This window comes from Peromyscus eremicus, chromosome 15 (assembly GCF_949786415.1).
Source record: "Peromyscus eremicus chromosome 15, PerEre_H2_v1, whole genome shotgun sequence".
NCBI lineage: Eukaryota > Metazoa > Chordata > Mammalia > Rodentia > Cricetidae > Peromyscus > Peromyscus eremicus.
Window position 1 is genome coordinate 17,428,157 of NC_081431.1, and position 144,179 is coordinate 17,572,335.

Genomic DNA, 144,179 nt, shown 5'->3' on the forward strand with positions numbered 1-144,179 from the left:
AACAGTCCCACACTCATTGCTCCTTGATGCTATTGAGAGTTAAATTATTCTACTGACTGTTTAGTCCTGCTATTGGATGGGAATTAATCACATATCTAGAAATATTTGAGGGCTAGATAGATGACACAGTGGTGAAGAGCGCATTTTGCTCTTGCAGAGGACCTGAGTTCAGGTCCCAGCACACATATCAGGTGACTCACAACAGCCTGTAATTACAGTTCCAGGGGATCCAGTGCCTTCTGCTGGCCTCCAAGAACAATTGCATTCATGTGCATTTACCCCACACAAACAGATGTGCAGATGCATAATTTAAAAAAACATGGGCCAGAGAGATGGCTTTGAGGTTAATATAGCTGATACTGCTCTTGTAGAGGACCAGGGTTTGGTTCCCCGTACCCAGTCCAGTGGCTCACAACCACTTGTAACTCCAGCTTCATCAGGGCTTCTGATGCCTCTGTCTTCCATAGGCACCTGCACATACATGTACACACAGAGATACATATATATACATATAATTTAAAATCTTTTTTTGTTTTGTTTTGTTTTGTTTTCAAGACACGATCTTACCATGTAGCTCTGGCTGTCCTGGAAATTGCTCTGTAGACCAAGCTAGCCTCGAATTTACAGAGATCTGCCTGCCTTTTGCCTTAATCCCTGAGTGCTGGGATTAAAGGCATGGGCCATTACACCCAGCTAAAAATAAATCTTCAAAAATAATAAAATAGGCCGGGTGGTGGTGGTGCACGCCTTTAATCCCAGCACTCAGGAGGCAGAGCCAGGCGGATCTCTGTGAGTTCGAGGCCAGCCTGGACTACCAAGTGAGTCCCAGGAAAGGCGCAAAGCTACACAGAGAAACCCTGTCTCGAAAAAAAATAAAATAAAATAGAACAAAATATTCACAATATTTGGTGTGGCTTGTTTCCTTTATGATTCTAGGTATTTTTCCCCAGGGCTGGGACTAAACTAGAGTTAGTTTCCTGTGGCCTACCACTGAGCTGCTTATAGACCCCTGCATTTATTTTTTAAAAGCATATCAGGGCATTGTTCTGGCCTGGAGAGATGGCTCAGCCCTTCAAAGACTAAGCTCACAACCAAAAGTATCAAAGCATTGTTCTTAGCGGAGGTCCAGAGCTGGTATGGTGACGCACAGTTGTAGTTCCAGCTGTTCAGGAGGCTGGAGCAGGAGGGTGACTTGAGCCCAGGAGCCTGGCACTATGAGGCCATCCTGTCTGAAGACAAATAGATCCATAGATATCACCAGACTGCCAAGGAATGCTAGGCAAGGCATCAAGATACCATCAATTCGTTCCAAAGCTGCGTTTCTTTGCAGGAAGTTTTTGCAACACACTGTTAATATGACTCACACATCAAAGCATTGTCAAAACACTGGAAACTCAATGGGGCGCAGTTGCTGGGAGACTAAAGCCCCATGAAATGATTACTTCTTCTAAAACAAGGAAAGGAAGCAGGGAATGCCCATAGAAGGTTAAGATGGCTTACTTGCTCTCATCAATACCTTAAAAACATTTAGGGCTAGAGACATGGCTCAGCAGCTAAGAGCACAAGCTGTTCTTGCACAGGGCCAGAGTTCAGTTCCCAGTGATTCACAGCCTCCTGGGACTCCAGCTCCAGGGAATCTGGCACCCTCTTTTAGATTCCATGGGTACCTGAAATCACCTGCACCACCACCACCCACCCACCCACCCACCCACCCATCCACCACCACCACCAACCACCCTCCCACTCCCTCCCCCACAACCACCACCAACTACCCACCACCACCACCACCCACCCACCCACCCACCCATCCACCACCACCACCACCACCACCAACAGCAACCAACCACCACCACACCACCACCACTACCAAAACCACCACCAACAACAACCACCCACCACCACCACGACCACCACCACCACCACCACCCACCACCACCACCATCATATACATGTAATTAGAAATGTAAAGTTCTTGCAATGCTGAGGACCAAACCTAGGGCCTTGTGCATTCCAGGTAAGCCTGTCACCTAGCTATGTCCCCCGCCCTCTCCCCACAGAAACTAGAGGGAGGAGGGGAGCAATGCCTTCTGGAGTGATCACACTCACTTCCTGATCCTCAAATGCTCGCTTGCTAAGTACTTTCTGCATGCTGACCCTCTGCTGGGTATTAATGTCACACATATCATAGTCAGGGTCACTACTGCTGCGATGAAAAGCCATAGCCAAACAACTTGGGGAGGAAAGGGTTTACTTGGCTTTATCCCCATATCATTGTTCATCATCCAGGGAAGTCAGGGCAGGGTCCTGGAGGCAGGAGCTGATGCAGAGGCCATGGAGGGGTGCTGCTTACCGGCTTGCTCCTCATGGTTTGCTCAGCCTGCTTTCTTGTAGAACCCAGGACCACCAGCCCAGGGATGGCACCACCCACCATGGACTGGGCCCTCCCAGCAAGCACTAATTAAGAAAATGCCCCACAGCTTGCCTGCAGCCAGATCTCATGGAGGCATTTTCTCAATTAAGGCTCCCTCCTCTTTGACGACTCTAGCTTGTGTCAAGTTGACATAAAACACTAGCCAGCACATGCAGGGTTCCTCACAAATTCACTGGCATCTCACTTTCCACGCAGCACCTACCAAGTTCCTTCATACTTCCCATTTAATCTCTGTGCCTTTGAAGCTGATATTACAATAATCCCAGTTTTGTGGCTGAAGAGACTAAAGGCTCAGAAAGGGAGGAATCTTGTCCTTGGCTATGGTTCACAGCAGTTTGTGACTCACAGTGCACAAAGGCTTGGAAATGCTCCCTGTGAGGCCATTTCTGTGGGCTTGTGTGGTGCTCTGGAGCAGGGAGGACTCCTTCCACCTGCTTCTGGGACAACTCCTCTAACCTGCCCCCCCCCACCAGAGGCCTACCCTGATGAAGTGGTCAGGAGATGAGGATAGCCCGTGGCCTTCGGACCCTCACTCCAGCTTCCCTGAGTGGCCCAGAATCAGAAGTGATAGTGGCAGTCACCATCTGGGGATCTGGAGACACTGATGAGGTCTCATGCTTTTCTGAAAATGGCCTACATCATAACCTCTGCAGAAAGAAAACCTTGGAATGTCCCGTGAAGTTTCTGTCCTAGATCAGTGCCCACTGACACCTCAGGGTGTCACACGCATTTCTAGCCCCTTGACAAAAGCAAACATCTCATATGAATGCTGTAGTTTGGATTTTGAATGTCCTCCAAAGACCTGTGCATTAAAACCTTGGTCCCTAGGGTGACCCCACCGGGAGATGAAGGAACCTTTAGGACGTGGGGTTAGTGGAAAGTCTTAGGTCACTTGGGGGCAGGGTGTCTTTGAAGGGAATTATGGGCCTGGTGTCTTGTTCTTTTCCTTTCTGGCCACGAGGCCAAATAACTCTTCTTTATGCTCCCACCACAGGCCCAAAGCAGCAGGACCAGTTGATTGTAGATATTATAATAATCCCAATTTTATTAAAATATTTATTTGGGATCTCCAAAGCTATGAGCTGAAATAGACCTTTCCTCTTTGTAAGCTGATTTGTCTTGGGTGTTTTGTTACAGTATAAGAAGCTGACTTAACTCATCTCCTCCTTTTGCTTCCCAGTTAACCTTCTGAGTGGGATTTTCGTTTTCCTAAATCTTGACACCTCACAGACTATATCTGTGCTGATATTGCCAGAGTGGAGCCTGGGCCTCGTTGAGTTTAAGGGGAATTGTTTCCTTTAAAAAGGGATCCTATCACTTACATGGAAATAGGAACGCAAATGTCCTGCTTTCCCTGTAGAAATCTAAGCTGCCAACTTAATACTTTGTGCAAACTTGATCCTCCCGTGCTTTTTAAATTTGGATGTCTAGGAAAACCAAATCCTACTTTTTCAGCATCTTCAGCTTTTTCAACAACTTCATGCTTGATAAAAGACGAAGTGTTAATGACTTAATTCACACACTGTGGAATGTTCCAGTTACAAAGTGTTAAGACATCTACTATAAAGAAGTAAAGCCTGGGGCAGGGATATGGCTAAGTTCACGGAGCACTTGCCTGGCACACAGGTGGCCCTGGGTTCAATATCCAACACCTTGTAAACCAAGCTTGGTGGTGCGCTATCATCCTAGCACTCAGGAGGTGGAGGCAGGCGGGTCACGCAAATTCAGGTCTTGTTCAAGGTCAGTTTGGGTCTACAGGAGACCCCAATCTCAAAATAAACAATTAGATCATTTAAAAATTCATTTGGATTGGTTGCTTCCCAGAAATTCTATATTAAAAAAGGAGCAATCTGAGAAATGACACTGTTTTGTCTCTGACATGCCAGGAGAGTAGGTCACGCTTAATAGATTCTAAGACAATGTGTTTTTCTGTTCTTGAAAATGCTTTTGTAGGAATGTAATGCTAAAAATAGAGATGGAAATAACATTCATCAGGTGAAAATACAGTAATTTAGAAGGTCTTTCGGGTACTGTGAGTTCTAGGAAGGGCAATTTTCTGCTGGGCGCTGCTGTTCTGACGACCCACCAAATCTTTCTGGTACAGGGACACTTAGCACTTAGCACCATGAGGCATTTTAACTCACATTGTCTCAGTGACTGACACTAGACACAGTCGTCCCTCAGTATCCATGAGGGATTGGTTCCAGGACCCCTCTGCATATCAGCCAGAGTCTGTGAATCCTAAACTCACATGTAAAATGGTGTCTCTCATTTGCCTACAATCTATTCAATTCTCCCATGTACTTTAAATCGCTTTTGGGTTATTTATGATACCAGTAAGGTGTTTGCTATCCAAATCATTATAATAATTTATTTAGGGAAGGCTGTGCATATTTAGCACAGACAACACACACACACACACACACACATACACACATACACACACACACATATATACATATATATATATATATATATATATATATATATATAATTATATATGATATAGATCAGTCTAGAGTTGGTTGACTCCGTAGCAAGGACACCATAGACATAAAGAGCTGACTATGTAACGGACTGAAGAGAGGGAGTGGTTCTCTCTCATCCATAGGTATAAGCTGACTTTGGTTCTGAGAGATTTAAATTTCTGTTAAATTTCCTTGTCCATCACTGTATGACCCTAACAAACTGGTTACATCATCTGTTCCACCAAAAAGAATGCATTTTCTTGCCTGAAAGGGATTCGGACATGATGAAGAAGAGATGCTATTGCAGTGTGTCTGTCTGTCTGTCTGTCTGTCTCTGCTGAGAAGCTTGCTACTGTTGTCCTGAGGGGATCATGTACATATTTATATAAATATGGATATGTTTCTGCTTTCTTCTAAGTCCCTCCATTTCTGCAAAGCTTGGGTGTAACAGTAGTTACAGTGATGTCCCCTCTCTGAATCAACATGACCTCCCAGGTCTTGCGCCCCCACCTACCTAGCTAGAATCTCTGGTCTAATTCTCGTTTTCTGTAAGAAGACCTTTTCTGTTTCATTTCTTTGGCCTGGGTGGGAATAGGTCATTTAGTGTGACAGCTGATAGGCTGGCAAGATGGCCCAGTGGTGGCACTTTCTGCCAAGCCTGATGACTTGAGCTCAATCCTTGGGACCCACATGGTGGGAGAAGTTGTCCTTTGACCCCTAAGGACACTGCGGTATGTATGTGTGTGGGAAATACATGCAATGAAAATTATAAATTGCAATGTGACCTCTGAGGCCTGGCCCTCCTTGAAGAGGAAGAGTGAGTTGGACATAAGCCAAACTCCATCTCCCTCCCCTGAGGGCTCTGATAGGTCTGTAGAATTTCTTTGCTGCAGACAGAACTGGGCTCCCCAAGGCACAAGAACCTTTAAAGGGAAGGCATGGTGCTGCACACCTTTAAGCCCAGCACTGAGGAGACAGAGATAGGCAAATCTCTGTGAGTTCAAGGCCAGCCTGGTCTACATAGTGAGTTCCTGGACAGCCAAAGCTATGTAGAGAGATCTCATATCAAAAATAAATAAAAAGAAAAGCATTTCCAAATACGTATAACAATAGTAACTATGGATATCCTATGCATAGGATATCTACCACTCCACCTCTAACAGTCAACAGTGTGCAGGCTGGTTTCCTGTAGGCATGCCTTCCCTTTCCAGACTTTCCAGGGTTTCCTACTTAAATTCTTCAGCATAGGTTTCAAGAAGACAATGATACACATGGCTTGCCAGAGTCCCTGGGCGAGAATCTGGGACAAGCTGAGAAACAGCTATCAGAACAGCTATGGACACTCAAAGCAGCTGGGACAAGGCCACACCCAGGGCAGCAGCTGCATTATCAGAAGGGGATGCCAGGTAAAGGGCTTTCTTCTATGCTCAGTGCCGGGCACTGGGAAATCCACAGAGCAGAAGCAGATGCCCCAGCAGTCTGAGACCCTCTGTGAACTGCACACCTGGGAAACAGACCAAGTGTCATGGGACTGTATGCTGAAACCTGACCAACAAGACTGAGACACTGCATTCAGTAAGCTGAAAACCTAGTAAGAACCAAACAAAATACACAAGGGAACTTTCCCAGAGACTCCAGGTAGTGCGCGGGTCATTGGGAAGGAATGCACAGAGCTGTGACCAGCTCAGAGATTCTTCTGTGAAGTACAGACATGGACTGGACCAGCATCTCTGATCTGACCACACAAAGGAACACAGAGAGGGGAGAACAGAACTGCTCACGAGGAACTCGCAGGGACGAGACAGGCTTCTGGGGAAGGACGTCAAGACACTCAAGACTATATCCAGCAGTCATGTCTGTGTGGTTACTCTTCTGTTACAGGTGGATCTCTGTGAGTTCAAGGCCAGCCTGGTCTACAGAGTAAGTTCCAGGACAGCCAGGACTACACAGAGGAACCCTGTCCCCAAAAACAAAACAAAACAAAACAAAAAACAGCAAAGAGAGGGAGAGAGGGAGGGAGGGAGAGAGAGAGAATAATATACACTGCTTGTCTTTCTTTCTTTTTTTCTTTCTTTTTTTTTCTTTCTTCTTTCTTTCTTTTTTTGTTTTTTGAGACAGGGTTTCTCTGTGTAGCTTTGCACCTTTCCTGGATCTCGCTCTGTAGACCAGGCTGGCCTCGAACTCACAAAGATCCGCCTGGCTCTGCCTCCTGAGTGCTGGGATTAAAGGCGTGTGCCACCACCACCCGGCGACTGCTTTTCTTTCTTAAAGGAAATTTGCTGTGATTGGTTTTTATAAAGAACTAAATGGCCAATAGCTAGGCAGGAGGTATAGGTAAGACTTCCGGGCAGAGAGAAAGGAAGTAGAAGAGATAATTGAGGCACAGAGGAGATGCCAAGAGACGTGGAGGGAATCAGACATACAGAATAAACAAAAGGTAAAAAGCCACATAGGCTGGGTGGTGGTGGTGGCGGTGGCGGTGGCGGCGCAGGCCTTTAATCCCAGCACTCTGGAGGCAGGGGCAGGTGGATCTCTGTGAGTTTGAGGCCAGCCTGGTCTACAGAGTGAGTTCCAGGACAGGCACCAAAGCTACACAAAGAAACCCTGTCTTGAAAACAAACAAAAAAGAAAAAGAAAGAAAGAAAGAAAGAAAGAAAGAAAGAAAGAAAGAAAGAAAGAAAGCCACATAGTAAACGTAGATTAATAAAAGCAGGTTAATTTAAATTATAAGAGCTAGTGGGACAAGCCTAAGCTAAGGCCAAGCTTTCTTGATTAATAATAAGTCTCCGTGTCGTTTTTTTGGGGGCTAGCTGGCGGGACAGAGAAAGACTAGTTACACCTATGGTTTGGATGCTCCCCACCCACCTCAACTGCAGTGTTGGGAGGTGGTGGGGCCTGGTGGGAGGTCTTGGGCTTGCCCTTGAAAGGGATGAACAACTCCAGCTTCTTCCTTATTGTCTTAGTTCACTTTTGGACCATGGGACGACTCCCACAGCATCTGGGGGTGGGGGGCAGGTGTGCTGGAAGACCCTAAAGGGGGCGAGAACAGCTGAAGGAGTAGCAGCAAGCACAGAAACAGGGGGTTGAGGTCAGACCTCCTTCACGCCGAGGAGAAATTGCTTCCAGCCGTGGGGTTCTTAGCTGATCTCTGAGTTAAACTGACGTGAGACAAACAGGAGAAAAACTATTTTAATTACGTTTGTACCCGAGTCACACAGAAATAGTGACTCCAGGAAGGGCCTGGAGGGCTGGAAGGAACAGGGCATGGGGCTTTTGGTGGTGGGTGGCATGTCCACCACGCCTGCCACATTTCCAAAGGTGGATGTATTTACAGTCTATGTTCTCACTTGCTCACACTTTGTTTTCTCCTGTTTTGGGCAGAGTCTTGCTGTGTAGCCCTGGGTGGCTGTGAATTCATGATTCTCCTGCCTTAGCCTCTGGAGCTGGGGATTAGAGATGCATCTCACCATACACAGCCACTTTTTCACTTTCAAAACCTTAAAGTGCTTTCATTTTGCACTCTGATTTAGGTGGTGTTCATTTTGGTCCTTACAGCGGTAGGTGGGGTCGGGGAGGGTGTCTTTAGGAGGCTTTGCCTTTCTTAGAGACAGCGGCCTGATTATCAGCTTATGCCACAGAGTGAGAGGTTCATGCTTCATCTCGGGAAACCGAGGCAAAGTTAAAGAGGCTTTCCCGAGTAGCTGGTTCTAAGCATTCAACTCGCCCAAGAGACAGATTTTGGGATGACATGTTCTGAACCCCTTCACCTACAGGTGCTATTATCCCAAGTGGATGGTTTTACCCCTCCTCTGTTTCAGTTTTCTCAATCAGTAAAAACGGGACTCTTCACCTGGGAATCGTTTCCTGTGAGGATTATCTAGTAACTTATTCACGGTACATTTGTTTTTTGCCAAGCATATGCTAAATTACATATGTATTCTATAATATATCAACAAACCATCCATAAGGCCTAAATCTGCCGGCCAGCGCAGCCTGACACCCAGGACCCTGTCCAGTGTTGCTTAGTTGCGAGGCAGAGTAGGACCTCAGGACCTTCAAGATCCTTTCTCATCGTGTCTGAAGTCACTCCATAAGGAAAGGGCTCAGTCCCCGCACCCTCCTACCCCTACTTCTTTTGGTTGAGATAGGAGCTCACGATGTCCCAGGCTGACCTCGAACCTCTGAGTGCTGGGATTACACACGGTGCCACTGTGCCTGGCTTTGGCACCCTGACTCTTGGACTTCAGGATGCTTGGGGGGGTCTCTGGATGCTGGGGCATCCTCCAGAGCTAGGCTGGCATTGTGGAGTCACCCTCCACGTTTCCTTGGCAACCTAACCGGTGGGGACGGGCTGCGGGGCACACAGTCCCCCGAAGGCTGTGGAGGGACGCGGCGGGTCCTTTGGTGTCCTGGAGGCCACCGCAGGGCTGCGCCAGCCGGTGACTTCCCGAATCGACGGCTCCGGGCCGGCCCATGGCGGAGGCGCGGGGGCCGCGGCGCGGTGGCGTGCAGCACGAGCTGCTGGAGAAGGTGGCGCGCCTGCAGCGGGGCGCGCGGCACGCGGAGCCGGAGGTGGCGGCGCGCAGGGCGACGGGCGACGGCGGCTCGGGCTCGGGCTTCTGGTGCTGGCGGCGGCTGTTCGCGCGCGGGGCCCGCGGGGCGCGCCGGAGGAAGGGCAAGTTCGCGCGGCCCGGCGCGGCGGCCCCGGAGCGCGGCGTGTGGGGGCCGCCGGGGCTGCAGAGGCTGCTGCAGAGGCTGGCGACGTGGCGCCGCCGCTACCTGCGGCGAGGGGAGCGACCCGAGGGCCTGGAGGAGATCCCGCTGCTGGTGCTGGACCGCAAGCGGGCGGCCGCCGACTAGGGGCGCCCCGGTCGGCCTCGCCAGCGCGCGCAGCGGCCTCGGGTCCGTTAGGTTTTGTAAACGAGAGCAAGAAGTGAAAATAAACCTCGCACTGTATGAATGAAAGAACGCGGATTTGGGGGGTGTCTCTCCGGACCTAAGCGCATCCCAGGCGCAGAGCCTCCAAGCTGGTCCCTCCCTGGGCAGCGGATGCAGTGTTGTCTCCTTAACACCTCCCTACCACTGCCCCTGCCCCTGGGGGGTGTGGAATCGCATCGCCATCCTTGATTTCATTTGTTTATAAGGCAGATGTTGAACAAACACTGCTTTTTAAGGTTTATTATTTGGGACCTTAGAGATGGCTCTGTGGGTAAACCTGGGACCCTATGTAAAGGTGGAGAACCAACTCCACAGAGTTGTCCTCTGACTGCCACATGCATAATAGTAATACTAGATAAGAATCATTATTCTTTCACAATTTCATGTCTACACACACACACACACACACACACACACAGACGTGCGCACGCGCGCGCGATTGTATGTTCACCTCATACGTCGATCATATCCTTACCCTTTATCCTCTCCTTCTCCCTCCCACTCTCCGGAATCCTTTTCCTCAAGTCCCTCTTTCATCTTTACAGGTTCTGAGGAGCATGCAAGCCCATCTTAGAAGCAAGACTTGGGGGAGGGGGTGCCTAGGAGCGTGAGAATTGCTGTTAGAGATAAAAGCTAGGGAGCGGCCACCAGGAGATTTCCCCGGGGCGGGATGGGGTGTGGGATGACCTTTAGCTCCTCCTCCTCCTCCTCCTCCTCCTCCTCCTCCTCCTCCTCCTCCTCCTCCTCCTCCTCCTCAATAAAAACTTTGTAATGACACTCTGGCCTAACACACCTGTCAGGATCAAAGTGAAATGTCACCAGTGAGTGCCGGGAGCACTCTCAGGGACTCAGAGGTTAATAAGCTACTGGAACGGTCTTTCCTTGGCTGCTCCCATTCTCCATCCTCATCCTCACTCTTCATCATCCTCACTGCTCCACAGACAGGAGCCGACCCATCTAGCAAGCTGAAGACGATGTGCCCTGGTGTTTCCGTCTCTGCAGAGGCTTTGGAGTTTGCCCCGCCCAAGACCTAGAGAATCCGTCTGGGGGAGAAAAGCCCGGCAATGATCACGATATAATTCCACATCATCCAGGGGCAGTGGCGGGCAGGGCGTGACAAGAAGACACAATTACAGCCCATGTAAAGAACTCCATCGTCTCTGAGGTTCTAGAACCAGGCACCACTGTGTTGTATGAAACAGCGGTGTTCTGAGCTGAGCAGAGGTTGGCTTTTAGGTGGAAAAGGGCAGAAGCGCACAGAACATACCAGACTGTCCATTTCAGATCTACTTTCCTGTACTGTGTGGTAGGGGAAGAAAACTGGGTAACACGGTTGTAAGGGCTGAAACGGGAAGAGGTCACAGGCATGAGTCGAACAACGGAGGGATCCTCACACTGAGTGAAACTGGCCTGTTGGGGACATTTTGTTAGCTCACCAGAGAAGCACCAGCAGGCTTGCAGGCCATGAGGATGGACTCCTCCTTCATGATCAGCTTTGGACCCCACTCCCGTTTCCCTGGTTACACCAGTTTTAAGAAAGGGACACATCACAGTTGTCCTTCCTTAAAATTTAAAATACCCTAAGACAAAGGTGAGGGCAGCAGGGTTTTGTTTAGGCTCCTTGGAGAAGAGCTGCTTTCTTTTGATTAAAAGGTTGGAATCTGGAGCCAGGCACGGTGGCACATGCCTTTAATCCCAGCACTCAGGAGACAGAGACAGGTGGATCTCTGAGTTCCAGGACAGCCAGGGCTGCACAGAGAAACCCTTATCTCAAAACACCAAAGGAGGGGGGAGGGGGAAGAATGGACTCTGAGTTCTACCTGTGGCTAGAAGTGGAGCCATGGATTTTATTATGCCTTAAAGATTAGAGCATTGCCCATTCCCTTCTTAAACGTTATTCCAACAGGGCCTGCCAATCACACGGCCTTGGCGATCACCCCTCAGTAAAGCTGGTTCATCTGAAGACATGGTTAGGAGGTGGGGAGGAGGATTAGCCCCACGCCCAGCAATTTGGCCGTTACAGGACTTCCAGTCTCTCTGTAACTTTAACAATCCCTTTGATGTCACTGAGCGTAGTAAGGGTGGTTCCGTTTCGATCTGCTGGCCCTGTGCAGGAGCTGAGTCTCAAACAAGGACCTTCTGTGGTTTTTCTTGAACAAGAGTGGTGACAGAGTCCTGGGCAAGAACCTGGGAGACTGAGAATAGCAGGAAAAGGAGGACACCGGTCAGAACGCTTGGAGCAGGAACAAAGGCTCACAGCGCCGTTCCTCTGCAGTTCCGGGTTTTAGACTCGAACAGTGCTGTGCACTTGGCATTTTTTTTGTGAGTTTCTTTATCCTGTTATCGCCCAGCTAGCTTATAGAGTCCGTAAGTCTGTGACAGGAGAGACTTTTTTTTTTTTAACCAGAAAAGCTGTGAAACTTCATTCTGAGAAGAAAACCAGTTTTCCTGGCTCTTGTGCTGAACTGATTGGGCCTCAAATCCAATGATGCCTGAATTTAAAGGCTGTTCTGTAGGCCCTGTAAAATCCTCTGCACGGAGAGACTGTAGACCACAGGAATACCAAACTGCTAAGCCCTCACACACCACAATGGAAGTGCTGCTGGATAACCAGCAAGAAGTGCCAACTACTTAATGCTTCCTGGACTCACTTCTTTTATAAAGAGCCAAAGGAAAACCACAGTTCATTTCCTAACCTTTAATCTGAATGTAGCTGCGCCTTTGTGTTTTGACCATTCTGTGGACTCCACAGTGTTTGCCCCTCATTAGACTGGTTAGCCAAGACGTAGGGTTGGTCGGTATGGCGCATGCTCTCTCTCCCTCTCCTTCCTAGCTCCGCCCCTTTGTTAGCTCTTGGTCTAAGCACACAGCTTGGCGCGGTGCTTGGCTTATGTTCGGATGGTGGTTGTAGTGACTGAATGACTTCTCTTTTGACGCAGGCGCCACACCCAGCCTAGCAGGCTTGGTGTTGCTGCGGCTCCTCCTGGCTACCTCCCTCTCAGAAGGGGCAACTTTTATTAAGTTTGCTTGTTAACCGTCAGGTGTCACCTGCTAGACCCCTAGCTCAGCCGCACTGCTCACGCTGGGTGCTCTCAGTTAAAATTTGGGAATGAGGACCTGGTAGTGTTCTCTTTCCCCCTTGACTAGCTCAAGGCTAGGAATTTTCCATATTTTATAATGGCAACTTTTTTTTTTTGTTTGTTTGTTTTGTTTTGTGTAGCTTTGTGCCTTTCCTGGAACTCACTTGGTAGCCCAGGCTGGCCTCGAACTCACAGAGATCTGTCTGGCTCTGCCTCCCGAGTGCTGGGATTAAAGGCGTGCGCCACCACCGCCCAGCTTAATGGCAACTTTTTTAAAAAGATTTTATTATTTATTTATGTATATGAGTGCTCTATCTGCATGTGCAACTTTATGCCAGAAGGGGGCATCAGATTCCACTAGAGATAGGTGTGAGCCAACCTGTGGTTGCTGGGAGTTGAACTCAGGACCTCTGGAAGAGCAGGTGGTGCTCTTAACCACCAAGCCATCTCTCCAGCGCCTTAATGGCAACTTCTAACTGTTACTTTCTGGGCATAAAATAGCACCATACAAGGTTCATTTTCCTAATGCCATCTTCTTCCTAGTGGAAAACCAGGGACATTTTTAATACAACACCTCATTGTTCAGGCATTAGACCAAGGAAGTAAACCATCTTACGGTGTGTGTGTGTGTGTGTGTGTGTGTGTGTGTGTGTGTGTGTGTGTTGGCAAAGCTTTATTGTTTACTATTGGTACTGGGAATGGAATCCAAGACATATTCATTCTAGGCAAGTGCTCTACCACAGAGCTATATCCACAGCCCTTTTAATTTTGACCCAGGCTGTCTTAGTTAGGCTTTCTATTATGACGATAACACACCATGACCAAAAGCAACTTGGGGAGGAAAGGGTTTATTTCAGCTTACAGTTCCATATCACAGCCCATCACTGCGGGAAGTCAGGACAGGAACTCAGGCAGGGCAGGAACTTGGAGGCAGAAACTGATGCAGAGGTCATGGAGGAGTGCTGCTTACTGACTTGCTCCTCATGGCCTGCTCAGCCTGCTTTCCTATAGCATCCAGGACCACCTGCCCAGGGATAGCATTGCCATAGCAAGCTGGTTCCTCCCACATCAGTCATGAAAATGTACCAGAGGACTGTCCACAGGTCAGTCTGGTGGGGACATTTCCTCATTGAGGTTTCCTCTTTTAAAAATGACTCTAACTTGTGCCAAGTTGACATAAAACTCGCCATTGCATGGGTTCTCACCAGACTTCGGATCCTTATGCCCCGCTTCCCAAACAGAGACAATGAACTTAGGACCACGTTGCTGGCTAGCTTCATCTGTAGAGACATTGTGTAAGTGTCTGGTTCCCCCAAGCTAACTGCTGCAGAAATGTTAGCTGTAGGAAAGAAGCCAGAAGGTCCCTAAGGTAGGGCTGGCTCCTCCCTGTGTGTCTCCTGAGCATCTCTCTCTGTACCCTGCCTCCAGGCCTCACTGCAGATAGCTTCCCCTGTCTTGACCTGAAGGGCATGGTCTGAGGGACTTACACCACTGTGACAGTGTTTGACAAAGTTAGATGTCTCTTCTAATACCCAAGGCAATCTCTTAGCTATGAGTTCCAGAAAATTAAAAAGAAAAGAAAAGAAAAGAAAGAAAGAAAGAAAGAAAGAAAGAAAGAAAGAAAGAAAGAAAGAAGGAAGGAAAGAAAAGTGATGTATTTCCAACATGCAGTGGCAGAGGAAATATTCCCATTCAGAAAGGGATTGAAGACATGAACAGCTTAGGCCAAAGCCTGCAACTGGTCCTGGGTCTGGGGGTGGCATCAGTGGGGCTCCAGCAGCTGGGGGCAGCCTGCCGCTCCAGTTTGGACACCTCTGGCATGGGCAGTCTCTCTCTAGGATCAGCTCCACTCCACGTTCACAGCAATCGTTACCCTTCAGGAATGAGGTTTATAAGGAGAAAAGGTCTTAAGGCCAGGACCAGGCCTTGAGCTGGCACAGTAGAAAGGAACAAGAAGCCTGGCGGTGGTGGCGCACACTTTCAATCCCAGCACTCAGGAGGCAGAGGCAGGTGGATCTCTGTGAGTTCGAGGCTGGCCTGGTCTACAGAGTGAATCCAGGACAGTCAGGGCTACGCAGAGAAACCTTGCAGGAATATATTAAAACCAGCATAGAAGGAAGGAAAGGCTTCCCTTTAAGACACGGACAGACACTTCACAGACTGTGAGACTGAGAGAGCCAGGGAGAGGTCAGAGGAGCCTTGGGGATCAATCCCCTGAACAAAGGAAAGAGCTGGCTTTCATACGTTTTGGAGTGCTGGCAGGAAGTTTTATGCCATGTGATTTAGTCTGGGGTAGGATACCTGACAAACAGCATGGAGGAGCCAGGTATAAATTCCAACTCGCAGAACAGCTTTGAAAAAAGATTTGCTGGGTGATGGTGGCGCACACCTTTGATCCTAGTACTTTGATCCAGAGGAAAAGGCAGGTGGATCTCTCTGAGCTTGAGGCCAGCCCGATCTACAGACTGAGTTCCAGGACAGCCAGAGCTACACTTGAAAAACTAAAAAAAAAAAGTCATTTTGTGTGTATATGTGTGTTCGTGCACATGAGAGCAGGTATCTGCCAAGTCCAGAAGAGGGTGTTGTCCCTGGAGCTGGAGTTACAGGCAGATGTGAACTCTCCAATGTGGGTATTTAGGAGCGGACCTCAAGTCCTATGCAAGAGCAGTACACAGTCTTTTTGTTTATTTGTGTTTTTCGAGACAAAGTTTCTCTGTGAAGTGGTCCTGGCTGTCCTGGAACTCACTCTGTAGACCAGGCTGGCCTCAGAACTCAGCACAGTAAACACTCTTAACAGCTCCCAGAACACCTTAATTCTCTGTCCCAGGGTGAGAGCTGAAGGGGGGTTGTGTGTGGCCTGATTTCTTCAGGCTGGGAGATCTCACCTCTTTTTTTTTTTTTAAAAGATTTATTTATTATGTATACAGTGTTCTGCCTGCATGTATCCTTGCATGCCAGAAGAGGGCGCCAGATCTCATTACAGATGGTTGTGAGCCACCATGTGGTTGCTGGGAATTGAACTCAGGACCTTTGGAAGAGCAGCCAGTGCTCTTAACCGCTGAGCCATCTCTCCAGCCCGAGATCTCACCTCTTAAGAGTGCCTGGCCTCTTAAAGAGGCAGACCCATGTTCTAACACATCAATGTAACGGATCTGTGTTGTACATTGTGGAGGAAACAAGAGATTCAGTTCTCTTTGAACTGAGTTGTGAAACAGGCCTGAAAATTAACATACCCTTAAGGGAGGACAGTGAAGGCGTACTGCTGGACTAGCCAGCTGAGAGCAAATTGCTTCTGGTAGGCATTACAGATGATTATGGAGAAGAAAGCATTTGCAATATCAGTTGACAGTACTAGAGGCTAGGAGATGTGACAGTTTACAGGACCACATCTGGGGCAGCAGTTGCATCGGAATTGCCACTTGATTAAACTTATGATAATTGACAGTCTTTCTCCAGATCCATCCATTTTCTGCACAGGCCAAACAGGAGACAGAGTGAAGCAGAGGTCTGGAGGCCACCACAAACCTGCTTCTTCCAAGTCTCTTCCTGGCACTGGTTTCTTCAGGCCCTGCAGGGATTCCACACTGATTTCAGGTCACTGTTTTCCAGGGCAGAGGCAGCTTTAATGGATTCCTTTTGGCCTTTTCAATAATAATAGTCCCCACTCCCTCTACAGACAGGGGAACCAGTGTGGGGATTCTGCCAGCTCTTAAGTATATTTGTCCCAATTGTGCATTTCAGGACTGAGGAAGCCACCACCTCACGATGAGCTCAGGGCCCCACGGTGGGAGGGCGGCCCCTCAAGAATAGTACACATTCAGACACCAAATTCTCAGAACAAAGGAGGTTTATTACCCGAGAGGGGAAAGCGGGGTGAGATGGGGTGGGGTGGGGGAGTCCACAAAGGAAGACAGCAGCAGCAGCAAGCAGGAGTGGGTTTTTTAAGGAGAAAAAGGGAGAGTTTGTGGTAGGGTGAGTCGGTAAGTCCCGACTGGACATGTTAGCTAAATAATGAGTTTTGATTGTTGGGCCTTGGTGTTTTGTCTCAGGAATGAGTCAGTGGCCAAATAAGGGAGGGGACCTTGAGGGCTAGCTTTAGGAATGCAATCTAACGGTTTTTGGCGAGGAGAAGGGTAAAAGGCAAACCCCGCCGGGGCCATGTTCGCCATGCTTGGGCCTGCTAGAGCTCTTCATTTTTTAAGTTTATAAGAAGAGATAAACGTTTTAGATACAGTAGCATTACCACTGTTTGTTATCTGTCTTGAAATCTATATTGTAGGAAGGGCCGCAGGTTTATGTTTTTGAGCCACAGTAAATGTTTGGGAGTCCAAACAACAGCATAGAGGGAAAGAAAGGGATCTGAAACAACTCGGCAGCCCCCGATGTTCCCTCGGAATCTGCATCCTAGATGGCTCCAAAGCAACTAGCCCAAGACAGTCCATCCTCACAAACCGCTCCAACGCCGCCGTACTTCCTTTGCTTCAGATGGTCCCGTAAAATATGGACATCAACTGACACAGCCTGCTCTTCCTGACCTTGACCAACAATCCAGCTCCCTTGAGTCCCTAACAACAGTGCCCCAATGTCAGCAGGAAGGAGCCAGAAAGAACGATGCCCACTTACCCAACAGCCGGTGACCCAATAATAAAACACATAGGTGGGGATGAAGAGCTCTAGCAGGCCCAAGCATGGCAAACAAGGCCCCGGTGGGTTTTGTCTTTTACCGGTCTCCCCCTTGCTAACACCGTTAGATTGCATTCCTAAAGCTAGCCCCCAAGGTCCACTCCCTTATTTGGCCACTGACTCAGTCCTGAGACAAAACACCAAGGTCCAACAATCCAAATTCACTATTTGGCCAGCATGTCTGTACTTGGTGGTTTTGTGTGTCAACTTGACACAAGCTAGAGTCATCAGAGGAAGGAGCTTTACCTGAGGAAATACCTCCTTGAGATTCAGCTGTAAGGCATTTTATCATTTAGTGATCAATGGGGGAGGGCCCAGCCCATGGTGGGCGGTACCATCCCAGGACCAGGCTGCTGGTCCTGGCTTCTATAAGAAGGTAGACTGAACAAGCCATGGGAAGCAAGCCAGTAAGCAGCTCCCCTCCATGGCCTCTGCATCAGCTCCTGCCTCTGGGATCCTGCCCTGTTTGAGTTCCTGTCGTGACTTCCATCAGAGATGAACAGGCAAAAAGTAGGTAATGAGAAACATGCTAATTTAAGGGAAAAGAGCTCACAGAAAGGAGCCTAAGCTAGGCCAGGCATTCAAAACTAATAATAAGTCTCTACATCATGATTTGGGGAGCTGGTTGGTAGCTCAAAAAGAAAAAGCCTGGTACACATCTCTATGAGTTCAAGGCCAGCCTGGTCTACGGAGTGAGTTCCAAGACAGCCAGAGCCAGGGATAGATACATAGTGAAACCCTGTTTCTCCCCCCACCCCCCAAAAAAAGGTCTCAGGTCTGGAAATTGGTTGTGGGGCCATGATGCTCCGTTGCTGTGATTCATGATAGCTTTGGTTCATTTGCTCTGGAGTTTTTCTGCTTACACAGGTCTAGCATGGATTTTTAGTAGGTTCCCATCTGTGTCACTTTGGGGGCACCATGATCAATCAGCCAGTGCTATAGGTCTACATGAGTCCGACCATCGTGATCACTGAGTGACCTTGGCTGCTCACCTTACCCTTGGCCATCCAGAGCTGCCACTTGGCCCTGGCTACTCTGGGCTCCATGACACTTACGTTATCTGACTGCGCAGCTGCAGTTCCCGTGGTAAGACCTGGCATACAAGCATGAGCAATGGCAGAGCTCAAGTGGGCTGGTGCCCGCTCACAAGTCTTCCTTCCTGTGGTAGTGTGTTTTACCCAGAAAGTGCATTCCAGCATTACGATTTCTCTGGCCTTTGCATCCTCCCATGGTTAAGCCAAAGGATACCAGCATTTCCAGCGCATTCACAGTAGGTGTTTGGATCTATACTTCAAATAGAGCTGAGCCATCACATAAAGATTATTGGCACTCTGTTTTTTGTTTTGAGACAGAGTCTTTCTACATGGCCCTGACTGCCCTGGAACTCACTCTGTAGACCAGGCTGGCCTTGAACTCACAGAGATCTGCCCACCTCTGACTCCCAAGCACTGGCACTAAAGGCGTACACCACCACACCTGGAGGTACCTGTTTTTTTGTTTTTTTTGTTTTTTGTTTTGAAACTGAGGGACCTTAACGTTAAACTCAGACTCTGCTCAATGAAGCAATGATGATAAATCTAGCCTGATATGATTTTATGTTCCTTCCACCATTATCCTACACCCCTAAAATCCATCCCTATGCATATTCCCCAGAGCTTGAAAATCCTTTAGTGGTGTAGTGCACTTCTATATGGGTCACTCTGTACCTCACTTCTAGGGGCCTGCATTAGGGTTCTCTAGAGTCACAGAATTTATGGAATGAATATCTCTCTCTCTCTCTCTCTCTCTCTCTCTCTCTCTCTCTCTCTCTCTCTCCACACACACACACACACACACACACACACACACACACATACATGAAATATATATATTTGTATATGTTTTTGTAATTCTATCTATCTACCTATCTATCTATCTATCTATCTGTCTGTCTGTCTGTCTGTCTATCTATCTATCTATCTATCTATGAATTTATTGGAACGACTTACAGGCTGCAGTCCAACAATGACTAGCTGTGAATGAAAAGTCCAAGAATCTAGAGTTGCTCAGTCCTGTGTGGCTGGGTGTCTCGCTGGCCTGGTCTTCTGTATTTGCTGAATTCCAGTGACGGAATGGATGTGCGGACAAGGCAAGGGCAAGCAGGTGAAAAACTCTTCACTCTTCCATTGTCCTTATGTAGGCCTCTGGCAGAAAGTGTGGCCCAGGTTAAAGGTGTGCCTTCCTGCCTTAAGATCTGGATTAGAGGTATGTGTCATCCCGACTCAATATCCAGATCAAAATCCTATGTCTTCCAGCCTCAAGATCCAGATCACAAGTGTGCCCTCCATTTCTGGATTGTAGTTCATTCCAGCTATAATCAAGTTGACATCTAAGAACAGCCATCACAGGGCCTGTTTAGCCCTGAGTCTGGTTATAAATCTAGAGGCAAAGATAGATGGGCAAGAAGGTCATTGAAGTTTTATATATATATATGACAGCATTATTACCTCAAGCAATGTCAGAGGGTGATTCTGCAGCAGATAGCAGCAGGACTGGGATGCATCTGCTTCTGAGGGTGGGGATGGACATTACTTCTTCGGGTAAAGTAAACTCATCAACCACTGAGTGTTCAATGGCATCAGCCTTTCCCCAGTTACAGGACCCCAGTTTTCCAGATCTTCACTTTATGGGCATACTTTGAGCCCAGACTTAACTCACTTAGTAGGTCAGCCAGCTACACGATGAGGGTTTCTGACTGCTTTTCAGCAGCTTCAGTTTGTGGCTGCGGGAGAGAAGGTTCTCTTTAAGACCCACTTAGAAGCCTTGCAGGCATGTCCAACCTTTTGACACTGCCACAAGATCTCACCTACAAAGTTCATCCTGGAAAATCACATTAAAAAAAAAAATCACAGAAATATCTCATAATGTTTTAAGTAAGTTTATGGTTTTGTATTGGATTGTGTTTATAGCCACCTGAGGCCCATGAACTATGGTTGGTCATGTCTTCATCTGGAGCTGGGAAACTTGCCTCTCTAAGCTTATTTCTTTCATTTCTTTGGTCTTTTAGCAATCAGCCAGCATCATTCTATTCCTTATTTTTCCCGAAGTGCTCCAAAAGATTATGTGGAGTCATTAAATTCCTTGCCTCTCACAAACGGTGAATCAGGAGCCAACAATGTGTTTTCTCTTGTGTAATCTCTTTAACTGTGTGTAACCCTTTTTAACTCTATACCACGAGGAGGACTTGGGCAAGGTTGGCTGTAGTGGAATTAGAGACCCACCAACCCTGTTAGAGAAAGCCACCCTTACTATTCTTTCTAAAAGGGCTGGAGAGGTGCTCAGTGGTTAAGAGCACGGGCTGTCTTACCAGAGGACCTGGGTTCAATTCCCAGCACCCACAATTCTTTCTAGAGCCAGTCATGATGATACATAGATGTTATAAAGTGCTATTCCCAGAGTAACACAGACATATCTTCATCAGGTCAGCCATGCCTGCTTGCAAGAGACCACCACCCCTGGGCCTGCTGACTGTTGATGGTCCTCTAGAGAAGGAAGGGGTGGGATTAGACCCCCCCCCCCAGACTCCAGCCACTCCCAGGCATTTGTATGCAATTCTGATTTTGCAAGCCCTGGTTGCATGGTATCTGGGGAGGTGCTAGGGTATCTAGGTTGAGGAAAGTTAACCAAGAAGGGACTCCATCTTTTCAGCTACAGAGAAACTATCATACATGCTTAAGACTTCCCAGTGGAGCTGCTTTGGGCTTCCCATGCTCCTGTAAGCAGTCTTTCACCTATGTTCTGTGAGCAAGCCCAATGAGTTCATGTGGAGCTGTACTTTACTCTTGGAACAGTGTAAGGAGGGGTAGATGTTTACACCTCCCCAGAGAAGGACTTCTCATAAGAATACAGATCTCCAGTTTCCTCTGGTCTGGTCTCTATCTAAAGTATCTTTTCTTATGTTCTTGAAAGGGAAGAATTCCCACCGTCAATCAAGAGTTTAACTGGGGCAGGCTGGCATGCTGGCTCGGCAGGTAGAGGTGCTTGTGTGTAGGCCTGGCAATCTAAGTTCCATCCCCGGATCCCAAAAGGTGGTGGGAAAGTACAGACCCCTGATAGATGTCTTCTGACCTCTTTATGTATGCATGTCATGACATGTGTGTGTGTGTAACACACACACACACACACACACACACACACACACACACACACCCCTTTTCAAGTTTATTTAATGATATTAAACAAGAAAGCAAAAACATACTCTAACTTGATCCTGGCAGACATGGGGGCTTACACTTCTCCTCTCTGCTAAACCATCCCCCATGCCTTCTCCAGGGTAGACACTTCCAGGAAAGGGGTGTACTCTCTTTGGATGCCCATTTACCCAGAATTCTAATTTACCCAGAATTCTAAAGCAGATGCATAGGGTGCAAGAATAGGTAGAAGGGTTTAAGTCACTCTAAAATTGAAAAACTTGATAGGGGAAAAGCTAACAGAGTTCCACATGCTCCCCAGTGAGGAATTTCTGAAGTTGGTTTGATCTGACCTGGACTCAGCCACCACCATCCTGTTTTAGGGTCCCGAGCTGGCCCATTTAGAGGGTCTACTACCACTCATTCTTCTTTTGAGGCTTCTTTTTTTTGGTCTTGTTTTGTTTTGTTTTGTTTTTTCAAGACAGGGTTTCTCTGTGTAGCTCTACTCCTTTCCTGGAACTCACTTGGTAGCCCAGGCTGGCCTCGAACTCACAGAGATCCGCCTGGCTCTGCCTCCAGAGTGCTGGGATTCAAGGCGAGTGCCACCGCCGCCCGGCCCCTGGTCCTATCTTTTTAATGTCCTAATTTGGGGAACCCACTGGCCAGTCCTTCTCAGAGCTAACCTCCTGTCTACTACCCACATCTGCGTTAAGGAGGGTTCTTCAGAGGAGCAGGACTAGCATAATGTAGATATAAGATTTACTAGAGTAGCTTGCGCTTAAGGGCTGTGTGTAGCCCTACAGTGGTCACTTGCATAATGAAGAAGGCAGCAACCTGGTAGCTCGCAGCCCATGGAGCTAGATGCCTCTAGTCCCAGTCCAATGCCAGGGCCTGGAGCTCCCAGGAGAGCCGAGGGTACAATTCACTACAGGTTAAGGAGCTGGGATCTGAGGGCAGGGACAAACTACCTTCCCTCAGACCCTTGTATCTGGCTGCCCCTTGGAAGCTATGGCCCCCTGTGAGGGCGGGCCTTCATCCGTTAATCTTCTCTGGAAGCATCTTCATAGACACACCCAGATCATGTCTTCTAGGTGATTACAAAGTTAGTCAAGCTGACAACTGATAGCGACCATCACAGCTATGAAGCGTCTCTCAGTGACTTGCAACTGCCTCCTTGGCCCACAGCTGGTGCTACTGTTCAGGGAGGTTCTGGCAGTGTGGAGGCAGAGCCTAGCTGCCGGAAGTAATAGCTGCTGGGGTATATCTTGTCTATAAGAAAAGTAACACACTCATTAATGATCATGACCGTATACGTCAAAAGTGAGAAGAGGTCTGCCTACACTCAGCAGACATGGGCAGTGTCACCTAACAAAGATACAAGTAACAGGAACTAAAGCCCGGTGGTGGGAATGGCAAAGCCACATGACAAAGCATTTACTACCTCAGGTGGCTTGGACAAAATATGGACTCTGATGTTATGATAAACCCTATATCCTGTGGGGTATCAAGTGCTTTGATCTTTCAAGCCTGTTTGTGGAAGAAAAATAGCCAGTCTTCAACTGACCTGTCAGAGAAATTTTCCAAGTTTGTGCAAGTTTTAGGACTACTCGGTGCCATGTCCAACCCTGCAGCCAAGCCTGCATGTTATCACAGAGGACACACGAGGTCCCAGGTTTCTCTGGAGTTAACAGATTTTTGAAAACATTCATTCGTGTGTATGTGTGTGAGGGATGTATGTGTGCCACAGTGTGCACGTGGAGGTCAGAGGACAACTTGTGAGAGTCAGTTCTCTCCTTCTGTCACGTGGGCCCAGTGGATTGAACTAAGGTTGTCAGCCTGGGCAGTAAGCACCTTTACCTGCTGGGCCATCACACAGGCCCAACAGACACTTCTATTTTTAATTTATTCCTTAAAGCTTTGAAAGTCTAACCAGGCTCTGCTGCTCAGTCTTGAATCATACTATTCCTAAGTGTCATTCTACAGAGAACAAGGCATACATTTTTAAGTTTTGTTTTGTTTTTTTTTTTTTTTTGGTTTTTTGAGACAGGGTTTCTCTGTGTAGCTTTGCGCCTTTCCTGGAACTCACTTGGTAGCCCAGGCTGGCCTCGAACTCACGGAGATCCGCCTGGCTCTGCCTCCCGAGTGCTGGGATTAAAGTCGTGCGCCACCACCGCCCGGCCATTTTTAAGTTTTTTGAGACACCTCTTGCTGGGCCATTCACTTGGTCCCAATCTCACAATTCTGCTTTGGTCTCCCAAACCTGGGATTACAGCCGTGCACACTGTGCCCAGCTTGACTAGACTTCTTTAAAACTACTTTTTCAATGTTCAGTGTTATCTTTCCCATTGGCTGTGTGGGAGGTTAGTATGATTTTCATTTGTCTGATTCCTTTAGTTATGAAAAATATTTTTAAGGCAAAGCTCTGAGAAATTTCATTATGTGATATTCTAAGAGAATAACTGGATCATGGAGTTCTGTTTGATTAGCAGATGGATAGAGGGCTGAACAGGATTTTATTTAATAAAAGTGTAATAAGAGTATATTGTTTTTCTACATCAATAAGTTTGAACACATACATTCCTAGCAGCTCCTAGAGAGATCCTCACAACCGCAGACATGCCTTAGAGAATTCACAAAGTATTGCTCATCAGTGAGAAACCTGGAACAGTTCAAACATCCATCAAAGGGAGAATATATAAACAGAATCATGGTGTGTTTGTATAATACAGTAGAATACAATACAGCAGTGGAGACGAGTTAGAACTATACATATTAATATGCATGAATTATAAAAATAGAGAATTTAAAAACCATGGGATATATATGATTTCATTTATACAAAGCTCAAAAATAGGCATATGCAGGTAATAAAACCATAAAGAAAAAAACCAAAGGGACAATGTACATGAACTTCAAGATGGTGGTTCCCCTTCTGGTGGAAGGAAGAGGTAGAAATGGGGGAGGGGCCTAGACATGTTCTCCAGGCCTGTTATTTAAGCTGAGTGGTAGGTACAGAGCGTGTTATTCATTTTATTACCCTTTAAATTGTACATACAATTATGTACATCTCTCCCCTCTACTTTTCAGGGCTTTGCAAATACTAGGCAAGTGTTCTCCCACCTGATACACTGGGAGCTCCACTCCCAGACCTAAGTTCTATTAGATTATACATCATTCAAAATTAAGGTGATTTTCAAAATAGTGACTGGGACATGGAGCTGGCATATTTTGGTTGTGGCGATGGAGAAGTTTCACTTTGTCATAGCAGGACTCTAGGGGACATTGTAGAGGAGATCCCCTGCGCTACCTGCTGATAGGAAAGAGGAAATTCGATGTTGAGGCATGGGGAGTAAAATCGTTAGAGACAAAGTCTGGGAAGCCGAGGGTGGGGGACATTTGACAAAAGTAGGGAGCACCTCCCACGGTAGCAGTGTCTCTGGAGACAAATTCTGTGAGCCTGGAGATTGAGATGAGAGGCCAATTGACCCGACATTTTTGTACTGAGGCATCAAGTGAGGGTCTCAATTGAGCTTCCAACAAGGGGGAGCTGACTTCCAAGGGACCAAGAGTAGGCCATGGTGCAGTGGTGAGTGCCCGCTGCTTTGTGGACAGAGACATCAGGTCAAGCCAACCCACACAGAGGCAGCTAGACTCTGGCAGAATCTATATCCCAATCGTGCTAGCCCGCCAGATTTTAATAAAGGGGAACTGAAGTGGCAGAGGGCCCTGAGGAGGAAATGACTTAGTTGCTGGCCACAGGATTTGGTTTGGGTGAGAGGAGAAAGAGGTGGGTTTAGGGGGAGACATTAGTAATTGCTAGGTTTAATGCTTTGGGTTCTTGAAAAGGTCAATGACTTCTTGTAGTGCAGTGGACCAGGTTACCCTAAAGTTAATGGTCAGAAATGCTTGGAACAAAGATTCCAGAAGTGACCAGGCATGGCTCATGCCTTTAATCCCAGCACTTCGGAGGCAGAGGCAGGTGGATCTCTGAGTTCAAGGCCAGCCTGGTCTACAAGGTTCCAAGACAGCCAGGGCTACACAGAGAAAACCTGTCTTGAAAAAAACAAACAAAAGATTCCAGAAGTGGTTTAGAACATTCCTGGTGTTCAGGGTTAAAGTGATAGAGACTGGGACAATGACAGTGATTATTACCTGGGAATGGATGATGAAACGTGTGGGCGTAGAATGATGAACATGACTGAGGAGGGGGCTGGCAAGTAGGGGGTCAGGGTGCCAAGATGACAGAGGCAAATGGCATGGGCCATCTGTGGGGATGTAATCACTGGGAATGAGGACAGGAAAAGGCTGGAGAAGACAGCAAGAGCAGAAGAGTGGGAAGCAGCAGGTAGCATCTGGTGAAACTGGACAGCTCAGGTTCAGTTGGCTAGAGGCTCTGCAGTGGGAAGGACAGAAGCAGAAATGGAGAACACAAAGGTTTCGAGGGCTTCTCAAGGGCTACGGTGTGGCCAAGAGATGCTTCTTAAAACACCCCAAGTGTCACCTACTAAAGCATTTTTGCTTGCCACACTGGAAGAGGGGATAGTAAGGATGGACAGCTGGCCGATGAGGCGATGTGCAGGGTCCCTGGGGTCTGAGCAGTTTGGGTCTTTGGTCATGAGACATAAGCATGGATGGCTGATTGATGGAGGTGGCCCTTAGATAAAACAGGCCAGCCTTAGCCTAGGGACTAGGGGCTTCTAGACAGTTTTCTCTAAAGTGCTCAGGTTCAAGTTTTATTTTGTGGTTACTTTTTCAATGATTTGTATAGGTTGACTCAAACCTATCAAAAACTTGGGAAATCCTGCCTCCACCTCTACTGAATTTTGTAGGGGAACCAATGACTAAGTCCTTCAATGGTTCACCTATCTAGGCTGCTGGACAGTCACTTTAACCAGGAAATCTGTGTGATTTTAGGCTAATAACCTCTCAACTGTGTTTGTGACACACAGGATGTTGTGATAAATGAAATGTATTTAAGTGACCTAGCACATCCCCAAACACGTCAGAGGTAGAACAAAAGGATTTTGCTTTTTCTTTTGTCTTCAGTCTAAGGTAGTAATTTGTTTTTTAAATATTTGTGGGGGCAATGCTAGGGTATTCCTGTGGTGTCTGTTCACTGATGCTGGCAGAAGAGGAAGGTATGTTTCTTATACTTGCTTTGGCCAAGTCTGGCAGCCTCTGCTCACTCAGGCCATATTCCAGTTTTGCCACTGGAAAGTTCCAGCTCATATTTGAGGGGATAAGGACAGGCCACTTACACTGAGACCCCACCCCCAGGTGGACCAAACTACCTTAATTTTTTTTTTAAATGAGTGTTTTGCCTGCATGTATGTCTGTGTACCATGTGAGGTCAAAGAGCCAGAAGAGGACTTCAGATGCCCCAGGGACTAGTTACAGGAACCCAGGTTCTCTGGAGGAACGGCCAGTTCTCCTAACTGCTGAGCCACCACTCCAGCTCCAAACTGCCCTTCTTAATTTGTTATTCACTTCACACATGTATTTGGAACAGTCAAGCAAGCTGCATTCAAGCTGCTTTGAGGAGTCTGGTTTAGCAACCTGAGTAACTGTACCCAAGTCCTCCAACTCATGTAGTTTCTATGGGTAGCCTGAGATCTGAGATACAGTTAGGGCTTCAGAAGTAGATCGAGGCTGTCCCAGCACTAAATCCACTGGCTGCCTGTGAGTTTGGGATAGGATAGAAGACAAGGTGATAGCCAATGTCCTCCTCAACTTGAGGCCCATTTCAAGTGAGTGCTCTCCAGTGTGAGGGGCCAGGGCAAGGCTTTGAAATGGCAGCCCTCAACAGCATGGGAGGGGGTCACTCTCAAGTGGGACTGTGAATTCTTCCCAGCCAGGGCAGGGCTGTAGAGCACATCAAGACTCATCTGGTCTCTGGAAATAAATAGGTCCCTGAGCCAGTGGAGAGGTGTGCTAACATTTCTTTAGTGTTCCCTTGGTTTGGATAGAAAGAAAATTGCTCAAATTTGCAGTTTGAGTCAAGGTGTGTTGAGAGGAACTAGACAGGTCTGAGAATGCTTAGCAGTTCTCTGTTGTGGAGTATTTGTTTAACTAGGCAAAGATGTGTTGCATTTGTGTTAATAGACTTAACCTGGGCTCTGAGAGGCGGTTAGCAACCAGCTGACAGGAAGCAGCAGGGAGGAGTGGAGCACGGGTTTTTTAGTTGGGGCGTGTGGGAGGAGAGAGACTTCCTGGACCTCAGCAGAGACAGGAAATGAGCCAGTTGCTACTCTCCTAGCCTTTGAATCTGGAGTTTGATTAGAACTTCAGAGATTTAGGTAAAGCCGTCACTGGGGGAACAGAATTCCCCCCAGGCTACAGCTTAAAGTGCAGCCCCCGGGACAAAGGTAAGAGAGAAGCTCTGTTTGCTACCATAAGAAAGCAAGTAGCTGTTGGCTACTAACTGACCTTTTAGAAAGTATAGGAAGTCATTAATCTTCCTTAGCACAGACTTCCAGAAAATTAGAGCAAAGCCAATACACGGATACATTTAGGGACAATTAAAAAAAGTTAACTGTTCCCTAGTATTACTGGCATTCTTTTTGGAGGGAGTACCTTTAAGTTGTTTTAGCAGATCTGAGTTTATTAGGAAATTATGGGAAGTGTCCCTGAGGTGAGAAGAGCCTAGTTAGAGTAGATCACTCTTTTTTGGCAGAGTGGACAAATCTTGGTAGACCATAAAAACTACTATTCATTTACTTGATAAGACTTAATTCGAGGGGAAGAGTTTAAATCAGGGGAGGAAACCATTGAGCAAGGTACAAAAAGGCCAATGGAGGTGAAGGCCAAGGTTCAGGTTGGAGTACCAAGCAGAAGAGGCTAACGGCAACTAAGGAGCACAAGCACACGGGCTCCTACTTCACTGCTGAAGGGGTTGGGAAAGCCGTCAAGTCGGCCCACTCCGCCTCCATTCTCCAGAAATCGGCGCTGCTACCTACTGCCTGTGCCCAAGAGTAATCACCATTTGAGTGAGGGAAGCTGTGACTACAAGAAAGACATGTCACAGAGGGGCTGGCCACGTTCCTGCAGAGCAGATGGGACTCCTGGATTGTACAAACAACCCCTTCCCAGAACAAGTACGGAACAGCATTGTCTCTTAGAGGTCAGAAAGAACTGTAAAACATTTCTTATAAAAGTAGTTTTTAATAAATCGATGTATTTCAATGTTGTAACATGATAGATAACCCAATGCTATATCAAGGTAGCAAAAGTGAAGGTTCCTGGTGTTTATAAACACTGTGAAGGACAGCACACTTGCATTCAACTTCACAAGAATCTCTCTTCAGGTCCACGAAGAGTCATTGACAGCTGTCCACCTGTTGACAGTGGAGATGGGTGTGGATAGACTGAGCAGACAATGACAGTCTAACAGTGAGCTACACTCTCAAACCAGACTGACAAGAATGGGACGTCATGGCAGGATGACCAACTGCTGACAAAGCTAACTTTGAAAATCAGTCATTTGAAGCAGACACAGCATACAGCAAAGCTACAGGAAATATCTAATGGAGCAAGAAAACAACACATGGCTTGGAGCCCTGAAGCAGTGAATGTGTTTCTACCCGTCTTGTGATAGAAGCAGCCATGGAAACAGAGTTCTGCAGCTGTCCGTGGTGCCTAATCTCCACACACACACACAAGGCTATCAATGGACTAACCCTGGAATTCCCTGCTCTGTAAGATGCTGGTGATGGGTAATATGCTATTGCTGTGAGTCAGAGCAATAGTTGGCTGGAGTTCAGGCCTGGAGGTGCTCTAAAACAATCACCACCTTCTACAGCCCCACGTTACACTTCTAAAGTTGATGCCCTCAGTCGTATTTAAACAAGTACCAGAAACGAGCTGTCTGGTCTTTTACCACTATTACTGTTCAACCTACCAGTAGAATGATCTCACTTGGTTACACTACAGAAGCTGTATTTGACTCCATGGATCACATGTAAATTCATGACCAGAGTTTTGACTTGGGATTTTTTCTTATAAGTTCTGGTTGAGAACAAGATTGCTTTCCTCCAAGGGCAAGAAAAGCAAAATTAATTTAACCTACTCTTAACTTGCACTGTAGAGAAGGTCCTCACTGAGATTTTCTTTCTCTTTCAACCTCAGGTACACTAGACTGCAAGGAATCTCATGTCCAGAATTTGACCTGCTGATTTTCAGGTAACTGGAGCAGGCACTGTTTATTTCCCAGAAGACCTTTATACCCCTTCAAACTTCAAATGCTACAGACAGATGTGAGGACAGAAAGTTACTTGTGTGTTGAGCTGCTGAAATATGGGTGAGCACTGAGGAGCTGTTCCTGGCTTTTTACCCACAAATGTCTGAGGGGCCATTCCCTTCAGTCAACAGCAGAGTCAAAACATTTACATCTCAATGGGTTACAAAACACCATGATCCACATGATTAATAAATAAAAAACCCCAAGTCAACTGTACCAAGCATTTCCTACTAACCTGGGCTTGAGGGCTAGGGCTCTTCTTTTAGTGAACAACCTCCTGGAGAGCATTAGTGTTTTGTCCTAAGTCTCATTTTCAGACCTGAACCAAGTCAACTCTTCATAAAGACCGCATATTCTGTCCTGCTGCATGGCTCCTGAAACACATGCTCTGCCCCTCATGGAGCAGAGTAACTTGCAACGGCTTTCTTCTCTGGAAACAGAACAGTCAAACAGCTCAAAGTGGCTTCTTTTTCCTTAGGCCAGAGTTTATAACCCAAGGTTTACTTTCCCTAGAGAGGGTGTGCTTATGTTAAGTGTCAATCAAAATCAGCTCATGGAAAAGTTAAAGATGTAATTTACTCAAAGATATGTATCCTCACATAGAGAAATGTTCATTTTCAAATAATGAAGTATCTAAAGCTGCAGTCAGTGTGCCTTGGATGTTTCTATGCTGCATCCACTACTTTACACAGGACACTCACTCTTAAGGCAGAACATTGATTGTGACATGTAATGATTGGTTCTTACATCCAAGGGTCAACTGAGGGTAGACTCTAGCAGACAACTTCTTTACTAAAGAAGACTTAGCTGTAGCGACAACTTCATTCCTAAGATTATGTTATGTATGAGACACACATTTGAGAGAACATAAAAAGATGAATTTAAGACACACAAAAATATGATTTTTCAACAAGAGAGCAATGAAAATAGAATTTCTATCAGGAGGCGAAACTATTCTCATCATGAACTAATAAACTCCAACAAGCCATTTCTGACATGGTGTACACAAAGTATTAAATATTAAAGAATTACCTTTGGGGTGTGTGTTTCTTTAGACTCTAGTTTTCAATGTCTAGTATAAAAGGTAGCCTGACTAGTTAAAAAGCAGTTTAATGTCAGTTTGTACTGCTGCTCAGGAAGCTAGGTTAGGATACTCCCATCCCACCAAAACATCCTGTGCAGGGAGTTTAGTATGTATTAAAATAAAAATGAAGCCCCTCCCCCAACACATGTGCAAAAACACTTGTTAGTTAATAAGAGTGTCTTCCATGAAAACATCTTCATTATAGAATTGAGGCATCAAGCCAGCAGATACAAGAATACCACCCTGCCGAGGTTGGCATATTTGGGATGAAAACCAGCTGCTCCACGGGCACCTTGGGAAATGTGCTACTCAGAATAGGAAGGGGGTGGAGAGGAACTGACCCAGGGCCCCAAACCCTTGGGTTATGTGTGTGCTCCTTCATGTCAGGCCAGTTTGGATTCCTGTATCTGGGTGCCAAAAATGGTAACAAAACAAATACAAATCTAACACACAGCTCTTAAGAAGGTGATGGGAACTAACCATGTAGGTACTTCTTCATGTGCCTACTTTTTATGCTGTAGCTCTGGCAATTTTCAGGATGTGTACAAAGATGACCTGCCTAATATTTGAAGATGAAGATTTTCTTCTTTCACGGTGGCAGAAGTCCATGCAAGATTTGTAAACAGTGATACAAAATACTGTAAACGTAATTTAACAGAGCTTGTAGAAAACAGAGGAAGTGAATCCAAATTTACAAGTGGATTAAAAAAAAAAAAAAAGAGGGCAGCTTCATATAAAGTTTTCCCTCTGCGCCAAGTGATTTTTCTTCTTCTTTTTTTTGTTTTTGTTTTTGATTACAAATATAATCCTGAGCTGAAAAACTGGGATTTGGGGGAGAGCCATCTTTGCATACAAAATATCCAAAGGACATTTACTCTGTTTTCTTTTCTCTAGTGATATTCAACTGCCAGAGATAGTTCTGAAGGTGTGACTTTGGAGACGCTCATAGTTTAGTGTGACGCTGCCCAGTTCTGGCACCAGCTGCAGCACTTGCCATGGCAGCGGAAGCGGCTGCATCCTCTGCTTCTTCCAGTTCATCCTGGAGCTCCTGGCTGACACTGGACTGCAGTGCAGCAGGAGTGAGCCACTCCTTCGGGAGGCAACTCTGTAGAAAGGGGATACAGGAGCTGAAGTAGGCCAGTCGGTTGATCCAGCGAGGAATCTCTTTCCCACAAAGTATCTAAGGAAGAGAGAACTCTGGGTTAGGGAGGAGAGATTAACGCTGACTATCCTACTAAGGGGTGGGTGGCTGTAGAGAACACATACTGGAGACCGGCTTGTGGGGCTGCCACTCCAGGCTGCTGACAAGCAGCACCTTAACTCAGGAGCTGGCACCCTTCTTGAACCCCCTTCCTTTCTTTCAGCTGTGCATTTTTTTTACAATTGTGACGTCAAGCTAATTCAGTCTGGTTTCTGTCTTGGGTCCTTGAAGTACTTTGAAACATGTAAAATTACTTTGAACAGTATACAGAAGAAAACGGCTTGTTAGTACAAAATGCTATTAGACCAAGAGAAGCCCCAGGCTGTTAGAAGAGCCAGTCTTGGGTATTCCTGCCAAATCTTTTTCCAGGTTCTTTTCTACTCTCTTCCAGTTTCTACCATCCCACTTTTCCCTGGGCTGCATTCTATGCTTTTGCTTTCAACCCTGACCCATCTGTTTCAAGGACGCTCAGATGGTCCAGAAAGAAGTATCCCCAAATGAAGACTAGCTCCATGATGCCCTGGCAGAGGGACTATAGTCAGAACAAGGCACGGAGGCCTGGGTAGGCTTCAGCCTGGGGACTTTAGGGGGTAGAAGTGGGTGTCAGCTGGTAACCTGCTGAATTTTCTCTGCCCACTTCTCATTCTTATAATCCTTAGGACTGGGAGTCTTCTCCCTCCTATTTCAGATAGTGAGAAGCAGCTCAAACCAATGCTGACTTCACCCTGTATCTTCTTGGCTCTCACAAAAAACTGGGCTCAACTGAATTCATGTTTCACTGCCACTTTGAAGGTTTGCCTCTAGTCATGCTAAAAACTATGATCACATGATCTGAAACTAGTATCTTAAAATATCTGCAAATATTAGGTTAGTAACTTTGGAAGAAGGTTTCGAAGTTTCTTACACTGAAGAGGTAGTTACCATTTCGAAAGCTGGCAACTCCAACACTTTCCCGTCAGGATTCAGCAGCTCCTTAACCCCTTTCCTATCTTAGCTAAAAGGAAAATGAGGTGGCTTCACTTATGGACAGGTGGTGTGTTCTGACCATTTTTGATTACCCAGCATCTATCATAGTGCCTAAGAGTGGAGTAAGGCAGATGGGTACTTAGATATGTTTAAAGAATATTTATGTGGGCAAGATGTGGGAGACAGCTGAGCAATGAACTTATGTGATACCGTTCCCATCTGTCTACTCCTCAATGCACTAGCAAACACTGTCTATTTGAGCAGACCTCAGAGTTACCTGCATAGAGATTAACTACGTAAGAAGTACTTATGAAAACTTAGGTTAACATGACAGCCACTGCTGCCCATTTCACACTCGCCTCGAATTTTCGTTCTATTCAGCAATCTGTTCTCCACATACCTTTGTGTTTCAGGGAAGCTGACTTGACCCCAGCTCTTGGGGTTGGGGAGACTGACCAATCTAAAACAGTCTGTAATATCCAGCCATGTCTATTTAAGTACAGCCTATGGCTCTTGGTTACAATGAGAAGAGGCAGAGAGCTAAGGTCATGAATGGTTCACAAGCCTAAAACATCCAGTAGCTGTCTCTCTCATAAAAAGTTTGCCCATTCTTTGGGTTGATGTTGGATTTTTTTTTTAAATTTCCATTTTTTTTTTCTTTTTTTGGTTTTTCAAGACAGGGTTTCTCTGTGTAGTTTTGCACCTTTCCTGGAACTCACTTTGTAGCCCAGGCTGGCCTCGAACTCACAGAGATCCGCCTGGCTCTGCCTCCCGAGCGCTGGGATTAAAGGCGTGCGCCACCACCGCCTGGCTAAATTTCCATTTTAAAGAAAGTATTTTATGTATAAGTGTTTTACTTGCATGTATTCCATGTGTGTAGAAGAGGGCTTCAGACCCCTAAAACTAGAGTGTAAATTACCATGTGGGTGCTGGGAATTGAACCTGGGTCCCCAAGAAGAGCAAATAGTGCTTTTAACTGCTAAATCATCTCTCCAACAACCTTGGGTCTATGTTTTGAAAACTCTTGAGTCAAAGTCCATTAGCAGGTTATTTAGCATTGTAACCATTTTTTTTTTTTAAAGTGAAATAGACTGTTAATAGTGAGGTAATTGTGATACTTCTATGCATTTGTACAAACAGGGGCATAATATTTTTTTACTATGGTTATTCATCAAATAGTATTTATTTTATACTGTGTGAAGGGTAACATTGTCAACTGGACCAATGACCAAACAGATAAGCCTCTGGGCAGGTCTGTGAGGGATTATCTAGGCTAGATCATTGAGGTAAGGAGACATACCCTAAATGAGGACAGTACCATTCATGGGCTGATGTCCCAGATACTGCACAAAAAGGATAAAGTAAACACAGCACCAGACTTATCACTTTATGTTGGGAACATTATTTTAGGGTGCGTTACTTTTGTTTATTTTGCATTTGTTTAACTCTGTGAAGCTGTGTTACTGTGCCTGTCCAGAACACCTGATGGTCTAAAAAAGAGCTGAGCTGCCAATATTGAGGCAGGAGAAAGGATAGGCGGGGCTGGCAGGCAGAGAGAATTAATAGAAGGAGAAATCTGGGAGATGAGAGAGCTAGGATCGAGAGGAGAAGGACATCAGGGTCAGCCACTCAGCTACACAACCAGCTACAGAGTAAGTAGGAAAGGTATACAAAAAATAGAGAAAGGTAAAAGCCCACAGGCAAAAGACAGATGGGTTAATTTACAGTTAGGAAAAGCTGGCAAGAAACAAGCCAAGCTAAAGTCGGGCATTCATAAGAAATAATAAGACTCCTTGTGTGTGATTTATTTGGGAGTTGAGTGGCAGGTCCCCCAAAAGAGTAAAAAACAACAACTCTGCTTCCTACTATAGACGATGGAGCCATGCCTTCTCTGCCATGATGGACTTCCCTTTAACTACATGCCACTCTCTTGTTTTGTTATTATGTCTCTCGTTTTATGTTGTAAATAAAAAAAAAATTGTGTGTGTGTGTTGTACATATGTATGTAAGTACACATATGCCATGATATGTGTGGTTAGAGGTCTTTTTGGAGTCAGTTCTCTCCTTTTACCAAGTGAGTCCTGGGGATCAAGCTCAAGTTGCCAGACTTTGCAGCAAGTCCCTTTACCGGCTGAGCCATCTTGCTGGTCCTTAAAGTTGCCTTTGTCAGAAATTCTGTCACAGTAATAGGATAAGTAATGAATAAAAAAACCAGTACCAGGAGTGGGGCTGCTGCTCTAATAAACCACTGGATGAGCCACTGGAACTGGTTTATGGGAGGAATGTTGAAGACTTTTGGAATTTCAGGCTAGAAAAGCCCTTGAGCTCTGTAAGCAAATCTTAGTGGGCCATTCCTATGAGAGCTTGGAAGAATGTTGAAAGAAATCTAGATGGTGGAGTCCCAGCTTATGAGGCTTCAGAGGCAACCACAGACTTATCAATAACTGGGCTAGAAGCCATCCACATGATATTCTGGCAAAGGATTTGGCTGCATTTTACCCATGTCATGAGAACTTGAGTGAAGTTAAATACAGGAGTAATGGGCTAATTAATCTGACGGGAGAAATTTCAGGGTAGGATAGCATTTAGGCTATGGTGTGGCCACTGATTTCTGCTGTCATCTAGATCTATGTGAAGCAAAGACATTAAAAATGTGCAGTCTGTGCAGGAAAGAGCATGAGCAAAGTTTTTTTTTTTTTTTTTTTTTTCCCCCTCGAGGCAGGGTTTCTCTGTGTCACTTTGGAACCTGTCCTGGAACTTACTCTGTAGACCAGGCTGGCCTTGAACTCATAGAGATCCACCTGCCTCTGCCTCCCAAGTGCTGGGATTAAAGGTCTGCACCAACAGTGCCTGGTGAGCATGAGCAAGTTTAAAGTTGCAATTGAGGCCCTTGTTGAAAAGAGGCTGTAATTATTAAAGAGAAACCTATTCGGCACGGAAAGGTGCCCTGGGGACAAGACCCTACCCATCAAAGCTCAGACTTGTGAAAATGCAAATTCATCTGACAGGAGGTAGTCTAAACCAAGAATGTAACTGAAAGGGTTCCTTGTTCCTGAAAAGCAATAGCCAGGGAAGTGTCTGACCAGGACTGACACACTGAAGTTGCTACACTGTGGTCCAAGGAGGCTACATCCTGAGCTGGCAGCAGAACTTGGTAGTATCATCCACACAGAACTGGTTTCTGAGGCATAAAAGACATAACACTGTGTGAATCGTGGAATCTTATACTATGGTTTCAGAAAGCTGCTGAGGACAGGTGATATATGGCAGGATTGGAGTTCCTGAGAGGCCAGCCTGTGTAAAGCTGTGAAGGTAAACCCTAGTTCAAAATGGAGACCTCAGTTAGTTGGAGATGCCAGAATCACGTCGTCTGCCAAGGAAAGCTGCAGGTACGAAGTAGAACTGGCACAAGAGAGTGTACGTGCTGAGGCAACAGAGCTTGGGGAGCGGGGCTATCCAAACCCTTTAGGTCACAAATGCGTCCAACAGAAGCCCCAAATGCCAATATGGAGGCATGGGTTTTGGTGTTTTCCTTGTTGGTTTTTGGTCTTGCTTTGGTTTGATCATTCTTTGCTCTGCCCCATTTCTTCCTTTTAAAATAGAATATTTACTTTGAGCCACTGTATGCCGGAAGTAGGTAACTTGGTTTTATGTGAGAAGGGCTTACAGTTAAGAGATTACAGTTATACTTTTCCCCACCTCGAGACAGCCCAGGCTGTCCTGGAACTCACTCTGTAGACCAGGCTGGCCTCAAATTCACAGAGATCCACCTGCCTCTGCCTCCCGAGTGCTGGGATTAAGGTATGAGCAACCACTGTCTGGCTACAGTTACACTTTTACGTTGTGGTGTTGGAACTGCTAAAGACTACAGGGACTTTTGAAACTAGACTGAATGCATTTTGCATTATGAAATGCTACAAGCTTCTTGGAATAAGGAGAAGTTATGACTTACAAGTGTTAAATTTGAATATCAACTAGACAAGGAGTGAACATATGACAGTTAATAAATATTGTCAACTTTATAAGATTGAAGATAAGCAAACAGATAAACCTCTGGGCATGTCTGTGAGGGATTATCTCGGTTAGGTTATTGAGGTGGGAAGACCCACCCTAAATGTGAACAGCATGACTCATGAGCTAGATAGAGTCCTGGGCTGTTTCTCTCTGTTTCCTGACTGTGAATGCAATGTAATCAGCAGCTCCAGGCTCCTACTGTCAGGCCTTCCCTGCAGTGATGGACTTCCTGTACATGAAAATAAACTCTCATTTTTTTTCCCCCTTCTCTTTGAGATAGGGTTTCTCTACACAGTCCTGGAACTTACTATGTAGACCAGGCTGGCCTCAAATGTACAGATACCTACTTGCCTCTGCCTCCTGAAACTCTTACTTTTTAAAGTTACTTCTGTCATAGCAACAAATATGCCTACAGAAGAATCATCTTGCTTTTAAACACAAATCTAGCAATCCTAGGAAGCTCAGTGATACACTGATGAAAATATGAAGAGGTATGCACAAGAGTATTCATAACAACACTGCGTGACATCAAAAAGACTAGGCTAACTCAAGCACCAGCAATAAGAAACTAGTTTAATATAATACTGTCATATGAAGACTGTTTAGCTGAGAAAAGAAATGAGAATGAAATGAAAAGAAAGGCATCTCTATATATCTATACATAACTACAGAATGAACTCTAGACCCCCTTATCTGTGATTTTACTGCTGCAATTTCAGTTATAATCTGTCAACTTTAGTGTAAAAAACACTTTTTTTTTTTTTTTTTTTTTTTTTTTTGGTTTTTCGAGACAGGGTTTCTCTGTGTAGCTTTGCGCCTTTCCTGGAACTCACTTGGTAGCCCAGGCTGGCCTCGAACTCACAGAGATCCACCTGGCTCTGCCTCCCGAGTGCTGGGATTAAAGGCGTGCGCCACCACCGCCCGGCCGTAAAAAAACACTTTTAAGAAAGACTACATCAGCCGGGTGATGGTGGCACATGCCTTTAATCCCAGCACTTGGGAGGCAGAGGCAGGCGGATCTCTGTGAGTTCAAGGCCAGCCTGGGCTACAACACAAGTTCCATGACAACCAAGACTGTTACACAGTGCTGTGGGATGCAGAAACATGAAGTAGGAGTTCAGCTGACTATGACAAAGCTATACCTGGAAGAAGCCAAAGGTCCTTCCAGAGGATAAAGCCAAAACTTAAGGAGTCTTAGTAATACTGGCTTTTGAATATTAGCCATTTCCTGCTATGAATTTCTCATGTGCTATTGTAGCTTTTCCATTCCTAGAATGGTGTGTTTGATCATTCATTGGGCACAATTTCCCCTATACAATTAGAGCATTTGGATAACATTTCCCAACTGTGCTAACAGCAGTCACACAGCCAGAGCCCTAACTTCAGGCTTTTTTGTAATCATCATCATTAGCAACACCCAGCCAGGACCTTCTCTGGACAAAAGTATCTTATCTGAGATACTCCCCAGACTTTCTAAGAACAGACCGCAGATAGATAGTATCCAGACTATCTGTTAGAGAAGGCCAGGCGGATGTGCTAATTAAGCTTAACCTTCTTCTTCCAAGTGCTATCTCTAACAATTAACTCAGAACTAAAGGGCTTTTACATACCAGGTACATCAAGCTGTGACACAGGTTGCCTAGTTACCTAGCTACACTTCCCCCACCCTGCCATAAAATGGGCAGCAGAGTTAAGCTGAAAAAGATATGGCTCCAAAGTAATAAAAGGCAGTTTTATTTTCACTCAATGACTTATAGAATCCTAACATTTGACCTAACCACTTCTAATCACATAGTTTGAGCACATATATCCCCCTTTTTAGATCTATTAACTGAATTTAGCCTTTGGATGATTCATTCCCCATTAGCCACTTCCATTTTGAGTTGTTATGATAGCTGACAATTACTGCTCTTTGTGTGGATCTTATCGTCCCTCCTTTTGACTCTGAGGAATTCAAGCCTGGTGACCTTGCCTTAGCCAGAGCATGGGTATATAACTGTAAACCTCAGCGACTAGAGAATACTACACTGAGGAATGACAAGAACGAGATGGAAGATGAGGAAGAGCTAGATGGGAAAGAACAAGATGGGAAAGAACAAGACGGAAAAGAACTAGATTAAGATAGAACTGGATGGGAGAATTAAGATAGAACTTAAAGAGAACAGCAGAAAAGTGTAGCGAGAAATCAGGCAAGAAAGGACTAAGTACGAGAGCAGAAAAGAAGCTGTGTGGAGAGAGAACTGACTCAGAATCAGAAGAATGAAGTGAATGGACTAAAGTTTCGTGTACATAGATTTATTTGGTATCGTCAAAGATTAGATCCCTCAGCTGGTTGCAGATTCTTCCACGGACCCTGGGAAAAGACTATTGAGGGGCTGGACCTCAACAGTCTTTGTTAACAGAGAAACCCTGTCATGGCGGCGGGGGCAAGGGCGGGGGAGGGGGAGGGGAGGGAAAAAGGCTACATCAAACTTTTAACACCTGCATTTGTAAGACAGAGGCAGAGAGCCAGGCAGATCTCTGTGAGTTCAGCCTGCTCTACATAATGAGTTCCAGGCTAACCAATCTATGTAGAGAGACTCTGCCTCAAAAAAAAAAAAAAAAAAAAAAAAAAAAAAAAAAGACTAAATCTGTATAACTTTGTTATAGCACAGTGTGATGTTTTTGTTGTTAAATTTCACTGCAAGTATTTATGTATAGTGGTTTGAATAAGAAATGTTCCTTAAAGTCTCAGGCATTTGAATACTTAGTCCTGTCGGTGGCACTGTTTGGTAAGGCTCAAGGCTCAGGAGGTGTGGCCTCGATGGAGGAAATATGCCACTGGGGCTTAGAGCTTAAGACCTCACCTACTCCCAGTGTGCTCTTTGACACTGCACTTTCACTTGCAGTTTGTGGTTCAAGATGTGAGCTCGCAGCATGCAGCTCCTGTCGTCATGCCTGCTACTTGCTGCCCTGCTTCCCCACCGCAACGGACTCTTACCCTCTGGAACCGTAAGCCAAGTAAGCCCTTCCTTCTAGGTTGCCTTGAACATGGTGTTTTATCACATAAATAGAAAAGTAATACATCATGTATACAAAAACTATAGTATAAGTTAGGTATGGTGGCACACGCCTTTAATTCCAACATTCAGGAGGCAGAGGCAAGTGAATCTCTATGAGTTCCAGGACAGACTGGTCTACAGAGTGAGTTCCAGGGATACCTAGAGAAATCTTGTCTGAAAAAGAACAACTAAGTTATCTATTAACAAGAGCCAGAAAAATTCAAAATTTAGGTAGGCAATTAAAATATATCAAGCAAAAAGTTTCAGTAGAGTTTGTGAGTTTGAGGCCAGCCTGGTCTACAAAGCGAGTTCCAGGACAAGCTCCAAAGCTACACAGAGAAACCCTGTCTCAAAAAAACAAAACGAAACAAAACAAAGTTTCAGCAACCCCCCCACCCCCACAGGGTTTCTCTGTGTAGCCTGAGCTGTCCTTGAACTCACAGAGATCCACCCGCCTTTGCCTTCCCAGTACCAGGAATAAAGGCATGCGCCACCACTGCCCAGCGCTAACAGTTTTTTTTTTTTTTTAATGTGTATGAGTGTTTACCTGCATGAATATCTTGCAATACATATATGCAGTGTCCAAAGACCAGAAGAGATTTTCAGGTCTTTTTTTGTTTTTTGAGACAGGGTTTCTCTGCGTAGCTTTGTGCCTTTTCTGGAACTCACTCTGTAGTCCAGGTTGGCCTCGAACTCACAGAGAACCGCCTGCCTTTGCCTCCCGAGTGCTGGGATTAAAGGCATGTGCCACCACCGCCCGTAGTTTTTTAACCTTTTTTTTTTTTTTTAAAGTTAAGAGTTTCAATGTGTTATGGTTTGAATCTTAAACATTACCTCAAGGTTCATGTACTAAGTGCGGTTGCTAGCTTAGGGTACTACTGGGAAGTACAGAACTTGGAAGGGGTACGGTCTAGTGGAAGAAGTGTGGTTGGGGTAGCAGGACTACCCTTGAAGGGATACTGGGTACCAGTTCCTTCTCTCTTGCTAGGATAAGCTGCTTTGCTCTTCTGTATAGTTCCCACCAAGGCATACTGTGCACAGGCCCCAACCAATGGCAATCCACTATGAATGGAAAATGTCTTTTTTTCATGTATTTGTCACAGTTATAAAATTTAAACATATGGATACAATCGAGTGAGTAAGAGGCAATTATCTGTAGTCATTCTACCCACTATAAAAGAATGAGCAGAATCACCACTTAAAACATTGCTGACTCTGCCGGGCGGTGGTGGTGCACGCCTTTAATCCCAGCACTCGGGAGGCAGAGCCAGGCGGATCTCTGTGAGTTCGAGGCCAGCCTGAGCTACAAAGTTAGTTCCAGGAAAGGCGCAAAGCTACACAGAGAAACCCTGTCTCGAAAAACCAAAAAAAAAAAAAAAATTGCTGACTCTAAAACTGCCAACTCTAGGGGCCGGAGGGATGATGGCTCAGAGGTTAAGAACATTAGCTGTTCTTCCAGAGGTCCTGAGTCCAATTCCCAGCAACCACATGGTGGCTCTGGAAAGACCAGCTATATTGGATATAGAAATACAGTAATTTTATGCACATGAAGAATCAGGGAAAAAAATACCAAGGTTGAATATAGTGACACAGAAAGTACACCAGGAAAGTGTTATCTGCAGAACCTTTAGGATGAAACTGGATTTACCTCTGATAAAGCTGAAGAAAAGTGATTGCAGTTTTTGTGCATCAAATGGTAGGCATTGCCTTTATACTCTTTCCCCAGCTCTTCTACAATTTTTTCTATATCATCTTCTAGAAAGTCCGTACTCCCTAAAACAACAGCTTCTCTTAAAGAACAAAAAACAAGATAAAGCAGTTTCGATCAAGTTATTTATAATAAACATTATTAAATACTTGCTTATTTCCAAGTATATTGCAATAAATAAATCAAAGCTAACATATTCAGAATAAAGGTGAATGAGATATTTAGTAATTTCAATGACTTTAATTTCTATTTTGCTTTATGAAACATTTATTATTAGAGAATCAGATTCAAGCTAAAAAACACTCCTGTTATACACTCATAGCAAAGAGTTGGCCATATTTTCACTAAGGAAAAAACTCTTGGTATTAACCACTATTGTGTTGCATTGAGACAAGCCATGAAATCTGGCTAAATTTTAAAATATATTATTCAAAACATCAAATAAAAACACTTAAATATATATCCTGGAAATGTAACAGATATTACTCAATGAAAGGCAGAATTTTAGATATAAGCTAGTTGTAAAAGACAGCTAATAATTATTAGAAAATCATTTTATCAGGCACAAATAGAGACTTAGGGGCATCAGTGCTGAGTTATAAGAGCTATGCACTCAGAAGTAAGGAATAAAAAAACTAACAAAGGTATGTCCAGAGATACCCGCTTGGTTTAGGTTTAAACATCTGCACTGATGTTATCAACAACAGTTTCCAGGTTAATCAGTTCAGTTATTTTGAATTTACAAGTGTTTCTTGCATTGGGAAAATGAAGAGATTTTTATAGCAGGTTATAATAGAAAAAATTCCACCCTGTTCACTTTCCCTCTGTAATAGGGAGACTAGGCAGGAGATCATTAGGGGAGTTAAACAAAGACAACTATATTTGAGAAGCAGACAGGAAACAACTTAGAGAGATCCTGAACAAAAAGCAAAGACAGGTTATTTCACACATTATTTGATTTTCCATCCTTACATAACAACTTAATTCAATTTAATTTAAAAATAAAGTGCTAGCCACTAAGCCAAAACTTCCAACTATTTTAACTTTTTAATCTACAGGATAATTTCTTTATACCTGAAAAACAAGCTCTGACACCTACAACAGTGTAATAGAAATTCCTCTCCCTACTTACTTAAATTTAAATGTTTCTCCTAGTTCAGAAGCATTTCCTGGGGAAATTTCAAATATTCCAGAAAAAGGATAAGGATGGCCACCATAAGCAAATTCTGAAAAGATAAAAGTCAAATTTTTTAGTATATATTGCATGAAATGTAATCAGAATGCTAAATCAGCTTTAAGATACCACAAAGATAATGCCATTTGAGTATTTTTCAGCTTATAAAGTGCCCTTTGCAAGGTCCTGTTTGGCTATTACCAGTAGAGAATACCTGTCTATAAAAGCTCTGAAATGTAACAGTCACAGACATTCCAAAATGCTTGTGACTGCTCTGTACACTGCTCTGCACCGACTCCAGCAGAATGAGCAGTATTCAAAAGTGATCAGTCTTTGGCACCACCACACCATGAGGCCAGCAGCTCAGGACTTGGCCACTTTTCAAGCTTGCATGTCCCTAGAGAAACTGTCCAATGAGTGAGTTTTCATGGTTGTTTCTTGAGATGAGCTGTCTTGTTTGGTGTGCTTTGCCATGTGCTGCGTGGATCTACTCCCTGCCTGGAATACTCTTGATTTACACTGGATTAGGAGTGAAAACACCACGACACCATGCATGGGGGTATACGTCTGTACTCTTTGCACAGGATGCAGGTGGATCATGAATTCTAGGCTAGACTAGGTAGGCTATTCCTCATGAGTTCCAGGCAGGTCTGAACTATATATAAATAGAAACCCTGTCTGAAACAAATATCAAACCTGAAACACAGTAAAATGCCAACATTAAATACATAGCCACGCTCATTTTCTTCACAGCAAGTCTTGTAGCCAGGAGGCACTATAGGTACGTTCTCCTACACATGTATTTCCAGCTATATGCTCTCATCTACAACAAAATGCAGATAACTTAAGTCAGGAAGAACCAGAACTTCTGGCTTCAATTCTGGCATTTCATTTAGATATTAGGCGGTAAAGTCTTAGTAGATATAAGCAATTTCAAATAAATGCTTAAGTAAGTCAGTCTTATCACTTAAGATTTACTAAATAACTAGGCATGGTGGTACATGCCTATAATCTCAGTGCTAGAGAGGTAGAGGCAGGAGAATCACTCTAAGTTTGAGGACAGCTTGGTCTACAATGTGAGTTCCAGATCAGCCAGGGCTATGTAGCAAGACTGTCTCAAGATGCTTAAATAAATGAACATATTTGTTAAATAGACAGTTTTAAGTTTTGAGACAAAGCACAGGAAAGAACAAGGCAGATGAGGTTTAGTTTTTCTCATTTAAATTTTATTTGCATGTATGTGTATCCAGGTGTATATGCTACCATGTACTTGCCCAGAGGCCAGAAGAAGACAATGGATACTCTGGAGCTCGATTCACAGTTATTAACTCTAGGCTGTTACATTCATACCAAACAGAGTTGAAGTCTTGAGGAAGTACTTTTAACCACTGAGCTCCAAGGTTATCTTTTCTTTTCTTTCTTTCTTTTTTTTTTTTTTTTTGGTTTTTCGAGACAGGGTTTCTCTGTGTAGCTTTGCGCCTTTTCCTGGAACTCACTTGGTAGCCCAGGCTGGCCTCGAACTCACAGAGATCCGCTTGGCTCTGCCTCCCGAGTGCTGGGATTAAAGGCGTGCGCCACCACCGCCCGGCCCAAGGTTATCTTTTCATTCAAGACTCTGCAGAAATTTTTAAAAAATGATGTAGATGAGGGTGCTTAACACTTAATTTTGAAATACATTTTTTTTTTTTTTTAAGGATTTGGTTACTTACCCTAAACTGACTTGATAAAACTATGCAGCCCAGGCTAGCTTTGAACTCTTAATTCCCCTGTCTCTCTGCTTCCTAATTGCTGAGATTATGGGTGTCCACCTCTATGCCTGTCTTAAATTTTGTTTGTCTATCTGGTCTTGAGGTAGGGTCTCATTCTAGCCTCAAACCCACAACCCTCTTACTTTAGCTTCCGAAGCACTGGGATACAGCCATATACTACCATGCCCTGCTCCTCTTTAGGATTCAGTAAATCATTCTATATCATTTTTATTAAAATATTGTATATACTGAGATTGGATTTGGTAAAAATCATTGTGTTTTTGTTTTTGTTTTTTGAGACAGAGTTTCTCTGTATAGCCCTGGCTGTCCTGGAACTTGCTCTGTAGACCAGGCTGGCCTTGAACTCAGAGATCCACCTGCCTCTGCTTCCCAAGTGCTGGGACTAAAGGCGTGTGCTGCCATCACCACCTGGCTTCATACTTGGGATTTTTTTTTTTGTTGTTGTTGTTTTTGTTTTTTCGAGACAGGATTTCTCTGTAGCTTTGGAGCCTGCCCTGGAACTTGCTCTGTGGACCAGGCTGGCCTTCAACTCACAGAGATCCACCTGCCCCTACCTCCCAAGTGCTGGGATTAAAGGTGTGTGACACCACCACCCAGCTCATACTTGGATTTTTAAAAAATTATTTATTTATATGTTATGTATGAGTGCTCTGCATGTATACCTGCATGCCAGAAGAGGGCATCAGATCCTATTATAGATGGTTGTGAGCCACCATGTGGGTGCTGGGAATTGAACTCAGGACTTCTGGAGCAGCCAGTGCTCTTAACCGCTGAGCCACCTCTTCAGCCCCACATGGATTTTAACCTTCTTAAGTATAGTAAGGGAAGACACGGGTCCTTTTAGTTTTTATCTTTTGTACAAGAAACATTTAATTACAATTTCTCTGAGTTTCCATGAACATGTTTTGAATCATCTTTTTGTTTTTAAATTATTTTATGAAGGAGAGTAAAAATTCTGCAGGTAATAGAGCACTGGACTAGCATGTAAGAATATCTGGGCTCAAAAAAAAATTAAAAGTAAAAAAAAAGAATATTTGGGCTCAAATTCTAGTTCTGTTAGTTATTAGAATGGTGACAGGTTAGAGCCTTAATTTCTTTTTATTAATAAAAATGCCACATTCTCTTACCTTACAGCATGATCATATGGTTCCAAAGTTCACAGCACTATGGAAACCATAACACACTATTCAAATTTAACCAAAAAAGAGTAATACAACTTAGGCAAAAGGCCAGAGAGGAAACCCACAGCCTATAATCCCATCTACTGCAATACTTTAATCACTGACAATTTCAGCTGAAGCCCCTTCTTGTTTCTTGAGGTTAGCAAGTGTACTCATTTCAAGTGGAAGTAAAGCTTAAATGACAAATCTTTATAGCCAAGATTGAATATGCTAAACTGCAGCTAGAAGCTACTATGACAGAAAAATAGATAGGGGCTAGGGACATATCCCAGCACCTGCTTAGCAAGTCAGAGGCCTTGGATTCAATTATCAATACCTCTGCACCCAAACACAAAGACAGCAGAAACATCATATGGAAATATTTAAGTAAGTGGAGTTTTTCCTTTAAATTAATGAATAATTAGGTAGGTAGTTTACCCTGGGTGAATTAGAATATTCTAGGAAGTTATAAAGACTGCCTAGCTTTTGCAAATACAGGAACTTCTGCTAAAAGGCAAGCTTCTAATTCATGCTAGATGTTACTAAAGGCAAGACTGCTTAGCATAGACTTTATTGATACTAACAAGCCTGCAAATCCAATGTTCTACTAAAACTCCCTAAGGAAATTGGTTATTTCAAATTTGACACTAGCCAAATGATTACTTTGTTATGCAGTTTTTCAAAGTGTAAAAGTTTCTCAGAAACTCTTATACATATTAGAGAAAAACAATCATGGTTTAACAGCTTCGGAAAGAAGGACTTTGGTTTTTGAGACAGGGTCTCACTTGTAGCTCTGGCTGTCCCAGAACTCACTCTATAAACCAGGTTGGCCTTGAACTCACAGAAATCTGCCTGCTTCTGTCTCCTGAGTACTGGGATAAAAGGTATTTGCCACCAAACCTGGCTAAGAAAATGTTTAGAAGACACAGTAATTAGAAAAAAAAAAAAAAAAGATAATGAAATGAATGTACCCTCTTGTATTCTACTACAGACATATTTTTTCTAAGCACAGTATAAAACAAATGTGCAAGTTTTATTCTACTTTCTGCAATAACATATGTAAGTCACTTAAAAGAAAAGGAACAAAGAAAAACCCAACATTATAAATCTGCATTTTAACTGGCAGAATCCTCAGAAAGCATATTTAAAAAGTGTACACACATACCTCTGCCATACACTTCAATTCCAGAATGAAAAACTCCAATTCCAATAGATGAGGTGTATTCATTCATCCAGTACTAAGGAGAGAAAAAAAAAAAACCTCTAAATATCCATTCATTTATAGTTCAACTCTACAGGACAGGTAGAGCATAAACCCAATTCTTCTTATTTTCCCTTACAAGGGTGAAACTCCACTGAGAGAAACCTAGTCTGCTCTCCCACATTTAACCTGGAAGGCTTTCCTATGTCTAGACAAATGTGTCAACTTAAGTCCAGCACATTTATTTAAGGTTTAGCACATAATAAGTAAAATTTAAATGAAGTGAAATCTAAATTTGGATCAGGTTGGTAGCAAAAATTGACATAAAAGTGCCATTAGTGATTAAAATAGCACACACAGAGTGAGTCATGGTGACACATGCCTTTCATCCCAGCACTTGAGAGGCAGAGGCAGGTGGGTCTCTATGAGTTCAAGACTAGCCTGGTCTTTAGAGTGGGTTCCAGATTAGCCAGAGCTACACAGTGAAACTCTATCCCCACAAAACAAAAACAAAACAACCAAACAAAAAACACCACATATAGACATGCATATCTAGTTTCCTAACTATTTTTCTTCTACCCTAAACTTTTTCTTTTATACTCTAGAGAGTTCTTTGAAAGTGGGAATACTTTATTCTTTGTCAACATTTATGGCTTGTTTCCTATCCCAATTCAGCCTAAAGTTTGAAACTAGGAATAAGCAGTATGAACACAATAGAGAAAATAGATTCGTCAGAAAAAGAAAACACTAAAGCCAAAAAAGTTGTCACACAAAACGTCCAAGAAATTTGGGACACCATGAAAAGACCAAACCTAAGAATAATAGGGATAGAAGAAGAAGACTCCCAGCTCAAAGGTACAGAAAATATATTCAACAAAATCATAGACAAAAACTTTCCTAACCTAAAGAAAGAAATACTTGTGAAGATACAAGAAGCTTACAGAACACCGAATAGACTGGATCCAAAAAAGAGTCCCCTCACCACATAATAATCAAAACACTAAACATACAGAACAAAGAAAAAATATTAAGAGCCGCAAAGGAAAAAGACCAAGTAACATACTAAAGGCAGACCCATCAGAATAACACCAGACTTCTCAATAGAGACTATGAAAGCTAGAAGGTCCTGGACAAATGCTATGCAGACACTAAGAGACCACATATGCCAACCCAGACTATTATACCCAGCAAAACTCTCAATCACCATAGACGGAGTAAACAAAATATTCCATGATAAAACCAGATTTAAACAATATCTATCCACAAATCCAGCCCTAGAAAGCACTAGAAGGAAAAATCCAACCTAAGGAAGTTAAACACACCCATGAAAACTCAGGCAATAGATAATCCCACACCAACAAATACCAAAGAAGGGAAACACAACACTACCACAAAAATAAATAAATAAATAAATAAATAAATAAATAAATAAATGGGAATTAACAATCACTGGTCATTAATATCCATCAATATCAATGGTCTCAACTCATCTATAAAAAGACACAGGTTAACAGAATGGATAAGAAAACAAGATCCATCCTTCTGCTGCATACAAGAAACACACCTAAACTTCAAAGACAGACACTACCTCAGAGTAAAAAGCTGGGAAAAGGCTTTCCAATCAAATGGACTTAAGAAGCAAGTTGGTGTAGCTATCCTAATAACTAAATAAAATAGACTTCAAACTAAAATCAATCGAAAGAGATCGGAATGGACATTACATATTTATCACAGGAAAAATTCACCAAGATGAAGTCTCGATTCTGAACATTTATGCCCCAAATACAAAGGCCCACATTTATAAAAGAAACATTACTAAAGCTTAAATTGCATATCAAACCCCACACACTCGTAGTGGGAGATTTCAACATACCACTCTCACCAAAAGACAAATCTACCAGACTGAAACTTAACAAAGAAATAAAGGACCTAACAGATGTTATGACTCAAAGGGACTTAATAAATATCTACAGAACATTCCACCCTAACACAAAAGAATATACCTTCTTCTTAGCACCCCATGGAACCTTCTCGAAAATTGACCACATGCTTGGTCACAAAGTAAATCTTAACAGATACAAAAACATTGGAATAACCTCCTGTATTTTATCAGACCACCATGCCTTAAAGTTAGATTTCAACAACAACAAAAACTATAGAAAGCCTACAATCTCATGGAAACCGAATAATGCTCACCTGAAGCACCAATGGGTCAAGGAAGAAAAAAAAAAAAAAAAGAAAAGAAAAGAAATTAAAGATTTCCTAGAATTCAATGAAAATGAAAGTACAACATACCCAAACTTATGGGACACTATGAAAGCAGTGCTAAGAGGAAAGTTCATAGCACTAAATGCACACATAAAGAAGATGGAGAAATCTTATACCAATGACTTAACAGCACGACTGAAAGCTCTAGAACAAAAAGAAACAAACTTACCCAGGAAGAATAGATGCCAGGAAATAATCAAATTGAGGGCTGAAATCAATGAAATAGAAACCAAGAGAACAATACAAAGAATCAATGAAACAAAGAGTTGGTTCTTTGAAAAAAAAATCAACAAGATAGACAAACCACTAGCCAAATTAACCAAAAGGCAAAGAGAGAGCACCCAGATTAACAAAATCAGAAATGAATAGGGAGACATAACAACAGACAACGAGGAAGTCCAGAGAATTATCAAGTCTTATTTCAAAAACCTGTACTCCACAAAATTGGAAAATATGGAAGAAATGGACAATTTTCTGGATAGATACCACATACCAAAGTTAAATCAAGATCAGATAAACTATTTAAATAAACCAATAACCCCTAAAGAAATAGAAACAGTCATTAAAAGTCTCCCAGCCAAAAAAAGCCCAGGAACAACAGATGGTTTCAGTGCAAAATTCTACCAGATTTTCAAAGAAGAACTAATTCCAATACTCTTCAAATTGTTCCACACAATAGAAACAGAAGGAACATTACCAAACTCTTTTTATGAGGCTATAATTACCCTGACACCCAAATCACACAAAGATGCAACAAAGAACGAGAATTACAGACCAATCTCCCTCGTGAACATCGATGCAAAAATTCTCAACAAAATATTGGCAAACCAAATCCAAGAACACATCAAAAAAATTACTCACCATGACCAAGTAGCATCCCAGGGATGCAAGGATGGTTCAACATACGAAAATCTGACAATGTAATACACCATATAAACAAACTGAAAGAAAAAAAAAACCAAAACCACATGATCATCTCATTAGATGCTGAAAAAGCCTTTGACAAAATCCAACACCCCTTCATGATAAAGGTCTTAGAGATCAGGAATACAAGGAACATTCCTAAACATAATAAAGGCAATTTATAGCAAGCCAACAACCACCATCAAATTAAACGGATAGAAACTCAAAGCGATTTCACTAAAATCAGAACAATACAAGGCTGTCCACTCTCTCCAATATTTATTCAATATAGTACTTGAAGTTCTAGCTAGAGCAATAAGACAACAAAAGGAGATCAAGGAGATATAAATTGGAAAGGAAGAAGCCAAACTTTCACTATTTGCAGATGATATGATAGTATACATAAGTGACCCCAAAAATTCTACCAGGGAACTCCTACAGCTGATAAACACCTTCAGTAAAGTGGCAGGATACAAGAGCAACTCAAAAAAATCAGTAGTCCTCCTATACACAAATGATAAAAGGGATGAGAAAGAAATCAGAGAAACATCACCCTTTACAATAGCCACAAATAATATAAAATACCTTGGAATAACACTAACTAAACAAGTGAAGGACCTGTTTGATAAGAACTTTAAGTCTCTAAAGAAAGAAATTGAAGAAGATATCAGAAAATGAAAGGATCTCCCATGCTCATGGATAGTTAGGATTAACATAGTAAAAATGGCAATCTTACCAAAAGCAATCTACAGATTCAATGCAATTCCCATCAAAATCCCAACACAATTCTTCACAGACTTGGAAAGAACAATATTCAACTTCATATGGAAAAACAAAAAACCCAGGATAGCTAAAAGAATCCTGTATAATAAAGCAACCTCTGGAGGCATCACCATCCCTGACCTCAAGCTCTACTATAGAGCTATAGTAATAAAAACAGCTTGGTACTGGCATAAAAATTGACATACAGACCAATGGAATCGAATTGAAGACCCTGACTTCAATCCCTGAATTAATCCATACACATACGAACACCTGATTTTTGATAAAGAAGCCAAAACTATACGATGGAAAAAAAGAAAGTATCTTCAACAAATGGTGCTGGCATAACTGGATATCAACATGTGAAAGATTACAAATAGATCCATATCTGTTACCATGCACAAAACTCAAGGCCAAGTGGATCAAAGACCTCAACAAAAATCCAGTTACACTTAACTTGATAGAAGACAAAGTAGGAAGGAGCCCAGAATGCATTGGCACAGGAGACCACTTCCTAAATATAACACCAGTAGCACAGACACTGAGAATAACAATTAATAAACAAGACCTCTTGAAACAGAGAAGCTTTTGTAGGGCAAAAGACACGGTCAATAAGACAAAAAGATAGCCTACAGAATGGGAAAAGACCTTCACCAACACCACATCTGACAGAGGGCTGATATCCAGAATATATAAAGAACTCAAGAAATTAGACATTAAAATACTGAACAATCCAATTAAAAAATGGGCTAAAGAGCTAAACAGAGAATTTTCAAAAGAAGAATCTCAAATGGCTGAAAGACATTTAAGGAAATGCTCAACATCCTTAGTCATCAGGGAAATACAAATAAAAATGACTCTGAGATACCACCTTACACCTGTCAGAATGGCTATGACCCAAAACACTAATGACAGTCTATGTTGGAGAGGATGTGGAGCAAAGGGAACACTCCTCCACTGTTGGTGGGAATGCAAACTTGTACAACCACTGTGGAAATCAGTATGGTGGTTTGTAGAATCGATCTACCTCAAGACACAGCCCTACCACTCTTGGGCATATACCCAAGGAATGCTCAATCATACCACAATGATACATGCTCAACTATGTTCATAGCAGCATTATTCGTAATAGCCAGAACCTGGAAACAACCTAGATGTCCCTCAACTGAAGAATGGATTAAGAAAATGTGGTACATATACACAATGGAGTACTACTTAGCAGAGAAAAACAATGACAGCATGAAATTTGCAGGCAAATGGATGGAACTAGAAAATATCATCCTAAGTGAGGTAACCCAGACCCAGAAGGACAAACATGGTATATACTCACTCATAAGTGGATACCGGATATAGAGCAAAGAACAATCAGACTGCAACCCACAGCTCCAGGGAGGCTACATAGCAGGGGGGACCCTAAAATGACTATGGTTTATAATAAGTTTTGGTTTTACTTAATCACTGGGCAAGCTTCATTGAAACATTTCACTATTAGGATAAGAAGCTGATAATAGGAAAAACAAAAAAAGAAAGAAAGAAAGAAATATTTGGCAACAAGCAAGGTATCTTCCTGTGGTGGTTTCAATGAGAAGTCCAGCGCCCCCCCCCCACTGGTGGAACTACCTGAGAAGGATTAGGAGGTGTCACTTGTTAGAAGAGGTGCACTGTAGGCGGGCTTTGAGGTTTCAAAAGGCTAGTGGGATTCCCAGTGCTCTCTCTCTGCTTGCTACTTGTGGATTAAGGTGTGAGCTTTTAGCTACTCCAGCCAGCATGCTTCTGAAACTGTAAGTCCAATTAAATGTTTTCTTTTATAAGTTGCCTTTGTCATGGTATTTCTTTTTTTTTGTTTTTTGGTTTGTCGAGACAGGGTTTCTCTGTGCAGCTTTGGAGCCTGTCCTGGAATTTGTCCTGTAGATCTGGCTGAAGTCCGCCTGCCTCTGCCTCCACCTCCCGAGTGCTGGGATAAAGGCGTGTGCCACCACTGCCCAGCTTGTCACGGTGTTTTATCACAGCAACAAAGAAAACTAGGACACTTCCCAATTAGATATCAAAAACATTCACTATAGCTGAGAAGGTAGCTGAGTTACAGAATCCCAGCTCATGTACAGGCCCTGTGTTTGGTTCCCAACTCTGAAAAATTAATCACAACCATACAGGATATAGCAAGAAAATCCTAAAACAGATGTTTATATACACATATAAAAAGTTGCTGTTTGACAAAGGTAGTATTGAGAACCATTTATTAACAATGGATAAATTAGGGGTTGGGGATTTACTCAGTGGTACAGCGCTTGCCTAGCAAGCGCAAGGCCCTGGGTTCGGGCCTTAGCTCTGAAAAAAAAAAAAAAAAAAAAAAAAAAGAAAAAGAAAAAGAGAAAAAAAAAAAACCCGAAAAAAATGGATAAATTATTAAACTAGGTATGGTGGTGCCAGTAATCCCAGCATTTGGGAGGTTGAGGCAGAGGGTGGTGAATTTAAAATCAGAATGGGTGACACAGCAAAACCCTCTTAAAAAAGGAAAAAGGAGGGCAAGAATGTACCCATAGGGTTGGGCAGGAGACAGAGGTGAGGGCAGTGTGGAAGGCAATGAATGAGAAGCAAGTATAATGAAACATATGAAGATACCAGATGAAACTCATTACTTTATATGCTAATCAAAAAAAAAAAAAAAAAGAAAAACAATAAAGAAAACTCTAAAAAGACCCCCCCACCCCATCTCCGTTCTTTTTCAAGACAGGTTTTCTCTGTGTAGCCCTAGCTGGCCTCAAACTCAAAGATCAGCCTACCTCTGCCTCCTGAGTGCTGGGATTAAAAGTGTGCATCTTTTAAGAGGATAAATTACTAAAATGTATTGGCAAAAACCTGACAAATAACAATAACTTCTATGTATCCAAAAATTCTAGTGTGTCTAAGATCAGAAGCCAGGAATGGTGATGAATGCCTGTAATGCTAGTAAAAAGGAGGCTGACACCAGAGGACTGCAAATTTGAGACCAGCCTGGGCTATACAGTAAGTCTGACGTCAGCACTGGCTATAAGACAAGACCTTGTCTTTAAAAAATATTTTTTAGCAAGAAAAGTGAAGTTAAGTAAAGTAAAACATCTTGGTTGAACTTATGCTTGAACTTACAGAAGGAGAAAAATCAACATATATATGATATATATGTTTAAAAATTTTTTTAAAGTTAAAAAGTTTAAAAAATGTTTAACTTTTAAAAAATTTTTAACTTTCAGTCAGTGAGCTGCCTTAGAGGGTAAAGGTGCTTGTTGCCAAGTCTTATGAGTTCAATACCCAGGAGCCACATGTAAGAAAACTGGCTCCTGCAAGCTATCCTCTGACCGTGACATGAGCACCATGGCACACAGACACACACACACAAATAAATGTAGTAGAATAATTTTGTCATTAAAGAATTGTGTATACTTAAGTAATACCGAAAGATTAAAAAAACACATAGGGAGAAAAAAATGTAATAAATATAACGAAGTTAAATATGAGATTTTGAATATCCTCTCTACTCAAATCTACTGGGTTCCCATTTTCAACAACCAGAAGTTGGAAGGCAAGAACATGAGGGGTACAATTTACTGAATAAATATAATTTGGAAAGAAGGGGAGCATAAGTGCATGCAGTAAAAACCATTTTATGTGTAAACAACCACAGAAACAATTTGTAGTCAACCAACATGAACTAATAATAATAACCTCACTAGTAAACAAGAAAATACTTATAATCTATCCCTTTTTTGACTATAACTGTCAATACTTTGTGTTAGGAAAAGGATGAGGTAGATTAGACATTTGTGAACAAATCTAGGTAGTTACTTAACTACTCTGCCTCTTGGAATCTACTTTATAGCAATACTTGTACACATACAAAGGCATGTTCTAAAATATTATTATTGTCTATAATACCAAAAAACCTGAAATAAGAAGTATCAGTAGAGGAATGGTTATTAAGTTAGTTTTTTTTGTCAACTTCACACAAGCTATAGTCATCTGGGAAGAGGTAGGCCCTCAACTGAGAAAATGCTTCCATAAAACTAGTCTGTGGGGGCATTTTTCAACTAAAGATTGACGTGGGAGGGCCCAGTTCGCTCTGGTTGATGTCATACCTGGCTGGTAGTACTGAGCTGTATAAGAAAGTAGGCAAGCAAGCTGTGGGAAGCAAGCCAGCAAGCAGCAGCATTCCTCAGTAGTCTCTGCTTCAGTTCCTGCCTCCAGGTCTCTTCCCTGAGTTCCTGCTCTGACATCCCTCACTGATGGACAGTTATGGAAGAGTACGTTAGAAAAATCCTTTCCTCACTAAGTTGCTTTTTGTCATGGTTGTTTTAGCAAAGCAACAGGAACCTACCTAATACAAATGGTTAAAGAAACTAAAAATCCATATTATGAATGATCACACAATCACTAAAAAGGAACAAGGATATATAGTTACAGATTGCTGCTTGTTTGCATGCCTGTCAGGGAGCTTTGTTCCAACACTTTGAATCAAAATTTAGAAAGTAATATAAAGTGAAAAGAAAAACCAAGTTATAACATCTGTAGCATGACTAACCAACTATAGCAAAAGGAAGGGCTGGGGACTGAGGATGTAGCTCAGTTGGTAGAGTCTGGCATGTGCACAAAGCCCTGGGTTTAATCCCCAGCACCACTGGGAATGGTGGCACATGTATGTAGTGCCAGTAATGTTAAGTAGAGGCAGAAGAATCAGAAGTTCATGGTCATCTCTGGCTACATAGTAAATTTGAGGCTACCCAGGGTTATGTGAGACCCTATCTCAAAAATAAATAAGATCTGAAATACATCAAATTGTTAGCAGTTCGGTGATGGACATAGACAGGGCAGGAATGATATTTAGAGGGATCTTTTCACTTTTTTTTTTTTTTTTTTTTCCCGAGACAGAGTTTCTCTGTGTAGTTTTGGTGCCTGTCCTGGATCTCGCTCTGTAGACTAGGCTGGCCTTGAGCTCACAGAGATCCACCTAGCTCTGCCTCCCGAGTGCTGGGATTAAAGGCGTGTACCACTGCTGGCGGCGATCTTTTCACTTTTAATTATATTTCAGGACTGTTTTTCTAGGTGTTATGTATTACTTTAACAATTAGAAAAAGGGCTGGATATAGTGGTTCATGCCTCTAATCCCAGCACTTTGGAGGCAGAGGCAAGTGGATCTCTGTGAGTTTAAGGCCAGGCTGGTCTACAAAGTGAATTCCAGGACAACCAAAGCTGTTGTTACACAGGGAAACCCTGTCTTTGAAAATGGGAAATTTTTCGGAAAAGGTTCTAAACTTTAGAATCTAAAGTAAGTATTTTAAAGTAGAGTATTACAAATGCTCAGTTTTTGATAATTGAATAATGCATTGAATAATCCTACCTTCCAGAACATCACAGATTGGCTGTGGCTCATTTGAATGGTTGGAGCTTTGGCTCACTATAATTGTTGTCCAACATGCTGAAATCAAAATTCAAAATTTCAAGTCTAGTTTCTACTGACTGCACATTGCTTTTGTACCACTGTGAACTCAACTCACTGATGAAGCAGCCCGACTGGGGCACTGTCTGATGGAGACATGTCAAAATGATACAGAAGTTGACCACAAGTGGCTTCTACTGCCCAACTGTGGGAAAATTTGAACATCAGAAACTTTTTTTTGAGACAGGGTCTCACTATGTCATGCTGGTTGTCCTGGAACTCACTCTGTAGACCAGGCTGGCCTTGAACTCAGAGATCCACTTGCCTCTGCCTCCTGAGTGCTGGGATTAAAGGCGGGCACCACTACCTCCAGACTTGAACATTGAGGAAACTCTTAATAATGAACTATAGAGGCCGGGCGGTGGTGGCGCACGCCTTTAATCCCAGCACTCGGGAGGCAGAGCCAGGCGGATCTCTGAGTTCGAGGCCAGCCTGGGCTACCAAGTGAGTTCCAGGAAAGGTGCAAAGCTACACAGAGAAACCCTGTCTCAAAAAACAAAAAAACAACAACAACAACAACAACAAAATGAACTATAGAATTGTGTTGGTTTGAATAAAAATAGCTCTCATAGGCTCATGTAATTGAATGGTTAGTCATCAAAGAGTGGCACTGCTTGAAAAGGATTAAAATGTGTGGCCTTGTTAGCGTTCATGTGGTCTTGTTGGAGGAAATGTCACTGGGGAGTGTTTTGAGGTTTTAAAAGCCCAAGTCAGGCCCAGTTTCTTTCTCTTCTTGCTGCCTGCTATCTGAATGTAGAACTTCTCCAGCACCATGTCTGCCTGCATGTTGCTATGCTCTCAGCCATGATGAAAATGGTCTAAACCTCTGAAACTGTAAGCAAGTCCCAATTAAATGCTTTCTTTTATAAGAGTTGTAGTCATGGTGTCTCTTCACAGCAACAGAACAGTAACTAAGAGTATTCAATAAAAGGATACTCTCTGAATCTAGAGTAATTTGTTTTTTAAAGGGAAGGAGGAAAAGCTTAAAAAAAAAAAAGAAAATTAGGCAGTAAAATGTAGATGCAAGGCAGAATTGGGTCATCACCACTTTGCAGCCCTCATTTGAGTCAGGCAACAAATGGGTGATAAAATCATTGGAAGAGAGATGAATGAAAACTGATGATCACATAGTGTCAAGGTATTCCCCCTCTTCTCCTACATCCCTTTAAGTTACAAAGAGAAAAGATACTTCTGAAATGAAAAAGTATGGTAAATATCACCTTACTCAAGTGACTAAACTACTGAGAGTTGGGTTAGCTGCTGTCATGTGTCATACAGTACAAAGGCTACATCCCCTTTGGGTTTTCTTGAGAATGTATTAAACAGAATAATAACAAAGAAGAATCACCTAAGTCTGGACATAGTAGCACTATGAGGAGAGAGACCTGGTCTTTTAAATATGACAGGAAAAGGCAAATGACTATTCTTAGGAAAACCAAATGTAATGAATGAACCCTGACTCAGACCTACACTAAAAAAATATTAAAGCTAAAAAGAACATTATTGGGATAGCTGGGGGAAATATGAATAGAAACTAGATTAGCTGTAGTAATTAAAAATTTCCTGGGTACGATAAAGATATTGCAATTAGGTAGAATGTCTTCTTTATACTTACACATACAAGTATTTAGATATTAATTGCTATGTTCTCATTTGTTTCCAATGAAAGACAGAGAACGGGAAATAGAAATGAAACGTGGCAAATGTTAAAAATTGGTCAATTTAGGCAAAGGGTATATATGCAGACTATACTCTTCTTTCAACTCTTCTGACGATCTAGACAAAACAAAACAAAGGGTAGGGGTAAGGCTAGGCATGGTGGCACATAATGTAATCCTAGCACTCAGAAGACCCAGGCAGAAGGATTGAGAGAAATTCAAGACCTTGCTGAAAACAAAACAAAAAGGGAGAGGATAGGTAGGAAGCAACTAATAAGAATGATTAGTTCTTTGCTTCCTTGCAGCAAGAAATGCCTTCCTAAATTTCTCCCTATTCTTTTTTTGCTCCCTTTTCATATTAAGACACTGTAAAGTCTCAGGATTATCTGTAGGCAGAGTTTCTCTGTGTCTTGGCAGCTGCTCCCAAATAACTATTCAGAGACTTATTATTAATCATAAATGCTTGGCCAATAGCTCAGGCTTGTTATTAGCTAACTCTTCATTTTAAATTAACCCATATTTCTTATCTACCCTCTGCCATGTGGCTGTACCTTCTTTCAACATAGCACATTCATCTTGTTTCTCTGGAGGTTTCCCACAATTCCTGAGACTCTGCCCTTCTTCCTCCCAGCATCCTCTGTCTGGCTGTCTTGCTTATACCTCCTGCCTAGCTACTGGCCAGTCAGCTCTTTTATTAAACCAATCAGAAGGTACCTTGGCAAAGACACATCTTCACAGTGTACAAAAAAGATTATTCCATGACAATTATCTGCTAGTCATTTCCAGTTGAGCAACTAATTGTTTATATAGCTTGGAACCAATGCTTTGGTCAATGTACTACTGCTATCCTTAACAACAGTACCAATAGGCTTTATTCTGGGTATAGATAGCTCTACTTTAAAGTTACCTCTCTTCATGTGCACTTCTTTCAAAATACATAACATTTTCCAAAAAGAGATATATGTATAGTGTTTTACTTCCATCTAATGTTCACTATTAATCATAACTTTTCTTTTAGGTAGACAGTAAATAGTCTTTCAAAAGTGCTTTGTAACACATTTCCAGAATGGGAATCTAAGTGTTTTATTAAAAAGGGACACAATTTTACGAAAAAGGTTATACTTAAATGGTGACTTCTGACAAGAGAGTAAGACCAGAAGGCACTTGGCCGAATGAGGTCCTTGAACTCAAAAAACCTTTTATTCTCTTTTCACAAATGAAAGTAATTTCTCTCATTCTTATAGATTCCATGCTTAGAACTAATAAATATTGTGGATTCTATTACTTCAGTCTAAACTTCAAGTCTTTATATTCTAGAAATAAATGGCTATGCTTTGATACATTTTTCCATAAAATGAGACTCTTAAAAAGGAGAAACATATATCACCTCAAAATCTGGTCAGAACTTTGGAATTCACAATAATGACATGTGGCCTATAGAAAGCGTTTGAAGAAATGCTGAGGCTACACGATAAACAAATACCAGACAGCTTTCTTCGTAAGTGGTAGCTTCTTTCAAATGGGAAGTTGGACAATCAGGTTGCTTTTGCTCAAGGTTCTAGAAAGCCACAAGTTCCTACGAACAGTTTTGTTTTGTTTTTTAACAAAAATATTCCTTTGGACAGAATTAAACAACTTAAGTACAATTCTCATTCCCAACATCTTTTTCTTTGAAGGCTTTTAATACTGTGTAAGGCACAATAATATTATTGTTGCTTAAAAACTACTTACAGGAACAACATATAACACATTACATGACTTACATGAACAGCCCATAATAGGCAAATCTATACAGATACAAAGTAGAAAGTAGGTCATACACTGCTTATGACCGCAGAGTTTGGGGTATGAGGAGTGACTGCTGATGAGTATGAGTTTTCTGTTTATGGTAATGAAAATTTTGTATAGTTCTCAACGTAGTAAAGGCTCCACTAATTTGTAACAAATGGCACAAGAACGCATGTACAAGCACATTTTGAGACAAGGGTTTTGCTATGTAACCCAGGCTAGTTGGAACTCACAATGTTCCTCAATCAGCCTATTGAATAGAGAGGTTACAGACGCGCTATAACACTACACTTGGCTGAGTATATTGTCTTATTAATAAAAATTATAGTTATCTGTTTTGACTAAACAAGATCTATTTTATGCATGTCGTGAATCCCCCAGCAGTAATTTTTCCAAGTATAATACAGATTTTATTCTTTTAATTGGCAATGCCAATTTTTTCCTTGTTAGCAACCTGAGAACAACGAAATTTGTAAGGAAATAAATTTGTTTCTTATTTTGAGATGTTATACAGTAAAACTTTATAACAAGAGGAACATCTCATCATGTAGAACTCACGTGCCACAATGATTCTTTAGTCAGTGACAGCCCTCATATATGATGATACCATAAGATTATAACAGTGCTGAAAAGTTCCTATTGCTTAATGACACATAATTAAAGTAACAGTGCAACACTATTTATATGTTTGTGGTGATGCTGGTATAAACAAACCTATAAGTATATATAAAATATAACATTTTATATAAGTATAGTACATATAATTATAGTACAAAGGACTTGATAATAAAAATGTTACTGGTTTAAGTATTACTACACTTTTTGCTTTATTTTACAATGTACTTCTCATACTTATTAAAGAAAAGGGGGCCGGGCGTCGGTGGCGCACGCCTTTAATCCCAGCACTCGGGGAGGCAGAGGCAGGCGGATCTCTGTGAGTTCGAGGCCAGCCTGGGCTACAGAGCGAGATCCAGGACAGGCACCAAAACTACACAAAGAAACCCTGTTTCAAAAAACCAAAAAAAAAAAAGAAAAAAAAAAAAAAAAAAAGAAAAGGAAAGGGGGAAAAAACTCCCTGTAGAGCTAGATGCTGTGTTATATGGACAGAAGTCTTAGTATCTCATGTTTACCTCACCTTTTATTGTATCCACAGGTGATGCGTACTATGTGCATTGAGTTTCAACCACAGCACCAGGCCATGGTGAGGTGAGTGGACTATATCATGTAGGTTTGTGTAAGTACACTTTAGGAAGTATGTACCTGATAACACAAATAGGTAACTGATGTCCTGCTTAATCAATACTTGCCTCCATATAGATTATGAATATGACTCTCAATGAAAACAAACACAAAATGCAGAAACCCTAAATTTTTTTCTAGCAACACTAAAGGAAATAGTTCTTGAACTTTCTATTCCTAGCCAAACTTTAAATAGATTTCTTCTTGAATTACAGTCTGCATTTCTAATTCTAAGCTGCCTTCTAAACATGTGCTTTTAGTTACAAGGGAAACAGGACATAAAAAAGTAGCACTTCAACAGCAGCAGAAAAATTAAGTGTGTATTCTAGGCACCACCTCTTCATACGCAGCAGCAGCACATTTCAGAAGAAACTGAATTTTCATTACCAAATGAGTAAACAGATGCTTTTTCTTGGTGTGAGCATTTTCCTGAATACATTACCACCGAAGGGTAAGCCTTTCCTTGGAGAGTTGGTCAGAGAGAGATGCCCCCCAAATGTTTCTGCTCCTGTTCAGGCTTCCTAGATCTATTATTAGAGAACAGGCCTGGAAGGCTCACTCTTTACATAAATGGCAGGCTGCCTGGGAAGACAGGAATTTAATTCAAGGTCAGCGCGCCTTATCAAGTCCTGTCTCTGCTATGCAGACAGTATGGATGAGGCCCTGTTTTGAGATTTAATGAGATAAGTCTCCTACAGTGATTTATCACTGCTAATTATTCATGCTGAAGTAACTAATATCCTTTCACAGGTAAAATTTGTAACATTAGTAGTAGTGATTTCCAGTGCTTCTCTAACTTGGTGTTTATTCCTTGTCATCACTGTTTTGGTCCTTTGGGCTTTTTTTTTTTTTTGAGTCACGGTCTTGTTATAGACTCAAGGCAGGACTTGAATTCCTTGGATGCACTAGGTAGCCTCTGGAGTTAGGATTACAAGTATGTACCACCAGGCCCAGCTCTTTTAATTACTTTTATCTTTTTTTGTTTTGTTTTTGTTTTTTGAGACAGGGTTTCTCTGTGTGGCTCTGGCTATCCTGAAACTCAATCTAGACCAGCCTGGCCTCGAACTCAGAGATCCACCTGCCTCTGCCTCCCAAATGGTAGAGTAAAGGCACACACCAAGACTGCTTGGCTACTTTTATTATTCTTATTATTTTATGTATGCATGTGTCTCTGTGTGATTTTTTTTCTTTTATGGCTTGTGTGTGGGTGCATGGTATATGAAGGTTGTGTGTTAAGATAGGAACTGTCACTGAATCTGGAACTCACAAATGTGGCTAGGTTGGTAGAGAGTGAGTTTCAGAGACGCGCTTGTCTCTGAGCCCTGACCCCCAGAGCTGGGGCTACAGAGCATGCCTGGCTTTTACATGGGTGCTGGAGATCTAAAGTCAGGTCCTCAGGCAAGCAGTGTCCCAACAGAGGCACAGCTTTTTCCCTCCCCTCCTTTTTGTTTTTTAAAACAGGGTTTCCCTGTGTATGTATATGTAGCCCTGGCTGGTCTGGAAGCCCTGACTGGTCTGGAACTCAAGAGACCTACCTGGTTCTGTCTCCCGAGTGCTGGGATTAAAGGTGTGCACCACCACTGCCAAGCTTCACAGTTCTTCTTACCATTACTTTTAAAGAATTGTTTAGCTACCACCAAAATTTATTTTACATAGCATCTAGAGCAGAATCTCCCTACAAAGCTCAGAGCTTTTTAAACTTGCTATATGGAAATTCATGCTTTTGTAGAACATCAAGTATAATGTATCTGTTTAATTCCATTTTATAAACTAGAAACATTTTTTAAACAGGAACTATTATAAATATGCAAAAATGAAAACACAGCCAAGAACAAGCATCTATGAAAAACAAAACAAGCTGCTGAACTAGATTATGACTGGATGTTAGCAAGATTTCTGTTAATTTGTGTTGAATATGTCTTTATTGATTTTGTTGTCTAAATAGTAACAGATGTCAAAAGTTTAAACAACGTACTTGAGAAAAAAATGGATTATCCAGGATATTTTATTCAAACAAAGTCTCAGAAGCTGGCTTTTTATTTGAACCAGGGGCAGGCCACCTCTGTTCCCAGAGTGTGGTCCAACCAGAGTTGAGTGGGCTAAGAACACTTGCCAGAGTGGGATGAAGAGTTACATATGACACCAGGGCCCGGTTCTGCAGACAAAACCCATCACACAGAGGTGGTACTGTACAAAGGAGGGATGGACCAAAACTCGGGGGCAGATCCACTAACCGAGGTTCCATAGTCAAGTGTTTGCAGTGCTGGCGTCACAATATGATCCCCTCAGGAATTGTACGGGGGGGGGGGGGGGGGGGAGACGGCAAACATTTTCATTTGAAACTTAAAGTTTCCCTAGACTCAAGGGGCCACAATCTTCTAGTCTGGAGCACAAGGGAATTTCTTCAACTGTATTTGAACTAATCAAGTTAGAAAATGTACCCAAATATTACCACTAACAGAAATAGCATAGAAGACACTGGATTCAGTGAACATCCAGCTGTTCGGCCTTGGTTTGTTAGTGGATTTGGTAACTTTTTAAGGTACTCAATCTGTCTCCAAAAAACAAAACAAAACAAAACAAAAAACTGGGCAGTGGTGGCACACGCCTTTAATCCCAACACTTGGGAGGCAAAGGCAGGTGGATCTCACTCAGGATCTCAGTGAGTTGAGGACAGCCTGGTCTACAGAGTGAGTTCCAGGATAGCCAGAACTGTTACACAGAAAAAACCCTGTCTTGAAAAACAACAACAAACCAACAAGAAAGAAAGAAAGAAAAAGTTAATGTGATGTTAATTCAAAATTTTGGAGCTTTGGTGTAAATATTGGTTTAGTTATTTACTAATTCAAATTGGGAGATGTCTAAATTCTGACCCTTGATGTCCATGTGTACATGATGAAGTAATAAACAGAATCCATCTGAGAGGGCTTCTGTGAGGGTTAAACGAATCAACACCATGTGTTCTCAGAAGGGTGTGTGATCCCTAGTAAACACTAAGTGTCAGAAATAGCAATCTTGGCTCAAACTTGTAATACCAATACTCAGGAGAGTATTGAGGCTACAAAGCCAGTCACAAACAGAAGAAAAAAAAAGATTAAGGGAAAAAAAAAGAAAAAGGAATAGGGACGTACTTTCTATACTGAAAAAAAAAAAAGTAGCAAATGCATATATCTACTGAAGATTATGGACTATTATTTTTCAGTACACTAGGAAAGGCTGGTGTGTGTGTAAACAAGTAGATCAGTTCTAGTTATCTGCCAATTGTGAATTCTTAACAATTTTCATGATTCTTTCAGACCTGAAGTCAAATTACCAAGGGTGGTGACTCACTAAATTGAAGAGCAAACAACGTTAGAGTTAATCTGACTCTACTTTAAGACTCCTACAAGATTTATTTATATTCTGGAGAAGTACAGGGTTGAGTGCAAGGTCTCTTGAAATAAGACTGTATTTTATAGGCTGTTTATATTTGTGAGGGCCATGAGAGAGCTAGAGAACCAAATCTCATTTTGGTACAAGATCTTTACTTCCTAATGTCCAGGGAAAAGGTAAGCATACGGACAAAAGCCACTGATGTACATTTTACCTCCTCTGATACCATTTAGTCTTATTTATTCACTCACATCTAGAAAACTAAGCATCCCACAGTATTAACAAAAGGAAAGGAAACAACAGGAAAGATATGTAGAAAGGCAATATACATTATTACTTTGGGCTCAATTTTGCTTCAATACAAAAACTGGCTTAAATACTTCTATTTATTATTTTAAACTACTGTATAATCAAATGAATTGAGTTATTGCCCTTCATCTGACAGAGACCTTTCATTAAACTTGACTTTAGTCAATGACTTGCCTTATCAATTTAATAAAACCTGATGCTTCCAGTTTGAGATCGACAATGACAAATGCTGTTTCCCTGGTCTGGAACCTGAAATACTTCATTCAGCCACTTAGGACTTGGAACCACCTTCTGTACGCAACAGTGTTAAGCAATCTGAGTAAGTGTAAAGTATGGCTGTTTTCCTCCAAATCTAGAGCAAGTGTTTACATAAGATGTTGAGTGGAATGTTTGACTTGCTTCCCCCGAAAAAAGAGTGCTCAGTAAATAGGAAGTATTTCATTTACTAAATTAAAAGCCTCAAATAAACCATAAATAATTTAAACTGTAGGCTAATTAATCACCACAGTACTGTCTCCTATTAACTGTCCTTGGTGATCAAAGCATTATTTTACAAAGTTATTATATAAAATCATTTCATTATATTATTTATATAGCAGTCAGTACTTAAAAGCCTTGACGTTTAAAATTATTATATTCTTAATTATAAAGGATTAGCTAGCAACTTTTTTGTAGTATTTTAAGTTTTTGAAAAAGTTCTATAAAATTTCTGATTTTGAGAATATATCTTAAATTGAAGATGACTAGTCAATAGTGAATTCCTGAATTGTTTCACTGGGTTACACCAGCATTGTAAATAAACACCACATAGTAGTATTCATTGACAACATGTGATAAGGTCCTTCCTAAATATGTGGTTTTAGTTACATATGTACATAGGGGTTATTGCATAAAATGTATTACTTAGTTGATTCCAGATAAATTTGAGAAACACTGTTCCAGAAGAGACTTCTAAATTGTACCTCAGTTTAAACTTTATTTTACATTGTTTGTGTTGTTTTGAGATAGGGTCTCAACTCTGTAGCCCAGTCTAGCTCAGAATGTAGTAAATGTTGGCTTCAAATTCATGTGAGCCATAGCCTCTCGAGAATTGACCACAGTATGAGCCATCATATCTAGCTTACTTTAAATGCATACCTACCTGCAGAGTTATAAAAAAAAAAGGGCAACTTTGATTCAAGAAAACATATGCTAAGGATTGTGCTAGACAGTGAGACAGGAAATTGAATTTGATCTCTGACCATAAGAACTGATTAAGAATGCAAATCGGGGCTGGAGAGATGGCTCAGAGGTTAAGAACACCGATTACCCTTCTAGAGGTCCTGAGTTCAATTCCCAGCACCCACATGGTGGCTCACAACCATCTGTAATGAGATCTGGCGCCCTCTTCTGTATACATGATAAATAAATCTTTAAAAAAAAAAAAAAAGAATGCAAATCAGGCCCAGCAAGGGTGGCGCACGCCTATAATCCCAGCACTTGGGAGGCAGAGGCAGGAGGATCTCTGTGAGTTCAAGGCCAGCTTGGTCTACAAATCAAGTTCCAGGACAGCCAGGGCTATAGAGAAACGCTGTCTCAAAAAAACCAAAACAAACAAACAAAAAGAATGTAAATCAGTTACAATTTGGTGTTAACAGAAGCATAAGAGAACAATTTTTTGAGCGGTCTTTCTAAAGTGTATCTTCACTTACTCTGTCTATGTGAAATATGTAAACTATAAACCAGGTGTGGTGGCACAAGCCTTTAACCCCAGCACTCAGAAGGTAGAGGCAGATGGGTCTCTGAGTTTGATGTCAGCCTGGTCTAGAGTTCTAGGACAGCCAGGGATACCTAGAGAAATCCTGTGTAGCCATGGCTGGCATGGAGCTTGATATGTAGAAACCCCCATCTCAAAAAACAAACAACCAAAAAGAAAGAGAAGAAAAAAGAAAGAAAGAAGAAATGGGAACGATTGTTAGGGAAATGAGTGGCTGTCAATACAGACCACCGTTGCTCGCCTTCTGTCACACAACTTTACTTCCTAATAACTATCTTTATTGGCCCTAATTTTTCTATATGATCTTGAAATGTGTTTAACAACTTCAGAATAAGGAGGATGTTAATTTATCACTTCTCCTAAAACATGAAATGATGGTGCCCCTTCAGGTACTACCACAAATAAAAAAGCAGAAACTGCTATGGCCTTCTACTGCTTGAACATCACACAATGTGCTTGCTCACTTTGCCATTAACTCAGTACAGAGAAACACTATTTTAAATACTGTATCTAAATTCCAATTTGAAAAGCAGGCAAAACCAAGAAGATATCTTTTTGCAAACTAGAATTTCAAATTACATGAACCACACAACTTCCACACAATTCAGCCACACCAAGAGCTGCTAGAGACAATAAACATGCTAGATCCTTCTTAATAGTTCTTTTCACATTGTTGGACAAGCTAGAAATTCTAATTACTATTTGGTATTATGAATTTTTCTCATGCTAAGTTCCTCCTCCTTTAAAAAATATTTATTATCGTATGTATGATGTGTAAGGATGTACATGGAAAAGAGTGCATGTGGAGACCAGAGGACAATTTTTGGAAGTCAGTTCTCTTCCTCTATGGGTTCTGGAGATTGAACTCAGGTTACCATGTGCATAGCACATTTAAGTGCATAGCAAGCACTTTTACTGATGTCTTAGAAACCGGTTTCTATTGCTGTGAAAAGACACCATGACCATGGCAACTTTTTTTAAACAAACAAACAAACAAACAAACATTATTTATTCCTATTTTATGTGCATTGGTGTTTGCCTGCATGTATGTCTGTGTGATGGTGTCAGATTCCCTGGAACTAGAGTTACAGACAGCTGTAAACTGCCGTGTAGGTGCTGGGAATTGAACCCAGGTCCTTTAAAAGAACAGCTAGTTCCCCTTACCACTGAGCCATCTCTCTAGCTCCAGCAGCAACTCTTATAAAGGAAAACATTTAATTGAGGCTGGCTTACAGTTTCAGAGAGTCCATTATCATAATGGCGGGAAGTATGGCATCGTGCAAGCAGACATGGTGCTGGAGACGTAGCTCGAAGTTCTGTATCAGATTGGCAGGCAGCAGAAAATGAACATCACACTAGACCTGGCTTGAGCATCTGAGACCTCAAAGCGCATCCTCTAGTGATGAACTTCTTCCAGCAAAAGCCACATCTACTCCAACAAGGCCACACATCTTAATAGTGCCACTCCTTACAAATCTATTGGGGGTTATTTTCTTTCAAACCACCACATTTGCTGAACTATTTTACTCACTGAACAAATTTGCTAATCCTCCTCTCTTTTTTTTAAAACAACGTCTACAACATTGAGAGCATTATAATGCTCAATTAACCCTAATTTTGTACATGTATTACGGAGACTTCGAAGCTAGTGTCCAACAAAACAATCATGCTTTTAGTACTTTAATTTGGTTAGCACTGTTTTTTCTCTATAGTGTAACATTTCTTTAAATAAAGTGAGGAAAGTTGAACTGCACTTTAAGGTTTTGTTTTGTTTTTTTTCCTAGGCAGTACTAGAGATTGAACATAGGGCCTCATGTTCTGGGCGAATGCTTTATCACTGAGCTACAGATAAACTACAGTTACTAAGTAACTGCTGAAGCAGGTAAATGGTGGCTCACTTAGCTTATACAGTCCTGCAAACGATAACACTACACATAACAGCTAGCACTTTCTAATGCTTATTGGGTACCAACTATCATTCTAAGCATTTTAATTGACTCATGATCCTTGCAATAACTCCATGATATGGACACTGCTGTAATTCCCATTTTAGAGGAACACAGCCATAGAAGTTGACTTCCCCAAGGCCACACAACCATAAAACCTAAGGATATAAACTATGTTCCCTGATTCTAGGCTATCTTACAAACATTTGTATTATACCACCCCTGCTAACAGATTCCAGGCAGCAAGCCTGACTAAGAAGGAGATCAAATATAGCCACCTGTTGCTCCCTCCTCAATCCTACCTCTTTACACTGAGTCAACAGAGAAGGTTGAGGGCTTTCAGCATCCCATTTGACAGATTGGGAAGACCCATCAAAACAACAGATAGCTGAGATAGTAGAATGACAGCACCATTGCCTGTCTCCATCAGCATGCCTCTAGCTTTACCTTCTGTGAGCTTCAGGAGAAAGCCCAAAAGCCCCCCCGCCCCCCCCCCCCCCGCCCCAGTTTTTTGAGACAGAGTTTCTCTGTGTTTGGAGACTGTCCTGGAACTCACTCTGTAGATCAGGCTGGCCTCGAACCTCCAGAGATCTGCCTGGCTCTGCCTCCCAAGTGCTGGGATTAAAGGCATGTGCCACCACCACCTGGCCCAACAAACCTTTTTAAGGAAGAAAAAAAATCAGCTAAGAACTGGCCTCTGCCCTCAAGTTCACTGCCTGTGGTAGTCTGAATGTAATTGGCCCCCATAAGCTCATAGGAAGTGGCACTATTAAGAGGTGTGGCCTTCTTGGAAGAAGTGTGTCATTGTGGGGGTGGGCTTTGAGGTCTTATATATGCTTAAGCCACTCCCAGTGTCTCAGACCACTTCCTGTTGTCTGCACAAGATGTAGAACTCTCAGTTACCTCTCCTGTACCACATCTGCGTGCACACCAACATGTCTCACCATAATGATAATGGACTTGGAACTGTAAACCACTCAAATGTTTTCCTTTATAAGAGTTGCCATGGTCATGGTGTCTTTTCACAGCAATAGAACCACTACTTATGACACTTCCTTGTTGTGAGAAGCTTGAAATCTATGCTGTTGCATTACTGTTTGGTATCCACAAATAAAAAATAAACAGGTCAGTTCTCATTGTTATTAGTCTTAGCAATACAGAGACAGCAGGAAAATGATAGCGAATTGAAGGCCAGGCTAGGGTACATAGCAAGACCCTACCTAGAAAAGGAGAAACACTTTTATAAATAAAAGTAATAAAGTTCTGGAGAAGTTGATTTTAAAAGACCAATCTCCAGAGCTAGAGAGATGACTCTGCTGTTAAGAGCCATGGTACTGCTCTTTCAGAGGACCACACTTCAGTTCCCAACACCGACACTGGGCAGTTCACAACCACCTGTAACTCCAGCTCCAGGGGATCTGATGCCCTCATTTAACCTCCATGGATCCCTGCATGCACATGGCACACATTCTCTCCCTCTCTCTCCTCTCTCTCTCTCTCTCTCTCTCTCTCTCTCTCTCTCTCTCTCTCACACACACACACACACACACACACACTTAAAAATAAATAAATCTTTTTGAAAAAGGAAAAAATCTCCATCTTGAGATTGTGGTACAATGCAGTGGATGATATATAAAGGTCATGGTAAATTCCTCTGCACTTCAATGGCTCTGCACTGGAAAAACATTTTAGTAGATATACTTGTTAACTGGAATAATGCAGTAGAGGGAGGAAAGTGATGAGACAGAGTGACAACTATTCTGAGGGAAATGTGCTCACACTGGCAGGCTAGAGGAGAGGTGGCTCTAAAGCAACACGGTCAGAAGTCTGACCGCGGCATGGGCAGTCATCACTCCACGCAACAGGAGGAAAGAGGGTAATAATAGGCCAGTGGTGGTGGAAAGAGAAGAAAACACTTCCAATTTTTAAAATCCACACTTCGGTGACATAAGCTGTGAGGTCATCTTGGAATGTGAGCTGAGAATAAGGAGTAGGAGAGAGGGTATGAAATACTGTGGCTGTCTTGGAGACTAGAAAAGTCGATTGACCAGAGGAATAAGGAAGCACTGCCAGATAGCATTTAAGGGCTCTTTTGGGATATGTGGTCACAATTTCTAAGTGAGATCAGTCAGAGTGGTTATGTGTTTTCCTCTAACCACATTCAGCTGCTGAGGTGTGGAGTAGATAGAGTTGTTTGAATTGGAGCAGCTAGAAGTGTGGCAGAGTGACTAATGGAAGGAAGACTGTGGAATCTAACCCCAGACTATGGGGGAGTATGAATGATTAAGGAACTAGCTCATGAGACTGTGGAGACCAGTAAATCAAGACCTAGGGCAGCAACATTAACTTCAACCATGCCTAGCCTGGCCGACAACATTAACTATCACAGAAAAACAGTTTAGGTATTATCATTTTTTATTTTATCGTTGTTATTATTATTATTATTATTGGTTACTGTCCATCCATGAGTTACAGAGAGGGAGTGTGAAAGTAGGACAACAGAGAAACACAGCTCTTCCTTTTCTCAGTGCAAGGGATGGAATCAAGGCCTGGCACACGTTGGCCAAACGCCCTAAGCCAGTGGTTCTCAACCTGTGGATCACAACCCCTTTGGGGGTTGCGTATCAGACATTTATATTACAACTTATAACAGCAGCAAAACTACAATTATGAAGTAGCAATGAAATAATTTTGTGGTTGGGGGTCACCACAACACGAGGAACTGCATTAAAGGGTCACAGCACCAGGAAGGTGAGAACCACTGCTAAGGCCACCCCAGCCTTATGGGAAGAAAACACGCTGGATGAGAATATAGTTTAAGTGTTAAAGGTGCTTAACATCTGTGTTCTACCACTTACATTGTAGGCAGGTTTTTCTTCCTCTCTCTCCTCTCTCTCTCTCTCTCTCTCTCCTTCCCCTTTCTTTGATTTCCTTTCTTTTTGTTATTTGCTTTACTTTAACTTAAAGAGGTATCACGTGGCTTCCTTTCTCCTTATAATGGCTGGTAAACAAAAACCCTTAAATGTTAGCTCTTTAATAGGAATAACCAAGGTCTTATATCTATCATCTCCCTCCTCAAATTATTAAACGTTATTACATTTAAAATTTCATTTTTTACAAACTTCTTCAGTTAGCTTTGGCCAAGTTAATATGGGAAGTATAGATTATTTCATAATTGGTTTGAAACACGTGGTCCCTACTTAGGACCAAACATACAGATCATTTCTAAAATTTATTGTGAGGATGTTCTACTCTCATTTCTGTTGCTGTGACAAATACCCTGACATGAAGCAACTTAGTAGAGGAAAGGGTTTATTTGGCTTCCAATCCCAATTCATCATTGCAGGAAGTCAAGGCAGGAACTCACGCACATCTACAGTCAAGAGCAGAGAGAAACAAAAGGATCACTTGCTTGCTCTCATCTAGCTTTATCTTATATAGTTAAGGACCACCAGAATAGGGAATGGTGCCGTCTACAACTGTATCTTCCAAATTCAATTGACAAACAAGATAATCCCCAGACATGCCCACAAGACAATCTGATCTATAAAATTAATTCCTAGTTAAGGCTCTCTTCTCGGGTGACTCCAGGTTATGGCAAGCTAAAAAATTTTAATTGAAACATTAAATTAAAATAAAAAAGCTGAGCATGGTGGCACATGCCTTTACTTCTAGCACTTGGGAGGCAGAGGCAGGCAGATCTCTGAGTTTGAAGACAGCTTGATCTACATAGTGAGTTCAAGAATAGCTAGGGCTATGTAGAGACTCTGCCTCAAAACAAACAAACAAACAAAAAAAATAAATGCTGTCCTGTGGATGACACGAAGCTATGTAGAGGGACTCTGCCCCAAAATAAATAAATAAATGAATAAATAACTCTCCTATGGATGACATGAAGCTGAAAGGTTATTGCTGTGGAATAATCCTTCTGTACACTGTGGATATGTATTATTCTCATTGGTTAATAAAAAGCTGACAGGCCGGTAGCCAGACAGGAAATATAGGTGGGACAGCCAGACACAGAGGACTCTGGGAAGAGGAAAGGTGGAGTCAGAGGAGACACCAGCCAGCCAGCTGCCAAGGACGTGTAGAAAATGAAATAACATTCCATGAGCCGCGTGGCAGAGCGTAAAATAGAAATATGGGTTAATTTAAACATAAGAGTTAGCTAATAATAAGACTGAGCTATTGGCTGAGCATTTATAAGTAATATTAAGCCTCTGAGTAGTTAGTTGGGACTGGGTGGTTGGTACAGGAAAACTCCAACTACAGGTCATAAAAGACCAACAGATTTTAAATTTTCAATAAGGCAAATGACACTATAACTGCAACTGATAAACTTATTAGGAGTTTTTTTTTTTTTTTTTTTTTGGTTTTTTGAGACAGGGTTTCTCTGTGTAGCTTTGCGCCTTTCCTGGAACTCACTTGGTAGTCCAGGCTGGCCTCGAACTCACAGAGATCCGCCTGGCTCTGCCTCCCGAGTGCTGGGATTAAAGGCGTGCGCCACCACCGCCCGGCCTCTTATTAGGAGATTTTACTATTATTTCATATCATTTGTGATGGCTGTTCTTGGTTAGCTACTTGACTACATCTGAAACTAACTAAAACCCAAATGGCTTGGCACACGTGTGAAGGGATTTTTCTTAATTAAATCATTTGAGCCGGGCAGTGGTGGCACACGCCTTTAATCCCAGCACTCGGGAGGCAGAGCCAGGCGGATCACTGTGAGTTCGAGGCCAGCCTGGACTACCAAGTGAGTCCCAGGAAAGGCGCAAAGCTACACAGAGAAACCCTGTCTCGAAAAAAAATAAATAAATAAAATAAATAAATAAATAAATAAATAAATCATTTGAAGTGGGAAGACCCACTTCTAATCTGGATCTTTGAAGTGAAAAGACATAACTTTAATACAGATCTTTTGAGGTGGGAAGATCCAGCTTCAATCATACCTTCTGCTGGCAGCCTATACAAAGGACATGGGAGGAAGCTTGCTCTCTCCCTAGCAAGTCCATTCCTTCCCTGGCATTAGAGCCTATTTCTTTGGGATTCTGGATTATACTGAAGACCAGTTGAGACACCCAGTCTCGTGGACTGAACAACTACTAGATTCTTGGATTTCCTGTTGGTGGACAGTCATTGTTGGACTAGTTGGACCACAGCCTGTAGTCATTCTAATAAATCCCATATATATGCAGATATATATACCTATATATGTATATGTATTCTATAAATTATGCCTCTCTAGAGACCCCTAACACAGCATGTCTGTTTTATCTTCATCCCCCATTTTGCTTTCTTTCTTATGTAACATAGCTATGTTTTGTTTTCTCTCCCTGACCATGTCTGTTAGCTTCCAAAATAGTATGTGTATATATATATATATATATATATATATATATATATATATATATATATATGTATGTATGTATGTATAATGTATACAGTGCTCTGCCTGCATGTCTGTCTGCAGGTCAGAAGAGGGCACCAGATCTCATTACAGATGGTTGTGAGCCACCATGTGGGTGCTGGGAACCGAACTCAGGTCCTCTGGAAGAGCAGTCAGTGCTGTTAACCTCTAAGCCATCTCTCCAGACCAAAATAGTTATTAATGAAAAAATTTACACATATATTCAAGTATAATTTTTTCAATACCAGCAAGATTCACTTCTATCTACTAAGTAATCTTTGCAAAGCTGCTCAATGCTTTTTTATCTTTTCTCTAACCCAAGTGATTAATATAACTTGAGAATTTAGTCAGGCCATGAAAAAGCATAAAATTAGCTTGACTTCTGTTTCTTGTAGTAACTTTTTCTTGCCTTTATAAACCATTTTAATTTTACAGTTTAAGGTAGACCAGGCTTTGACTGACTTTTCCTGACTTTTATTTTTGCCCAGCACTCGATCCTTTTTAACTTTAACTCACTACTCAAGTGTTCCATTTTTTAAACAGCTCTTCACCAGCTACCACTGTCCTTCTGTTAGGCAAAGGTGCTTTCTCATATTTGTAGAGTCTACCCCAATCTCACTGCTTCTCTTTGGTACTGCTTGGTTTATTTTCAAAGATCTTCACGAGTCTACTTGAGAACATAAGTCAGAAATATTCCTAAAATGTATTTCTTGCTATATATTTACTTAGAGGCAGCACGTGACTCAACCTAGGGTCCTTGTACTTGCTCACCTTTTGGAACACTTTCTCTAGATAACCACAGTGTATGCCTCTCGATCACTCTATTTGAAACTCTAGTATAAATTACAATACACCACCCTGACTTCACTGTCCCGTTGTTTCTGATTTGTTTTCTTCTTTAGCACTTACTGCTATTCAATATGCCATGCATTTTGCTTATTTAGTTTCATTCTAAGATGGCTCAGATATAGGAGCTGGGCATTTACTTATTACATTTTTTGTATGAATTTTCTGGATAAAAATTTAAAAGAAAAAATCCCTACCTTTATCAATAAGGAGGAAAAAGATTGATAAAAAATGTCCATTCTTCTCACGCTTATGGTTTTAGTGAACATCCAATTAAAAAAGCAGCAAACTATATAGACTTTCTGGGCATACATTAAAAAATAATTAAAAGCTAGGATTCAGGGATCTCAACAGTTGTTTCTGCAGTATTACTAATCATAGCCAAAAAGTAGAAGTAATCATCAACAGGTGACTAGAAGAACAAACTGAGGTACATAGTACAGTGACTGCTATTCAGCCTTCAAGGGGAAATGCTCGTGCATAAATGGACGGACACTGCGGAGGGTGTGCTGAGTAACACAAGCTAGAGACAAAAAGGCAACCCTTACAGGACGTGTTCGGTCAAAACCACAGGGCAGAAAGCACAACAGATGGTTTCTGTTTTACAGGATGAAAAGGTTCTGCAGGTTGACCGGGAAATGATGGGAGAACACTTAATATTACTAACTTCACACAGTTAAAATGTTTAAGATGGTAAATTTTACACTGTATTTTAACACAAAAAATCTGTTAAGACTGCTTTTCAAAGATTAAAAAATACTTCTAGAAAAGAAAATAAAGCCAAGAAAACTTAGGTGTAATAATGAAGGGAAACTGGTCCAGTCAGATATTAATATGAAATTGCAATAATTAAAATAATATGGTAATGAAATTAGAATTAATAATTGTGTATTGGTAAAAACTCAGTTTTGTAATGATAACACCAGAATTTAGCGAGGAAAGACCATTCTGGTGGAGTTTAGAGGAACAGGATTATTATGCTGCTGCTTAGTTTTTATTGTTAACCTAATCTACAACCTAGAGTCACCTGGGAAGAGGGAACCTCAACTGAAAAATTGCCTTGATCAGATTGGCCTGTGGGTATGTCTGGAGCATTATCTTGATTGCTAATTGATGTTGAGAGCCCCGCTCACTGTGGGAGGTACTATCCTGAGGCAGGTCTGTATAAGAAAGGCAACTAGCTGCTCATGGGCCACAGAGTGAGCCAATAAGTGGTCTTCCTCCACAATTTCTGCCCTGACTTCCTTCAATGATGGACTGTGACCTGGAAGTGGAAACCAAACAAACCCTTTCTTCCCCTAAGTTGCTTCTGGTCAGAGTGTTGTCTTACAGCAACAGAAAAGTAGCTAATACAAATGCCAAGAGAAATGCAAACTGCAGGAGACCCAGAGACCCTCCTGAGATCTGGGTTAGAAGCCATTAGTATTGTAGCCTGGAAAGGATTTAGCTGCACACTACCTCTGTCCTGAAAATATAACTGAAGGTGATTCAAAAGTAGTTGACTACTAAGTTGTTTGGCAGGGAAATTTCAGGACAGCGTAACATCCAGGCGTTGGCCTACTTACTACTACTCAGTCCTCTTAGATGTATAGTTAGAGAAGAGAGCAAGAAAAGGATTGTGAGTTTAAAGATACAGAAAAGGGGCCAGGAAGACAGCTATGTGGTCAATGTGCTTGCGGAAATCTGAGTTTGGTCCCATAACCCATGTAAAGATGAAAGGAGAGAACTGACTCCACAAGTTGTCCTCTGACGTCCACGTGTGCCATGGCATGATCCCATGACAGCCCCCCATCATGCAACACACATAAAATAAAAATAAAGATGCAGAAAAGGCATGTGTGAAGACAGCAGCTGCAGTTGTTAGAGCCTAGTGCCTTTAAAGAGGAACCTTGTACTCTGTAATAACATAACAGGAAAGGTGTCCCTGATTATAACAACAATAAACCTCTGCCTATTGAAGACTATTGTGAAAAACGCAAATTCAATAGAAGAGAGCCTGAACTGAGAATGAGGAAGAGGTTCCCTGATCAAAATCACGAAAACGACTGCCTAGGAAAGTATGTTCTCAGGCTGAACTGCTAAGGTACATGGAGGCCACAGCTGTGGTAGAAGGGGACCAGACTACATCTGAAACTGGCAGCAGAACTTGGCATCATTATTTAAACAGTACTAGTTTTGCAGGCATGCAAAAATAAGAAAGCATCATGAGGCTAGCATCATGGTTCCAGAAAGCCACTGAGGCCTGGCAATTGTCTGGCAGGGTTGGAGTCTCTGCAAGGTGGCCCTGAGATGACACAGTATAAAAGCTGTGAAGGTGGAGTCACAACAGAGATCCCCAGGACAATGGGATGCCCACCAAAGAAAGCTACAGGCACTGAGTATAGCTGGCCCAAGAGAAAAGTCATATAAGCTGCAGGCAGAACTGGAGGGAAGAGACTGACTACTCAAGGCTGTTAAAACCCAGATTATTTTAGTTACTTCTCTATTGTGATAAAACACCATGACCAAGGCAATTTATAGAAGAAAGTGTTTATTTTGGGCTTATGGTTCCAGGGGGATAAGACTCCATCTCCATCACAGTGGAGAAGAGTGGTAACAGAAAGGCATGGTGATGGGAGCTGCTGAGAACTCACATCTTGAACCTTAAGCTGGAAACAGAGAAAGCAAACTGGAAATGACATGTGGCTTTTCTAACTTTAAAGCTTGCACCAGGTGACATACTTCCTCCAGCAAAACCACCTTCTAATCCTACCCAAACAGTGCCATAAACTGGGAACCAAGTATTCAAATGCCTAAGACTATGGAGGGGCATCTATCCTTGAAACCACCACATTCCACACCCTGGGCCCCTACAGGCTCATAGCCATATCATAATGCACAAGATATTTAGTCAAACTTCGAAAGTCCCCATAGTCGTTTAGTCTCAACACTGCTTAAAAGTCCAGTCTCATCTCAGACTCCAGGCAATCTCTTAATTGTAAAATCAGAAAGCAAATTACATACTTTCAAAAATACAATGGCACAGAATATACATTACTATTCCAAAAGGGAGGAATCATGACCTAGTGAGAAATACTGAACCAAAGGAAGACCAACCGAAACCCAGCAGGACAAACTCCAAACCCTGTAGCTCCATGCCTGATGTCAAAGGGCTTAGATAGATCACTTTGCCCTTCCAGGTTTGCTGCTTGTAATATGGTTTTCTCTCCTGAGATGGTTCCACTCCCTGTATACAGCTCTAAGAAGAGATGTCCATGGCTCTCTGCTCCAAAATCTTGGATCTCCAACACAACACAACTTCACTTCCACAGCTTCAAACAACGGCCTCTACGGAAGAATACCCTTGCCACTTACTGTCTGGCCTCACTAGCTCTCGAAACTGCGGAGGAAGGTTCCAGTATCCTTTCACTTATCCTTCATGATGACACTGCCAAGTATGGCATTGGTTTGGGACAGATACTTTGTCCCTTAAAACACAGAAGCTTTTGTTTATCCTTTCTAAGAGCAGAAAACTGCTTACACATTTTTCCTTTCACAAGTTGGTACCGCTCCATTTCAGTGCAGATCAGGGATTAATCTCCTTATCTCTTTTATCACAAACGAAAACATTAAGTCTCCCTGGTGTTTTTTCCCCCCTTTTGAAAAACTATGTTTTGTATTTCTTTTTACCCAGTTGCTCTTTTTCACTGTAGATTTGCTTAAGAGTAATTACTATTACCTACATGACAAAGTCAATAATAGGCTATGTTGAATTCTTCTCTGCCAAAGAAATTAGTCCATTACTTTTAAATTTAGCCTCAGGTAAGTTCTTAGGACATGGGCAGAAAGCAGCCACATCTCCCCACTCCCCCCAAAACAGCACAGGAATGATTTCTAGCCCAGTTGTTAACATTGTTCCCTTCTGAAACCTCTTGAGCTGGACCTCCACAGTCTGCATAGCTCTCTGCACTACCTTCCAGGCTCCTACTAAGATGACCCGGTAAGCCTTGCTTACAGCATTCTATGCTTATCTAGTACAATATCCTGAAGTCTTCCATATTCCACCCAGACCCCACATGGTCAAGTTCTTCACAGCACTACCCCACCCCCTGGTGCCAAATTCTGTTCTGTATTATTTACTTTTCTACTGCTGTGATAGAATACTATGACCAAGGCAATTTACAGAAAGAAGCGTTTATTTGGGCTTATGGTTCTAGAAGGATAAGAATCTATCACCATCACAGGGGGAAGCTTGGCAGCAGGCAGGAAGGATGGCAGGAAGAGCTGAAAGTTTATATCGAACTGTAAACAGCAAGCAAACTCAAACTGCCATGAGTTTTAAAACTCTTGAAGCCCACCTCCACTGACATACTTCTTCCAACTAGACCACACCTCCTATATTATATACTTCCCAAAGAACATCATCAACTGGGGACCAAAATATGGGGGGTAGACATCTCAATCAAATCACTATACATATGATGCCACTAAGATCTCCAGACACCGAACAGAGCTTCAGGGCTGGGTGTTTGGTTTCAGTCTTCCTTTAGCCTGACCTTTCCTTGCTGTGTTCCCATTCTTTCCTTTTGGAAAGGGATTTTTCTATTCTGTACCACTGTTCATTGGAAGTACATAATTTGGTCTTTTATTTTGTGGGGGTTCACAGAATACTCAAGAGTCTCAGAAGAGACTGTGGAATTTTTTGTTTTGTTTTTTTAGATAGGGTTTCTCTGTGTAACAACAGCCTTAGATGTCCTGTAACTCAATCTGTAGACCAGGTTGCCCTTGAACTCACAGAGATCAGCCAGCCTCTGTCTTCCAAGAGCTGATATTAAAGGCAGGCACTACTACACCCGGCCCAAGACTTTAGAATTTTTAACAGTATTGAAACTGTTAAAACTATGGGACATATGAAATTGGAATGAATGCATTTTGCATTAAGGTGGGCATGGGCCTGTAGGGTCCAGAGGCAGAAAGTTATGGCTTAAAAATATGTTTGGGTGTCATGCTGACAAAAGGTAGACTTGTGCTGGAAAGATGGCTCGGAGGTTAAGAGCACTGACTGCTCTTCCAGAGGTCCTGAGTTCAATTCCCAACAACCACATGGTGGCTCACAACCATCTGTAATGAGATCTGGTGCCCTCTTCTGGCCTGCAGTCATATATATGCTGTATACATAATAAATAAATAAAACTTAAAAAAAAAAAAGGTAGACTTGTGTATTAGTTAATCTTGATTATCAGCTTGACAGTATTTAGAATCAGCTAGGAGATACACCTCTGGGCACATTTTTTAGGGCATTTTGAGAGAGGCTGAACTGAGGGAAGACTCTCTCTGAAGTGGGCAGAATCATTCCCTGGGCTGAGCTCCTGGACCAAATCAAAAGAAGAAAGCAAGTGGAGCACAGTATTCATTACTCTCTACTTTCTGAAAATGAAATGTGACCAGACACTCACATATTTGCCACTATGCCAGGGACTGTACCTTCAAACAGTGAACCAAAATAAATCCTTCTCTCAAATTGCTTGTCAGGAATCTTACTACTGCAATGAGAAAAGGAACTAACACAACATCCTACACCTTTGGTCACTAATATGCTTGCATCTAATTGACATCTGAGTATTTCCCTATCATAAAAGATTTCTACACTTAATTGTTTTGTATGCTTCAAATTTTCTATTTTAGTTACTAGGTGAACAGTTACTCTATGCAAAGTCTAGGAACTGCTAAGAGGGAACACTGACTACTGGCAGAAGGGTTATAATTATATCTTTTACTGATGGTGTGGTAAGTGGAATGACTCCCCCAAATAACCACAACCTAATGCCTAGAATCTGTCAATATATAATACGGCAGAAGACTATAGGTGTAATTAAGTCTTTAAAAGAGTTAAGTGACTGAAGTATCTGCATGGGTTCCCATTTAGTGAGATGAGCCTTTAAAAGACATACCAACTTAATGAGGGAAGGCCCAGGAGACAAAGGCATAAAGATCAGGAATTCAGGGAAGGCATGGTCACCTTAAGATTCTGTCTCAAAATCAACCAACTAACAGGAACAACCAAACAACAACAAAATTACATGCATGCAGGTAAAACACACAAAGAAAAATCAATCTAATTTGAAAAATTTAAAAACATTCAAAAAGTTGGGGACAGCAAGGTGGCTCAGGTGATTAAGTGCTTGCCTTGCTAGCATGAGGGTCTGAGTTCAATCTCCCATACTTCCGTTCTGGGAAAAAAAATGACCAAAAACGAAAGCCACTGGGCATGGCAGCAGCACATATCTTTAATCCTAGCACTCTTGAGGCAGAGGCAGGAGGATCTCTGTGAGTTCCAGGCCAGCCTGGTCTATATTGTAAGCTCCAGGATAGCCAATGCTACATAGTGAGAGACTGTCTTATACATCCCCACTCCCTAAAAAAGCCAAGCACAATAGTATTTGGGTTTTTTTGTTTCATTTTTAAAATATTTATTCATTTTTGTGTGCACTGGTGTTTTGTTTGCATGTATGGGTGTGTAAGGGTGTTAGACCTCCTGCAAGTGAAGTTACAGTTGTGAGCTGCCATGTGGGTGCTGGGAATTGAACCTGGATCCTCCAGAAGAGCAACCAGTGCTCGTAACCGATAAGCCATCTTTCTAGCCCCAAGCATGATAGTATTTGTAATATCTGTATAGGACAGGTAGAAACAGGTGGATCCCTGGGGCTCACTAGCCAATTAGCCAACTGGATGAGTTCTAGGCCAGTTAGACAGCCATCAAAGAAAAAAAATAAAAATAAGAGGTGGCAAGCACCCAAGGAACACTTGAGGTTGTTTGACTTCCAAATGTGCATGCATGTGGACACACAATTCAGAAAGTCAAATGTGTAACAGACACCTTAATTAAGTTCCAAGCTAGTACCTACAACTTGCCTACAAAGGCTAGAAAGCCAGGGATCCACTTATTCAGGTTCAGCGTGGTTACATATGAGCCAATTCTGAGCAATCTCTGGAGGTTAAGAGGGTAGCTCTGTTAAAGTAAGGGTACAGGTAGAACCCTCCTCACATCCCACTACATCTTACTTCCACAGTCTGTTATATGATGACCCCAAATTAGTGCCATGGCAGTAATTTTGCAGCTCTGAGGACACAAAGACAAATGCCAGCAAGCCGAGCACAGAGAGCAGGAGGTTGCAAAATCGTAATGACATGACTGCGCTGCTGAACTATCTCAGGGGCTTTTAATCTCTGGATTTAAGACATTATCGTTCCAATTTAAGCTGCTGATTGTCAAGTTCTGTTATTTCACACAGATCAACCAAAACTAAGAGGTAGACCAGGCCAGGTGACCGACGGAAGGGTTTATAATAAAGAGGGATTTAGGTTTACTTCCAAGTTTTTGATTTGAGATACTGAGTAGAGTGTTGGCTATTAAAAGTGGCAGAGGTAGGATTTGGGGGATGGGGTACATAGAGGGAGAGGCACAGAAAGGAGGGACAAAGTCTGCAGCTAGACATGTGCATTCAGACTGTGTGGAGCTGGTCAGGTGAGGAGTGTACTTAGTATATGATACATGAGCACATGGACGTCATTTACAAAGGTGAATCAAATCTACAGATGTATAAAGGAAAGTCAGGTCTTATCATACTTGCTAACTTCATACCCTCTTGGAGAAGTCTGAGGAGCAGGACAAAACAATGCAGTCCAGATAAAAACGCCCTAACCGGGAGAGTTCTAGGGTGTTTCTTTCCTATTTTCTGTTGTTGTTTTGTTTGGATTTTGGTTTTTTTGTTTTTGTTTTTGTTTTTCCAGACAGGGTTTCTCTGTCCTGGAATTCACTCTGCAGACCAGGCTGGCCTCGAACTCAGAGATCCACCTGCTTCTGCCTCCAAGAGCTAGGATTAAAGGTGTATGCCACCACCACTCAGTTTCTTTCCTATTTTTTTTAAAGACTCTGAAAATACATAGGCACTATTTTTTTTTTTTTTTTCAGAGCTGAGGACCGAACCCAGGGCCTTATGCTTGCTAGGCAAGCGCTCTACCACTGAGCTAAATCCCCAACACCGGCACTATTTTTAAAAAGAAAGAAACTTGTTTCTCGTATGGATTGATAAACATAAACACTTGCATATTTAAATTTTTAAGAAATTCATTAGTAACTAAGATAGCCTGATGTATACAAATTCTGGATCTATGAAAAATAAAGACTATGTTAAAGTAACTATAACAGAGATTTATTCCAGTAACTGTAATAAATCCAGTAATTTAGAAATCTAAATTGTTCAACTTTCTATACATACAGCTAAACTAGGTATATACGAACAATCCATTCCCAAGTTTCAGAAAATTACTCCTGGACATATTTTATTGGTAGTAGGTTGCCCCAAAGTATACAGAGAACTATAATCACCAAAAAGAAAGTAATAATTTAGCACAATCTTTTGAAGACTCTATTAGTCCTCCACAAAAAGGAAGGTAACACAGACAACTGTGCTCATTCTTTACATATACATGGTAGGTGTAGAAGAGGAATGATCTACAGCCATCTAATCTAGTGAACAGGAAAAACACAGTCATAGCGGAAGCAGGTGACAAAGAGACACAAGGATACATGACAACTGATCAATGATTCCAACAGGAAAAACCAATGGTTGAGTCTGGACCAGTTGATGTACCAGGCTCATAAACAAAAGCAATTATCATCAAAGGCATCTACAAAGAACAGAAATTATAACCAAAGATAAAAGGAATTTACCCTGGGCATCAAGCAAAAACATCAAAAAGGAAAACAGATTTCAGAAAATGGGTGGAACAGAGAAAAATGTCTACCTTAATCCCCTTGGCTTTGTCCTAAAGACTGTGATCACATCGTTCCCTTGAGGTAAACAAGTGTCTTCTCCTGGCTCACAGAGTCCTTACAATCCTTCACTAACTCTACTATCAAGTTATGAGAGAGATTTCAGTTGTTACCTTCCAGGTTAACTGGACCAGTTCAAAGTTCCCAGTCCCACCTGAGCTTCCCTGTTCTTGTCCTTCTCCATGCTGACTGATCTCTACCCTTGAAGATCCTACCAATGCTTCCAGTTCACCCCCTTTTCTCTTTCAGCATTTCCTAATCCTACAACCACAAAACAGTCTCCTTTGGGGCCTCTCCTGCTCTTATTAAAATAATGCTATTCTGCTCTAAATTATAACTCTTCTTGTGTCTTCCTTATGATATCTCAAATTCCTTAAAGCAGAGAGGTAAAGATCCTATCTGTGGTTTCTACAGGGTCAAAATTAAATAAGTAATGGTAAGTTTTTGAATTAGTGATATCAGCATTCACAGACCAAAAGCCCTCAAAAGAACTTACAAGGGCAAGTTTCTTAAACATTTTTATTCAAATGCTTTTCTTCCTCTTGATAAAATAAAGCAATATGTAAGAAATAATTATGGGATTCATTCAATAGAGACAATACTGAATCAAGATTGTCATCTGGAAATTCTAGATCCCGCCTTTAGTAACCTAGGAAGGTCACTTACCCTTTTTTCTGTCTGCTTTTTCTACAACTATCTACTAGAATGACAGGGGAATATATTCTTTTTAAATACTTCATATTTTAACATCATTTAAAACAATCTTCCCCTAAAAAACATGGTCTGAATATCCCTAGCCCTTACCACTTCAAAATTAGTAATGATTTTCCCTACTCACAGAACACATACTACATGTCATGTAACGCATTTTCAATTTAATCTAAAAAGCAAAACTCTATTTTACAGATTTCTTTGGGGTTCTGAAACCATGGCCACTGGTCACTGCATAATCCTAATTTATTAAAAATATAGATGATATCTCAATATATATTCTCCAGAGTAAAACATATCCAGAGGGATAGTTTATAAGTCTTCATCAATTAAAAAAAAAAAAAAAAGTCTGGTGGGCAGGAGGCACTAAACTAATAAAAGGGTAATATTAAGTCTGAAGAAAGGATTCCCATGTAATGCAACACAAAGAGTTTAAACCCAAAGAATAATTTCTTAACCAGTAGTGCAGGCTGTTAGTCATATGCTCTTCTAGAATCTCTTGTTATTCAACTTTTTCTCTCCTGATTCACTTTTCCTAGTCTGTTAACCCACCTCCTTTCATCTCCAGGCTTACACTGGAACCTACTAGAAGCCACACTTCTAGTTTCAGGCAGACCATATGCCCTGTCAACGTCAACTCCAATATACGGCATGAGGAATCCCTGTCTATCAACAGTTCCCTGTTCATTTAAAAACTTAAAAACAATACGAAGAAAGAGCTTAGAGCTGTAAAGCAGAGTCAAGACTCCCTAACGTTGAATTTCTCCTAAGTTTTTTTTAAGCCAACAGAAATAATGACAGAGAATTTTTCATCTGTCAAGGCACATACAAGAAATTTCAGGCTTTTCAGGCGAAGGTAATAATCCTTTACAAAACAAAACAACAACAACAAATAAGTACCCCAAGGCAAGGGCACAAACGCAAACTTGCATCTCACTGTGGCGGTCATTCTCTACATCTCACTGTGGCTTCTTCTATGGGTATTGCAACTGCAAGCACAGGGGAACCCGTCTTTGAACCCTAGTCTGTGTCTGCAGTTCTTCAAAGTTGATGACATAATAAACAAGGCTTCCCTTCCCTCTCTAGTGGTCACGTCATCCACCTGTTGCATCACCTGGAAAATGGTCTTCAGAATCTAGGAAAGGAGCACCTCTGTGATCTCTAAATAATTCAACGGGGGCTATTTTCTAGATAAATTTTAGCTTCATTCATTTTAATGAGGCTGCCTTGGAGGCGAGGGTGTGTTGGCTCCCGTTCACCTTTGGGGAGACTCTAGCATCCGCCTCGCAGCTGTGACTTTCTAGACTTGAGGGGCTTGGGAGTTGTTGGAAGACTTGAGCATTTGGAGACAGGCAAGGGGCCGCAGGAGCGGGGCAGAGACCGGAGCCGAGCGGGGCAGCTCGGAGGCCAGGTGGCGGCGGGGAGGTCGCACGGGCGACAGAAGCCTCCTCCGAGAGGGCACGGCTCATCCGCCCAGGGGTCGGGCCCACTGTCGGGGGAGCGGAGGGCTCGGAGCAGGGAGGCTCAAGCCCCAGCCCTCCCGCGGGCTGACTGGGCATCTCCAGGAGGCGCGCCGGCCAGTCTGGAGATTAGAAGACAGCGCGACTGTCCCCTCCCCCCACCCCGGAGAACTAAGCTGGAGGCGGGGACGCCAGGCAGGAAGCACCGGGCCGGGGTCCCGGGCCGGCGGGCTCGGGCCGCCAGGGGCCGCACTCACCATGTCGTACACGTTGAGCACCACTAACTGGTTAGCCCCCATCCTCCTCCCCGCGGCCGCCGCCTCGTCCTCCAGCCGCTCGGTCTCCGCGGGGCGGAGGCCGCTGCCACCCCCGCGGGCGCCTCGGGCAGGGCACGAGCCGGGCACTAAGCGTCCAGCCCGGCCCGCCGCAGCCGGGGCCGAAGCATCCGGCAGCCGGGGCCGCTCCCGGGAGCCGCTGACAGAAGCCTGTGCGAGCACCGGGCCAGACCGGTGGAGAGCCCGCTCCGGCTCAGGCGCCTCCCCTCGGCCGCAGACACGTGGGGGAAGGCGGAGCCTGGGCGAGGGGCGGGCTCCAGGTACCCCGGAGGCGGGGCCCGCCCCGCGCCAGGGCTGAGCCCGCCTGCGCGCTAACTCTCTTAGGCGCCGCACCTCGAGACCTAAAATGGCGGCAGGCAGGGCGCCTCTTCACCCCGAAGGCTCGAGGTCGCAGAAAGACTACAGTTCCCAGAATGCAGTGCGAAACGCCCCGTTTCCTATTGGGCGTACGGGCAGCCTGACTACATCTCCCAGCATGCTCTAGGATCCCCCCCCCCCCCCCCCCGGCCTCACGTTTCCCTGGGAGACTACAGCTCCCAGCGTGCCGTTTTAAGGATCTGTCCGCGGAACCTTGACGGTTCGTCCTTGGCGAGCGGAGAAGTCGTACACCTTCTGTCTTCAGCGCTGTTTCTGGTGCTGGTAGCGTGAGACGTGAATCCAACGGCATGTAAAGAAGTGAAGATTAAGTTTTCCAAAGCCCTTCTTTCTTTTTTTTCTTTTTTCTTTTTTCTTTTTGCAAGTGTAGGAGTGAGGAAATAAAGGAAGTAAGGTTACTGTTGAAAGATAGGGTGTAACAAACACCCAGCTTACCTTCAGTATGGAATTCACATTTCCTGTGAGTATCCTGCTCACGTGGGAAGAGTGTAGAAAGGTAGGGTGTAACAAACACCCAGCTTACCTTCAGTATGGAATTCACATTTCGTGTATCCTGCTCACGTGGGAAGAGTGTAGAAAGGTAGGGTGTAACAAACACCCAGCTTACCTTCAGTGTGGAATTCACATTTCCTGTGAGTATCCTGCTCACGTGGGAAGAGTGTAGAAAGGTAGGGTGTAACAAACACCCAGCTTACCTTCAGTGTGGAATTCACATTTCGTGTGAGTATCCTGCTCACGTGGGAAGAGTGTAGCAACTCATAGATTAGCTCAGTCCTAGGACACAGAAAGCGTTTGTGCACCCATTCAACAAATATTTTGTGTGTATGTGCGTTCCTGCCATATGCCATGCAGTGTGGTAGACTGAGGAACGCGAGATCCTGAGTTTCCAGTTTATGATTGAAATTGGACAGACAGACAGAAAGTGTGCAGGTGCCCAAGGAAGCCATAAAAAGGCTTTGATGCAGTTGTAAGTTGCTTGACCCAGGTGCTGGGAACCAAACTCAGGTCCTAAGAGCTCCACTAAGCAAATGCTTAGTGGGTGATCCATCGCTCCAGACCCTGAAGTTGGATTTTAATGTTTTTTTCTTTATTTATCTTTTTATTATTTTTTTTTTTCGAGACAGGGTTTCTCTATGTAGCTTTGGCACCTTTCCTGGAACTCACTTTGTAGCCCAGGCTGGCCTCGAACTCACAGAGATCCGCCGTCCTTGGCCTCCCAAGTGCTGGGATTAAAGGCGTGCGCCACCACTGCCCGGAGGTTGGATTTTAAATGAAGACTTGGTAGGGTTTGGGCCAAAGAGTGACAAGAGTGTGTGCCTAAGTCTTTTTAAAAGATTGAATTTCTGTGTGGAATTTTAAGAGGCAAAGAAAATGGAAACATGACGGTTAATATGGTAGACTGTAAAAGTAGCGTCTCAAATTATAAATAACCTTTGATGTTTCTCCCTACTGACTCTAGCAAGCCTTGACTCGCTCTGGTCAGCGAGACATTAACAGATGTAATGCAGGAGAGTTGAAAAGCACTTTGGGTTTGAGGCTTGGCTTCTTCCCGGTCTTGGGAGTCTGGCATTATATGAACAGGGTTGGACATTGAATTTGTGGCAGGCGCTGTGGGTGGTTTCAAGAACAGCTTCCAGACTTTGACGGAGATTCGGGTAGATAATATGCTATTTAATAATATGTGAAACTTTGGAGCGAGAAGCAGGTTGGGAAGAGGATAATCGAGTTATTGTTAGGTCATGTTATATTTTAAGTGCCTTTTACAGGCACTTGAGAAATCGAGTAGGCATTTGCATAAATGAAATGGAGTCATAACCATTAAACTGACTAAAATAGACATTTAAGGAGAATTTAAAGCCTAGAGACTGGTTGGATAGCCTAGTATTCTACTTAATATTTCCTTTGCTGTGATAACACTGGCCAAAAGCAGCGTAGGAGAAGGGTTTGTGGGCCACACAGTCCATCACTGAGGGAAGTCAAGGTAGGACAGGAACTTAAAGCAGAAACCTTGGAGGAACACTGCTTGCTGGCTCATTCACAGGCTTATGCTTGTCTAGCTTTTTCGCACAGCTCAAGAACCTGCCCAGGGAATAGTACTACACATAGTGGGCAGGGCTCTCTTATATCAATCAATTAAGGCAATCAAGACAATGCCCACAGGCCAATCTGGTCAAGGTAATCCTTTAATTGGAACTCCTTTCTCATATGGCTCTAGGCTATGTCAAGTTAAAAGTTGAAGCACTGGGAAGCATAGAAAAAGGTGCAGTTGGAAAGAAGTATTAAATGGGGAGGAGGAATGGGAGGACAGGATAAAGGAGGGAATATGGAGAGGGACAACTAACATTAATGGCCTTTTGAAAAGCCATATGGAAATTTACTATTGTAGAAGCTTCCTAAAATATGTACACATGTGAAAGGAATTTAAATAGTCACCATAAAATGAGAGAGAGAATGCCCCAACTAGATATCTTAAGCCACCACATAAAACCTCCATTGCCCAAAATGGGTTACATCTTGTTACATTGTCGGCCAAAAGAGTCCTATGTGGACACCTTCCCCCAACATCACAGTATTGCCAAAGCTATTGATTACTCTCCATAACCTGACAGTAAGGCCTTATTGCTAAAGGTCCCACTTATGTCATCAAACATGGAAAAATTGATCTGTTACCCAACTAGAAGCTTCACTCCTACTGACTAGTGTTCACGGTACTGGAGGTATTTTTCATGATACCCAAGGAAAAGATAATCATCAATATCACCCAGATACAAACCCAGCTGCTGCAGCAGCAACTTGCCTGCAAAATATATGAGGTAATAGTGGCACAAACGTTATAGGAGTATCCAACCTCTTTTTTCTTTTTTTCATAAATTGGGTTTAAGGCCCACTCTGTGACCTGGAACTCAAACCCAAAACTTCTGAAATGGCTAAGAACCTGCACCTAGATAGGCCATGGGCCCCAGGAAAAACCTACAAAGGAACACAGCAATAAAATGACTCCTAATGACATACTGCTATAGCCACAGATAAGTGCTTCACTCAACACTCATCAGAGAAGCTGTTCCTTGCAGTAGAGGGGACTTGTACTGACTAGTTTTGTGTGTCCATTTGACACAAGCTAGAATGAATCATCAGAGAGGAAGAAGCCTCATTTGAGGAAATGTCACCATGAGATCCAGCTGTAAAGGTATTTTCCCAATTAGTGATCAATATGGGAGGGCCCAGCCCATGGTGGGTGGTGCCATCCCAGGGCTGTTGGTCCTAGGTTCTATAAGAAAGCAAGTTGGGCAAGCCAGAGGAAAGCAAGCCAGTAAGCAGCACCCCTCCATGGCCTCTACATGAGCTCCTGCCTCCAGGTTCCTGCCCTGCTTGAGTTCCTGTTCTGACTTCCTGCAATGATGAACTATGATCTGAAAGTGTAAGCCAAATAAACCCTTTCTTCTCCAACATGCTTTTTGGTCATGGTGTTTCATTGCAGCAATAAAAACACTAACTAAGACAGGAATTTACCCAGAGATCAGTAAATGAGCAATGTGCAGAGAGTGAGAAATTTTGGAAAACCCAGCCTTAAATATCTTTATTAAACCATTTCCCTCAAGGCTCAAGGAACTATGCAGAAGAAGAGGGAGAGGGTTGTAAAAGCCAAGGAGACAGTATCACCCAGACATATATGAACTCAGACACCATGATAGCACACTACAAGACCTGTAAAAGTTCAAACTAGGTATAATCCCAGTATGGAGACGAGAAGGCAGACACAGTCCCACCCGTAGTCAAGAAGGTATTTGTAACTGGTACCTGCTGGGAAGGGGAAAGCAGTTTTCTCTAATGAAGTCAGTAGGTATGTCAACCATACTCCAGGGCAGGCCTTTACTCAGAATAGTTGGCCAATATTGAACAGGCTCAATTTTGCCGATCGTGGTGGCACATACCTTTAGTCCCAGGACTTGGGAAGCAGAGGCAGAGGTGGATCTCAGTGAGTTCAAGGCCAGCCTGGTCTACGAAGTGAGATCCAAGACAGCTATGGCTGTTACACAGAGAAACCCTGTCTCCAAAAACCAAAAACCACACAAACCCAACAAACAACAAACAAACAAAAACAGGTTCATTGTTTTCTTTTTAAAGCATGTGTGCTTTTGCTTCTTTTTTTTTTGTCTCATTGTCTTATTGAGCTTTTGTTTGTTTGCTTGTTTGACTTTTTTGTTTTGTTTATTTTTTCCTGTGAGAGAGATATGAAGTTGGATGGGTAGGGAAGTGGGGGAGGATCTGGGAAGAGTTTGGGGAGGGAAAGAATATGATCAAAATATACTGTATACAAGAAAAAAAAAATTCAGTACAAAATAAATTAAAAGCAAAGAAAATAAGGGGCCCGGGGGATGGCTCAGTGTTGCGCAAGCATGGAGACCTGTGGTCAGATCCCATCTAACGCCAGTGCTTGGGGGAGGGACAGGCAGATCCTATAGTTCTACAGCCAGCTGGTCTAACTGGAAAGAGGAGCTTCGCACACACAGGACTAAAAAGAGAGCTCTGGGACCCTGCAGCATCTGACAGTCACACACACGTGGAAGAGGAAACGCAGAAGCAGCAGGGAAATGAGAAAGAACGTGATAAGTCAAGAGTCCCAGAGGCAGCCACAGAAGGGCCTTAAAGACCTGTTGGACATGCTGAGGGGAAAAACTGAAGAGAAGGAAATGGAGACAACTCTAAACTTAAGGCCATGACTGGAGAGGGCCAGTCGTGTTTCATGGAGGGAATTTTAAAGATGGGACATCCTGGGGCATAATTGTGTGTCGAGGGAGATTAACTATGTAGGGAGAGGGGTAGGGATCAAGAACCTAAGTGGAGAGCAGAAGTGACCTTTGTCTGATAGGAGGAATGCTTTATTCAGAATGACAGTACGGAAGGCAGAGGAGGGCACATGCCTAATGGCACAGAAGCTCAGGGAGACAGAGGGAGCAGACTGGGAAACTGAGATGTGTATAGTGCTGACCCTCCTTCCCCTTTCCTTCTTTGTATCCCTTTTCATTCTTCTTTTGGTTTTTGAGATAGTGTCTTGCTGTGTAGATGAACCAGGCCTTGAACTTTCAGTGACCCCCCCTGCCTTTGCCTCTCAAGTGCTGGTATCACCAAGCTGGGCTCCTTATGGAGTGCTCTTTCTGAATTTTATTTTTCTCAAGTGTAAGATGAGATTATTGTGAGAAAGAAGTGGAGAAAGGGCTAAGAGGAGTTTGAAAATGTATTGATCTGTCAGGGAAATCACCCATCATTTATTCAGCCATTGAATAAGTACCAAGTACACTTTGTGTGTCAGCCACTATCAATAGTTCGTCCAAAATAAGTCTGACATGATTGTTTCCCTCACTAAACTTACAGGGAAAAATACGTATGTTCATTAATAAACATAATTTAAATTGACATGGACTAGCAATAGTAGGGAATAAGATGAAAATGAGAAGTGTTCAGCTGGAACCTCCAGCTCACTTCTGCTTGATCCAGAAAGCCGCATTTCTCTCTCCCCAAACCTCACCCTCTCAGAGAATCTCCAACAAAGGGAAAGCACCAAAAAGCCCAGTTGTGTATTCTTGGAAGCTGCAGCAACTCCTCCCCTGAAGCTGCCAGCTGCCCAAGTTCCCACCTAAAGCGTTCAGCTTTTGACCATACTCAGGCATAAACCCAGCTTGTGGAGGACACATCATCACCCCTCGCCTACAACCTATATAATCTCCCGGCTCTAGTTTGGGTGTGTGGCTTCTGCCTCAATCTCTGGGGCTGGAGAACTCACCCGAGAGTAGCTTTGCTGAAATAAACCTGTTCTTTTACTTTTTTGATTTGGCTTGATCTGGCTTACTGCGTCTGTGGAGAAAGCTATTATCGGGGTACAGAAAACCTATTAAGGTGGTTGTCAAGAGACATGTTAATCAAGGAATGTTCTGAATGTGGTGGTTCAGCCCTGTAATCCTAGCAGGTGGGAGGCCGGAACAGGATAGTTGCCAGGGAGTTCAAGGCATGCCTGGGCTATGTAATAAGTTCCAGGCCAGTCTGGAATACAGTGTGGGCTCCTGAGTCAGATACTGGAAGTCTAAAAAGACAAAAAGGAGTCTGGGAATGTGTTTCAGCTGGTAGAGTGCTTGAAGCCTAGCATACACAAAGCCCTGTGTTTGATCCTGAGCACTATATAAAACTGGTGTGGTGATTTGAAAGAAAATGGCACTCTTAGGAGGTGTGACCTTGTTGGAGGAAGTGTTGTCACTGTGGAAGCCGGCTTCGCGGTCTTCTTTGCTCAAGCTTCACTCAGTGTGACATTCAGGCTACTTCCTGCTGCCTGCATATCAATATGTAGCAGCCCCTTCTCCAGCACCATGGCTGCCTGCACACTGCCATGCTCCCTGCCATGACGATAATGGACTAAACCTCTGAAACTGTAAACTGCCACCTCAATGAAATGTTTTCCTTATAAAGTTGCCATGGTCATGGTGTCTCTTCACAGCAATAAAATCCTAATTAAGACAACTGGGCATGGCAGCACAGATCTTAGCATTTGGTGTAGGGTGTGGGTAAAAGCAAGAGTATCAGAACTTCAAGGTCATTCTCAGCTACATAGTGAATTGAAGCCTGCCTAGGTCTTTGTGAGACCCCTATATTTAAAAAAAAAATACAAAAAGGGACCACTAAGACTCGGGAGATCCAGAAAGAAACATTACTAGGCTCATTGAACAATGAAAAGAGTCTGGAATGTGAACCTTTCTTCTTTACTTTTTTTTTTTTTTTAATTTTTTTTTGGTTTTTGAGACAGGGTTTTTCTATATTACAGCCCTGGCTGCCCTAGAACTTGCTTTATAAATGAGGCTGGCCTCAAACTCACTGAGATCTGCCTGCCTCTGCCTCTAAAATGCTGGGATCACCATGCCTGGTTTGAATTTAAACTTTTCTAAAGGTGGGATTTAACACTAAATGCACATGTTCATATTCATAGATTAGTGCTGCTCTCAGTCTTTATCAAATAATCTCCTTTTTGCCTCAGACTTTCTTTCTTTCCTTCTTTCTTTCTTTCTTTCTTTCTTTCTTTCTTTCTTTCTTTCTTTCTTTCTTTCTTTCTTTCTTTCTTTCTGACAGGGTTTCTCTGTGTAACAGCTCTGACTGTCTGGGAACTTTCTTTGTAGGCCAGGCTGGCCTTGAACTCACAGAGATCTGCCTGCCTCTGCCTTCTGAGGACTGGGATTAAAGGTGTACATCACCACCGCCTGGCTTGCAGCAGACTCTTAACTAGTAAAAATGCCCCAGATAATGGGACAGTGGCACGCGGAACCTTAAATGACACATTTATATCGTCCTCTCCAAAGTTTCAGGGAGCATCACAGAAGAATGGTGGGAAGAAGGTAGAGCTGGAGGATGGGACGGTAAACTATAGATGTGGTGACCACACAAGACCTGCACAAGATTGGGCCCATGAAGTTCATCATGCCCCCCCCATGATGGATCACTGGCAGTTAATAGTTGCTGAAGGGGTGGGGGATCTCTTCAGTGCTGTAGCCACTGCTAGGTTGCCTATGCTCTAGTGTATAACCTATTCATGCTCATGAAAGCAACCCTAAGTAAACTCAGAGAGTGGGTCTCACCCACAAAAGAGGCAAGTAGGATATGGATTTGTTGGGATGAAGGATTTTAGTGGGAGGGGAAAGTAAGCGTCTTAGTCACTGTTCTATTGTTGTGAAGGGACACCACGACCACGGCAACTCTTATAAGGAAAACATTTCATTGAGGTGGCAGTTTACAGTTTCAGAGGTTCAGTCCATTATCGTCATGGCAGGGAGCATGGCGGTGTGCAGGCAGCCATGGTGCTGGAGAAGGGGCTGCTACATGTTGATATGCAGGCAGCAGGAAGTAGCCTGAATGTCACACTGAGTGAAGCTTGAACAAAGGAGACTTCAAAGCCGGCTTCTGCAGTGACATACTTCCTCCAAAAAGGCCACACCTACTTCAACAAAGCCACACCTCCTAGTAGTGCCACTCCCTTTGGGGGCCATTTTCTTTCAAATCACCATACTAAGGGAGGGTGAAATTACTTAAATTCAGTGTGTGTGTGTAATTGCCAAAGAATAAAAAAAAAATCATAAAAGATCCTCAAATGAGATATCTATTCTCCCTTTAAGGATAACGGAATTTTCTCAAGTTCCAGCCCTGAGAAAATTCCTCCCAGAGTCCTGGGAAAGACACTACATACGTCATGAGGTATCTGAGGGAAAGGAATCTACATACACTATGCTGTTTTGTCCGTTTACTTTATTGCTCTATGACAAAACTCTATCTATACAGCTTCAGCTCTGTCCTCACATGCAGCTCCTCTCTGTGCCCAGTTTTCCTGTCCTTATAGTTTTAGTAAGCTCCTATGCTTTTGACCTGATCTTCGTCCTCTGTTCCTTCGTCCTCCATTTTTCCTTCCTGGTTCCTTACTCCTGGCCCTGATAAACTCTACAAGAGATCTGCTTCACCCTCTACCAAATCCGTGTCCTCCTCTCCTCTCTCTGGCCACACTGTTCTGTGTCTGCCTCTGGAATTCTGCTCCAGTCCTTACTGTACCTGGTTATGCAAAAAGCCCTATTGTCCTCAGTCAATCTCTCTGCCATGCTCCTAGGCCTGAAGAAAGGAGATAGTCTGAGCTTCATTTGCACAAGGAACAAAGCTATGCATCTACAGCCTGCTTGTCTCTTAGGCTCAGTGGGGTGGGGGGTGGGGGAGTAAGGGAGGGGGGGAGAGTTAGTTACCTAAAGGTTCAGCAGGTCTGAGAAGCTGAACTATTTGCCAAATGGTCTCAGAGTATTTGGGCATGCAAGAATTTTATAGCAGAAAACAGCTGAAATATTAAGGCTGTATAACGCCAAATATTCCATGATAAATGGCTTCCCATTTGACAGACCCTTGGCCGGTCAAAGTACAGCTTTAATACACAGCTGAATCTCTATATTTTTGTGGCCCGCAAGATCTCCTTACCCAAGGTTCAGGGAATGCTACAGAAGAAGGTGTGAAAAGATTGTAAGAGCCAGAGGTTGGGGGAGGGCAGTTACAAAACAGTGTCTTGGAGACATGATAGGAAGTTGCACTCATGAACTCTCACAAGAATAATAGAGTTACTACTCCAGCATGGGTGAGAAGGGACTCCCAAGGCCCCATTCCTAGTTGAGAAACTACAGGTTTCTGTGGACAATTCCTGGAAGACATGGACATAGGCTAATTTGATTGAGGCAATTCTTCAGTTACAATTCCCTCTCCCCAGATGACTCTAGGTTGTATCAAATTGACAATAAAACTAACCAGGACAGGGAGTGTGGTAGTTTGAATGAGAAATGTCCCCCATGGTCTTCACATTTGAACACTTGGTCCCCAGTTGGGTGGCCCTATTTAGGGAAGCTTATGTGGTACAGCCTTCCTGGAGGTTTTGAGAATAAGAGCCTATGGTGACTTGAATGAAGTAGCCCCCTTAGGCTCATATATTGGAATACTTAATCCCTAGCTGAGCTATTTGGAAGGTTTAGGAGATGTGTCCTTGTTGGAGGAAGTATGCCACTGGGAGTGGGCTTTGAGGTTTTAAAAGCCCACACCAAGCCCAGTGTTATTCTCTCTGCCTGATACCTGTATATTGGGATGTAAAACTCTCAGCTACTGCTCTAGCACCATGCCTGTCTGCTCTCACTATGATGATAATGGACTAACCCTCTGAAACTGTGGTGATATATTGTGTATCAAACAAAGCTTGCCTGAGGATCAGAGGATCAGAGGACAGAGCCAGCCTGTTATTTATTATGGACTCGTGGGAAACCCCTAGTTGGTCAGGCCAGGGTATCCCATTCGTTCAGGGAACCATGCTGGCATGCCAGGTAGATGCAGTGGCAGGCTGGCGGGCAACCCACTCCACACGGGCATGGTGGTGGGGCTGTGGGTGGACATTCACAACCCAGAAGCTACATTCATGCAGAAATGGTTCATTATAATAGAGAGACAAAGAAAAGACAGGAAAGAAGAGAGAAGGCGGGGGAGAGAGGGGAGGGTCGAGGGGTGCAGACCTTGTGGGAGTGGATCTAAAGAGAGAGGAAGGGGCAGAGTTTTTCCTTAAGATGAGGCTTCTACATCAGGATGCAGGGTGGCCCCAAGGGGTGGGTCAGAACATTAACACAGCCACTAGATTAAACATAGAGGCCAGGCAATGGTGGCACACACCATTAACCCCAGTACTTGGGAGTCACATGACTTTAATCCCAGCATTTAAGATCTCATGCCTTTGCTACCAGTATCTAGGAAGCACACATGCCTTTAACCCCAGCACTAGGAAGGAAGTGAAATGGCTGGGTGGGAAAGGCATAGAAGATGTGAGGAGACAGGAACTAGAGCTTTTCAGCTGAGTTCACAGAGGCATTCAGTCAGAGGATTCGTGGAGACGGGATCTCATCTTCCATTCGACCTGAGGATTCGGTAGTGGTGAGAAGTTACTCTAGTGGCTTGTTCCTTTGTCTCTCTGATCTTTCAGCATTTACCCCAATATCTGGCTCCGAATTTTTATTATAAGACCATTTAAGATTTGTGCAACATGAAAGTGTAAGCAATCCCTAATTAAGTGCTTTCTTTATAAGAGTTGCCTTGGTCATGATGTCTTTTTACAGCAGTAGAACAGTGATTAAGACAGAAGTTGGTACCAAGGAGTGTGATATATTGCTGTGACAGGCTTGACCATGCTGTTGTTTGGAGGAATACAGAAGACTTAACTTTGGACTAGAAAAGTGGTTGAAACATTTAAACAGGGCTTGCTGGGACATCCTAGTAGGAGCACAGAAGACAGGACAGTCGTGCTGAGAGCAATGGAGGCCCCTCTCAAGAGGTTTCGGAGGGAAAGAATATTAGTGAGTGGCCTAGAGACCATTCTTGTGATATTTTAGCAAAGGTGGCTGCTTTTTGCCCTTGGCCTAAAAATCTGCCTGAGGCTCAAGAAGAGTTTTGGATTAATGTCCTTGACATAGAAGGTTTCAAGACAGCCTAGTACTGACTGGGTGGTGTAGTTATTATTATGCAGATCTACAATGAAAAACTGGGCAAAGAGAAATACAAAAGGTACTGTTTGAGGAGAAAAGGAGCACCAGGAAATGTAATGCTGGAGCCAAGTCCTGTGTTCAAGGAGATAAAAAGTTTAAGGAAAGACCTGATGCTAAATGGAATAAAGAGAATGGTGACCTCAGGTAAGACCCTATCCAGCTAATCCTGCAACCTGTGAATGGAAAAGGTCTGAGGGATTCCCTAGGCCTACACAACAGCAGAAAGCTAATGTAAATGGAATACAGAGAGGGATCAGCCCAAGCAGGCAGCAGAACTTGGCAACTTCCACAATGTGGTTCTGGATTTAGAGTCAAGAAGGATACAGGAGAGGGGTTATGAAACCTTCCTCTTGGAGTAAGGAAAGCCTCTGAGGCCAGGCATGTGTCAGGGGTGTCCCTGCATGGAGGCCCAGAAAGACCATTGTATGAAATTGTGAAGGTGAAACCTGGATTGTGTTGGAGCCCCAAAATGTTGGAAATGCCAGAGCTATGGGTCAAGGAGGGCTCCTAACAGGGTGTGGAATCATCCCAAGAGAGATGTGTGTTTCAGTCAACAAAGCTGAACTGAGTTGGATGTCTGAATAACACTTTGACATCAGACATGGAGATGCAGAATTTGGAGTTTGTCCTGCTGGCTTTCAGTTGGCCTGGCTTTGGTTCAGTATTTCCTCACTATAATCCCTTTCCTCCCTTTTAAAATGGCAATGTATATTTGGTGTCATTGTATGTCGGAAGTATGTAACTTACTTTTTAGTTTTACACGTGGTTACACTTAAGAGATTGTCTTGAGTCCCAGAACAATGTTGAGACTGTAAAAGACTGGAGACTTTTGAAGTTGGACTACATGCACTTTTGCATTACGATGATGGCTACAAGGCTATGGGGGCCAGGGAGTAGAATGTGGCAGCCTGAGTGAAAATGGCCCCCATAGGCTTATATATTTGCACGCTTAGTCCCCAGCTGAACTGTTTGGAAGGATTAGGAGGTGTGGCCTTGTTGGAAGAGGTGAGTCATGGGAGTGGGCTTTGAGGTTTCCAAAGCCCACGCTAGACCCAGTGTGTCTTCTCTCCTCCCTGCTGCCTGTGGATCAGGACGTAAAGCTCTCAGCCACTGTTTCAGCACCATGCCCATCTGCTTCCTGCCATGATGATCATGGACTGAACCTCTGAAAGCGTAAGCAAGCCCCATTAAATGCTTTCTTTTGACATGGCCGTGGCCTCTCTTCACAGCCATAGAACAGTAACCAAGACAGAGCCTCACCCGACTTCCGGTTCTCGCTCTGTTTCCTGCTTGCATTTGAAGATGTGTGCTCTTAGCTTCCTGCTCTTGCTGCCATGTCTGCAGCTTGTTGCTGTGTCTCTCTGCTAAGATTCTTAGCCTTCGGAGACTAGAAGCTCAAAGAAAGAAAGAAAGAGAGAGAGAGAGAGAGAGAGAGAGGAAGGAAGGAAGGAAGGAAGAAAGAAAGAAAGAAAACTAACAGAGGCAGGGAGCAGGACATCCTTTCTCTTGCCTTCTAGTCTCCTTCTAGAACCTTCCTGGAGGAACCATCAGAGAGCCACAGGGTGGCAGAAGTGTAGTTTGCAGAGTCCTGGCCCCTTGCAACAACAAGCAAAGCATGGGAAGACATTTGAAATAGAAACAGTAGTGGCCAAACATTCAGTCATATAACCATTTCTTATATCCTGGAGGAAACATCTCCAACTGTGGGGAGTGGATGAAGCCTTAAGTGAATGTATATTGTTGACATGAGCATGTCAAAGATGCTAGTGTCATGTGAATGGCAAGGGCTTCCTGTGGTGTGTGGATGCACAGATTGCAGGTTCCTCTCCCACATGACTGCAGGCTGAGACTGCCCCCTACAGAGACCACTATACGGATTAGCTCCCCTGCCTCCTTGTTTGTGCTGCATAAGTGTGCTAAGTTTCCAGCGGCTGCTGCCATGCCTCCCCCTGAGCACGCCTCCCCCTCATCCCCGCTCTTGTGTATTTGTGTTTGCTGTTGCCTTAGTCCGGTCAATCCCAAAGCCACAAAGGTTTCAAAGGCTGGTAGAGTTGCAATCTATTGCTAGCGGTGTTTTCTTGTATGCCAAATCAGCCCACATACACAGCAGCTTAAAATGAACGTTATTTCTGTTTCCCGAGTCTAGGAGTACAATGGCAGTTACAGTGACCAATGGCAGTTATATATAGACCAAGTCTCTTGAGCTGCCGACCACTGTGTCGGTAGCGCCCTATACCTACTGGCTCCATTGAGGAATAGAGGTAGGCTTTCAAGCTGACCATGTTGCTCTGTCTGTGGGAGGCTTGAATTTGTGGCTTCCTGGCTTCTTCCTAAGGCTGCTCCTGACATGGCGGGAGAGAGGAGGGGAACGGCCGAGTAGGAAGTGGCCAGGCATCGCTTCTCTTTTATTCTACTGCTTATGCTGTCTGATCAAGGTGAAGGGAGCAACCAAATAGTGTCTGAGCACCAGACATGGGGGTCCCCTTGGCCAACTCAGTGTTATGGTGTGAGTGGGAAATGTCCTCCCACACATTCAGGAGTTCGACTACTTGGTCCCCAGCTGGTGGCACTGTCTCAGAATGCTGTGGAACCTTTGTGAGGCCAGGCCTTACTGGAGGGCAGGTCTTAGGGGTGACAGCCTGGTTCCACTTTCATCGCAATTTCTTTGTTTCCTGATCTGTTGAGATGGGAACTGCGGCAGCCACACACTCTCACTGCTCTGAACAAAACCATGCCTTCCCTGTCTTATGGACTGTACCTTCTCAGACTCTGAGTCCCAATAAATCCTTCCTTTCTCAGATCCTGGTTTACAGGTGTTTGGTTACACCTAAATACAGTTCTGTCACCTCCACTGAGGTAGTGGCCCAAATGGACAATGACTTATGTTTTCCGAATTACTAGTCTCCTTTCTGATCAATCACGGGGAAGTTTGAGAGGTCATCTCCTGCTCCTCTCTGGCTCCCCATGGCTCATTCTCTGCTAGATTAACTGTGACTAGTTGACTGCACTGACTGCTTCAGTTGGATTTGTAGCCACTATTGAAGAACAACACGCAGTTCCACTAGTAGGTCTTGAGATAGCCCATTTTCCATTTCAAAATTGCCAGCCACCTGAAGAGATAGCATAGCTGGAAGTCTCAAGGGATACCCTTTGTCCTAGATGTCTTCCGTTTGGGGGTGACTTGCTAGGCTGGCAGGAACTACCAGTTTGTTGAGATGGAAAGGAAAGTGAGAGAAACCCTGTCTCAAAAAAAAAGTATATGGAAAGGAAAGTGATTGGCAAAGTCTTTGATCGTCATTGATCATGTCACCACTACTCTATATCTGGAGGCAGCGGTGGCTTCAATCAACTGACCTAGGCGACTAGGCTGCTGCTTTTTTTTTTTTTTTTTTTAAGAAGCAAGGTTTCACTATGTAGCCCAGGCTGACTTTAAACTCCCTATCAACTTACTCTGCCCCTCTCCTGAGAAATGGGATTAAATCTCTCTCTCTCTCTCTCTCTCTCTCTCTCTCTCTCTCTCTCTCTCTCTTTGTTTTTTTCGAGACGGGGTTTCTCTGTGTAGCTTTGTGCCTTTCCTGGAACTCGCTCTGTAGACCAGGCTGGCCTTGAACTCACAGAGATCTGCCTGCCTCTGCCTCCCAAGTGCTGGGATTAAAGGCGTGAGCCACCACCGCCCAGCTAAATCTCTTTTTTTAAATTAATATTTTTTAAAATTTATTTTACATACCAATCACAGATCCCCCTCTTCCCCTCTTCCCAGTCTCCCTTCCCCAACCTATGCCCCATTCCCTCCTACAAGAAGGTAAGGCCTCCCATGGGGAGTCAGCAGAGCCTGGTACGTTCAGTAGAGGCAGGTCCAAGCCTCTCCCCCCTATCTCAAGGCTGTGCAAGGTGTCCCACCACAGGTAGTAGGCTCCAAAAAGCCAGCTCATGTACTAAGGATGGATTCTGATCCTACTGCCAGGGGCCCCTTAAGCAGATCAGGCTACACAACTGTTTCACTTATGCAGAGGGCCTAGTCCAGTCCCACGCAGGCTCCACAGCTGTTGGTCTAAATTTCATGAGTTCCCACTAGTTTGGTTCAGTTGTCTCTGTAGGTTTCCCCATCATGATATTGACACACTTTGCTCACAGAATTCCTCTTCTCTCTCTTTGACTGGACTCCTAAAGCTCAGCCTGGTATTTGGTTGTGGATCTCTGCATCTGCTTCCACCAGTTACTGGATGAAGGCTCTATGATGACAGTTAGGATATTCACTGATCTGATCACTGGGGTAGGCCAGCTCAGGCACCCTCTCCACTATTGCTAGTAGTCTAAGCTGGGGTCATCCTTGTGGATTCCTGGGAACTTCCCTAGCACCCAGTTTCTCTATTCCCATGATGCCTCCCTCTGGCATGGTATCTCTCTCTTTGCTTTCCCACTCCATCCTTGCTCCAGCTCAACTATCCCATTCTCTTATGTTCTCATCCCCTATCCCCTACCCTCCATTGCCACCCCTCATCCCTAGTTTACTCATGGAGATCTCATCTATTTCTCCTTCCCAAGGTGATCCATGAGTCCCTCTTTGGGTCCTCCCTGCCAGCTAGTCTCCCTGGAGCTATGGGTTGCAGTCTGGTTATCCTTTGCTTTACAACTAGTATAAACTTATGAGTGAGTACATACCATATTTGTCCTTCTGAGTCTGGGTTACCTCACTCAGGATATTTTCTAGTTCTATCCATTTGCCTGCAAATTTCATGATGTCATTGTTTTTCATTGCTGAGTAGTATTCCATTGTGTATATGTGCCACATTTTCTTTATCCATTCATCGGTTGAGGGTCATCTAGGTTGTTTCCAGGTTCTGGCTGTTATGAATAATGCTGCTATGAACATAGTAGAACATGTGTCCTTGTTGTGTGACTGAGCATTCCTTAGGTATATGCTCAAGAGTGGTATAGCTGGGTCTTGAGGAAGATTAATTCCCAATTTTCTGAGAAACTGCCATACTGATTTTCCAAGTGGCTATACAAGTTTGCACTCCCACCAACAGTGGAGGAGTGTTCCCCTTGCTCCACATCCTCTCCAACACAAGCTGTTATCAGGGTGATTAAATCTCTTTTTAAACATCTATTATTTAGGGCCTTGTGGCCCATTCCTTTAATCTCAGCTCTCAGGAGGCAGAGGTGGGTGGATCTCTGTGAGATGGAGGCCAATGTGGTAAACAAAGGGAATCCCAGGACAGCCAGGGCTACACAGAGAAACCCTGTCTCCAAAAGCAAAAAACAAAAACTGTACAAAAAACCAAACCCCCCAAACCCCATTATTTATTTATTTTTCTTTATTCTTATTTTATGTGTACAGGTGTTTTGCCTGCATGTATGTCTGTGTACCACATGCATGCGGTGCTGTTAGAGGCCAGAAGAGGGTGTCAGATCCCCTGAAACTGGAGTTACTGTGAGTCACCATGTGGATGCTGGGAATTTGGAAGAGCTGGCTACTTCCTTTTTTTTTCTTCCTTCCTTCCTCCTCCGTCTCCCTCTTCTTCTTCTTCTATTTATTTATCTATTTATCTATCTATCTATCTATCTATCTATCTATCTATCTATTTATTTATTTATTTATTTATTTTGGAGACAGGGTTTCTGTGTGTAGCCCTGGCTGTCCTGGAACTCACAGAGATCCACCTGCCTCTGTCTTCCCTCTGCTGAGATTAAAGGCGGGCACTGCCGCTGCCACTACCAGCCAGCTTCTGATTTTTATTTGTTAAATGCAATGTAACAGTGTATATGCTATCTTTAAAATGAATAACAACAATAACAAACAGTAATATATGTTATTTGGAGGAATAATTTAAGAACATTTTTCAGATCTTCAATTTAATAATAATATGAGCTTACATTTAATATTTCTTAGCCAAACACACATTCTCAATATAATTACATATATCTACATTATCTATCTATCTATCTATCTATCTATCTATCTATCTATATCCAGAATTAACTCTCAGATTTCCTAATTCTTCTTCAGTTTTGTAGGAGGCTTGTGAAGTGGCTCAAAAATAAACTGTCTATAAATCTTGGTGTACCAGAAATAGCTCAGAACTAGAATGCTGATGAATGTGAGCATCAAGACAAAAAGGAAGGCGACTACCAGGTAGACACTTGGGCTAGAATAAGAACAACAAAGAAGAAGCCATTATTCACACTCTGCCCATTAATTTCACAATCAAGCTATCTTAGAATGGTTAGCTGCCTTGCTGGTCACACAGATTAGAGTGCTAAGTCCTAGTGTCAGTCCTTAAGGTAGTTAAATGTTTGAGGCTGATCAGGAAGAAGAGTGTGACCATCAGGAGAGGAGGGATTGTGAAGGAGCTCTGGGAGTGGAGCAGAGGAGAGACCCAACTGTGGGTAGGAGTCGGCTAGTGATGCCTGGGAGTGGTGCAGAGGAGAGACCCAACTGTGGGTAGGAGTCGGCTAGTGATGCCTGGGAGTGGAGAAAGTGACTGGTGAAACAGTGTTTTAGGCGAAGGGAGATGTATGTGCATGGAGAAGATGCCACAGAAGTATGAAGAAACCTTGAGGTCCTTCCAGGACATTCTGGAATGGAACCTAGTTCAGTGTGACTGGAACTCCAGAGTCAGTGTGATTAGAAATGAGGAGTGACAGGTACCAAGAGGATTGGGGATGTGGTTCAATGGTAGAGCCCTTTGTCTACCAGGAATGAGGCCTGGGTTTGCTTTCTAGCCCTGAGGAAAAAAAAAGGGGGGGGGAAAATAGATGGGCATGTGCCAGATAAGAAAATGCTTACAGTAAGTAGAGAGCATGGAGTCTAGGCAAAAGGCAAGAAGGAGTTTCATGGTTGTGAAACAGGATGGCCGTTTTATAAGGATGATGCTGACTAAGTGTGAAGAATGAACTGAGAAGGGTGTGTAAACCAGTTTTAAGGTATTTGTAAGTGATGGTGTGAGTGAAGAAATGGAGAGAAGTGGTTAGGTCCAAGATCTATTTAAAAGTTAGACTGGATTTGTTTTGGCAATTGTTAAGATGTGGCATCTCGGGAATTTGAAGGAATAGAGAGAACTGCCAAGTGTGGGGAAGAGTCACCATCAGGATGGTGTCATTACTCACCAACAGCACATTCAGAGGGAAGGGGACACACAGGGAGAGCTGGCCTTAGTGTGCTCCCAGACTGGCCTGGAACTCCTGGGCTCAAGTGATCCTCTCGTCTCAGGCTACAGAGTGAGGGGTGCCACCCTTACAGGCTCAGGGCCTGGCTATCCCGCTGGTGGTAACTGAGCATTTGTGAATGTGTGTGAGGGTGTATGTGTGAGTGTGTGGGTATGTATGTGAGTATATTTGTGAGCACACAGGTGAGTGAGTGTGTGTGTGTGTGTGTGTGTGTGTGTGTGTGTGTGTGTGTACTGGAAGCTACTCTCTGCTGAGGCCCATCAGGTCTCTTCACCTGGGATTCTGTGTAGGACCTCCCTTGAGAGGGGGCTTATTTCTTAGTCTAGACACTTAGAGTGTTGTTTTCTAGTTGACTTTAACATCTTACTAGAACACTTAGTTGTAGTGTTACAGTTTCTCTTGGCCTGCAGTTATCTTAGTGTGATTTTTCCCTTCTGTGGCCAAGCAAATAGCTCTTTCTTGGACCTTGATTAGCATACCCCATCTTCTCTCTGCTAGGCATTGTGCTGAGATGGAGGGAGCATGGGTTCCAGACCAGCCAAAACAGTAAAGCCAGGAAACAGTAAAACTAAAACAAGCAAATACATAAAAACTGCAGCATTATTAGGTACTGCTCATTACCTGGGAATCACTCCGAAGGTCTCGATCGCAAAAATAGATGTTAGATTACAGAAACTGCAAATCAGAAAAAAAAATGATATTAAAGGTTAAGCTAAATGTATTTAAAATATCCTCTGCATCTCTATGGTAACAGTCAGATCATATGTAACCTTACTAAGGTGTCATTTTTTTGACAAGGACACAATAGATAGATGCACTTACAGAACAGTTATGATGGCTTTTCCATTGGTGCGTCTTTAGGCTGGATAACCATGCTGTCTTCACAGCATTACACACTTTGGGTGGTCGTTTCCAAGGCAACGGTCATAATGACATTAATAATAATGAACAATCTTAAGCATCTTCAGCAGTACTACACAGTTAACCATTGCATACTGAGCCCTCTGTTCACTGAAGATGGGTGATAAATTAGCATTTACTACATGCCTGGTGGCATGCAGAATGCTTACATGCACTGTTAGTCCTCGTGAGACCCCTTCCTTCCAGACGAGGGAGCTGACTGAGGCTCGGGTGGGCTAGGCAACCAGCAGACGTTTGCAGTGTTCTGAGTGGCAGCTCTGGGGATTTGAAATCTGGTTTTCCTGAGCTAAAGGAATGAGATCCATCTGATGGAGGCTTGTTCCCCTCAAGAAGCTGAGAGAGTCAGGAACTTGAGGGATGGGCTGCTGTTACCATTTCCAAAGTCACTGAGTCCATCCCATAGCTTAGTTTACTGCTTTAAACGAGATGGGATGGGACTAAACAGACATTTATGGCACAATTTGGGGGAGAAGACAGAAGAAAAGCGTTTGCTTCTAGTAAGCATTTACTGCATGCCCAGCAAAGTTGGGGCTTTTCACCCAGGCACTTAATGTACTTCTCAGAATACTGGAAAGATAGGCATTATTGACCACTTATGAACAAATTGGCAATTTGCTTAGTTCTGAATTTTGCTTTGTGTGATTAGAACTTGGAAGGTGGTGTTGTGCTGGGTGGTGGAGGTGCACGCCTTTAGTCCTAGCACTGAGGGTGGGGTGGGTGGGGCAGAGGCAGGTGATCTCTGAGTTTGAGGCCAGCCTGATCTACAGAGCAAGTTCCAGGACAGCCAGAGCTACACAGAGAAATCCTTTCTCAAAAAACAAAAACAAACAAACAAACAAGCAAACAAAAAACAAACAAAAAAGAAGAAAGGGCTCACTGTGTAGTGATAGATGGACAGATGATGTGGTAAATTGGGCAGGTTAGGGCATGTGTGTAATCACATGACTTGGAAGGCTGAGGCAAGAGACTGCAAGGTCTAGGCAAATGTTACTCCATATGAGAACTTGTCTCAAAAAAGACACAACTCCACAATACAAAGAAGTAGACAAACCCTTACTTCTCCCCCTCCACCCCGACCCCTACCCCAGACAGAGTTTCTCTGTGAGGCTTTGGCTGTCCTGGAACTCATGACATAGACCAGGCTGGCCTCAAACTCACAGAGATCCACTTGCCTCTGCCTCCCTGAGTGCTGGGATTAAAGGTGAGCACCACCACCGCCCGGCTGACAGATCCTTACTTTGAATCAGACACTAACATTCCTCTTTCAGAAAGTGGCAGGGCAAGTATACAGAAAATACGTCTCTCAGATTAAGTTTGTGGGGTTAGAGATTCATTACCCTGTTGTAGAGGAATGAATCTGTCTTACTTTTCTCATCGCTATGGTCGAACACCTGATAAAAACAACTAGAGGGTTTACCGTGGCTCATAGTTCAGGCTCTTGTCTATAGTCATCATGGTGGGGAAGCGTGGCAACCCGGCACAAGGCACCCATGTGAGGAAGCAGAGAATGAGGAATGCTGGAGCCCGGCTCATGTTCTCCTTTTCATCTAGTTGGGAACTCTAGCCCACAGAATTGTGCTGCCCACTTTTTTAGGGTGGGTCTTCCCTACCTCAGTCTAACCTAGAAAAATTCCTCACAGGCACACCCGGAGACTTGTCTCTGGTGAGTCTATATCTGGTCGACTTGACAATCTCAACCATGCATGGCAAAATGTCAGACTGCTGAAAGAGGTCTGTTGGGGTGACTTTATGAGATACGAGTTTCTCATCCACCTTCAGGCAGGGCCCAGAAGAAATTGTAAACGACAGCACTGAAAATTGCATCCCTGTCGGAAGCTAAGCGGAGTCTGGAGGTCTCAGGAAGGGGATGCTGCCATAGAAATGGGCTCCTCCATTTTGGTTAGGATGAAGCAAAAGCCAAATGGTTGGTTTTATAATTGGAGAAAGAAAGTATGGTTACCGTCGGAGAAAACCCTATTCAAATGACTGGGCTGGAATGAATCTTTGGGTATGGATACTTGATTATGGGCCCTCTTTGGCTGATATAACAAGGGCTCGGTTTATAGCATGGCAATAGACTGCTTGCCGAGCATGTATGAGGCCTCTGCTCAGTTCCAGTATTGCAAATAAGTAAACAAATGAAATTAACCAAATAAAATCAATATGGCACACCTAGGACATTGCCCTCAAAGGATGTGGGGCTAGTGGAGATGCTGCCAAGCGTGTGCCACTGAGATTCTCTTTTCAGGACTGAAGCATTTGTTTCCTCTCAAGGGGACCAGTATCTGCCAGGAGTTGCCCTCTGCCAAATTTACACCCCCTTTTGGGGAAAGTCTATCCCAAAGGCTAGTGGTTCAGAGGCACCAAGAACTTGTCCCTTTTCCCCAGTTCAGAACAGCTCTGTCTGTCAGGTTCTCCCACCCCAGTGTTCCTTGTGAAATCAACTGAAGGCTTCATTGGGGCTGCAGTTTTGCCTGCTTCTGCCTCTCCCCAGTCTTATTTCCTTCACTTTCTCTAAAGGTGGTGATTTTAGATCACTTCCCGACAGACCTCCTACGCTTCAGTCTACATCACAAAGTCTGCCTCCTGAGAAACCTGAGCTGGAAAATGTAGACCACCTCTCTTTAGGTCATCCGGCCAACTGCTCAGAAGACCGGAAAATCTGGGGCACCGATGAGATTTCCATGAGCTCGGTAGAGGCTCTTCCCAGGGTTATCTAGCCATGGACACATAGCTAATGAGCAGCCGTTCATTTGAGAAAGTATTTCTCCCCCTCACTGCTCCACTAGCCTCATAGGTAGAACAAAACCAGAAACAGTTTGTTTTTCCCCCAGGACTCTATCTACTCTATGAACCTACTGCCAGCGAGTTGGTTTTTGAACAGCATCTCATGGGACATTGTGTTCACCTGTTATACTGATGCTATGTGTGTGTATGTATGTATATATATACACACACATATTCAGGGAAAACCCTGCTAGACTGGAACCCAGGGCAAAGAGAGCTTTTCTGCGTGTTATAGGTGATACAAACAGTGCTGAGAGTTGGCTCTCCTGACCTGCCCCCAGAGCACTGGGTGACCGTGAAAACTTGGCTGCCTTTAGACATGTGTTATCTCTAATGTTTAAGCCAGATGTGATCTGTAGCAGATGTGATTCTGTCCTGAAGTACAAGTGATGTGTATAAAAATGGCCTCGCATGCATCTAACAGGTGATTGATAGCTCCCATTTGCTGAGACATTGAGAGTTCTTCATGGCGTCACTCACTGGCTATGAAGGAGAAAGAGGAAGGTGATTTGCAGATTGCTGTGAATTCAGATGGGAACAGTTGTGGCTCTGCTTAGGGACAGTGGAGAAGAACAGGCCTTCCAGGGTACAAAACTTCATACAGATGTTTCCTGACTTTCCCTAGAGGATGATGTGCCATAATTGTGGCAGGAATGGAATGTTGCATACGTGGTGAGGACATGGAAGAAATAAACCCCGATGAGAGAAATTGAAGGGAAGCATGTGTAAATAGGCTCCTCGGTGAGACGCTGGAGTATTCAAATGCTTGGGTCTCACGTGACTCTTTATCACCAGAGAAGGGGCTCTTCCTTTGTCATGTGACTGCCCTTAGCTAGCATCTTTCCCCAGTTACCCAAGTGCTTATTCAGTGGGATCATGAATAGCATGGCCATTGTGCCTGGTGTGTCTTCACTAGCCTGCATTTCCCTTATCCAGGCTGACCTGGACACTGACAGTACCAAGCACTGCATTTTCCAGCAGCAGCAGCCGCCGCCAGTCTGAATCACTGCACAGGTGCATTAATCCAGAGGCATTGGACAGCTATCTGCTGGTGGCTGATTTTATCAAAGAGAGGACAATGATTCTTTCTTCCTGTGACATGCTTCGGTTTGAATTTGCCTTTTTTTTTTTTTTTTTTTTTTTTTTGGTGTAGCTTCTGCCTGAAGCACTAGACAGAGGCACCTTGAGTGCCATGCATTTTTATCTTGTCCCAAAAGATTGCTTCTGACCAAAGAAGGCAAGAAGGCTGATGTGCATGGAATTCATTGGTCTCCCAGAATAGTGGATATTCTTTCAATTTTGTATTAATAGGGCGATCTTCTGTTGCTGGTGACCTAGGACATTTTTGATAGTCACCTGTTGTTCTTGTATAAATACTAATAAAGCTTCACTTTACTCTTTGAGCCTCTGGTTTTGATAATAAATTATATGGTAATGAGAGCTATAAAGCCAGAATGAAAGGTTACCAAGGAAGCTGCAGAGTTCTTACAATGAGGTAATACTATGAGCCTGTGCCAAGATAAGGAGTTTCTTAATCCCACTGCCAGAATACATGAGTTTGAGAATCAGATCAGCAGAATTGGGAGTCACTCAGTTTTTCATTTATAACCAAGGCACAGGTGGGTAGGACATGTTAAGAGCTCAGATTCCAAAGGAATAAAAACATTTTCTGTTACAAATACAATGTGTGGTGCTCGTTTAAAAACATACAGTACATAAAGATGGGGAGCTAAGCATGCATGGTGGTCCATGCCTTTAATCACAGCACTCGGGATACAGAGAGAAGATCTCTGTGAGTTCAAGGCCAGTCTGGTCTACATAGCAAGTTCCAGGACAGCCAGGACAGCACAGAGAATCCTGTCTCAAACAAATAATAACTTTAGGATCTGTGTCTATTTTTATATTACTTATATATGAACTAACATTGACTTTTCCCTTTTTTTTTCCATTTCTCATATATTACATATATTAGGTGTATTGGTGGTAAATGGTGCAGAATATGAAGTCAAGATCATGACAATATTAAAGGAGGAACAAAAATTCTTTAACAAATTAAAGGAGAATTTAGACTCGGCACTAGAAGCAATAAGACTGATTTGTTCCACTTTGGAGGGTAAGTGTATTTTTATTACTAGAGCATAATTACATTATCATAAGAGAACTTCCAAAGTTGACAGGATTGGGACAAGGACAGGATGATATGGACTGTAATGGGTATTTGTTTAGTTATTTCAACCCACTCATTTTTTTTCAGCTTCATTTAGTCCCTTTATATTTCTTAACTATTTTATTAGCTTGTATTCATTGTACAAAATCATACTTTTTAGGGTGACATTTTTCATCCCTGAATACCATGAGTTTCCATCATAGTCATGCCACATTGCTCTCTCTCTGTCCCTCTTCCCTGTTCCCTGTTGGTACCCTTCCTCACCCCACATAGTACGTACAGTTTCTACTTTTATGTCTTGTTTTTTTTTAAATCTAGATTTTTATGTATAAGAGAAAACATGCACTGTTTGTCTTTTTCAGTCTGGTTTATTTCACACAGCATGATGATCTTTAGTTCATTTTCCTGAAAGTGGTATTAATTTTGCTCTTTTATGGCTGAATAAAACTCTATTGTGGCTGGGCGGTGGTGGCGCACGTCTTTAATCCCAGCACTCGGGAGGCAGAGCCAGGCGGATCAAGGCCAGCCTGGGCTACCAAGTGAGTTCCAGGACAGGCGCAAAGCTACACAGAGAAACCCTGTCTCGAAAAAAAAAAAAAAAAAAACTCTATTGTGTATATATCCACATTTCTTTATCCATCTATTGGTAGACAACTAGGCTGATATTTCCTTATTCTTTTATCACACCTTTAAAGCCTTTTCTTTAAAAAATTAACATTCAAGCTGTGATGGTCTGAATAAGAAGAGGCTCATAGATTTGAATGCTTGGTCACTGGGGAGTGGAATTATTTGAAAGGATTAGGAGGTGTGGCCTTGTTGGAGGACTTGTGTCACTGGGGGTGGGCTTTGAGGTTTTAGAAGCCCAAGCCAGACCCAGAGGCTTACTCTCTCTTCCTTCTGCCTGCAGACCTGGATGTAGAATTCCCAGCTCCTACAGCATCTTGTCTATGGGTGCTACCAAGCTCCCCGCCATGCTGATAATGGACTAAATCTCTGAAATTGTAAGTAAGCCCCAACTGATATGTTTTCTGTTGTAGAATATTATTTTAAGGTGTGTTACTTTTGTTTATGTTGCATTTTTTAAAACTCTGTGAAGCTGTGTTACTGTGCCTGTCTAAAACACCTGATGGTCTAATAAAGAACTGAATGGCCAATAGCAAGGCAGGAGAAAGGATAGGTGGGGCTGGCAAGCAGAGAACATACAGAAGGAGAAATCTGAGAGGAAAAAAAAAGAAGTAGCCAGAAAAGGAGGAGGATGACATCGGGGGCCAGCCACCCAGCTACACATCAAGCCACAGAGTAAGAAAGAAAGCTATACAGGAATAGAAAAGGAAAAGCAGAAAAGCCCACACAACTCAAAACATAGTGCCAATTGCTAGACTCCCACTCAATTATTACTGCTTGATACGGTCCACATGGTATTGTATGAACCTGTCTCCCAGGGCTAAGCACATGGGTTTCCATTTGCTCTGTTTTCTTACTGTGCTAGGATGGAACCCAGGGCCTTGCACATGCTAGGTGTGATGGTTAATCTTCATCGTCAGCCTGACTGCATTTAGAATCACCATGAAAACACACCTATGGGAATATCTAGGAGGATGTTTCCAGAAATGCCTGGCTGAGGAAGACCCACATTAAACATGGCTGGCACAATTGCATAGGCCGGGGTCCAAGGGAAAAGAGAGTTGAGCCCGACATATGTTGCTCTGTGCTTCCTGTCTGTGGCTGTCGACTAGCTCCCTCACTCTTGGGCTGCTATGCCGTTATTGCCAGGATAGATTTCACTCTCAAACTCTGAACCAAAATACATCCTTCCTCTTTTATGTGCTTCTTGTCCGGTGTTTGGTCATGTCAGCAGGAAAAATAACAAATACATGTGGTAAGGGGACATAATACCAGAACGGAATTTTAAACCAAGTGATCCAATTAACAGTTGATGTGAGATCTCCTGCTTCCTTAGAGTATTTGCTACGATTACTACAAAGTGAAAAGCAAACATATAAATAATAAGGATAACAAAAATTAGATGTTTAGTTGGCATCAAATTAAACAAAAACAAAAACAAAATAAAAAAAAACTAGTCTTAAGGGAAAAGTGTCATAAAACATTTATTCTCACCTAAAATTTGGATCCAAGATTTTCACACGAAACACATACATTCCGGAATGGTCCATGGGCCATAGTAAATGGTTTTTATTAGAATGGTTTAAAATCTCATACGGTTGGTTTAGGTCTCCCGGCTTCCCAATAGCATAAGAAAAACAAGTCTTATAGTTCTGAGCAAGAAGCAAAGATAAAAAAAATAAGTTACTTTCTGACTTTAACAAAGTTCGATTCTACTACATGTGAGATTTATTTATTTTAATTTTATGTGAATGAGTACTTTGCCTGCATATACACGCACTGCCTGTGTAGGTCAGAAGAGAGCACCAGGGCCCCAGAAACTGGAGTTACAGGTGCTTGTGAGCTGCCTTGTGAATGTTGGGAACCAAGACCAGGTCCTCTGCAAGAGCAGCCGGTGCTCCTACCCACTCATCTTTTCCTTCCAGCCCAGATTCTCATATCTTTATCTTGGAAAATCACTAAAAGATGCAATGGCTACCCCTTTCTATTTTGCCATTGTAGTACCTGAGAGTGCCGTGAACATCCTCTACCAGCCCTCACTCATGGCCCAGGGGAACTTCTGAAGGGATGTCTCACATCGACCAAGATATCCTTAGTTTGGTGAAAGACCAGGATATCAAGTAGGAGTGTGGGAACAGGAGCCTCCCTGGACACAGATGACGGTTAGTTTTTCAGCAGGGGTAAAGGCTATAAAGGGATATGTTTGCTATGGATATAGCTCTAACATCAAGGCAGAGGTCCGGCTCAGCCCATGTGCAAGGCAGGTCTAATCCTGTATGGGTAGAATTGCCCTTAGAGTGAGACCACTGGGCTCCTCTAGGAATGGATGGGATTTCACCCACTTAGAATGACTGTTACCCATAACCGTACCACCTGGCAAGTTTATTTGGGTCTGGAAGTTTATACTTCCATCTATCCTGGATCATATACTTATTTCCATATCATGGATGCTTATGGCAGCTAAATTCTACTTATAGTTGTTGAATAAATAGCACTTCATTTATCTGATGGTATTTACTTCTTGATTTCTTTATTGCCTCTACATTTCGAGGCAGTGCTACCATGAGTATAATCTATCTTCAATATACTAGGTATTGGAGGTGAGTTATGCTATAATTTCATATGATGCATATGTGTTCAATCTAATGAAGTATAACTATTCATCATGATGAAATGCAAAACTAGTAGTAAAATCCATATCTTCTACCATTTCTCACCTCTGTTTACCTTTCTGTCACTGCATGTCTGGCACATTTATAAAACAGTATGTGGGGTATATATGAGTGAAGAACCAATGAAAGGTTCATAGTTTTTTATGTAAACTAACTTGAAAATGCAAAATATTCTGGGCATGGTGGCACATGCTTTAATCCCAGCACTGGAGAGGCAGAGGCAGGTGGATCTCTGAGTCTGAGCTCAGTCTGGTCTATATAGTGGGTTCCCAGATAGCCAGGGATATGTAGAGAGACCCTGTCTCAAAAGACAAAAGAAGAAAGAAAGAAAGAAAATACAAAGTATTTTCTGGACAATGGGAATTCTTGTGTATGGAGTTGGTAAATGAATGGAGCCACGAACTTGATTAAAAGAATGTGAGACATTTGCACTATGTGTGAGAACTGGGCATCTGCTCATCATCACAAAGGGGTCTTGTCACCAGGACCTGTTTACCTGCACCATTGTGTGCATTTTTTAAATTTTCATGTGTACAGTGTTCTGCCTGCATGTATGCCTGCAGGCCAGAAGAGGGCACCAGATCTTATTACAGAGGGTTGTGAGCCACCATGTGGTTGCTGGGAATTGAGCTCAGGACCTCTGGAAGAGCAGCCAGTGCTCTTGATCTCTGAGTCGTCTCTCCAGCCCCCTCTTCGTTATTTCTTAATACAAAGGATGATACTTACCAATGGATGCTCCTCTTTCTGTGTCACATTTGATGCTTCCTGTCATATTGTTGGACTCCCCCTACCCCCTCCCTTTTCATTTGTAAGCCATCACTTGATCAAGCTGTTTGGTGTCTGACAAAACAAATCTCCCCTAGACTCACAAATTCACTCCATTTCTAGCCAAGGACTTCTCAGTCATGTTCAGAGATTCAGACCCCATCCTGTATCACAGAAAAGCAGTCAGCCCTGCAGATGGTGCTGTTCCAATCTATTACAACATGGACTCAAAGACTTACAGAAATGCCACTTTTGCTTGTGAGTCTTTCAGATGTTTTTCTCTGAGAACTTACGGTGCCTAGAGCTACTTCTTGTGGGAGACTCCTTTACACTGTGTGAAGATGTGTCACTGTGATTGGTTTAATTAAAAGCTAATGGTCAATAGCTAAGCAGGAGGTATAGGCGGGACTTCCTGGTAGAGATAGAGGAAGTAGGAGGAGGAATCTGGGCATGTGAGAGAGACGAGTGGAGATGCAGAGTGGGCAGGATGGGCACTATGGAGATGAGGTAATAAAGCCATGAGGCAGAAAGTAAATTAATAATGGATTAATTTAAGTTATAAGAGCTAGTGAGAAGCAAGCCTAAGCTATCGGCCAAGATTTCATAATTAATAATAAGTCTCCAGGACATTACTGGGGATCCAATGGTCCTGACAAAAAAGTCCGACTCCAACTCCTCAGATAAATATGCCACTCATCCGCTTAGAAGCAGAAAGGGCAGACAGCGCAGCTGTGAGAATTGGAGACTCTCTGTCTCACTGTGGCTATATGTTCCAGGAAGAAAGGGTCCCTGGTTGCAAGGATGAGTTAATATGCTGTGATGCCCTGCAGTAGGAGCAGCCTTATTTCCCAGGGTTTAGTTAGAATCATTAAGAACCAGCTTTCCACACTACCCAGATGGGTTCATGCTGCTCACGATGAGCTCTGGAGATTGAGGGCCCAACATGATCCCTCGGGAATCTTTGCAGCTTGTAAACTATTTCAGTGGTTTCCTAGGCATAGTCCCTAGATCAGCAATGCCAGCTTCATCTGGGACTTTTAGAAATGCAAGTTTAGGGGCTGGATTGTCGCTCAGACACTTGCATAGCTCACACAAGGCCCCGGGTTTAATCTCCAGTGTTGAGTAGAGAAAGAAAGGGAAGGGAGGAGGGTAGAGTGGAGCCGAGAGGAGAAGGGGGAGGGGCAAAATTTGGGGCCCTACTTCAGATCTACTGAATCAGAAACTCAGGTGAGATCAAGTTATCTATTTCAACAAGCCTCCCGGAGGATCATTCCTGATGTCTGCTGAAGCTTGAGAACCACCAGACTATTTCATGCTGGTTCAGGCAAATTCCATGATTGCTAACCACCGAGATACCCATTGCTTCCTCGTGTACATTGTTGTTGAATGGCATCTCAGAGTACTGAGATGCCCTCTGTAAGATTTGTTCTTACAGTGTTCTTTGCACCTTTGCTCAACCCCAACCCCTTGGGTGCCTTTTAAAAAACAACAAAAATAACCAGGAAGGCAAGTTTGGTTTGAACTGAATCCATTATTATTTTAATTCCTTATGATCTGAAGTAATAAGTATTCCTTAGTAGAGGTGGATGAGCTATAGTTTATTAATTAGTTCTATAAATACATAATGTAGTGATACATTAACTATTCATTAGTTCTATAAATTCATATTAATTATCTACAGTGAGTTAGGGACTGTGAATATAGAGTGAGTAGAAGAACAAAATTCCCTTCTCTCTTGGAGCTTGCATTTTATTTTATTTTTGCTTTTGGTTAAGATTTATTTTTTAGCTTGAATTATGTGTGTCTTTGTATGACTGGAGGCCAGAAGAGGGTGCTGGATCCCCTAAAGCTGAAGTTCTAGGCCTTGAAGTTTATAGGAGCCATCTGACATGGGTTCTGGGAACAGAACTCAGGTCTCCTGCAAGAGCAGCACATGCTCTTAACTGCCAAGCCATCTCTCCAGCCCTTAGTATTTACATTGTAGTTGGTCAGCTAGGTAATAAGACTTTCAAACTAGGCTGCATAATGTGTCAGATAGTCATAAATGTTCATAATACTGGAGAAAAGCAGGGGAAGAGGAAGGCTCTCATGGGAGTCACGGCCAGGGGAGAGCTCACAGACTACTTCATTTTTAAATACAGAAATAAATAGGTCATCTTATTTTTCTTCTTAAAACATTTATTTTTATTATTATTTTTTAAAGTGTGTGTGTGTGTGTGTGTGTGTGTGTGTGTGTGTGTGTGTGCATGTACATGTGCAGGTGTGTGTGCGCGTGTGTATGTGCCTGTGGAGGCCAGAGATATCATGTTCCTGTAGACCTAGGGTTACAGGCATTTTGGAGCCTCCAAACATGGTGCTGGGAACGGACTTCTTCTACTCTGTAGGAGCACTGTGTACTCTTAACCATGTGCCATCTCCCCCAGCCCCACAAGACAACTAGTCTTCTCAAAGGCTTAGTCTCCATACTTTTATGTCTTTTGATAACACTCAAATGAAGATTTTTCAGCAGTGAATATTAAATTTGTACTAAAGAGTGCACAGAAAAAAAAATCAAATTACAGACAAGAAATTTTGAAGTAATTGGAAAGTAGTATTTGATTTACCCTAAGCAATTTAGATCCGAAGTGTTTCCATCAAGCTTTTGTTAATCTCAAATGCCAACTTCAGTCTTTTTCTTACCTGAGGCCCCCAGACGTCATCCAGTGGGAGGTCCTTGTTTTCCTCTATCATGGACTTAAGCGTCTGCGCTTCGTTTATACAGCCACTCTGCCAAAAGATGGCCACATAGGATCATGGAGAAGGCTTCGCATTGGCTTGTTTTAGAGTATCTTATATATCTTGATACCACTGAACAATTTATCTTTTTAAAAGAACTTTCATTTAAATAAAGTACAGTTTTTTTTCACTTCTTAAATGCAATAGTTTTAAACACTGAAAATGTTCAATTCGGTGGCATCAGGTTCGTTCCTAGCACTAATGCCAACACTGAGTCAAACAGATCCTCACTCCTTTCTCCCTGCGGCCCCTGGCAACTAAAGTTTACTTTCTGCTCATTTTTTTTTAAACTAACTAATGTTTACAAGCAGAATAGTTCAGTATTTGCCCGCAACTAGCTTTGTTTCATTTAGCATAATGCCCTCACAGGCCATCCATAGTATAACGTGTGTGAGAATTTCCTTCCTTTTTACAGCGAGGCCACATCCCACTGGAAGCGTAGAATACATTTTATCTGTTGGTCCCTCGAGTTGACTGTTTCATTTTTTTTTTGTTGTTGTTGTTATCATGTAGAGTGCTCACAGAACATTGGTATATAAGTATCTGAGTCCTTGCTTTTAAGTCTTTTTAAAAAATTACATTTGTGGGCTGGAGAAATGGCTTAGAGGTTAAGAGCACTGACTGCTCTTCCAGAGGTCCTGAGTTCAATTCCCAGCAACCATATGGTGGCTCACAACCATCTGTAATGAGGCTATGACCTCTTCTGGTCATACATGCTGTATACATAATAAATAAATAAATCTTTAAAAAAATTACATTTGTGTGTGCAGGTGTACATGTGTGCAAGTGCATGCTGTAGGGTGAATGTGGATGCCAGAGGACAGACAACTTGTGGGTTCCTTCCTGCCACTGTGTGGGTCCTGGGGGGACTGAACTCAGGTCACAGGCTTGATGGTGAGCTTCTGTATCCGTTGGGCCTTCCTGTGAAACTGGAGTTGCTAGGTCCTGTGAGAATTTCGGTAGAATTTTAGGAAGAATTATCAGACTATTTTCCATAGCACAAATCCCTTCCTTTTATTTTAAACCCTTCTGAACCTGAAAAAAACGAAACAAACAAACAAACAAAAAAACCAAACACAGATGCCAAAACAAACACACACAACTGCGAAAACCCTTCTACCCCTAATTTTAAAAAAAAAAAAAAAAACCTGGACTGTTTCTGGGAGTCCTAACAAGCTTCTCTGAAAGTCTCCCTGGCTTCTCCATTCTCCAAACAATCACCGTCTGGCTCTTCTAGGCATTACTCCTCACCAGATAGTGCATCTCCACACATTGTAGTCTTATCCCTCAACATCTTTCGATACACCATTTGATGGCTGTTAAACAAGATTCCCCTCTCTCCCTTTCCTTACAGGCTTGGCTGCTGTAGGTAGTACTGTGCACACGGGTGTACACAACACCCTGGAGAACATTCTTTCCACCCTTGAGCATACAGGCATGGGTGGTGGGCACCGGCGGTCGTGCTTTGAAATCTCATTGGCTGCTGTCTGTCTCCCAGCATGCAGGTGCCCTTTACACCCCAGTGATGTGTCTGTCCTCATTTCTCCTCCACCGCTGGTGCTTATTGCTTGTCTTTATTCTTGTGATGCCGGTGTGTGTGCAATAGTGTCTCACTGTGGATCTAATTTACATTTCCTGAATGTTCTCAGCTGTCAACTAGACATTTGTACATTGTCCTTGGAGAAATGTCTATTTGAGTCCTCCCCCCCTCCCCCCGGCGTTTACTGTGTGTTCTGGACATTCTCCTATCAAATATATGATCTGCAAATGCTTTGTTCCATTCTCTGGGTTGTCTTTCTACTCTTGTGTCTTTTGTTTGTTTGTTTTTGAGACTGGGTTTTTCTGTGTGACAGCCCTGGCTGTCTTGGAACTCTCTGTGGCCCAGGCTGGCCTCGAACTCACAGAGATCCACCTACCTCTGCCTCCCAAGTGCTGGGATTAAAGGCTTGCACCACCACTGCCCAGCATTCTTGTATCTTCTGATATACACAAGTTTTAGATTTTCATGACATCCACTTTGTCATCCCTTCCCTTTTCTTCCCCTTCTCTCTTTTTGCTCCCTTCTCTCTCTCTCTCTCTCTCTCTCTCTCTCTCTCTCTCTCTCTCTCTCCCTCCCTCCCTCTCTCATTTCTTTCCTTCCCTTTTCCCTTGCCTGCTCTTTTCCTCTCTCATTCTTTCATCTGTGACTTGATATCATAGCCAATAAATCATTGCCCAAATCAATTTTGGGGTGATTTTTATCCCTCATTGTCTTCTAAGAAAATGTTTAGCCGGGCAGTGGTGGCGCACGTCTTTAATCCCAGCACTAGGGAGGCAGAGGCAGGCGGATCTCTGTGAGTTCGAGGCCAGCCTGGGCTACAGAGTGAGTTCCAGGAAAGGCACCAAAACTACACAGAGAAACCCTGTCTTGAAAAATAAATAATGAAAAAAAAAAGAAAGAAAATGTTTGGGGTCTTAGATTTAGACCACAGATCCATTTGAATTACTGTCTGCACATGATATTAGATGAGAGTTCCATTGTGCTTTTTGTTTTTAATGAGTATTAGTGTTTGCCTGAATGTATGTCTGTGCACCAAGCGTATGCAATGCCCACTGTGGCCAGAAGGGGTCAGATCTCCTGGGACTGCAGTCCCAGATGGTTGTGAGCCACCGTGTGGGCGCTGGGAACTGAACTGGAATCCTCTGCAAGAGCAGCCTGCACTCTCCAGCATTGAGCCATCTCTCCAGCCCCTGCACTTTATGTGTGCGTGTGCGTGTGCATGTGCGTATGTGTGTGTGTGTGTGCGTGCGCGTGCGTGTGTGTGCGTGTGTGTGTGCGCGCGCGTGCGTGTGTGTGCGTGTGCGTGTGCGTGTGTGCGTGTGTGCGTGCGTGCGTGCGTGTGTGTGTGCGTGTGTGTGCGCGCGTGCGTGTGTGTGCGTGTGTGCGTGCATGCGTGTGCGTGTGTGTGTGTGTGTGTGTGCGCGCGCGTGCGCGTGCGTGTGTGTGCGTGTGTGTGTGCGCGCGTGCGTGTGTGTGCGTGTGTGTGTGCGCGCGTGCGTGTGTGTGTGTGTGCATGCGTGCGTGCGTGTGCGTGCGTGTGCGTGTGTGTGTGTGTGTGTGTGTGTGTGATCAGTTTACCCAGCACTATTTGTTCAGTAGACTGTCTTTCCCTCATTGAGTGGTCCTGTATGAAGTAAATCACTTCTGTGCCCTGGAGGGGACACACTCTTTAAATGCCTGGTACAGTGTTTTACATTGTCAATCACTAGACTGAAATCTCTTTTAGTCGAATGATCCAGCTAGCTTAGTTCCAGGTATTGTCATATATGTCCTGTGTGTGTGACCAGCAGCCCGGACACAGGCGTGGGCAGGGCAAAAGAAAGATGAGCATTTACAGTTGCCATGGCAGCATGCAGGAATCACACCTGGGAGAGAGAGCCAGTGACAGAATAAGCTATGGAGAGAGAAAGAAGGGAAGACTGGTAATGACCGAGAGGGAGAAGCAAAAGGTTCACCAGGATCGCGTCTCAGCTATGTGAGGACAAACAGGAAGTCAAGGAGGAGCAGGATTGGCAGGAGGGCTGCAGCACTGTGGGGGAGCTGTGACGTCTGGACTCACATTCAAGTCTAATGGCTCTGTGCAATCCCAGGTCTGCACTGTTCACAGGGGTGGACGTGAGCAAAGTCTGTAGTGTGATGTTAAGAATCTTTTTTGTTTGTTTGTTTGTTTGTTTGGTTGGTTGGTTTTTCTGAGAAAGGGTTTCTCTGTGTAGCTCTGGTTGTCCTGGAACTTACTCTGTAGACCAGGCTGGCCTCAAATTCAGAGACCCACCTGCCTCTGCCTCCCTGAGTGCTGTGATTAAGGGTGTGTGCCACCACGCCTGCTTTGTGATGTTAAGAATCTAACCCAGCACACTAGGCAAGAGCTCTACTTTGTTTCAGCTTCACTGAAACAAAATGACTCATTTGTTATCTGAGACAGAGATAGCCCCGGCTAGCCTACAACTTGATAAATACCTACATATGACTTTGAATTGGTCTTCCTTTCTTCATTTCCCAAGTGTTAGGATTGCAGGTGTGTCTCATCACACCCAATCAAAGGTTTAATTCTGGATTATACAAAGCCTAACTCAGTTGTCCCTGGTTACACATATCTGGTGAGTGTCCCTCCTTGAAGCATGAATTAGGAAGCCGGGCATTTACATGGTGGCTCCTTGAAGTTCCTCCTCTGGATTATTTCTTTCAGTTCATGTCTAGTCCATTCACAGCTGATAGTGTAATATATAATGTGACAGGAAGCATGGAGGTCCATGGGAGAATGATGGATAGACTTCCTGCTCACATTGCAGTCATGAGAACCAGTCATGGGTCCACAAAAAAGGGTCTGGGAAATGTAGTCTTTGTTCATAGTTCTTTTTTCTCAGCAATGCCTCTAGGCAATGGATGAAAGGGTTGTCCTCTGGCCTCCACACACATGTACTCATGTGCATGTGCACACCCATACAAATGTACACACACACACACACACACACACACACACAATTTAATCATGTATCAATGGGAAAGAGGTAGACCACAAGGTCTTCCATATTGGATGCTGAACAACCCCAGGGGAATGTGTGGTGGGATGGATTTGTTTGGTTCTCACAGTGGTCCAGTATAATGAAGTTTTCCTGGTTGCCCTCTAGGTGGGTGGTATATCTCTGATAATTAATCTCTAATGAGAAAAAATGTCACATAGAAAGGAGTCACTCTGGTTTTCTTTGGGCCTGAGATCTCAAGGGAATCTCAGGAAATCCATGCTGTCAACTTCTAGAAGGCTCTATATCCATGGGAAGGCTTCAAGACAAAAACAAACAAACAAACAAACAAACAAACAAACAAAAACCCCACAGGGTGTAGGAAGAGTGATTGCAAAAGGCAGAGTAGGAGGATGGGTCCAGGAGGCCGACATCCGCTGGTCTTGGAGGATGGAAGGGAATGAGGAGTCAGTAGGGTCAAATGATGCAAAGGCATGGAGAAAGATGAACCTAAAGAGCACCCATTTGGGGCTGGAGAGATGGCTCAGAGGTTAAGAACACTGGCTGTTCTTCTAGAGGTCCTGAGTTCAATTCCCAGCAACCACATGGTGGCTCACAACCATTTGTAATGAGATCTGGCTCCCTCTTCTGGCCTGCAAGGATGAATGCAAACAGAACACTGTATACATAATAAATAAATAAATCTTAAAAAAAAAAAAAAAAGAGCACCCATTTGATTTAGCACCGATGTCTTAAAGCCAAAGGCAGACCTATAAATAATTAAACAGTGAACACAGTTCGGACACAAAAGAAAATACTGACATATAATTGCATCATCCTGCTGTTACATTGTTTTGTTTTGTTTTTTTGACCTTTCTTCTGCCTGTTTTATGGGACAACAGCCCCTTTTCAGAGATGGGTCTCAGTAGTCACTGACTTTAATACAGAGTTGACATAATCTTTTACTTATTATGGCTTGGTTTCACTTCCCTTAGATAATTTACATACAAATCGAAAATCAGAAGAGTATGTTTAATTGCATGCTAAGTTCTGTTTAAATTCAACAATGTCCTACCTGCTTCATAGTATAATTAAAGGTATAGTCGTTCCTGCCGTGGATTTCCCACACGATGAAATTTGCTTCGACTATTTTAACAAAGCCGTTTTCATCATACCTGAAACAACAAACAAAAAAATAGCAGCTTAGTGTCCAATAGAGGGCCTGAGCTCACAAGTCAGGCAGGCTTAGGTTTAAATCCTTTTCATTTTTTGAGATAGGGTCTTATATCGCCCAGGTAGGCCTCAAGCTTACTATGTAGTGAAGGATGACCTTGAACTCCTGGTCCTCTGTCTCCACTTCCCAAGTGCTGGGATCACAAGCATATGCCATTCAGAGTGGTCAAATCTTGTCTTCATCACTTATTAGCTTTGTGATCCTGGGGAAATTACTGGAGCTCACCAACTCCTACAAGTATTTATCTGTGCTATAATTGTATCTAATGGCTGTGTTGTTTTCCCCAACTGAGTGAAATAAGAGAGCTTTGTTTTGAGAAAGGATCTTGTGCAGCCCACACCCATCTTGAAGTTTTGGGTTTACTGTGTAGCCAAGGCTAGACTTGAACTCCTGCTCTTCGTGTTTCCACCTCTCAAGTGCTAAGATTACAGGTGGACACCACCATGTCCAGTCCCAGTCAGCAGATGTCATTCAAAATAAAAACCTAACAGTAGAAGAGGAAATTGGAACCATAACTTTTCCTCGTTGCCATAGATTGATGACATGGGCATAGACGGGGTCCTGGTAACATGGAGAAAGACAGGAAAATGAGATTTGTGGAAGGACAAGACAAGGGTCTCTTGGTATCCTGAGATCACATATCCTGTGGTGGAGTTCCCATAGTGAAGGCAGAACGATGCAGACTTCCCAGGAGGGGGCAGCTGGAATGCGGGCTGAATTGGAAGAGCTGAGGTGGGGCTGGGAGACAGTCATCTCCACAGCAGCAGCAGCAGACATTGTCACAACTCCTACATGGACAGGTTACTCCCTTGTGATGCTGGGACAGGATATACCAGCCCCGCCAAGCTGAGGGTAGTTCCCTTAGACCCATGGAGTTTAAAAGGAGATCTGGTACTTTATATGAAGAAAAATAAACACTCAAGAGCAAAGATAAAGTTGTTATTAATAAATTTACACCTTTGCATTGTAGAACTCATGACCATACAAATGGTTACATTGCTTCCTTCTCCACCAATTATTGCTCCCCTCTCTCCACCTCCTTCTCCCCACTTCCTCCTGTCCCTCCCTCCCTCTCTCCCTATCTTTCTTTTTCTGAGAGAGTCTCATAGCTCAGACTGGCTGGCCTCTGACCCAATATGTAGCTGAGGATGGCCTTGAACTCCTGAGCCCCCTACCTCTAGTTCCCAACTGCTGTGATTACAGACTCGTGCCAACTTTCCTTGCTCCTTATTGCTCACGTTTCCGAATGAGATTGTCCCCATATACTCATTGGATGGAAATTTCCCTAGACTCAGACTTTAGTATCGAGTTCTTGCTTCTAGGCTGCTGATTCTTGCATTGTAACCCTGCTTTTAAAATACAGTTTATCGCCAGGCGGTGGTGGCGCACGCCTTTAATCCCAGCACTCGGGAGGCAGAGGCAGGCAGATCTCTGTGAGTTCGAGGCCAGCCTGGACTACCAAGTGAGTTCCAGAAAAGGCACAAAGCTACACAGAGAAACCTTGTCTCGAAAAACAAAACAAAAAAAAAAATAAAAAAATAAAATACAGTTTATCATTTGTTAGCTCTGTATTGATTTACAAAAAATACTAGATCCTTGACAGTATCTCCTTGTTCCCTGCCCAGATCTCTGCTTCACTTCAAAGCTATTGAACCTGACTTTCAGGTTGGTTGAAGTTTGCTGCTCCCCAACACTGGCTAGCCTAATCTGTCACTGTCTCATTCTCACAAAGTGCAAAGTGCATTCTCACAAACTTCAGCGTTAGAAGGCAGTACTTGGGGAGCCATTTTTGCTTCTGTGTTTACTGGTTTTGAGAAACCGTGAAGAGCTTCGAAGCTCAGTTCCCAAACAGGCGTGATGGAGAGCAGCTGCGTGGTATCTGGTGCTAGAGAAAATCACAGAAAAATGAAAAGCTCACATGAATGCTCTGGCCCCTTGCCACAGAAGAATGTGAGGACACTCACAAGCTAGCCATTTGGGTGGAAGCGGGAGTTTGACTATATCTTGTGTAAGCGGTAGAATTCTTGATTTACTAAGAATTAGGAGCTGATGAGATGAAATGGCTGATCAGGCAGAGCTCTGCATGTGCTACAGAGCCTGATGTCCTGAATTTGATCCCTGGAACCACTAAGTGGAAGGAGAGAACTGATCTGGTGCCCTCCCCCAAATAAATGTTCTTTTCTCTTTTCTTTCTTTCTTTCTTTCTTTTTCTTTCTTTCTTTCTTTCTTTCTTTTTCTTTCTCTCTTTCTCTCTCTCTCTCTTTCTCTTTTTCCCTTCCTCCCTCCCTCCCTCCTTCCTTCCCTTGCTTGCTTGCCTTTTTTTAGAATTAGGTGCAAAGTTGTATTTTGCTCAAGGACAAAAAGATCTCAGCCATGCCAGGACAGTTAGTGCAAAGAGCCACAGTGCCATCCTGTGTACCAAGTGTGTATTGCATGACCCATCATTTTGGGTTTTGCTTCATTGCGACTATGTGACAGAAAGCCTTGCTTACATGAGCTTGCTTGTTTTAATAAATTTTCATTAGTGTGGAATAGAATTCTAATTAAATCTGAGAATGCAGGGATGTCACTAATTGGCAGATAAATTCCCAACAGTTGGTAATCATTCTATGGAAATTCAGCTTTGGGAATTGGAGAGACCTCATTACTGATCTGCATATTCTGAACTTGGGGATGATGCATTCTATTAGCTAGGTCTTTTATTATCTGTGTTTAGGGGAGCATAAAAGCCGGACAGAGGGGCATTGGGAGAGAACAAGGGAAGAGTCGGTGACCATGTACACAGTGGCTGCAGTTCGATCAAGACGGTTCTTTTTGTTGTACACATTTGCACGGTGATCTAGTAGAGAGGGTGTGATGGCTGATATTGGTTGTCACCTTGCCAGGATCTAGAATCATCCATGAGGCAAGCCTCTGGGCACACCGGTGAGGGATGAATTTAGTTCAGGTTAATCTCCAAGCATGCCTGTGAAGGATTTTCTTGGTTACCACCCAGAAGGTGTATAGTATCTTCCATCAGCTGCCCAGATGTAAGGAGGTCCAAGGGCGAGCTTTCACTTTTCATCTCTTTGCCCTTGTGTCTTTGTGCTGTGTTCACTGGCCTTGTTTGCCCTACTAGTGAGAGTCTTCCTTTGCTGACGTCAGGGCTCAGCCTCTTCAGCCTTCCAATGTGGACTGAAGACAGTGGCTTTCTGGGATAATCCAGGACTTCAGTGCTAGACCAGGACTGTGAGACATCCTGTCTCCTAGATTGTGTGGCTTCTGGGTTTTCAGTCTCTTCCGTGTGAAGACAGCCATTGCTGGACTACCCAGGCCGTATCTTGTAAGCCAGTCAAGTAAACTTCCTTTTAATATATATTCGTTCTATGTGCTCTGTTCCTCAGAGGACTCTGATAGAGAGGGGAGAGACGATCTGGGAGACAGGGGAGCATTCAGGAACAATGTTCTTAACTAGTAAAGGGCTGTCAACATGTTTCCTAAGGGGAGAGACAGGTTTTAGGCAGTTCACCTATGCTGTGCTGGCTAGTTTTATGTTCAATTGACACAGACTAGGTTCATTTGGGGAAAGGAAGGCTTAATTAGGGAAATGCAGCCACCAGATTGGTCTCTGTGCAAGCCTATGGTACATTTTCTTGATTGATGATTGATGTAGGATGGCCCAGCTCACTGTGGACAGTGCCACCTCTGTGCTAGTGGTCCTGAGTTGCTATAAAAGAAGCAGACTGAGCAAATCATAAGGAGCAAGCCAGTATGCATCACTCCTCCATGGCCTCTGTATCAGCTCCTGCCTCCAGGTTCGTACTCGGCTTGAGTTTCTGCTCTCACTTCTCTGGATGATGGACTACAAACTGTATGCTGAAACAAACCTTTTCTTCCCCAAGTTGCTTTTGGTCATGATGTTTCATCACAACACTAGAAGTCCTAACTTAGACATGTGGTGACTAAGAGGGCATGGTACAGGTGCTTAAAGATGTATAGATGACGTGTTGTCGACATTTGATTGATGTCACCTTTGACTCATTCATCGTCATCCTCTCCCTTACTACTCACATATCAACCATCAATCAACTCTTTCTGGTTCCAATCACTAGTTTGTAGCACAGATGAACTTCTTGGTCCATGGTACCTTTTCCATCATTCCCCACCCTCCTAAATATCATTTTACCAACAGGTCTCCCTACTCAGACTTCTCTCCCTAGAATCCAGAGAGACCCAGCTCAAGCAAACACTCACTCGTTGGACTGTTTTGGAAGAAGGGAAGGAAAGCCTTGCGTGGTCTAGACTCTCCGAAACAGCTTTCTGCCCCTTCTGCTGATGTTTCCATTGACTTATGCCCCAGCATTATGTGTTTATACATTTTTTCCCTCCAAGTGCTCCTCTGGCTTGAAAGGCTTACCTAGTGGAATTCACCACTACTCTTCCCCTTTCCACCTTTCCTTCAGGTCCAGCTAAATATTCATTATCCTTTGAGGATCCAGTGCATGTTTTCAGAATATCTCCCAGAGCCTATCAGTCCTCATAGCTGGGGTGGATTCTTTCCTTTTGAGTTCCAATACCTGATACCCATTTCATTCTTGTCTATAACTCAACTTGGCATATCAGCTCTGTGTCTCTTTGGTCCATCTTTTGAGGGTAGAGAGCCTGTCCTTGATCCTTGGATTCCTAGGGCTTGGCACAGTACTTGTAGAGTATTTGGTATGGTTTTTTTTTTTTGTTTGTTTGTTTGTTGATTTTTTTTTTTCGAGACAGAGTTTCTCTGTGTAGTTTTTTTTGGTGCCTGTCCTGGATCTCGCTCTGTAGACTAGCTGGCCTCGAACTCACAGAGATCTGCCTGGTTCTGCCTCCCGAGTGCTGGGATTAAAGGCATGCACCACCACCGCCTGGCCAGTATTTGGTGTGGTAGTTGGTGGAAAGTGGGCACTGAATAATGATAATCTCAATTGAAGAGCATGTTTTACTGGGAGAGAACGTGTGCTTTTTAATGTTTATTGTTTACTTATTTTTACTCCTGGGAAAATAAACATTATAAAACAAGGAAACAAACCCAAAACTAGGTCTCAGTAGGGGAAGGAGAGGCTCGGTGCCCAGGAAAACTAGAAGGTTAATACTAGCGAGGATTAGGGCCATGCACAGTGGTTTTTGATGAGTGATCGTAGCTTCATGATGTAGGTAGGAGAGGGCACAGGGTATAATCTTAGAAGTACTCTGGGTGGGGAAGCTAGCATGCTAAGAGAAGCCTGCTGGCCCCAGCAGGAAGTCTCAAGTGAGGTACCACCACTGCTGCCCTCTCCACCTGAGAGAAGCTAAGCCCTTCTCAGCCCAAGTCATCCCCTAAGTCTGAAGAGGCCAGAATAGGGCATCAAACCCCCTGGACCGGGAATTACAGGTGGTCATGAGTCACTGTGTGGGTGCTGGGAACTGAACTCAGGTCCTCTGTAAGAGCAGAATGCACTCTTAACAGCTGAGCTGTTTCTCCAGCACACAAATTAATTTCCTAAGTGGGTATAAACTTACAGCTCTATTATAGGGTGAAAGGGCTCATTGAATTCAAGTCTCCGAGGGCAGCCGTATTTTCCCACATCATACCTTATTTTCTAGAAAAAGAAAAATGCTTTAGTTTGTGTCCATTTATCCCAGTGACAAAAAGTATGCTTTTCTTACCACATTTTCAGGTGGACTATCTCTCAGATATTCCCTGTGGGAAAAAGACACCTGTTATTATCTGCTTAATCTTCCTCCTTTCTGACTGAAAAACTAAAAGCATAGTTTATTTAGGCTGGTGTCATGAAAGCCAAGTAGAGGAACAGGATTCTAAACTAGCAAGTGCTTCCTACCAACTGGCACTTTCCATGTCTTTTGCCATCTCTGTAAATACAGTCTCACATCCACCAACAATCAACCAGGCACAGGCCACTGTCTTTCATTTGGAGACATGGAACCATGTTTTCAGAAATCATATGAAACTTGATTCAAGGTCACAAACCCTGTTTCGCTAGTGAGAAGGATCCATGGTTGGAAAATCTGTATTCACTGTTCTCCTAAAACCGTGTCCCCAGAACATCACTGTCCTACTCACTTCCTATTTATGTGAAGAGACACCGTGGCCAAGACTTATTCTTTAAAAAGCATTTAATTGGGGGCTTGCTGACAGTTTCAGCAGGTTAATTGTGATCATCATGGTGTGGAGCAGACAGGCAGGGTATTGGAGCCGTAGCTTAGAGTTTATAACCCAATCCACAGGCAGCAGGCAGAGAGAGAGAGAGAGAGAGAGAGAGAGAGAGAGAGAGAGAGAGAGAGAGAGAGAGAGAGAGAGAGTGAGAGAGACTGGGCCTTGTATGGGCTTTGGGAACCTCAGAGCCCACTCCCACTGACACACCTCCTCCAACAAGGCCATACCTCCTAGTCCTCCCCAAACAGTTCCACTCACTGGTTACTGAGTATCGCATTATATGAGCCTATGGGGGCCATTCTCATTTAACTCACCACAATTACTAAATGAAGGAGTCAGAAACAACAGACTTTGTTTTTAAAGACAAGGTCAGGTGATGCCCAGGCTGTCTTCAAACCCATTGAGCCTTTTGCCTTCACCTTGCAAATGCTGGGATTATGGATGTGTGCCCCCATGTCTTATGTGTGTGTGTGTGTGTGTGTGTGTGTGTGTGTGTGTGTGTGTGTGTTTTGTCATGCCTGGCCAGTACTCTACCACTGAACCATATGCCCACTTTTAGATGTGTATTTTAATTAATTAATTGACTTATTTATTGTACATGTATGATGTATGTGAATGTGTATGTATATATTTGTATGAATACAGAAACATATATACTATGGCATGCATACAGAGGTCAAAGGACACCCTCTGGTGTTGGCCCAGGTCATCCACATTGCCTGTGACAAGGTCTTTTTACTGTTTGCCACTGAGTATGCCAGTCTAGCTGGTCTGCAAGAATCTCTTGTTATGGGGTTGGGGATTTAGCTCAGTGGTAGAGCGCTTGCCTAGCAAGCACAAGGCTCTGGGTTCAGTCCTCAGCACTGAAGAAAAAAAAAAAAAGGAATTTCTTGTTTCTTTTCCCGATCTCACTGTAGGTGCTCTGAGATTTAAGGTAAATATTACTATGCCTGGAACTCCAAGGGTTTGGGGGACTTTACTCCCTGAACTATCTCTCTAGGCCCTAGTAGTCTATTTAAAAACCCCCAGTAATTCCCTAATTTCAATTTATTCCTGTAATGGAATCCTTCTCCTCTGTGAACTCAAGAGATGTCTGTAAGTTCTAACTAGGTAATTATACAGTCATGTAGAAAAGGAAGGTGGGAAATAAATACTCTATTTGTCTTCCTTAAATGAGAAGGAACAATATGGGATTTGAGACTAAATGATACTTTCTTTGTTTATTGAATTGAACCAGAGAGGACAATGATAAGTGTGCTTGTACGTGTTTCAGAGAAGGTTAAAGGTTGTATCTCTAGCTTTTTTTTTTTTTTAATTTGGAAACTGCCAAGCCGAATACATGCATGCCAGTGGTATTTCCACCACAAAGTACTAGCCGATTATGAACTACTAGCTGTACATTAATATGCTTATGTTAAAAATATTTCTTACTTGTCAATCACATAAGAAAAATCACGGCGATGACATCCAGTTCTATTAAATCTACAAAAATAAAACATAATGTAGTTGTAAGGTCATTCCTCATAAATGTGTAAACAATTCATCATTGAACCCAGTGGTTCTGAAACTGGAGATTGTTACATAATTGATTTACTAAATTAAAGTCTCTGGGATCAGCTTGTGGCCTTAGCATTTCTATTTAAAAAAAAATCATTTTCACAAACTTTTCTGATTTTCCTCATATTTCGTACATACTTATTAAAATTTTAGAAGAAATAAAGGAGAAGAGAATGTTCAAAAACTACAATGATCAGTTAGGTAGGATTAAGTATAAGAGGTCTATTAGAGGGCTGGAGAAATTGCTCAGAGGTTAAGAGTACTGACTGCTCTTCCAGAGGTCCTGCATTCAATTCCCAGCAACCACATGGTGGCTCACAACCATCTGTGATGAGATCTGGTGCCCTCTTCTGGCCTGCAGGCATACATGCAGGCAGAACACTGTATACATAATAAATAAACAAATCTTAAAAAAAAAAAAGAGGTCTGTTATACCAACTTGTGACCACAGTTAACTATATATTGAGGTGTTTTTTTTTTGTTTTTTTTTTTTGTTTTTTTTTTTGGTTTTTCGAGACAGGGTTTCTCTGTGTAGCTTTGTGCCTTTCCTGGAACTCGCTTTGGAGACCAGGCTGGCCTCTAACTCACAGAAATCCACCTGGCTCTGCCTCCTGAGTGCTGGGATTAAAGGAGTGCGCCACCACCACCTGGCATATTGTGCTTTTGAAGCCTGCTGTGATGGCAACACACAATGGCTGTCAACTTGACTACATCTGGAATTTACCACCATCCCCCCCCCCCATGGAGGGGCACAACTTTGAGGGATTTTTTTGCTTAATTTGAAATGAGAAGATCCACTTCTACTCTGGATCTTTGAGGCAGGAAGACACACCTTTAATCCAGATCTTTTGAGGTGGTAAGGTCCACCTCCAATTTGGGCCATGCCTTCTACTGGAAGCCTATATAAGGACATAGAAGAAGGAAGCTTTTTCTCTTTGCCCACTTGCTCTTGCCTCACTAACAAGACTGTTCCCTCACTGGCATTAGAGCCTACTTCTTCAGGATTCCAGCATATACTGAAGATCAGCTGAGACATCCAGCCTTGTGGACTGAACAACTACTGGATTCTTGGACCTTCCATTCATAGGCAGTCATTGTTGGATTAGCTGGACCACAGCATGTAAGTCATTCTAATAAGTCCCCTTTCTCTCTCTGTATAGATTCATTCTATAAGTTCTGTCACTCTAGAGAACTCTGACTAATATAGCTGCTAAGACAACGGACGTGTTCTCACTACAGAGTGATAACTATGGGAGACAATGCAAACATTAATTAGCTAGATTTAGTCATTCCACAATGACATCAAAACACCATGTTATACACAGCAAATACAATATTATCTAGTAACAAGTAAAACACAAAACAGAAAGCAACAAATCTTGGAGAGGGTATGGAGAAATTGGGGCCTCCATACATGGGTGGCAGTACTGTAACCATGGTACAGCCATTGTGGGCAATGGTTTGGCAGTTCCTCAATAAATTAAAGGTCAGACTGACATGTGATCCAGCATCTTCATTCTGTAGTGCAAACCTGAAGCAATCTAAAGTGTGTTTCAATAAAAATGTGTACACAAATATTCACAAAAGGCCAAAGGCAGAGTCTCATCACAGCTATAACAGAACACCAGCTGCAGCCTCCCTCCCCACCGCCCACATCTGTGGATCCCACAGACCATCCCCTTGTGGACTGAACCTCTCTCTCCTCTTTTTTCACTGCATCCCAGCCTCCAACACCAGCAGCCACTCCCTGTGAACATACTAGCTGAACAGACCAGGAAAACCGGCAACACACAGCCATCATACTCTCCAAAATAGAATACAAAGGATCAATGAACCACAGTTGGTTCTTTGTGAAAATCAACAAGATAGACAAACCCTTATCTAAACCATGGATCTCCCTGGGAAGGAGAAACAGAATGGATTTTTATGGGTAGACTGGGGACAGGTAGGGCCTGGAGTGGGAGGAGGAGATGGGATGGAGGGAGAGAGTACAGGGAGGGCTGGTTGGAATTGGGGACATTTGGGGTGTCATGTGGAAACCTAGTGCAGTGGAAACTTGCTGGGATAACTGAAGGTGGTCCTTAATGAGGACTTTTAGTAATGGGGGACATGGAGTCTTAACTGGCCATCTCTTGTAGCCAGGCAAGGTTGCATTCAATTGAGTTGTTAGCCAAGTGAGTCCCATGGAAATCCCCAAACAACCCAGGCTGATGTTAAGACAAAAGGTTGATCTCTGAAAACTGACAGTGGGGGCCCCATTGCTGAGGACAACATCTATACAATTCACTAAACGTGAAGAAGTTGAACTGGTGCCTACATGGAACCTTCACCCCTACATTCTAGTCTCTTTGGTGTGGAAAGATACTTCGCAGGCTACTGAAAGAGAAATATGGAAACCAACCCAGCCACAAAACCTTTGACCTACAAGCTGTCCTGCCTGCAAAATATGTTGGGGCCATAGTGGTACAGAACTTGTTTAACTCTGTGAAGCCATGTTACTTTGACTGTCTAAAACACCTGATTGGGCTAATAAAGAGCGGAGTGACCAACAGCTAAGCAGGAGAGAGAATAGATGGGGCTGCCAGACAGAGAGAATAAATAGAGGACAAAAGAAGAGGGAAGAGTGAGAAAAGGAGAAGGAGAGGAGGATGCCAAGGGCCAGCCACACAGCCACACAGCCACACAGCCACACAGCCAGCCACACAGCCACACAGCCAGCCACACAGCCACACAGCCAGCCACAGAGTAAGAAATTAAGATAGACATATAGAGTAGAGAAATGTAAAAGCCCAGAGGCAAAAGGTAGATGGAATAATTTAAGAAAAGCTGGCTAGAAACAAGCCCAGGCATTCAAAAGTAAGAATAAGTCTCCATGTACTTATTTGGGAGCTGGGAATAGACACTTGTTTTGGACTAGAGCAAGCCATTTCCTAAATACTGAGATATAAATCCATGACCTCCAACCATTCACACTTCACACTCCTGCCCTCACAAAAGCAGTTGTTGTCTTCATTAAGCACTGGACCTCTGCTGTGGGATGGTCTGTATGTCAAATGTGTTGCTGATTGGTCAACAAATAAATCACTGATTGGCCAGTGGCCAGGCAGGAAGTATAGGCGGGACTAACAGAGAGGAGAATTGAGAGAACAGGAAGCTGGGTGAGGGAGACACTGCCAGCCACCACCATGACAAGCCGCATGTGAAGATCCCGGGAAGCCACAAGCCATGTGGCAAGGTATAGATTAATGGAAATGGATTAATTTAAGCTGTAAGAACAGTTAGCAAGAAGCCTGCCACAGCCATACAGTTTGTAAGCAATATAAGTCTCTGTGTTTACTTGATCGGGTCTGAGCGGCTGTGGGTCTGGCGGGTGAGAGATTTGTCCTGAGGTGGGCCAGGCAGGAAAACTCTAGCTACAGACCTCAGTCAAACATTCTTGTATGTGTTGACTCAGATTCTCTACCGTTCAGAAGACAGCTTTACAAACGGGCAGCACAGTGTGCCTCATTGTGAGGGTGAGGAAATTCAGACCTTGGGATGCTCTGAGGGAATCGTTGGTGGTTCTGTTAGGTTATAATAAAAAACACCTATCCAGGAAAGAGTGCGGGAAGTAGAGGCCTCGCTAGCACAGGTGTAGACAACTCTCCGACTAGGGGAAATCGTGAGTGGTTTAAGTAGGAAAGAAAGTAGGGGAAGGGCTTCTCTTGTTTTCTGAGGCTGTGCTGTAGACTGTCAGGTAACAGCAAACACGGAGACGGGCTTGTGAGGAGAGAAAGTGGCCGTCTTAGTCAGGCTTTCTACTGCTGTGAAGAGACACCATGACCACCACAACTCTCATAAAACATTTCATTGGGTGGTTTATAGTTCAGTGGTTAAGTCCATTATCATCATGGTGGGACATGGCAGCATGCAGGCAGACGTGGTGCTGGAGAAGGAGCTGAGAGTTCTACATCTGGACCTACAGGCAACCGGAAGTGGTCTGAGACACTGGATGTGGCTTGAGCATATATGAGACCTCAAAGCCCACCCCCACAGTGACACATTTCATCCAACAAGGCCACACTCCTCCAACAAAGCCACACCTCCTAATAGTGCCACTCCCTATGAGCTTATGGGGGGCCGATTACATTCAAACTACCACAGTGGCACCAAAAGAGATACTGCCTCAAATGTATATGTGCCTTGGCAATCATTTCAAACCAGAATCTAGAGAACTGGCTTGGGGGTTAAGAGCACTGGCTGCTCTTACAGAGGACCTAGGTCTGATTTGCAGCGCCCCGTTGGTGGCTTACAACTGTCTGTAACTCTAGTTTTACTCGATGCCCTCTTCTGGACTCTTAGAGCACCAGGCAAGCACGTAGTGTACAAATATATACGCAGGCAAAATACTCACACACATCAAATAAAATATTCAAACTAACTGAAGCTGGACACCAATTCCTGTTCAACTTTAGATTTCATCGTGAACACGCCAGTTAGGGACTGGTGTTTTCAACCGATGATTACCACTCCATGCACCATTTGTTTTAAAGCTTAAGAGTAAGACCCAACGAATGGAAGTGACATACTTACCCTCTAACCTGAATGTGCTTATTTGCATCACATCCAACAGCAATTTCAAACACCTGAAAATGAAGTAATTTTACAAAGTGAATTCAGCAACTCGGACTCGCAGGACCTGAGCTGGCTCTAGAGCCAAACACAGTTATTACACTTTAGATTAGAAACAAAGACTGAATATCCCTTATCTGAAACGCGTGGCACCAGAAGTATCCCAGATTTTAGAGTATTTGCATATACCTAATGAGATGTCTTGGAGGTGAGCCCCACTGGACCTCATCTTCTCCCTCCGCCGCTGCAACCCTACCAACTCCATGCTTGCAGCTGGCGTTGTAGACTCTGCCAGCAGGCATCTATAATGTACTTCACTCACGCAGTAATTTGCCAGGGAACTGAGTAGCCTCGCATGCAGCAGCTTCTCTTGCTTTGCTACTTCCGGTTTACACAGCGCTAGTCTCTATTCAAAGGAGTAACAGGTCAACTACTGATAGGCTACATACCAGGCCTACGGATATTTGTTTTAAACACCCTAACCTCACGTGTGTGATAGCCTTCTGTTCCCTTCCACGTGCTGTGATTACAGGTGCCGTGCGTTTCCACATTCCCAGTGTGTATCCGAGCTACCGCGGATACGGTTGCTTAGCAGCCAGCACAGCGTCTGCCAGACTGTGAGAGGCTTTATTAACAAGTTTTACTCTGTCAATGCTTAGAAATATGTTGCTTAAAAATTACACACAGCTTATGTGGGACTAAAGTAAGGACCATATTAGCCTTAAAAGAAAGCTTAAGAAGACAGCCAGGGTTGAAAATATAGCAGATTAAAAAAAGAAAGAAAAATAGCAGATAACTGCTTTCAACTTCGTCGAACTGCCCGTGTTTCTGTCAGAGCCAAGGGCCTGGTCTCTCTCCCCTGCCTTGAAAGCCATGGCCTTCTGGTCCTCTTGCCAGAGGTCTTTTCCACAGGGGGAGTTCTTGGATCTCATTTGCTAACCATCTCACCCACAGGATACGATTTATTTTCCCAACAAAGCTGACTTGCGTCTCTTATTACCTACGTTCATTCAGTCTTTTCTTCACTGCGAAATTCACCCAGCAGCAGCACGGTCCTGCCCTTACGTTTACTGAGCAGTCCGTATCCCATCAAAGGGTGGCTGTACTACTCAACTCTATTGTGGTCAGGACAAATGGTGTCCATCACATGATGGTTTCATTTGTAATACCCCATTCTCATCCTGGCCTCAGTTGTCAAAAATCACAAGCCCCAGAACCAGTGACCATAGCTAGGATTAAAAATAGGAATTGTCTTGCAGGTGTACCTGGAAAAGGAGCTGTGCAAAGAGGAAGCCTGTTTTCTAAGGAAACTACAGCACAGGTTAGGCACGTGGCCTTCTGGACATCTGTTTGGAGATAATCTGATCAAGAGCCTAAGAAAAACCATTTCTCTTTAGTTCAGAGACAGGACAGGACTGCTCTTGCCTCAGCTCAGGGTCGGGCCCAACAAATTTTATTTTATGCATCTGTGTATTTGCCTGCTTGTTTGTGTGTACATCACATGTATTCAGGTGCTCACAGAGGCCAGAAGAGGACATGGGAGCCCCTGGAGCTGGAGTTGCAATCAGTTGTGAGCCAGCCCATGTGGATGCTAGGAACTAAACCCTGGGAACTGAACTCTTAGTCACCGAGCATTCCCTCAGCAGCAGGCCCAGCTTATGGAACAATGGGTCCCACATGGGGATTCTAGTGGCCATTGTCACTGACATGCTGGTGTGCAACATATTAGAGCTGTCATCCCTTCATGGAGCAATTCTTCTCCCAAAGAATTAGCAGGGACACCTGGGGGCTGGCCTACACCTCTGCATGTTCAACTCTTGGTGTGTGGTCGAAAGTTTGTTGGAGATCACAGTTCTATTTGCTGCAGGCAATGAGACCAAATGACAAAGGTAGCAGGCTCCAATCCAAATGGCTCACTGTAGGTCATTTGGTCTGGCAGTTTTAAGAAGAGCCTGACATCATCAGATGGAGAAGAGGGTAGAGCTGTCTGTCTCTGGACTCTTTTCCCAGGAGGCCAATGACTTATTTAGTAATTCATGAGCATGGCTCCAGAGCGCAAAGAAGGGACTCTGTGCTTGAGAACACACTCTCTGTTTGGTGGACAGGTTCTGACTTCCCTGTCTCTACCGCATGACATTTTCCTGTGGCTTAGGAGGGCTGCTGCACAACACTCCGTTGCATGTCTGAAGGTATCCACAAAGGTCAGGGCCAAACCTCTCAAGGCAGAAAGTCCAGACTTAGTCAGAGCTGCAGTTTTGTGCTCCCACTGCCCAGTGCAGGTGGGTAAGTGGCGCAGCTGGTGAATATGGGTGGTGTGGTGGGGGGTACTGCTAACACAGTGCTAGGCAGCAGGTACTAGCACCCCTAAACATCTCGTTTACCTCAGTTAAACCTGGCCCTGGTACAAACAGGGGCTTGCCCGACATCCTAAAGAAGGGGCACCAAAGCCCTATTCCATGTTGTGTGCCTGTGTTCCTCATGGGCTCACTGTATACCGGCTGGCTGCTGGTTAGACTGAGGAGGACTGACAGATCGCAGACCCAAAGGAGGTAAGTGCCAGCGGCTGCCAGAACATCCTCTGGCTGTTTCTCACCTTGGTGCTGCCTTCTGTGCCTCGTCAGGGAGCCCCTCTGCCTGCTGTGTCCACTTATTCTTCAATCATATGTTTCATCTATCTTGTTTTTCCCCCACCTTTCCCTTCTCCATCAAAGTTGCTTTCTCTCCCCTCTGAGCTACTTGGTGACTGTGCGCTCTGTGTTATCTTACACCAGATGTATTTCCCTCTAGGGAGGACACTTTAAAATTCCCATTACCACCGGGCGGTGGTGGCGCACGCCTTTAATCCCAGCACTTGGGAGGCAGAGCCAGGTGGATCTCTGTGAGTTCAAGGCCAGCCTGGGCTACCAAGTGAGTTCCAGGAAAGGCACAAAGCTACACAGAGAAACCCTGTCTCGAAAAACAAAACAAAACAAAACAAAACAAAAAATTCCTATTACCAAGTTCACAGATGGAAAACCAGACTATAAGGGGACAGAGTCAGCTCTTCTGGATGAGTGGAAACGCATGATCCATGTGGATGTGTCTGGCAGACTCCTTTGACAAATCCTACCCTGTTGCATTTGTTCCCATTAATTTTGATTTTCCTTTACACAGTTTACCTTCAAACCTTCAAAAAACTAACAGTGTTACCCTCTTGCGTACATTTATGCAATCTCACTTTAGGTGAGAGACTCATAGCAGAAGACAGAAATTGTATCTTCTGCTTCCAAAGCAAAGGATGCTTATCTTCCCCGTGAAACCCAGCAACAGGAGTAGAGGGGTGAGGACTGTATGAACATAAAACGTATTATTTAGTTTATGAACCATACCTTTTTTTAGTGTGTGTATGTGTGTGTGGTGTGCTTGTGTGTGTGCTCATATATGTGTAGGTACATATGTGTGTAGGTGAATATGCATGTGTGTAGGCCTTAGGTATTAGGAGTCATCCTCCACCACTCTCTACCTTATTCTTTGAGGCAGAGTTTCTCTGTTGAACTCAGAGCTCACAGACATGACTAGTCTATCCAGCCAGCTTGCTCTGGGGATCCCCTGACTCCACCACCCAAGTGCTGGAATTACAGGTGGGCTGCCATACCCACCCAGCATTTCTGTGAGTTCTGAAGATCCAAACTAGTCCTCAAGCTTTCATGGCAAGTGCTTATCTAGTGATCCACCTCCCAGTCCCTGACTATATATTTTTGAAGGAAAATAGTTGATCTCTAAACCAGTCACCTACCTGTTTGGCCATCGGACATGTTTTTGAAAATTCACTAGGTCGGAACTGAACAAGCATGAGACCCGTGTTCTTGTCCCTAGGAAAAACAATCCATACAGGTTATTGTAGAATCATGACAACAGGAGACAGATAGGAATGTGTCTTCATGGAGAGCAAATGTGAAGTCCTAGTACATGTGGAGGTTGAACCCTGTGAGGAGCTGAGGAGGCCTGGAAGGTGGCTACTTCCGCGAAGGCAGCTCTTTATAATGTCCCGTGGCAGCTCCAGCACTCCACCCCCCCCCCCAACCCTCTCTGCTCCTTTATATCCCATGCTTTGACCAGAGGTTGGCACAGCAGGAAACAGGAATGAGCATCCACCAGCATTTTAGGTATTTCTCACTCCCTTCTCAGATGCCCTCGGTGCCTGGATCCTGAGCTTCTTTACCTGATGCCTTGACCTGCTTTCTCCTGAAGTGCTCCCTTTTGCTCTACAGAGTTCCCATCCCACTGGCAATACCTTTGAAACAATGAAGAGCAATTCACCTCCTAACCTCATCGAGTTGCATAACTGATTTGATTTGAACTCAAAGAAAGGTCAGATATAACGCCTTTCTTAGTTACCATTTGTAACACAGATCATTTTGTGTTTGGGCAAAACAGAGGTTTCAAAGACAACAGAAACAGAACATTTGAAAGCTTGATTCAGACACTACTTCCTGATAAGATTTTGCTTTTTGGGTGGGGATCACGAGGGAACAGAAAATATCTTAGAGAATTTTATGTGTGGTCTACAATGTAATTCTCAGTCAATACCCATAAAAACAAAAATATTGAATTTTTTCTATATACCGTTGGCAGGTGTATTAGTAACTTTCTATTTCTATGATAAAGTGCCCTGACAATGGCCACTTAAGGGAAGAAGAGCCTGTGTGAGTTCACAGTTCATAGGGAGAGTTTATCTTGAGGAGGAAGTCAAGACAGCAAGGAGCTGGAACAGCAGACTGTCAGGGAACAGAGATGGAAAAATGCTGTGTCTGGTGCACCTCTCCCTTTTTACATTCCAGGTGTCTTAGTCAGGGTCACTATTGCTGTGATAAAACACCGTGACCAAAGCATGGGAGAAAAGGATTTATTTGGCTTCCACTTTCATATCACAGTTCATCAACAAAGGAAGCCAGGATAAGAACTCAAACAGGGCAGGAACCTGGAGACACGAACTGATGCAAAGACCATGGAGGGGTGCTGTTTCCTGGATTGCTCCACATGGCTTGCTCAGCCTGCTTCCTTATAGAACTCAGGACCACCAGCCCAGGGATGGCACCACCCCCAGTGGGCTGCCTTCCCCCCCTCACTAATTAAGAACTTGCCCTATGGCTAGACCTTAGAGAGGCATTTCTCAGTTGAGGTTGCCTCCTTTCATAGGACTCCAGTTTGTGTCAAGTTGACATAAAAGTAGCCAGCACACCAGGGAATGTTCCCATTCATGCACAGTGGTCCAGTCTTCCCACCTCAGTTAACTGAATCATGATCCCCCACAGGCATGTTCAGAGACCATCTCCTAGATAAACCTAGATCTCATCAATCGGCCGCTGAGATTAGCCATCCATTGAAGCCAGAGAGAAAAGCCAGAGGGTGAACAAGAAAGGGTGACTGAGCCTCTTCTGACTACTGTATACAAGAAACGTTTTCTCCCAGCTCTTCCTGGTCACTGCTCCACCATCTTGTCTCTTCTTTCTTCTGTGGTGTGTGTGTGTGTGTGTGTGTGTGTGTGTATACACCTGCATGTACATGCACATGTGTACTCATGTATGTGCTAGTATGGGACAGAGGTTGACATCAGATATCTTTCTTGATCACTGTCCACCTTGGTTTTTGAGACAAGCTCTCTTCCTGAACCAGGACCTCACTGATTGGACTACACTGGCTGACCAGTGAGCTCCAGGGATCATCCTGTGTCTCCTTGCCCCCAGTGCTGGGGTTACAGACATGTGTAACTTTTACATGGGTGCAGGTGATCCAAATTCAGGTCCTCATGCTTATGTGGCAGGCACCTGACTGACTGAGCCGCCTCCTCAGCCCCTGATTTTATTAACGGCACTCATCATCAGCACTCGGGATTATTCAATTGACTCAGTTGCTTAGCATTTGTCTTTTCCCACTGGAGATAGATTCTGATGTGTGGGTACTCAGTCTTTCTATTCACAGTTAAAGACTTTCTCTGATATGAAGATGTCTTCCTTTTGATTAAGGATATTATGTAGAGACTTTGAGTTAGGAATTAATGATAAAACATGCATGAAAATTATTGAATTAACAAGTAGCTGTTTTGATTTGGATCAGAATGGCTTAAAGGCTCACATGTGGCATGGTCCCCAGGGTAGCACCACTGGGAGATGATGGATCTGAAGGGGGTGATGTCCTTCAAGGGGACTATTGACCCTGGTTCCTTCCTCTTTGGCACCTGGCTCATGGGATCCATCACCTGCTCTTGCTCTGACCCTACTGCCTCGCCACAGTTCCAGAAGCAATGGGGCCTTGGGGGCATGAACTCAAAACTTCGAAATACCCCTTCCTCACTTGATCTTAGTTGCTGCAGATGTTTCATGGCAGCTGCAAAGCTAAGCTGAGGCTGTCCTCTATTGTCCTCGGCAGTGTGAAGGAGAACCTTCAGGTCACTTGCCATTTGCATTGAGCATTTACATTTTAAAGACTGAATATTCATTTCACATATATCTAGACATGCAAAAGAATTTGAAATTTGGACATTTGAAAGGGTGTGAGTTCATTGAAATGAAAGAAAACATACACACGAGAAACTCAAGTAACATTTTTAAAAGTCATGCTTACTCTAGCTTGAAGTAATCTTTTACTGATTTGTAGTTTGTTGTCTGAGAAAACGTTGTATACTGAAAAAGAAAATTGAAAAGTTTCTGTAGAGCAGAAAAGGTGGAAATGGGGCCTCAAGTTAGCATCAACCAGGTCTGCACAGCTGGCACACTACAATAGGCCACAGTGTTCACCACTGCAGACCAAGTTTCTCTACGACACGTTGTACACTTTTAGACATTTAAATATTTGAGTAAGAGAACTAGTATACTTGAGATGGATTTACTCTGTGTGTGTGTGTGTGTGTGTGTGTGTGTGTGTGTGTGTGTGTGTGACATGTGTAGGGGTATGCATGTGCTACAGCATACATGTAAAGGTCAGAAGGCAACTTGCAGGAGTTGGTTCTCTTCTGCCATGTGGATTCCTGGGGTCAAACTGAGATCATCTGACTTGGTGACACATGTGTTGTGCCCATGTGTTCCTTGTTGAAGCCAGAGAACAAGCTCAGGTGTTGTTTCTCAGGCACCAACTGTGTTCTTTAATTTTTTTTTTTTTTTTTTTTTTTTTTTAGATTTTATGTGTATTTGCCTGCATGTATGTATGTATGTATGTGTACCCCATGCCTACGGTGCCCTCAGAGCCAGAAGAGGGCATCAGTCCCCCTGGAACTGGAGTTACAGATGATTTTGAGCTATCACATGGGTGCCAGGAATGGTACCCGGGTTCTCTTAACCACTGAGCCATCTCTCCAGATTGCCTCCTCCCTCCTGAGGCAGGGGCTCGCTGTCACTGACGTGGAGCTTATCAAGCAGGCCAGGCTGGCTGGTGGTGAGCCATAGGGATCTGTCTGTCTGTCTCTGAGAACATGATGCTGGGACTGAAAGTGTGTGCTACCAACGCTGTGTTTTTTTGTTTGTTGTTTTTGAAGTGTGGGTTCTGGGGATCGAACTCACGTCCTTGTGCCTGGATCATCTCCCTCGCCCGGGTTAATTATCTCACTGAACTTCTCTCTCCCCATCACTTGGCGTTTGCCACTGCAGTGCTCTCGTTTTTTAATGGCTCCTGGTTCCCTGAGCTCGGAAGACCAGGAGGTAAGTTTGCTTTCTAGTACTCTTCTCTGAACCATCTCACATGTCTTCTTTGCTTTACTGCACTGCACAGAGAGTATTTGCCAGAACCCACTCTTCTGTTGTTTCTGAGTATTTTTAAAAATGTTCACCCGCCTTGTGAATATGCCCTTCTGTAATTTCAATCTTCCACATTTTGTGTATTGTATATTGATAATTAATATATTTTAATGTATAACAATATATTATATATAATATAATAATAATGTAATACTATATGATGATATGTTGTGTATTAATAATACTGTATAATATTAAAATATAAGATGCAATAATATATACCTTATATTTACATCTATTGTAGTAGATGGTTTGGAAATATGGTTGCAATAATTCTGCACACTCTGTGTGCATACTCCTCTGCAGTGTGACGTAACTTGTTTGTCTAAGAAGTAGTCTATTTCCTTGGGTATTAGATCCCTCCAGAGGAACAGAAATAACAGTTTATTAGACTGACTTACATGATGTGGGCTGGGTAGTCCAACAGTGGCTGTACTCAAGACTCTGGAGACAGTAACAGCCTGGTGGCTACTTTTAAAGTGGGATGTTTTTGATTGGTTTACATGACACGGTCTGGATAGTCCGACAGTGCCTGTCCTCATGTTGGAGAGGCTGAGCGGCCAACTGCAGCTTAGTCTAGGAGACTGGCAGTCTCCGCAGTCCCAAGCTGGTGCTGAAAGCCTGCAGGTTTCCTGGA

The 144,179-nt window shown here is 43.3% G+C and overlaps 3 protein-coding genes across 10 annotated transcripts in view; 1 reads left to right on the forward strand and 2 right to left on the reverse strand.

Moving 5' to 3' along the window:
• Nucleotides 1-9,248: 9,248 nt before the first annotated feature.
• On the forward strand, nt 9,249-9,867 carry C15H1orf202 (chromosome 15 C1orf202 homolog). Its single transcript, XM_059280972.1, has one exon. It carries the CDS (start codon nt 9,373-9,375, stop codon nt 9,757-9,759), a length of 387 nt encoding a protein of 128 aa, XP_059136955.1. The 5' UTR covers nt 9,249-9,372; the 3' UTR covers nt 9,760-9,867.
• Nucleotides 9,868-28,910: 19,043 nt separating this feature from the next.
• Nucleotides 28,911-87,078, reverse strand: Desi2 (desumoylating isopeptidase 2). 7 transcript variants are annotated; one of them, XR_009383297.1, is made up of 6 exons: nt 86,291-86,695; nt 47,288-47,360; nt 43,152-43,245; nt 41,960-42,101; nt 31,570-32,269; nt 28,911-30,435 (listed from the first exon to the last, which is right to left on the reverse strand). XR_009383297.1 is itself a non-coding variant. In XM_059280957.1 (5 exons), the coding sequence occupies exons 2-5, from the start codon at nt 47,352-47,354 to the stop codon at nt 32,033-32,035; spliced, it is 540 nt and encodes a 179-aa protein (XP_059136940.1). In that variant the 5' UTR covers nt 47,355-47,360; nt 86,882-87,078; the 3' UTR covers nt 28,911-32,032. The 7 variants fall into 7 exon arrangements, 5 of the variants coding, with proteins under 5 accessions (XP_059136940.1, XP_059136941.1, XP_059136938.1 ...); XR_009383296.1 differs by having other exon boundaries at nt 28,911-29,103; nt 30,241-32,269; XM_059280957.1 differs by lacking the exon at nt 86,291-86,695 and adding an exon at nt 86,882-87,078 and having other exon boundaries at nt 28,911-32,269.
• Nucleotides 87,079-103,783: 16,705 nt separating this feature from the next.
• The window catches only part of Catspere (catsper channel auxiliary subunit epsilon), a 111,760-nt gene continuing 71,364 nt past the window's right edge, over nt 103,784-144,179 (reverse strand). The window contains exons 12-22 of one of the 2 annotated variants that reach the window (XM_059280086.1): nt 142,377-142,435; nt 139,549-139,624; nt 135,735-135,787; nt 131,037-131,087; nt 129,098-129,131; nt 128,951-129,030; nt 123,278-123,377; nt 117,607-117,693; nt 112,985-113,142; nt 105,613-105,666; nt 103,784-103,970 (exon numbers count right to left, since the gene is read on the reverse strand). In XM_059280086.1, coding sequence (XP_059136069.1) covers nt 103,817-103,970; nt 105,613-105,666; nt 112,985-113,142; nt 117,607-117,693; nt 123,278-123,377; nt 128,951-129,030; nt 129,098-129,131; nt 131,037-131,087; nt 135,735-135,787; nt 139,549-139,624; nt 142,377-142,435 — 906 coding nt within the window. In that variant the 3' untranslated portion in view covers nt 103,784-103,816. The remainder of the gene's footprint in view (nt 103,971-105,612; nt 105,667-112,984; nt 113,143-117,606; nt 117,694-123,277; nt 123,378-128,950; nt 129,031-129,097; nt 129,132-131,036; nt 131,088-135,734; nt 135,788-139,548; nt 139,625-142,376; nt 142,436-144,179) is intronic. The other variant, XM_059280087.1, reaches the window with a different exon arrangement.

Coding starts and splice junctions, on each gene's coding strand:
- Desi2 (XM_059280955.1), bottom strand. CDS start 86,332: ATGGGGGCTAACCAGTTAGTGGTGCTCAACGTGTACGACATG. Junction 47,361..86,290: donor TGCTCAACGTGTACGACATG/GTGAGTGCGGCC, acceptor TTCTCTCCTTAG/TACTGGATGAATGAATACAC. Junction 42,102..43,151: donor GGAGAAACATTTAAATTTAA/GTAAGTAGGGAG, acceptor TTGTTCTTTAAG/AGAAGCTGTTGTTTTAGGGA.
- C15H1orf202 (XM_059280972.1), top strand. CDS start 9,373: ATGGCGGAGGCGCGGGGGCCGCGGCGCGGTGGCGTGCAGCACGAGCTG.